A 118,603-nucleotide genomic window follows, 5' to 3' on the forward strand; every position below is an offset into this window, starting at 1 on the left:
TTTCACAGTTCAGAATCGCTTCCTCCTCCGTTGCGCTTATTCACTGATGAAAGTGTTATTGTTGTGGAATTGCTGCGAGCGGTGACTCGATTCGGCGTCCGAGTTGTTATGCGGTGATGTTGATACAGATCGGAAACTTCGTCGGTGTTTGTGTGAATCAGTTTTCTGTGTGTTTAATTATAGGTTTGGCGTAATTAGATGGTGGTGATTTTGAGTGGTTTAAAATCGTAAGCAGAGTGTTGGTGTCGTGATGTGTTAAGGAAGGTTGATTTTGGTGGATGATCATGAAGGTTTGGAAGTGGAATGCTGAAGGTATGAACAACCTTGTTTGAATTTGTGATTTTGGGTGATGAATCAGTTTACAAGTTTTGGCAGAGTTTCTTTAAGAATTTTCTTCCTTTGGCTTGCTTTGGCTTCATGCTTGCTTTGGCTTGTTAATGACTGAACAATGGAGAAAGAATGAACAATGAAGAAAGGAGAATGAAATGTTTTTCTTGTTTTGACCCGGAAAATATAAATATAAAGAGTTTCATGTTTAACTTTTATAGGGGTGTCATATATTTAACCCTTCAATTAATTATTTATACAACCCTTTTGCCACATCATCCAAAGTCAAAGCCTAGTCAGCAAATGTGATAAAAGAGTTTGGTAAATCCAAGTTTTGGATTTTATAAAGGGCGTTTGGTAAAAAAAACATTCAAGGGGGCCAAACCGAAACTCGTTATATTGGCAGGAAGTGAAGTATATTAAACCCGTCTTAAAAAAATACGGTGAAAATCTCACTTTAGAGAGAATTCACCCATGGTGCAAACCTCTATATTTTCTCGAATTCTTTAATATTTTTTTATGTTATTCTTTCAGTCTCACAATTCAATACATGATAAATTGTAAAATACTACTTGTACTATACAACATGACTTCCTCCCATGACAACTATAAAGAAACAATCATAATTTCGGAATTCTTCCCAAGCCAACTATATAAAGACAATGACTCATTGAGTAGCTCTACAATGACTCTTCAATAATAGTCGAAGACTAAACTGCTTAAGCTCTATAAAAGCTCTATAAAAGTAACCTTACTCTTAACTATTGAAGTTGATGAACTAAGAGAGATTAAAGAATAAAAAGGTACTTGAAGATATTTTAAAATAATTAACAATTGAAGTTGATGAACTAAGAGAGATTAAAGGACAAGAACATATTTAAAGATATCTTAAAATAATGTAATATCTCACTTGTGAAATCTAAGTAAGTAATCATGATAATCTCAATAAATATGTGGATAACTTTAAAAAAAAACTAGAATATAACACCTAGAATTGGACAAATTAGACATTTTTATTTCTTTAGAATTTCATTTTTCACGTTTAATTATCCATTCTATCTTATTTCTTAATATTGACCAACATTAAAATAAATTTTTTTCTAAATATTTTTTTAAAAATCATATAACATAATTTTTTCTAAACATTGTTCAAATATCCTCCCCAATTTAAAAATAAGTCTTAACTTCAACATTAATATTTTCAACAAATTCCAATGATAAAAATATAAATATTAGTTCATATATCAATTCATTAAGAGACATAAAAAACAAAAAAAAAAAAAAATATAGAATTTAATGGTAAAATTTATGGGTTGGGCGGGATTTATGGATGGGTATGGGTTTACCCGAAACCCAAATTATTTTGAACGACTTTTCATATTCGAAAGTCATATTGATCCACTTACCTATTCATGTTGGTTGTGAATATGGCAATAGAAAACACTCTAAAGGGGTATGATTAAAATTAAAAACAAAAGGTCAACTGATTCTTCAAATAAGAATAATCTAAGGTTTTTCAGAGTTTGATCGAAAAAGATTGTAGAGCGAAAATGTAAAATTATACTCAATGGACAATTATTAGGTAGCAACTCAAATTACTTTACAAATATCGTAATAATTAGATAAGGAAACAAAGTGTATGAAATTGAATCAATTGAATAAGTCACGATATGTGATTACGCAATTTATCAATAAGTCAAATTCTAAAAGCACGATGTTTCGCAAATTTTAATCACCACTAAAGCTCTTAATGGTTTTCCAATTCCAACAAAACCTAAGATTTTCGAATTAAATCGCTATTATCAAAATGTAAACCTAAGCAATATATTCTACAAAATGTAAATTAAAGTGTGTGTGTGTGTGTGTGTGTGTTTGAGAGAGAGAGAGAGAGAGAGAGAGAGAGAGAGAGAGAGAGAGAGAGAGAGAGAGAGAGAGAGAGAGAGAGAGAGAGAGAGAGAGAGAGAGAGAGAGAGAGAGAGAGAGAGAGAGAGAGAGAGAGATTTAAAGTGCTTCGACTTTTTGTCCTCGCGTGAGTCTACTTGTGTAACACCCCATACTTTCCCTTATCTAATTTAATTATAATTTAAATTAATTATTTGAATTATTCGGTATTTTATTGGATTAAGTGGAGAAATTGTGAAATAATGGTATTGGGCTTGGTGTGATGGTTAGTAGAAGGGAGGTGCTAACTAGTGTAGGCCTTACTAACTATTATTTTATTTTCATAAAATAGAAGGAATTGGGAAAGAAAAGAAATTATAAGCATAAAGGGAGAAAGTAGAAGAAATTACGTAGAAAAGCATAGAATGAGGAAGATGAAGAATCAAATTTTTTACTAAGGTAAGGGGGAACTAATTCCGATTATCATCTATTATGGGTATATGAATGATAGGATTGATTAGGTGGGTTAGTTCTTTCCAATTGTATGTGTTGTAGATTTTGGGGTTTTGAAACTCCCATGTTCAATTTCATGATTTTGATGCAATTGAATATTTGTGAATGATCTTTGATGTTAGATAGACTTGTTGTATGATAGAATTGTGTTAAATCACTGAATTTGCCTCTGTAATGGTGTTGTTTTCGTGTTGGTATGAAATGGAGATTATTAGAGGAGCCGAGTTGGTGTCAAATAAGGATTTTCAACTGTAAACCGTGTGTAATCGGTTATGGTAACCAATTACATTGTATGTTGTTTTCTGGAAATTGAGTTTTGGGACTGATAAGCGGTTACGGTAACCGATTACCAACTGTTTTGAAAATTAGCGATTAGAGTTATGTCAAGCGTAACCGGTTACGCTATTTCTTGTAACCGGTTACACAAAAGACTTTTTGAAAAAAAATTAACATTTCGTGTGTGTAATCGCTTACGCCATTTTGGTAACCGGTTACATTGTAGCTTTTTGGAAAAATTAAATATTTCAAAATTTGTAACTTTCAAAATGTAAGTCCGTTTTGAACGTCGTTTTGTGCATTGGATAGATAATTCAATTTTCTATCTAATAAATTAGTTTAATGAGCAGTAGCTCGATTTTCATTTGAAAAAATTTGATTAAATTTCTTATGGTGTGTTTTATACGTTGTGCACATAATTGTGGTATGTGACGATGTGGTGATGTTGTATTTTGGTGTGAATATGTATAATGTAATTGTTGATCTGTATTGAAGCATGAATACATTGTATTTGGAGTTATTTCCGGTGAGTTGATTTTTGATGATATTGTTCATCTTATGTTGGTGTTGATGAAATGTATGTTAGTTGTGATGCATGCATTCATATTCATATTGTGGTTGTATTCCGGTGGTGTTTGGATCAGCGGTAGCTAATTCCCATTGTGTGGAATTAGTGAGTTGGCGGTGGTCGTATCCCGATGGTGTTTGGATCGGTGAGATGGGTTATTCCCATGAAATGGTACCACATGCATGGAGTCTCATTGCATTATTAGGTATGCTTATTGTAACATGAATGGAAGATGTCCAATGTTATTATGTTGTATGGTGAATTGTGTTTGGTTGTATTATATGGATTGTTGTGAAAATAATTCTAAAATCTAGAATATGAATGATAGGGTGAACAATGTATTTATGACATTTTATTGTTTATGAACTCATGACATTTTTTAATTGTGAATATGTCTCACCCTTACTGTTGATCATTTTCAGATTGAGGAATAACGGCTTTTGTGCTTTGGTGAGGATAGCTCGTAGAGTTAATCTGTTTAGTGTCAGTTGTGTCAGGTGTTATGCTCTGGTCTTGTAACACTGGGGAAACGCTCGTTTGTTTTAGAGTTGTTTGATAACTATTAATTTTACTTGTTGAATAATTTTGTTGAGTTATGAGGTGATGACCTCTTGGAGTTGATAACTGATGTTTTAATATTATTCAACTTATGAACTATTTCCGTTGTGTTAAACATGTTGGTGAATATTATTTATTGAGTTTCCTCATGATAAGCATGACATAAAGTTTTAAAATTTTATTTGGCGAGTTGTAGCATCCTTTTCACATGTTTTACTCTGAATTTATTTTATTATTCCGCGGGGTTTAGAAGGTTGTTACAACTTGCACTGTTGAAAGTACCTGCATAATTTCATTTTTGACAAATATACAAAGAGTTCATACAATCACTTATTTGTAATAATTTTGAAGATAATAAAACTTCAACTCCGGATCTTGACTTGTATAGATGGCCAACTGCCAAACCCTTCTGCGCAATCTTCACTCGATTAACGCTTCCAATCTTCCAATAACATCAATGCTGCTCCAAGCCTTCGTGTGTAGCAATCAACTTCTTGATCCTACAGATTCCTTGAGCGATGAAATTGTTTGAAGATGTAAAAATAACTCTTCCTTATCCATAGCCTTCCACACAGTCACCACTACTAAGGCAATTTTGGAGAGAAGACCTTCTTCTTTTCACTGGAATTTGTCAGCACCAGTGACAACAACCTCAATCTTGCAAGAATCAGAATTTTTTTGAACAAATTTCCAACAACGATTAGTTTCAAGAAAACATCTCCCCCGATCAATTAACAACCACTCATGATTAAGATGTGAAAAAAATGAGGTTGAAGATGAAAGATTTCTGATTGCAAGAGTTTTCAAGAGGTGGTTATTTTTAGAGAAAATTCACAAAATAATTATGAAAACTTTTTTAAATGAATATGAAATCTTACATGAAAAGGTTGATTAAATGCTTATATATATGTGTTTGAGATGAAGCACACAAAAGACTGGAAAAAAGTTGGTTAAATTTGAATCAAGGTATAAAAGAAAATATGAAATTTTGACCCGTTTGCAGTTGATTCAAATAAAGTGCAGTGTGCTTCGAATCATGTGAAATATGTGATTCGAATCAATTGCTCTAAGGATCAAATGAAAAACCAGAAAAATTGCATGATTTGAATCATGTGTAAGGAGTGATTCAAATTAATTTGGATAGAGGTGATAGAAAAAGGTTAGGTTCGAATCATGTGAAGACACCGATTTGAATCAAATAGTTTTGGAAAGATTTTGGTCACTTCTGTTTGATTTGATTTGAATCAAATTACATGTGTAAATGATTGATTCGAATCAAATACCTCAAAAATTGGTTTTTCATGATTTTAACACTTTTCTTTGCACGTGATTTAAAAAGAACGCGCAATGCTTTTATTCCACAAACTTATAGACTTGACTAATAACATTTTGATCAAGTTTGAACATAACCAAAAGGTTTATGCATGATAAAAGTTATGAATCATTTGTGAGCAATCTATGAGGGAGACTCAACAACGATAAAATACGAAATTGATAAAATAAGCAATCAAAACATAATTGTATTAGGATTTCTCCCCTGCATAAGATGAGAATGTGCAACAATAACTCCCCCTAGGAATATGCAGCTACAGTTCAAGCTCACTTTTTTTAATCGGTTTGGGTAGGTTTGACTGGATTTGGTAAATTTATTATACAACACATGTATACCCCTAGTTTGGCAATGTCCATAATCCAAAATTTAAGATTGAAAAATTATCCTTCATTAAACAGGTCTAAAAGATTCCCCTTGCGAGCGTGCACGTCTGCCTCGCAAATTCTTTATAGAATTGGTCTCTACTAATTTTCTCATGCAATTGCCTTGCGACCAGGGGTGTGCATTTAAAATGGTTCATCCGGTCCATAAACATAAATTTGGTTTACCAAATAAAAAAACCAAACCACTTTTGTTATTAACTGACCCTATCCATTTTAAAAATACCAATGAAATTTGGTTATCCAGATATAATCCAATTCACTTAGAAATCATAAAAGAACTTCACTCTTATCTTCCAACAAAGAAAAAACCATTACAAATTGAATAACTCTAGTGACCTAACTGACTATGGTCGTCAAATTATAATTAAAGCTAGTACTAAGTAAAATAATATTGAAAAATAGTGATTTAAATCCAACATTAAATATCCTACAATGTTTATTCTCTCAGTTGTAAATATAAATGCTATAGTGTATTTTACTTTAAGAATATATATATATATATATATATATATATATATATATATATATATATATATATATATATATATATATATATATATATATATATATATATATATATATATATATATATATATATATATATATATATATATATATATATATATATATATAAAAGAGGGAGAATGTTATTAAAAAAAATTATAACAGTACTCATAAATCTAAAAGATAACAAAATAAAATTGTTTGAAGGAGCCATGCAAATTTTTATTTTATTTTTTTTCTATGAAGGAGGGCCTAAGCCCAAAAGAAAATAAAAAACTACAAAAGATCAATTAAGGGAGAAACAATCACTTTAGCATCTAATTCAACAAATGTCTTCAAAAAAGAAGGAAGTTCTTTATAAATAACAAACTTCCTCTCCAAGCATCATCGCTTAGCCAGACAATCAGCGCACACATTTGAATTCCAATTTACGTGCGAGATCACTACGACTTCAAAGTTGGACATAGCATCCAAAATACGGCGGAGAATAGCAACACACTCAACCGCCCCAATTTTTCCTCCCTCAATAGCTTGCACAACTATCAGAGAATCAATATTAATTTCCAAATGATTGAAACCAAGTCTTCGGATATAATATACCCTGCCAAAATTTTAAAATCAGTTAAAGAAAAAATTGATTAAAGAAACAAAAAATACTGATATAATGGTTTTGATAGAAAATAGATTTTTAATAAGAATCGGTTTTAAATCAAACTGATCCAAATATAAATCGGTTTTAAAAAAATAAACTAATTTTATAAAAACAGTTCTAAAACTCAACCCAAACCATATAAATGATCTAATTCAGGTTGGATTAATAACCATGCACACCCCTACTTAAGACTAACCTTTCCCGTCTAGGTTTATCCGTTTAGCGATTTTTAGTAGAACAAAGGTTTTGCACAAAAACTTCAACCAACCAAAGAAAATTAAGAGATTAACATGGAAAAAGTAAACAAAACCTAAACTCTCAATTGTCATCTGCATAATTTATTTTGCATTTCTGCAAGATCAACGAGACTATATTTATTGATTATATATGATTTGTTTGATTTCGTATTTGATTTTGAGAAAAAAAATAGTGTGTATTGTTTTCTAAAAGTTTTGATTTTCTAGATTTTTGTGGCATAGCTTTCGCAAACTAGGATTGGTGGTCTCAATACACCAGTTTTTGAGGAGTGGAAAGCATCATTATACAATATGAGACATTCAATGGCTCAATGGCAGATTTTCATCAGTATAAATGTCACAAACCAATCTTACAAATTCAGAAAAAGACCACTACCTTTACAACCATTTACAGGTAATTCCATGTCCTTGGAGCATATTAATATATACAGCATAACCAGCAGCTATAACAGAAATGAAACAGTTAGGGTGTTTCAAGCATACTCCTGAGCTCAAGCTCGTGTCTGTTCTGATCAACACATCCTGAGCTTATCAAAGAGGTTATCCAGATATCATCGGCCTTAACTGACTCATCATTATCGTTCCTATGCCAACTCCAGAAGGCATGAGTTGAGTTTACAATCTTCAGCTCACCATGACCGAAACTGGCTTCGCGGAATTCCGACCACTTTGGCTGTGGATTTATGTATCTGCATGCATATTGATAAACAACCTTAATAGTTACTTTTTCTACATAACAAACAACTCAGATAACAGATTTTTATATTGTGTTTAGGCAGATATTACTTACCTATGAGCTAATCCTTCTCTGTTTCCGCCATCACCGATAGTTATATGAACAGCACCACAGGGATCTAATCTTCCATTATACACACGTTTCTGTCAATCAAACAAAGCACAACTTTAAGAACAAATTTCCATTAAGTTGTGCTTAAAATTTTAAAATAAAGGCGAAACCATAAAAGGCATACCGAACGTTCGTAAGCATGAACGTGACCAGCGAGAACTAGATCAACACTAGCCGCATAAAGTAATGGCTCTATGGATGCCATCATATCATCCCCAGCACCTTGATGAGCCTTGTTGCTATTATACCACGGCACATGAAATAACACAAGCAGCCAAGGTGTCCTTTTCCGGTCCACCTTCGACAGATCTTCCTGTGGACGAGAAATGACAAAAAAAATTAGATATCTAGAGCCTATTTGAATTGACTTGTTTGAGTTTATCTACCGACATAAACACAAAACACTAGTGAGCCTACTTTAGAGAGTTTCGGAAAGAGTTTAAGAAATGTGCATAAGTTGTTTCAGCTTATTTCCATAAGATCTGAAGGATAACTTATCAAAACAACTTATAACTTATATAAAAACAATTTGATTTGATTTTATCTTTTGTTGTAGAAATAGCTTATACATAAACACTTATATAACAAATTGTTATGTTATAAGCGCTTAATTAAGTTGTTTAGCCAAACACAGGCCAAATCTAAACACTAACCTTTAGCCATCGGTATTGTTCCGAGTACTTATCATAATCTGCATATGACCCTAGCATGATAACATGAACACCTGTGACCTCAAAAGAATAATAAAGATTTGAAGTTGATCCACTTTCCTCTAACGGCATCTTCCATCTGGAATTATACGATACAAATTCATCTGTTAACAATAATATATTCTCCTGTTCATGATTTCCTTGTGTTACCATCCACGGCCTCGCACTCGCGAGCGGCTCCACTAGCCTACCAAACGAGTCCCAAAGATGTTGCATACAATCAGCATACGAAAGATCACCCGGAAGAAGATAAACATCATATTTACATCGATCAATGTGATCTAATGTTGATTTAGTCCAACCTGTCTGTCCCAAATCGCCAGCCACAGCAAAAGTAATCGGAAATACCGCCGGAGGAGTTTTGAGTTCGAAATCAGGACCTTGTCCACCGCATCGGTAGAAATAGACAGTACCGTATTCCAAAGGTCCAATTACAGTATGGTGTATCTTTCCTGAGCTATATAACAGATAATTATAAGAAGTGAACTCTCCTTCAGCTATTGAATCATATCTACCAGGTAATGTTCCATATTCTACAAATGAAGGTGAATGTTTGTCATCAGTTATCCATGTTATTCTCATGTATTTGTCTCCTGCCAAAGAAATGTGTACCTGTGAACAAAAATCACATCAATATTTGCATCTTTAAGAAACTGAACTTTCTAATAGGTTTAATACTTTAAAAAAATGTCTAGATGGTTTCATCTAAATTAAACAATTCCATATGATAATAAAACAATAGGTAACTAATTTCATCTAAATCAAACAGCAACGTTACAATTGATGAACAAGAGAGTGAGGGTTTGACCTGTTGAGGGTAAGAGTAAGGGTTGGATTTGGAATCCCATGGCCATGGGATGTTTAAGGTATTTCGAGGCAAAGGGCGAACGTATTCAGCAGTTGTGGTTGCAGAAAGAAGAATTGAAATGATAATAGTGAGAATGAAATTGAGTTCCATGATTGATGATGATATTGAAGTTTGGTGTAACAGTAGCAGGTGGAAGGAAGGAAGAGCACGACAAGAATGTACTTCCACTCCGGATCTTCTGTTTTATCATAATCCTTGTAACAAATATATTTCCAATTTTGTCCTGTATGTCGTTTTAAGTTTTAACTTCTTCTTCTTAACTTTTATTTTGGAAAAATTAAACTTTGACACCTAAATTTTAATGTCAAAAAGGTGTCAAATGTAATTTTTAGGTATGGTAGTGTATTATTGGAATTTTGTGTAAATCTATGAAATGAAAAAATTGAAAAGAGGTAGAGAAATTAATATAGAGTTGATATACGGTGTTAAATATTGGGTGTTCAAATAACATTTCTTTATTTTATCATATTATAAATTAATTAAGTATTTTAAATTAAAAAATATCACTAATTTATATTTGTAAAATTATATAAAAATATTTTTTTAATATTTTTTTTCAATTAACAAAACATGAGTAAAATTAAGAAAAAATAAAAATTTAATCAGTTTTAAAATATGCGATGAGAAAAAAAATATGCATTTACAGTGTAAAATATTTAATTAGTTTTATATTAATATGCATTAACAGTGTAAAATATACATTGAAAAAAAGAATATCCATTGAGAAAAAGAATATCAATATCATTTAACTGCTAGATAGATTGTAGGAAGTCTCTTGCTTATGTGCTTGAGTATTGAAGTCTCTTGCATGTGTGCTTGAGCAATCAGAACTCCCTTACTTGTGTGTTTGGGCATTGAGAGTCTCTTGCTTGTGTGTTTGAGCATTGAAGTCTCTTACTTTTGGACATTAGAAGCCTCTTGCTTATGTGCTTGAGTAATTTGGTTATGGTGAACATCTCTTAGAAGTGCAAGGAGACTCTACTCCTAATTTGTAGGAGGAACTACGATAATTTGCTCTTTTACTTGTTTCTGGTCGATACTATTTGTTATTATCACTACAGACTATAACTCAGATTTTCTCTTTGTGATCAAAGTCTGATAAAAAATTTAAAGAGAAAAGGAATTAAAAGTCAACACAATTCAACCTCTCTTCTTGTGTTTTTCTCACTTTCGGTTGGCATTAGAGCACAGTGTGTGCATCAACACTTAACAACATTACATAAAAGATCCTGGGAGAAAAACTTCGTGGATGAATCTGATTCTGAAATCTCTGGTCCTAATTTTGTACATGCTACTGATAAAGTAGAAGTTTTGAATCATTCAGAATCAAAGATTGTTGAATATGATTTTTTGAATAAATCATAAATAGAGACCTCAAAGTCCAAGGTTCTAAAGAAACCAGATCCAATGGTTCAAAAGTCTAAAGCTCTTAGAAAACATAAACCTAAGATATTAAAGTCTAAGGTTCTGAGAGATTCATAATTAAAGGATAAAAGTCATTCAATACATAAATATTTTAAATCAAAAGTCTTGAATGATTCCAAGCCTTACTACATGAAGGCTAATGTACAAGGTCAAAAAGAGACCTTTCAGAACTACTCTAGAGGACCTATCAAATTATGGGTACCCCAAATTTGAAATTGTTTTTGCAACAACTATAAAAAAGAAAAGCATGAGTCATGATGCCTAGATAGTGGATGGTCATAACATATGGCAAAAGAAAAGCATATGTTCCAAATCCCAACTTTAAAAGAGGAAGGAAACGTGGAATTTGGAAGAATCTAGAAAAGGCGGATGACTGTTACTAGCACTACTGAAGCTGAGAGTTCAGAAACTGATACTTCATAAATTATCCAACTTCTGAAGATCATCCAGAAAAAAGGAGCTCTTAGCGTTTCTTGTAATTTGTGTGAAATCTGTGATCAAAACTTCTTCATATGAATATTGTTAGAACAAGTAATTTGAGCTAAAAAGAAAAAACTTAACATATTGTCAAAAGTTGTGCAAACGTATGTTTTTTTTTGTGTTTTGCTTACACAGTTGCTAAACTTGATATTTTTATATCAATTAGAGGACTATCTGATCGGTGACAAGAAGTGCCTCGATGTTGTTGCTATATTTGAAGAAAATATCATGTCTGATAATTGAGAATCAAGCACTAGAAATAATTGATTTTATCTAAACTATTATTTAATAATAAAGTGTTTGGTTCTGAATTTTGGCTCATAATATGAGGATGATCTGAAGCTACTGTAGTCAAAAGCTCTAAAACAGCTTCTGGTGAATAGTAAACTCATAAGTATCTCAGTATCTGATACTTAGACTTTGACTAAGTGCCTCTTATAGCACATAAATGGAAAATTTGGTCAAATGCTTTCTTATAACACTTGTCCATTTATGTGTCTCAAATCTAAAATGTCCCCTAACACGTGGTTTGTAACTGTTGAGTAAAAACCACCAGGTAATGATGAATGTGTCTTGAAACTTGTGTTTCCCGCCTCATTGGTCATTAAATTTCACTCAAATCAAAATTATTTTTCACTCAAAACACCCAGCGATAAACATTTCACACGCTTTCACACTTCATAACTCACACTTTTGTTTTCCAAACCTCATTCAAAAATTCCCTTTTCAAATATATCCTTTTAGAAACCCTAACTTCATTAAAATGGCGTTAACATTATCTTCTCATCAAGATAGAACATGCTCTATTGTCAAACCCAATGTTTTAAATATTTGTCGAGAGGAACTAAAATTGGTTATAGAGCAAAGTGTTGATTTTGATTCATTCAAGGTGAAGGAGTTTTCTCTGAAGGAGTATTTCATTCATTAAGAATGGTTAAACTTCTTTGATTTGCTAAATGGTCAGTGTTATCCTCTTTTGGTAAGAGATTTATGGGTTCGTGCACAAGTTGTTAATAAGGTATCTGATGTTAAACCCAAAGAGGTTGAGATAAGGTCTATTGTAATGGGTGTTGAAGTAACCACTACCCATAATCTCGTTGCTAATATCATTGGTGTGAAGAATGAAGGAAAGTTCATAGTAATTTCCGAAGATGGAAGCAAAGAAGGTGAAATTGTTTAACAATGACAACTCTATTGACCATGGTAAAGTATAAATTATGTATGTCTTATAGAGACTTATGTTCAAGATTTTGATTTGTGGCTTGATACCTATAGAAGGTTGTACAAATTAGATATCTTGGGATCACAAGCACTTTTTATGGTTCTTGATTAATATAGAGAAGATAAATTTGGATGCTTATATATACAATCATCTATGTGAAGCTATCAAATAAACAATCAAAAATCTCAAGAAAAATGTGTCTTATGTAAGGCTTCTATATGAACTATTTCATCAGTGCCGACTTGTTCAGTTTTTTAGGGAAAACAATGATTCAGGTGCATTGGACACAACTCATGGAAACATATTGTCAGGGGATATTATAGAAATATGAGCATCAACAATGATAAGGATGTTAAGAAGTCTCCAACCCTACTCCAAGTCAATTATGATTGTTCTACGCTTCTTGATAACTTTTCATACTTCATTCAGAAGGTTAATCTAGAAGTGACTATGAAGCATATTAAGAAGTACATAAAGGAAATTGATATGTATCTAAAAGATATCTCATGTGATGCTAAGGTTATGTATCATTCATCTAGAAAGAGAAAGCTCGTTGCTCCTGTAGATCTCAAGAAAAGTCAAAACTCAACTAGGAAGAATGTTGTGGCAGTTAAGGTTGTCATTCCTTCTGTTAGAGTTGCTCCTATGAAGAAGAAAAACTTAAAGAAAATGATTGTCCCAAAAGAATAAGAGGAAAAGGATTGGCCTCTGGAAAAGAAGGTCAAAGAGGTAAAGCAGATGGCTCAAGATTTGCTTATATAGTTTGTGAAAAAAAAAGAAGAAGCATAAATGCTTACATCTTCTCTCAAGAAAAAGGTTGTTACATATCCATCAAATATTGGGATTTTCTATCAATAGATAAGAGAAGTTGAAGCTACAACCAGAGCTATTTTGAGGAAAGAAGAGGAATCTTCTAGTTGTCAGTCGACTAGATTAGACGCTGAAGAGAAGGGAGAAACTACTGCAAAACCTTCTTCTGAATATGCTGCTAAAACTACTTCAGAACTTGCTGATGTAACTAATACTACTGGTACGTCTCCGCATCTTGTCATTGAAAATAATATATATTTTTCCACTCCCCTCAACCACATATCACTAACTCCCCACCTATACAATCATCTGAACATACTTTGTCAAAAAATATCATGAGTTCGTATGACTATGACTCTTTAACCATTGCCCAAGATCCGAATACCTTCAATGCATCATCTATACTAGATAATTTGTCTAGGAATTTAGATGGTGATTTTATCTCATAACCTAAGCTACCCCCTCACATGAACATCATGACTGATCCTAATCAGATTATAGAATCTTTCCCAGAAAACTGTGACAACCCTCAACATCATACTACTTCTTCTACCAGCTTTAACTTGAACTCGTCATCTGGCTCTGATTCTCTAAAATCATATTTTTCACCTTTTCACTCTAGATCTCACCAAGTTATTAATTTCGAACCTATACCTCAGCTTGATTTTGTTCAATTTCAATCTGAAGCTCAACTTTCATTTGAACTTCAGACTGGAGCTGAACAGGACACCCATACCTAACTCCATTCAGAAATTATCCAAAACCAGTTTGTTTAACCTTACCATGGATTTGAATCTGAACAAACTAACCTAGACCAAGCCTATCTTGTACCCGAACCATCTCAGACCTTTCATGAACAAACAATACCTAAACCACAACCCAAACCTCATCAAATTCCTTCTTCATTAGAAACTGGACCTAGAATTAAAACAACTCAAGATCCTTTCTCTAAAGAAATATTATTTCTTAACCATTCATCACCCCTGAAATCTATACCTTCAAACATTCCCTTCCTTATCCAGAAACATTTTGAAGAATACAGAAATGTTATCTTTGATATAATGTAGAAATTAGTTGATAAGAGACTCGCATCATCTGACTAAATGGCTTATGCTACTAAGTAGGATTTTCTTACAACCTATGTGGTCTAAGTTCTACAGAAGCTGAAATATTTTTCGTTCAATTCTGTAGCCTCGTCTTGTCAGATGGAAGAAGTATTATAAGCTATATTGGTGTTTGTTGCTAGAATTCAAGATGACACGACTATGAAAGAATAAAAGACGGATGTTCGGTTGAAGTCTCTAGCGAGAAAACAAGATGTTATGAAGGAAACCCCTAGGACTTAGGATTTAAGCAAACTTTTTTTTTGTCTTTTCATATATTTTAAACATGCTTTTATTATGAAGTCTGGATTCTTTTTTGGTTAATGGAATGTTTTTCTTCAGTACTTTTTCCTGGTTCTGTTTTTATCTTTTTGTTGATGTCAAAATGTTGAGAAAAATGATAAGTATTTAAGCATCTGATTGTGATTGTTTGGTATTGTTTATGCTTAAAATCTAAAGATTTAATAATCGTGCTTCATCGATAAATTTAATTAACCTGGCTAGGACTAATTGGAGCTTACAAACCTTACCCTTAGGACTATCTGACTCAAGGGGAGCTTACAAACCTCGCCTATAGATAACCATACTCAGGGGGAGCTTACAAACCTCAGACCCTGAAGTTAAAATGTTAATTAAATCAACAACTACTGTTCTTAAATGCTCATGTTTTTCATCATAAAAAAGAGGGAGATCGCTGGAACACAATTGTTTTATACCATATCCCTTAGGTTTTGATGATAGCAAAGTATTTTAAGAACAATTGCATAGACTAATGTGTGTTCAAGTGTGCAAGTACAAAGATTAATATGTTGGCATGAAGTCAGTTCTGGAACTACACTGAACATTCTAAGAGGAGCTCTTAAAAGGCAGATTATGAATATTAAACAATCAGGAGACGCTATCCTTTGCAGTAGACAACCATGTAAGTATGGAATGCACTTAAGAGATGGGGGTGAATTAGGTACTTTGAATTTTTTCTGGTTTTTAGAGACAAGTGTTGCTATTTTTCTAGTTTGTGGTTAAGATATGAAAGCGATAAAAAATGAAAAATAAATAACACATAGGGATTATACTAGTTCCTCTCTCAGTCCGATAGTACGTCTAGTCCCCTTATAACATGTAAGAGATTACAATAATGTTAGAACCTTGTACAAGCCTAATCATAGTCTAGATACACAAGTTATTAACCATATCACTAAGGCAAATCACCTTACGATTCAACCAAGTAGAAAATATAACAATCCTCTCTTTTTCAACTCTCTTGCTTCCAACAATCTTGGAAAACAAGGTATACTACAGTGTTATGGAAAGTTAATAAGAAGTTTGAAGATGTAAGATGTGTATCAATTACAAGAATTGGTCTCCCCTTTCAAGTGTACAATTCACAATATGTTATACAAGTGCTCAGAATGTATAGGGTTGAAACTTTTAGAAATGCAATGAAAATATACGCATTTCACACAAAGATCATGACTCAACACACTTGTTTTGAAAATTGAGAGAAATAATGACTTTGAATTGTATTGAAAGAGGTGAAATTTCAAAATTTAATAAGTAGGGTATATATAGCACCGCAAAACCTTTCTAAAAGTGTATGTAATCATGAAAATATGCCACGCTTTACGGATGAAAAAAATTCGTTAGGATCATATTTTGAGCGAAAAAGTGCCACTGCTTTTGTAACTCCCGAGGTTGAAGAAGGCGAGAGTGGTAGCACCGCATGTAACACTCAAGGCCGAATATGGCAAGGAGTGGTCGCCACATCAGAATTAGAGGGATCCTGAGGCTGTGCAGGTATGGGACTGCATGGTTGAAAGGAAGCTTATAAGGATTGATGAGTACTACCTATACCAACAAGATGCATCTTCTTTTCGGTACCCCGTTCTATAAGAACTTCATAGTTAAGCGTGCTTGACTTAGAGCAATTCTGGGATGGGTGACCTTCTGGGAAGTTTCCTGTAAAGCGTGTGAGTGAGGACAAATCATGCTGAAAAGACCCGTGTTGGTTTGTGGTCGTATTGTGTAACTGGTTATTACAAATGGTGTGACTTAATTTTGAAACATACCTAAAAATTAAGTTTCAATCAAGTCCTAAATGATTTTAAAATATATGCATGCGCTAGGTAAAATGATCAACATGATTTTTTTAGCACTTAAGTGTTAACATAGTGGATTTGCAAGTACCTCAAAAATATGTGATCAATCATTAAGTTCCAAAGCTAGTCTTTATAAAGTTGAATATGATAGAACACTTGATGCTTTAAACTTTGACCATGAGGTTTTTTTCATTTCTAGCTAATGAGCATTGTCTATTAAGTTGTATTTGTCAAAATAATTGGAGAAGTTTGACTTCACATTCTCCCACTTTCTGATGATGACAAACCGCTGAAACTTTGATAATCTTTGCTCCCCCTAACGAAGTCAACTCCCCTTAATCAATGCTCCCCTTAATCCTTGAATGAGAGTTTTTGAAAATTTGTTGCTTACTATAAATATTAGAGAAAAACATACACATACATCACATCAAATTCTACTTCTGAATCGAAATAAAATAATTAAAAGAAATATTGATGACCTTTTGTTATCATTTTTCTTTTTGAGAAAGCACCTTAATTCTTATAAAAATAATCACTTTTAATAATTTGACGTGGCTTAGTTAGTGGTGATAATTTAGATCTTAAGAGTATCCCTCATGTTCAAATTCTGCTAACAAAAATTGCTAATAAATTTTTTTTTAAATATTTGTTTAAGGAAATTTATGAAAACAATATTTATCAGATATTTTTATTTTATAATAAGTTTTTCAATATAACCAAGTTTTATTTATGTATTTTAATTCAAACTATCAAATATAACATAATGATAATAAAAAATTATTCATATTTATTTAAATAGGCCGATCTGATAGGCTTAAAAGTTTTGTTAGTATGAGGCCTAACCTTTTTAATTAAATAGACTCATAAAAAAGCCTAAGCCTTAAGCATTTTTTATTTAAAAAAATGTGTGGCATAACCTGAGACTATATAAGCTAGTATGTAGATCCCTATTATTGACCCGACCAATTACTATTTTTTTTTTTATTTTTAATTTTGGTTCAAAATTACTTTGAGATAAAACGACGTCGTTAAGGTTTACGGTTAGAAACACAAAGCCCTAAATAAACCCTGCTGCGGCACATTATAGTTCTGTTCTCTTCCTCTGCCTCTATTTGTGATTCTTGCTGCAAAACAAACGAAGAAGAGAAAGACGAAGCAACAAAACCAAAACCCTAACCTCTCAATCACTGGTTCGTTGCAAAACCCTAGTAATGGCAACTTCCATAGCTTCTCAATTGGAAGCTATCAGATCCATTGCACATGTCGATTCCGCGCCTCTAAGAAGACCTTTCACTCGTCCTTCTATCTTGTTCGATCCTAAAGAAGCTGCTGATATTAGTGTTGAATCCGTTTTCACTATTGCTCTTCAAGGTAACCTCACTTTTCAATGTTCTTTTGCTCTTTTTTGATAAGCTTAGTTGAATGAATTTCAATTGTTGTATTGAGTTGATTTTTTTGTTCTGTTACAGGTTTGGAGGTTCTTATTAGCAACGATGAACGGTTTAGGAATTATAAGAATGATTTGTTCAGTCACAGAAGTATAGAGTTGGATAGAGAGTTAATGGGGATAGAACAGAATAATCAACTTAATGTTTTAATTAATTCGTATTTAAAACTTGTTTCTGGATTTTTTATGCTTCCGTCTGCACTTCAAACGCTCGAATATTTGATACGCAGACACAAGTGAGCATTCTATTTGATAGTTTTTTTTTTTTCAAGTGGTTATGTTTTGTAAATTCTGATGTGACTTATTTTGAGCTTCAGGATTCATGTGTACAACAATGAGGATTTGATATTGTGCGCATTGCCGTACCACGACACGCATGCATTTGTTCGAGTAGTACAGATACTTGATATAAGGTTAGAAATATATGATTGCTTGTTACTGTGTTTTGTTGGTTGTGATGTAGATTACTAGTTGTAGTTGGAATGGTTTCTGAAGTTTTTATTGATTTTTGTAAAGGAATGGTACATGGGGATTTCTGGAGGGTGTGAAAGTCTCGGGTGCACCACCACCTAGAATGGTTATAGTGCAGCAATGCCTTCGTGATAAGGGCGTGTTAGAAGTTCTATGCAACTACGTGAGCAAAATAGAAGTGCTTAGATGTGAATTTGATAGCTGTGTAAGAGAGTTAAATAATAAGATAACTACATTTTTGGTTGCAGGCATCTCCATCTAAAAAGTTTCAACCTTCGAAGAATGTTATTGGCTTTTGTACTGCTGTTTTCATCGAACTTTTGGGGACTGTTGTGACGGTTGATGATGATATTGTCAAGAGAATACTTCCTTTTGTGGTCTCTGGTCTTCAGTCAGGCATTAAGGAGCTTTCAGATCACAAGGTTAAATTGTTTTCATTCATTCAAACTGATTATATTATACCTAGGCATCATTTAGTGATTTTTGTGACTAAGCTTTTGGTTAGTTGGCTGTACCCAAGCTCCGAAATGGGTAGACCATGTGAAATGAATTTGCATTTTCCCCTAAATATATTATTATGCATCATAAATAGTAATACATTCTCTTGCATTTTCCCTCTCATGTTAAGAAATATATTCACTGTTATCACTTTCTATTAATCTAGAATATGCTTGGACTAGCTCATGTATAACCTGTGATTTGTTTGATCAATTTATTGCATGATTTTTCCGTTGATTATATGATTTTTAAAGTCCTCAAACTCCGCAATAACAATGTAACAAAAGTATATAATTGCAAACCTCTGCATATTTGGATAAGGCTGCGTGATAGTTGTTTATTGAGTATTTTTTCTGTACAATTTAATCCATGGTCATTCTTACATTATTTATCTTTGTTGCTCTTTATTTTTAAATCACAAAAGAAATAAAACTTATTCACTGATGTTAAAGATCTCTCCACTCGCTCCCCATGTTTGTAATTGAGAAGGTAACTCTCTTCAAAAGAATATGCACCGAACAGCAAACAAAGACCACGGGCCAACTATTTCTCAAACACATACGTCTAAGGAAATGTATCTCTATTTAAGATTTCACTTCCATCACGCAAAGAACATCATACGTTTTGTGCGCGACTTAAAAAATATGATTATATATAGTATATGTATCAAACTTTACTTTTAGGACTCGGTTTATGTTTGCAAACCTACTATTCGGAGGGTCTAATTTAGGCAGGCTAGGAGGGATAGTTAGGCGCAACTGTTTAACTGATTTAAATATAGGTTAAGTTATAAGGAGAGAATTGTGAGAAGGGGAATAAAAGAGGTAAGAGAGGAGAGAACAAGCAACCCTTTCTGAGCCAGTTGATTACCAGTAGGACCTGGCCTCTAATTTATAGTTTAAAAAGAGTGTGTTCTCTGTATTCTTAATTATTCAACCAGGATCTTCTGTTTCAGATCTTAAGGTTTCTTTTATATTCTAAATATTGGTACTTGACGCCACATATATTACTTTTTTATTTTGTTTTTGTGACACTTTCTGATGCACTGTAGTACTTTGCAGGCCAGTTCATTGATGATAGTTGGCTTGCTTGGCAATAAAGCTGCATTGGCTCCTAAACTTTTGAATAGTTTGATACGTTCGGTTGCCGAGGTTGCTCGGGAGGAGGCTAAAGAGTTGATAGATCTTCATTGGTTTCGGTTGTCCCTTATTGCCTTAATCAATCTTGTCCAGGTACCATGTTGTTACAGAATTTTTCATCCTATTTTCTTCTTCTTGTGCTATGTCTATACTTTTAACTTGGTTATACTTTTATTCTTACTTTGTTGTGTTTGAATTTTTCTAGTCCCAAAATGTTGAAATACTTCCCATAAAGGCCTTGGAGGTTTTAAAGGAACTAAGGTAGTCTACTTCAAACTGTTCAACTTGTTGATGGTACCTGTGGTTTGGCTGTTTCCATTTGCATATCAATCATTTATACACATGATTTATAAAATCCTTTTTTTTTCCAGGGATTTGCCAGGGGTTTTATTAGAATTGTCTAAAGAGTTCAACATTGAAAAGTTTCTTGTTGTTTTATTGGACTCCCTAATTGATTGCAGGTGAAAATTCTTTTCTTTCTGGCAGTCTATGCATACTATACTATCAAAAACTTTTTTGTGCTGATTATTATTCATTTGCAGTTCTAAAGATAAATACTGCCAGCAGGCTTTGCTGTCCTTGATAGAAAAGGTCCCCATAAATGATTCTGTTCATCACGTGGTCACCAAAATCCTATCAATTTGTGTGAAACTATCACAAAAAGTTGACGACTCAATATCTTTGATGTCAGGTATGCATTATGATTTTGAATTAAGATTTCAGAGAATTCTAGAATGTGAGAAAGTTTAATATGAATGGAAATTAATTTATGTATTCTATCACCAATAGTTGTAACTGCTGTAACTAACCACTAAATTACTCCCTCCGACTCATAAATAGTGTCCTATTTGAGCAATGCACGGTTCTTAAGAAAATGATTAGATGTGTTGGTTTTAATCATAAAGCTAATATCATTTACTACAATACCCTTATTAATTGTAGTTGATAGAGTGGTTGGATAAAGTGAAAGTTAATAAATAGGGATGTGGTAGTGGAAAAATAGTAATAAATGTTGCATTGGTATTGTAAATGGAATGGACAATTATTTTGAGACAGAAAAAAGGTGCAAATGAGACACTTTTTATGAGACGGAGGGAGTAGCTTGTACCCGGCTCAGCTCTTGGCTTAATGACTAAACTAGCTAATACAATAGTTGCAGGCTAGTCAATTATTCAATTATGATATGATGCCTAGCTTATTGTCCTCACAACTTTGTTGTTTTTCAAATGTCAATTAGCTGGATGGGCAAAAAAGATTCTGATAATTGTTAATACAAAGTATCCGTCTGAACTCCGTGGAGCAGTTAATCATTTCCTTCAGGTATGCTGAAATTTTTTATGCTTTTCTTTGTTAGCAATTATACAAAAGTCTTATGGTCTGAACTCAGCTTGTTCAACTTCAACAGAATAACAAATCACATTCAAAGAAAGATGATTCACTGTATAAGATTTTATGTAAGATGTTGGATGGTAATTTGGATTCATCTTCTGATATCTCAGAGTCTAAAGTTTGGTTTGCCTTGTATCATCCAAAGGTAGTACCACCCATTAACTTTCTATTGTATTTCACTGTCTATAATCCTGAAGTGTGAGTGGTCCTCAATTTTCTGTTAGTATTTATGAGCTTCATTCTTATTTGATGTGGTATAGGCTGATGTTAGACGAACTACACTGCATGATATAAATTCTTCTGGCATCTTGAAGAACGAGGCATTTGTTTCAGAGGTATCTATGCCCTGCTGTTACTCTTACCCTCTCCTCCTAAAACTATATCATTCATTTATATTTTCATGTGTGACATTTGTTTAAGAACATCCTTGGCATTTATCCTTGGAGTTGAAAAATTCAAATTTTATGCTCAATATGGTTAATTACCAATATTTTACGAAAAACCTCTGATCATTGTGGCCTGTTGATTAAATGTTATTGCCTATTTTTGATTATATTTTATCTGAAAAGGTTCTGTTGTATATTTGTCAAACTGGTTTTATTTGGAAATGTCTTTCTATATGTTGAGTTCCATTTCAAATGATTTGAAATGATTATATTTGTAATCTTCTATATGTGTTGTTGCTGAGAGAGGGAGTTGTAAGGCTATTGATAGATATTACACATAATTGGTGGGTGCGGGTTAGTTGATTTTAATAGAGGACTTAATTAGATGATTTACAGGTAGGGGGATTATGGACTCATTTGTTCCATTTTAAAAAATTGAATTTCTGATGTAACTTTATTAAAGCTAATATTATTCTTGATATAATTAAATTTAGTATTTTTGTTGAGAAAAACATTGAAACAACAATTTTGAGATTTTCATTTTATTTTCAAAACATCACTTAATTATGATAAATAACACTGTAATTTGTCTTTTTTGATATGAAAATCTGAGCTGCTTTGAAGTTGACATGGGGGCAAACTTTATAATTTGGTCAAAGTGTTAGTTGTGATGGGTTGATGCTGCTAGTTGTGTGCGTCAGTGCATGATATGAGAATAAATGAGTCCCAGAAATCTCATGTTATAAATTTTTGCCAAATTATACAGTGCATAAGTGATTCCTATTCCACATTCCTTGTCCTCAACCTTTTAACTCTTGAGTTCTATTCTAAATTTTTTGTTGATCAGGGTCTTGTTGACATTCAAGAGGCCATTTTGAGACAGCTTGATGATAAAGATCTAACAGTTGTTCAAGCAGCTTTAAATGTCGATGGCTTGCAAAATGTACTAGGTGCTTCTAAGCTTATTGAGAGACTGCAAACTGTGCTAAAAAGATGTGTTGGCAAGCTGCTGTCTGGTAAGTGTGGCATATTAAAAACACAAATAATTTGGTAGAAATTCAGCTCCCTCTTTTGTTTAAATGTTACATTAAAACACTAATAAACATGTTTGTCTGTGTTGCAAAGATAAACACGATGACTGGTTAATGATAATATAAGTCAAGACATGCATTTTGTATTAGAGATGATATGGTACACATACTGATTGACTTTGGACCAACTGCTGGGAAAAAGAATCGTTTTCTCTGAATGTAGTCTTGTTGGATGATAACTGTTAATTGGTGTGGGTAACTCGTGTGCAGGGAACATAGATTTGGCCTTCCAAAGCATTAAATAAGAGTTAAAGTGTCCATCATGCTTATCTAAATGTTCAGAATATGCTAATCTATCTTTCTATCATACAGAGAGATTGATTAGTTCATCTGAGCTTAGATATTTTTGATGGATGGCTGATCGTCCAGTTTTATTTATTTTCTATCCAGATATGCTTGTATTTTATTTTTACTATGAATAAATGGCCTTCAACTCATACATTTCCATTTGTATTTTGCTGAGATAATCTGTTTTTTAACTAGCTTTTTACTCATCTAAGATTTTATAGTTGTAGGTTTTATAGTTAATTATAATTATAAGAGAGGTAGTACCTTCATTAGAATGGAAGAGAGAAAGACTTGGTGAGCAAGAGTGAGTGGGAGAGGAGCTCTAACTCGTCAAAACAGTGCTGGGGAGAAAGTAGTGGGACTGACGTTGGTCTATAATTGTCCTTACTGAAATACTGCACATAGTTTGTTTACTATGAAGTAAATTTACAGTTACATTACACCTTTGGATGAGTTCACAGTTAGTTCCAAAAGATGTCTGTTTTGAAATTCTTTAAACTAGCAGTTTTGCCTTTGTTTCTTTTAGTAGTAGTAGTTTATTGAATGACAACTCATCTAGCCCAGTGGAGGCCTAGACTAGTAAAGCTCTTGCTTTCTGCCCGAGTTTTTTTGTTAATATTTGCCAAAAAAGCACAAGTTACTAATAAATTGACATGTATTAGGAGCAAAACATTTATTTATTTTGCTACAACTCTTATAATTTGCAATTTTTGTAATTACTTTGTGTAAAAGCGCCTCGTTTTAGAATTTGGCTTAGGGATAAATATTGGGTCTGCCTGGCATACAATTGTTGATTTGTTTTTCAAATTCTCTTGCGCAGGTTCAAACGATAATGTTAGTCTAACTGGAGAAGTTGCTGTCACCTGTTTAAAGAAAGCCATATCATATTTCCCTGATCATTCTGATTACTTGAAAAACGTTGCTGCCATGATTTTTCCATTACTCCTTGCTATGCCACAGGTTGGATGGACTTCAAATTTAACATTTATTTTTTAAATAGAATATTCCCGACTTTGCATATTCTTACTTCATTGTTGCATTCAGATGTCTGCATTGTCTTGCTGATTATCATCTGACGATTACTTATCTTTCTTGTTGCAGACACAGGGCTTGAATTTAAAAGCTCTTGTACTAGTCAACAAATTTAACTGGCCACTTTATCAGAATGTTGCTGTGTCTAGCTCTGAAGAAACGGTACATAACTACATAGGATTTGATTTGCCAATATTTTTGTACTTTAATGTATACTCTTATATTGTTAAAACCAAAGTGTTTTTCAAAAAGGCAAGTTTGTCAAACTCAAGATGCGACATAGAATTGACCAAGGTGAACTAAGGATATAGAATCGGTCACAAAGTCCCATTGACTTGGAAAAGCAACTTCAAAAATTGAATGTTCAAATTTTTATCTTGACATCACTTTTAAGTTTGACTGTAAGGATGGCCAAATAGGACCCTGTCTAGTACATGAGTATCCTGTTGTTTTACTGATAATATGTGTAGCGCTTGGGGGTTTTCTCATGGACATATTTTGGCTTCATCAAACTTCTAAATAGTTAATTTCAACCAGTCGTCAATCACCTTCCACTTTACTAATTCAGAAAGTTCAATTGCAGACTCCGGTACTTGGAAGTTTACCTTCTATTAACTTGAAGGTTATCAATAACTTGGCTAGCAATTTCATTGTCCACCCTGAAGATAATATTGCCTGGTTTGTTGAAAGCTGCAATGATTCAGAATTGTCAAAGACACTCTTCTTTTCTGTTCTATTGCAGTCTCTTCTGCTGAGAAACCCAGAAGGTTAGTTTTCCTTTTGATATTTTGAATCCCCTTTTTCTTCTTTCTGAAAATATTACTTAACAACACAAATAAATATTAGAGTGCTATATTTAGAAGCAATTCAGAAGTGCTTATTTAGAGTAGTATATCTTATCTCTCAAGTTGCAGAGTTGCAGTTCCCGTTTTTGTGTATTAAATTTGTTCAAATATTCAAAAATTGGTTTAGAGAATGATGAATATTGACTTTCTTTTTCAATCGAAGGTGATGGCTTTCCTGCACTGTTTAAAAGCGTGTTTCCTATTCTGAAGGCTGAGTTCGAATACTTAGTGAATGCTGATGTTCTTTTGGATGAGGAGGTATGAGGGGTTTACTCTCACGCTTGCTTTTATTTATCTTGTTTTTTCTTGCGATTACTAACTTTTTTTGTTCGCTGCGGAATTGTTTGCAGTTCAATTCTGAAAAGTTAGGCCGGGACTGTAGTTATTTCTGTGAACATCTTTCGTATGCCAACCTCAGACCTTTAAATGCAAAAATTATGGTTTGCATATTTTGGAGGCTGATCTCAGCACTAATGTCAGCAGAATCTTCAGGCAATCAGCTTGTTAGTAGTTCCTTCTATTTTTCTTAAGCCTATATTCAATTTTGTCTTATTAAGTAGGTTTCCTTCTTTTGGAATTAATGTTAGTATTGGAGTTGTAGCAAATATATTTATGTACATAGTCGTGATATCATAATGCACATAGGAAGTAGCAATATCATTAGCTTCCTTGTAAATGTAATTTATGTTTATTACTAAAAGTGTCTAAAAATAGACAAGAGGATCAACTGTGAGTGTAAATAACTCGAGCATTAAGAAATTTCTTTCTTATACATCCTCTTTGATTATTCAACTGTTATTATCCTCCCACTGCTCTCTGTTGGTTGCCTGGTTTGACGAACGAACCTTTTGTAATATGCAGGATGATAGCAAGATAAAGGATCTGTTTGTATTTTTTGCTTCCTCAAAGTTAAAACATGCATTCCGTGAACACCTCGATTTCTTAGCTGAACAGTGCAGTGTATCACCTGCCCGCCTATTATCTAAGTCTTTCACAGATGAAGGTACACTCCACAGTTTCCCTGTTGCTTGATGTACTCTATCTTAAATGGACAACACTGTGTTGCTTGTACTTAGAAATTCATTCTTTTAAGGTAGAATATTCAGTTCCTTTCTCAATGTCAACATGTCACATAATCTTTATGCCGGTGGTCTATATTTAACATTTTATGGGTCTGAAGCAGAGCATATTATCTTGATTCTTTGTTCGATCTTTTGTTGTACAGGTGTTCCTGCTGCAGTTCAGGTTGAAAATCTTCAGTGCTATGCATTTCTATGTAGTCTGTCACAAGATAAATGGCATACTGAACTTTTGGCTGAATTTCCTTCTATTCTTGTTCCATTGGCTGGTGATGATCAGGTATGACTCTGTCAGCTTTACCTACTGATTTTGTGTGTATAATGTTTTCCTTATCTGTTCACTGCACTGCATATATATGTTTATGGACAGATTGTTATTTTTTGTTTTTTATTGCTTATGCTGCTTAATCATATGTTGGATGTTATCTTGATTTGAGGAAATGTGTTGGCTCAAATGATATATTTGCATCTTTTGAAATTCTTTGCAGACTGTAAGGGTTGCTTCTATGAAATGTATTGATGAGTTGCGTGCCTTGTGGTGTCGCATTGAACGTTCTGGCAAGAAAAACGGTACTTCATTGTCAGATTATTTATATTTAACCCTTTAAGCCTAATTATTTTTACCTATAGAAGTACCTAAACTTGTAACAACAGGGAACAACGCTACATGGTTCCATTTTCTGGGTGAACTTCTATTGCTGTTGGATCAGCAAAAAACACTTATATTATCAGACAAGAAGTTTCTTCCATCATTGTTCGCATCCACACTGGGTTCATCCTGTCATAATATCTTAGTACCTCAAAATATGGAAAACAGGTATATAATGTTACTTCAACTATTATCTTTTGAAGGCTACTCTTTTATCACCACACAACTATTTGGTATATATTAATTGACTTAGCTGCTTATCACATCCATTTCCATGTTTCCTGCTTCTGTTATTGAAAGTTTCCAGATCTTTCAAATGTGTAGAGGGGAATTTGGATATATTGTGTATATCTTACTTCCATATAATGTATAAAATGTTGGGATTGATTGTGTGGCCTGTCCTTTTACAAACGTTTGAACTGTTGCTTCGCATTGCTAAAATGGGATAGCTTAGGTTTTAGGGATATTCTGTTGACTCTAAATTAGTTGATGCAGATTTATGTGATGTGTCATTTGCTATCTTTCTCTATGTTGCCTGTTGGTACTTTTTTGTCTTTCTAGCAGGGTTGTTCATTATCTTTATCCAGAAAGAGTATTCTTTTGTATTTACTTCCTAGTTCTTTTCCTGCTTTATTTTTGGACAGGTTTGACCAGCCCACAAAACAAAGAATACTTGAGTTCATTTTGGGTTCTGCTCTGAAATTCTCCAACTACGGGAAGGTTTGATGTCTTCACATTAGTTCTCTTCTTTGTTTCTCTTCATATGATTTTAATTGTGGTAATAGTGATATAGATTTAAAGCTTCTTGTTTTATTTCCAGATTTAACAATGTTGTGTGTGGGTTGTTATGCAAAGCAAATATTGTAAGACAGTAACTTATTTTTGAATATTGATTTTTCTGGCAGTTAATGATTCTCTCCTTGCTCAAGGGAGTTGGGTATGCTATTATGCATCCTAATATTGCGCCAGTGTTGTCTCGTTTTATGGAGCAATACTATGATGACCGCAGCAAATCTAGCCAGAAAATTTCAAACACCAGAACTCAGATAATGTGCCTTTTGTTGGAGGTGTGTGTATTCTAATATTAAGTTTTAGCTGTTGAAACCTTCAATCTGAGGATTAGTGAGCTAATTCTCTCTTTTTTTTTGTGTGTGTGTAGAGCTGTGTTATGTCATCTCCCTCAGGTGGAGATGATCTTCAAGATCCTTTACTGAAAACTCTGCAGGTAAGAAATCAAGATACATGCTTTTTGTATGTCCTGCCCTTGCTTGTCATTGTGAATTTACTGACCTTGGTCATTGCCTTTTCAGTTGGATGACGTGACTTCAGATGACCCTGCCTATATAGAGCCTTGTATCTCTGTCTTGAACAAACTTAATAGTCAATTCTACACAGGGTTGCAGAATAAAGTGAAGGTCTTATTAGCTATGCAATTATTTATTTCTTGAGTCTGTTGTCATTCATGATAAACAGACATGTACATTTGCATCGTGCACTGATAATTTTCTTATTGATTAAATGAAAAACATCATTACCAATCTAGTCCCTACTATGACCTAAACTATTGTCTTTTTCTTCTATGTCAGGAGGATTTATTTCGTGCACTTGTTTTTTTGTGCCGTAGTGCTAACGGTGATATACAAAGTGCAACTAAAGAGGCTTTAATGCGCATAGACGTGAGTTTGTCGCTTTTGGTTATTTTTTCATCAAACATGTCTTGTATTATTAAGGCTCTTTTGCTTGTTTTTCATTTTGGTTTCTGTTTTGTATTTCTCTGGTTCATTGCATCCTAAAACAGAGACATCCAAGACTATCCAGTAGTAAATAATTATCATCAATTGTACTGAGTACTGCTATATAGACAAATCAATTTACTATGGTGACTTTGAGTTCTGAATATGTTTATGAAGAGGAAATCTCTATTTGTTTGAAGAATGAGTAAGATAAAGAACTGAATATTTACATGAAATGTGAAACACCATTATTCTTTGGTTGACAATGACATGTTTATGTTGAGAACTATAAATCCAGTGAAATTGGTAGATCTTATATTTAGCCATGCTATCATGGGATTATATTAGTTTTTATTTTGGTCAATGCCTGTTTTTCTTTGTATGAAGTATGAACAGTTGAATTTATATAATTAATTTATGATATTATATTTTAAATGTGATAAACAGTGTTATATCATACCTTGTGTCAAATGCTGACTACTATTTTGTTTAATGAAATATTAAGATGGATGTTTTCTTGTGTAAATTTTAAATTTAAATTTCGAGTTTGATTTCACTTGGCCATTATATTTTTGGTCAATGAGTTAGTTGCATTATATTTTTTTTGGGTACTATGTTTCTGTTTATTGCAGTAGGTGTTTTTCTCCAGCTTCCATTTAAAAAAGGGAAAATTAAACTGAGAATAATTTGTGGTTTTTATGGAATTGCAGATAGATTTCTCAACTGTTGGCCACATACTTGATCTCATACTTGCACCAAAATGTGGCATAGTTAGGTCAGCAGACGAAAAGACAAAAAAGAGACAGAAATTGACAACAGATCAAGAAGCAGAATCTCCCTCCAATGACATATGCAAAATAGATGATCCGGTCTACCTTCTTAGTTCCCTTCTTGACGTTTTGTTACTGAAGAAAGACATAACAAACAGGTGATTTTATTATTATCCTAGTACCGTGACTGGAAAATTGGACAAATAATTCCGTTGTGCTAAATTTGTAGTTGATTCTTGCAGGCATATTCTTTTAGACCCCTTATTTAAACTTCTTAGCAAGGTATTTTCAGAAAAATGGGTAAATGGTATTCTTTCCCTTGAGGAAGGATCAAGCCAACCATCATCAAGTCCTTCTGAATCCGTAAATCATATTCAACAGACTCTATTGATTATCCTGGAGGATATAATCATGTCTCTTAACAGCATAGCTGCGCTAAATGTATGTTTTCTTATGGTGAATCTTGAATATTTATATGATAATAGAAAATTGAAACTACCTCTTTGCTAATTTTTCTGCTTCCTTTTATTACTTTTCATTACTCATGACAGGAAAAAATGACTAATGAAATTAGCATTACTCTACTGATAGAGTGTGCCCGGACTACCAATGTTTTAGTCACGCGCAACCATATATTTTCTCTGCTTTCTGCTGTTATTAAAGTCTTACCAGAAAAAGTCTTCGAGCATATACTTGATATTCTTCCGGTTATTGGTGAATCAGCTGTTACACAGGTCTGTAAATGTTGGCTTCCCCTTCATTTGGGTCCCTGCTTCTTTTCTTCAATCCTTGATTTTCATGATTAAACCGTATTAAATCTTCCAACTATTGTAATCTTTTGCTTGCAAATTTTTGAGGGTATGGGTCCAATATTCCAAATAACCTCGCTTCACCATTTCTATGTAGATTGACAGTCATTCAAAGCATGTTTTTGAGGATCTCATATCTGCAATTGTTCCTTGTTGGCTGTCTAAGACAGATGATGTGGAGAAATTACTGAAGGTTGGTATTTCATGACAATACTCTTGGGCCTTTATATCTCTCCCTCATGATTGGAAGTAACTCTGAGTCGATAAATCTTGTAATATTTTTTTCATCCTTCAGGTTTTCATAGATATATTTCCTGAAATAGTTGAGCACAGAAGGCTATCCATTGTTTTACATCTCCTACGGTACTTTCTACATCATGATCCTAATATTGTAATTATCCATTGGTTTGTGATCTGCATCTTATATGGGTGAATGTTTTGCAGAACTTTGGGAGAGGGTAAAAGCTTGGCCTCATTGCTTATCTTGCTGTTCTCTTCACTGGTTTCAAGGAAAGCCAGCCATTTTCTCAATATTCAGACGCCAGATGCTTTAACATTTTGTACGAAAGAGTGGGAATATAAATTAGCAGTGCAGATTTGTGAGCAGTTTACAACTATGACTTGGCTTCCATCTTTAGTTATTATCCTTGAACATAGAGGAAATATAAATGTTGACCGGTCAATGTTTCTGGAGTTGTTTTTGGCAATGCAATTTTCTTTGCAAAAATTGCAAGATCCTGAATTGCTATTCAAACTAAAATCAGGGGAAGATACAGTTGTCATTCAGGTATAGTCCATATCACAAATGATGCGACAAAGTTTATGTCTTTTAATATCTCACTTTGTTCAATTCTATCGGGCAACGTCCTGATGACAGTTTATATAATGATTTTTGAACAGCACCAGTATCGAATGTTGAATTGTATAGCAATGGTAGTAACAGACATAGTATCATATCTCATAGACATAGTTTAGAAATTGATATCTCTTAGTCGAGGAATTTATGTGATGTATTGTATGGTGAAATTGTTAGCTTTCAGTTAATCAGAAATTTCTTCAGTATATTGAGGTTCAAATCTCTGGCTAACAAATATATTGATTTTGCTTTTTATTTTAACTATTTTTCTACAAATATATTTATTTTGCTTTGTATTTTAACTATTTTTCATTCGAAGATGCTCTTTTTGGTTTCTTTGTGTGATATCACTGGTCTTGCATGCTTTTATTTGATGTTCTATCCCTTGATTAGTCTTTAAACAGTTCTGTTTATTCCAGCCAAAGATTCATATTCATATTCAAATTATATGTGATATGTGATGGGCTGTCAATATTGCAGACAGCACTTGGTGGGCTTATGGAACATGTTGTTTTCCTCTTGCATCTTGTAGATGCAAGAAAAAAGCAACTGAATTTCCCAGTCATTATGAGGAAAGAGTTGAAGGAAACTATGCGTGCTCTTGTGAGGAGTATAACAATGGTCATGATACCTTCGGTATATTTTAAGAGCATAATGAAGTTGCTCCACCATTCAGATAAAAATGTTGGAAAAAAGGTACGCTTTTTTTATTAGATTATTTCATGACTATGATCTAATGTGTGGACCATAATTTGTTTGTTTTTATTCTCCAAGTTTTTGAGATCAGGACATTGGATTTGGGATATTCCCTTAAACGTATATTGTATTTTCATTCGAGGATTTGTAATAAGAGACTCAATGACTCATTATTCACATGGTTTACATATGCCATGTTTCTACTACATCTAGCAAAAGTTATATTTTTGTTAGTTTGTCATCAGGTGAACATATTGAGTGTGAATACATTGACAACTATTATGTTATCTGATACTGCATGACTTGTGCTCCAGGCTCTTGGGCTGTTATGTGATGCTGCAAGAAATCACGAAAAACTCAGCGTAGCTCTTAAAGACAACAAAGGTTCAAGGTCAAGGTCAAGTTTTCCTTGGCTTCATATGGATGAAAGTTCTCAAGAGTCACTCGATAAAATGTGTTTAGAAATTCTTCAAGTACTTGATGATTCATCAAATACCTCTTTGAAAGTAGCAGCAGTTTCAGCGTTGGAAGTTCTTGCAGAAAGGTTTCCTTCGAATAGTTCCATCTTTGGTGTATGCCTTGGATCTATTACAAAATGTATTACATCTCATAACTTGGCTGTGACTTCTAGTTGCCTTAGAACATCTGCTGCGTTGATCAATGTTCTTGGTCCTAAAGCATTGGCTGAACTTCCTCAAATTATGGACAATGTGATTAAGTCCTTTCGTATTGTGCCGTCTAGTCAGGATTTGAAACCAAAAACTAATGATGTTTTATCAGTCTCAAATGAACCCCATTTTATTTCTGTTCTTGTTACTTTGGAGGCAGTTGTGGACAAGCTTGGTGGATTCCTAAATCCATATCTCACAAATATCATGGAGCTTCTGGTGCTTCATCCCGAATATGTCTCAGGAATGTATCCCAAAGTGGTATCCCGAGCTCATGGATTACGGAAGCTTCTTGCTGGAAAAATTCCAGTAAGGCTTGCTATAACATAAGTATTGTTTGGCTGTGCTAGTATGAAATGATTGTCTGTTTTTCTAACTGAACATCACTTTATTATAGGTACGCCTTGCCTTGCCACCATTGTTAAAACTGTATCCTGCTGCCGTTGAAGCTGGGGATAAAAGCTTGACAGTTGTGTTTGATATGTTGGCAACATTTATTGGTACAATGGACAGATCATCTATCGTGGCATTCCATGGAAAGATTTTTGACTTTTGCTTGGTTGCTCTTGATCTTCGCCGTCAAAGTCCCCGTTCAGTTCAAAACATTGATATAGTGGAAAAAGGTGTGATGAATGCTATGCTTGCACTGACCCTAAAACTTACTGAGAGCATGTTCAAGCCTCTTTTTGTAAAGAGTATTGAATGGGCAGAATCTGTAGTGGATGAAACTGCGTCGGCAGGAAGCATGGATAGGGCCATATCTTTTTATGGCATGGTAAATAAGCTTGCTGAGAACCATCGGTAAGTCACTGCCTAATTTCTCTATATTCCTTAGATGTTATTTGTAATAAGTGCTTTACGTGGTTATGAAAGTTAAAGGACACTTTGTCCATGTATCTCTAGATTTTCTTTGGTAAGTTTTTCATTATTGGCAGAAGATTTATAAACTAGTGTATTCAAGTGAACTACATAAAAAGTTTACAATATTGAAAGTTTACAATAAGTTTGTCCAGACAGGTATACTCTTTACAATATGTTTACAGTATTATATTGAAAGATTTGACATGAGTATATAATAAGTTATGATTTGTTTTTATTTGAAGTAATTATCAAATGACATCCTTTTCTTATTTCTAGGTCATTGTTTGTTCCTTACTTCAAATTCCTACTTGGTAGCTGTGTTCATCATCTCAGCGACGGCGGAGACTCTAATGTGTCTATTCTGAGTCGGAAGAAAAAGAAGGCTAAGATTATGGATGATGGTGATGTAAAAGAAACAAGTAGCTTATCTATCAAGGGATGGCATCTCAGAACACTAGTCCTGTCATCCTTACACAAGTGTTTCCTCTATGACACTGGGAGCTTGAAGTTTCTTGAGTCCTCAAGTTTCCAGGTTAGTATATTTTTTACACTATTTATTCAGTATGGAGTTGTCATGAAAAATTTTATGCAGATATTTTTTTTTGTTAGCTTGAACGTAACCTTCCATTATAAGATTTTTCGGCATCTTTGTTTGTGAAATTTTCCATTGCATCTGACATTAATTTGCATGTTATCTTCACTATCTTATCTACATTAAAAGTTGTTGTTACTTTATAATTAAGTAAAATATTTATTTTAGACATTAAGCCTCCTTTTGCAGTGATCTTGTTTGTCATAATCTGACTCTCCTATGATGCTTGTTGGCAGATGTTGGTAAAACCTATCGTCTCTCAACTTGTCCTAGATCCACCAGCATCACTAGATGACAGCAGCCCGAGTATACCTAGCGTGAAGGAATTTGATGACCTAATTGTCTTGTGCATCGGCCAAATGGCTGTCACAGCTGGTTCCGACCTTTTGTGGAAACCTCTGAACCACGAGGTATCATTAGTTATTTCTATTTCTGGTGTACTCTCAATTGATGCTGTGTTGCGTATATAATACCATTAACAATATACCAGGATAAAGTATCTTTTATTTCATCTAAGATATAGTAAGATGAAAATAAAGTATCTTGTACTTCATCTAAGTTGAAAATGCTACTTTTTCTGGTACTTAGTGTAAAATTTAAAGTAATCATTTCAAGTTATCCACATTCTCTGGCAGCTGAATATTTGTCTTTATTTATTTGTTATTTTGCAGGTTTTGATGCAGACACGTAGTGAGAAGACGCGAACTAGAATACTGGGCCTGAGAATTATTAAACATTTTGTAGATAACTTGAAAGAAGAATATTTAGTATTATTAGCGGAAACAATCCCGTTCCTTGGTGAACTTCTTGAGGATGTGGAGCTTTCAGTTAAATCTCTTGCTCAAGAAATTCTACAGGAAATGGAGTCTATGAGTGGGGAGAGCCTTCGACAATACCTATGATCTTATAGATTAAGAAGGTAGTGTTCATGGTATCGTGATCTGATGAGTGTGAGCTAGAAATCTGTAATCGAATATACGGAAATCGAAATGTGCCTTTTTTTACTGATAAAAGTGAAGTTCAATTATTTTCTTTTGCAATTTTACTAGTTAATCCTTAAAATTATGAATGCTTTTAAAAGTAGTATTAAAAACAAATTAAAATGATTAATGTGTTAAATTAAAAAAAAAAGATTATACATTTTTTCGGAGTTGCTATTGTCACCTCTATATATTCAACCACACCAGGGTAAAAAGTCTTTAATACTCCTAGTTTTTGGAGATGTATTTCTGGACTTTTTTTTTACACATCTCAGTAAAATTGATGAAAAATTCTTGTGATGTTTAAATATGATTCAAAGATGCATCTTCATAAGAGATGCTTAGTTCATAATAGTAATAAGAGTAACAAGCAGGAACAATGACATATGGGAAACAATGACATTACATAAATTTTACATAACATGTCATTACAAACGAATGGAAAACAATGACATAGGGGAAATCATATATAAATTAAACATTATAATAAACACTATAAAGTAAACATTACATAAATTTTAGTCGTTACAAACGAATGGTTCAAGATGATTCAACATTTTTATAATATTTTTGACTTATCTTTGAATCATTGCATCCAATATAAATTAAACATTATAATAAACACTATAAAATAAACATTACATAACATGTCATTACAATCTAATGGTTCAGGATGATTCAACATCTTTATAATATTTTTGACTTTGAATCATCACATCCACTTAATCTGACACTTTGTTGAGTAACAATAAAAGGTACTCCACATAACCTTCAAACTATCACCCGTCTTCAATTCAAACATAGTGTATCATATCTTTCCTTCATTGTAAATGGACGAAGAATGATATTCGAACTTGACAACTCTCTGATTTTCTGTATATCATACCAGAGTATTCAGTTTGAATTTTAGATCAACGAGAAGTATGTCACTAGAGATCCTAAACTCAAGTGGGAGATTTGCGCATTTGACATACACAAATGCAAGGTGAGAATATAAATTCATTTTTATTTTTGTAAAAAAAATATGATTATAGACCTGATTTATAGAATATGTAGAGCAATAAGGACCTTACAAACCTTATTCTATCCTCAGGAAAGACTTCGGAGATACATATCTGAATCTATTTTTTTTTTCAAAAAAAAAGAAGGATTTATCCGGAGATGCACTTCTGTATAGTCCCCTATTTTGTGTCCGGAGATGCATTTACGTAACCACCAAAAAAAAATCATGTAGAGCAGAATCATGGTATTATGCAGAGCCAATTATCAAAACACAAAAAATGTCTAAAAAATATCGTCTAATTTTATAACTTATGTAATGCGTTACATATAAAAAAATGTGTTAAATTGTTAGATTACAACTAAAATGCATTAAAACATGTGTCCCAGCCTAAATGTGTTGGTGGTTCATTCTTCGATCTTTCCTTATTTGCTTCTCTTTCAATTCCACTCAATTTGGTGAGCTCTTCCATCCTTTCTAAAAAGTGATCCGACTAAGTTTCAGCATCTTATGTGAAATGTACCGTCCACTCTTGTGATATATTTGGTATAGAACATTCCAGTTTCAAATAAACATAAACAAAATGTTGCTTTTTTTTCTCTCTCTCTCTATATATATATATATATATATATATATATATATATATATATATATATATATATATATATATATATATATATATATATATATATATATATATATATATATATATAATGCATTCAGATGGATTTTGAGGTGAATTACCTCTAAGTGGAAATAATGTTTTTGAGAAACTATATCATGTTAAAGCAGTGCACACCATATCATAACCACTTGTTATAAGGTGTCCCATTTCTCGGAAGCGTATCCATTTGTTAACAAGAGTCAAACCATTAAGACAAGGAACTAGAGCATTGAGAATTTCATCGTATTTTGCTTTGTAACTTTGTGTATGATTCTCTATGCGTCTTCATCTCTTGTATAGGAAGATGACGAAAAATTGGTAGTCGTTGTCTGCTTACTGAGCAAATTCGAAACAACTCAAAAACCACAGTTGCCGTCACCTTCTATGTTTATACTCCGCTTAATGTTTTTGTGCATAAAATACGACATATATTCAATGAGTTTGATTATTGGTAATGATGGTGAAGGAGATGGTTTACTAATGCGAGCACCCTTGGAATGACTCTTTTGGAATTTTGGAGTTCGAGAATCTAGAAAGTGTGAGTCAACGTGTTCAAAGTATGAAGGAGAGCTTCTCGCGGAGTTGTTACTTTGTGCCGGTTTGAACTTTTTAGGGGGCACCCTTAGTTATAACCGGTTCCGATTATGTGTCCTTGATTTGTGAAAATCCAATGTCATTTGGTCCATTCACATTCTGTAGTTCAATGCTTTGATCTTTCCTATGATTTGGTATTAATATTTCGATGTATAGTAACAATATTTCTATGTATAATAATAATTATGCCGCTTCTTCCTTACATTGTTGACTTTTTGGTTTGCGAAGACCTGGATTTCTGCCACTACCTCAGCCACCAAGCCTGTGTTGACTTTTTGGTTTGCAAAGACCAGGATTTCTACTGCACTGACTTCTGCTCAAATCACAACCATTCACTTGTAGTTTTTCCTTCATAAAATTATTTCTTTTCAAAAAACTTTTAGTAAACTTTCAGCCGTTGGATTAGCAGCATGAGGGACCGCTGCACACATATGCAGGAGGTGATCTATTTCCCAAAAACAGTCTTTCAAAGTTCACTCATACATTTCTGGCTGCTGCAACACAAGTGAGTTCAAATTTAATTTCATCTGATCTTTTTCATAGTTCATCTGCTTAACATAACTATCTTCCATAATTTTATGACTTTACAGCGACGATTGTGTATAACTTTATATGTTTCATTTTATTAAAGTATACGAAGTTGAAACTATTCTGAGTTTATTAAGGCATGGCTGAATATTTGGCTACGTTGATGTTAGACGAGGTTAATGGAATAATAGATGTATTTCGGGCTGGAAGTGTCTTTGACAATGTCGTAAGAGATAAGAATAAGCTGGTTGGAAATCGAGATCTTGTGCAGCAAAAAGTTGAAACTACTGATCTTAAAACTGATAAGGTGAATGATGTTGTGATTGAATGGCTAAAACAAAGTAACATACTGATACAAGAGGTGGAGAATCCCAAAATAAAACCAAGACCAACATCATGGCGCGAATATAGGGAAATGAGGAATGAACAGGCGATTATATATTTCAATGAGTTGCTGACAAAAATAACTGCACTGAATATGGAATGTGAGTTTGACCAAGTTTCAACTCGAATTCCAACTTTAGAGAACTTTTCTAAGGGAAATATTATGTGTTTTAACTCTACAGATGAGGCTTCAGATGAACTTTTCCGAGCACTGCAAGATGATAGTTGCTTTATAGTTGGATTGTACGGTAGGCGCGGTTCTGGTAAAACTGCATTGGTGAAAGCAATGAGTGAGAAAGTTAAATATTTAAACATTTTCTCAGAGGTTTTATTTGCTACTGCAACCCAAAACACGAATATCAGAACAATGCAAGATGAAATTGCGGATTGGTTGAATATGAAGTTTGATAGGAACAGTGAAACTGGAAGGGCGAGAAAAATATTCTCCACAATAGAAAGTATGGAGCATCCAATTCTTGTGATTTTTGATGATGTTCGGGAAAAATTTGATCCGGAGGATATAGGCATTCCTTGTAATAGTAAACGATGTAAGGTCCTTTTGACCACACGTCGCCAACAAGATTGTGACATGATGGAGTGTCAAAGGAAGATTCATCTAGGTCCTTTATCTACCGAGGAAGCTTGGACTTTGTTTCAAAAACATTCAGGTGTTTGTGAAGATAATTCTTCCTCCTCAATTGACTTATTGAATGTGGCACGAGAAGTTGCTTTTGAATGTGAAGGGTTACCTGGTATAATAAAAGATGTGGGATCTTCTTTAAAAAGTAAACCAATTGAGGAATGGAAAGCATCTCTAGAAATTATGAGACATTCAATGGCTCAATGGCAGATGTTCCTCAGTTTTAGAGGGGGAGATACTCGCTTTTCTTTTACAGGTTTTCTTTATCAGGCTTTATGCCAAGCGGGATTCAAGACCTTCATGGATGACGGAGGACTGCACACTGGTGATAAAATTTCACCCTGTCTTCTAAATGCAATCGAAGCATCAAGGCTTTCAATTGTTGTTTTATCTGAGAACTATGCAAGTTCCTCATGGTGTCTTGATGAACTTGTCAAGATTCTTGAATGTATGAAAATGAAAAATCAACTAGTCTGGCCAATCTTTTACAACGTCGAGCCATCAGACATAAGGTATTTGAGAAAATGTTACGGCAAAGACATGGCTCAACATGAAAGTGTATTTGGAACAGACTCCGAGAGAGTACAGAAATGGAAGTCGGCTTTGTTTGAAGTGTCTAACTTGTCTGGAAAGACTTATAAAACCGGGTATGTAGTTTTTATATTCTATGTGACAATTTGTTCTCATGAAAAATTGATAGTTAAATTTAACTTTTATCATTGTGTAAATAAATTCTAACAAATAATATGCATACCTGAATTGAAGAGTCTTGTACATACTTTTGCAGGTACGAGTATGAATTTATCCAAAAGATTCTGGAAGATGCGAATCATATTAAAAGTCGTCTGCAAATACGAGGCGTATAAATATGAGTAAGGCCAATTAGGAAATAGTAAAAACAAGTACAAAAAGAATTACTTCGGAGAAATAAGTAAAGCAGCTGCCAGTAGAGAGGAGGAATGGTCTTCCAATTCTTCCCGCTGTTTTTGTCAATCATTTCTTCCATCTATGTAAGGTTCAAAGAACTGTTTGATCAAGTAACACATGTCCACTGTGATGACTAAATATAAATGTTTTGCTTCTATAAAAAAAACTTCAAACAAACTCACAAATACCAACTTCAACACCCACCCTCACGCCTAGCATGGGCATGGGCCAAACGCCCACATTGTAGTCCTTAACCCGGCTCTGATACCATGTTAAATATGCTTGGATCTCAACCCCAAAAGCTAGCTCAAGAGGTGAGGTTGTCCTCACATATTTATACACCCAACAGTCCGAGAACCTAAGCAATGTGAGACTTCAAACAAACTCTCAAATACCAACTTTAACAAGATAGATATTAAAGTTGCTGTGATGTATTTCAAGTTCTTTTAAAGTTGGTAAGCAAACTGTTGAGGGACCCTTTCAAGCATTTTATGAAAGAAAGCATTGTTTCTTCCATGATTCGTAACCGTCGCCTTTCTTGTTCAGCTTCCAGTTTCAGCTCTATTAGTCTTTCTCTTTCCCTCTCAGATTCTAAGTTTGTTTCCAACTCGCTCACCCTTTCCCATATCTGAGGGTCACTAACACCACTGCCAATAGCAGCTGGAAAAGTACTAGTTGATCCCGATCCTAATCCTTTTTCCCAATCACCCCAATTGTTGTGAATGTATGAAGGAAGATGGATACTAATCCTTTTTAGCCAACAGTGTTATTGTCATGTTGGTGATGTTTTCATAATATTACACAAAACACTAGTACCATTGTTTTGCAGCTTGCAGTTTGAAAATACCTTCTACCATAGAATTTTAAATGGCAAGACAATACAAAATTAGGACTGGTTCTTCTGCTTATCAGGGAGTACTACTCTCTCCTGCCTTTAAATTTACAATCAGTAAGTTTTAGATCACCGGAATTATTAGTTAATATACAGCCCTTAAGGAAAGTAAAATATTTTCCTATGAACCTCAAAAGTTTTCTCAGGACTCAATAATATATTTATATTATTAATGATGACATCAAAGTTTTTTTATGCAATCTGGAAATGGGACCTTTCTGCTTATCTGAACTGATCAGAGTCCTGTATATAAGGTTGGTTGACAAGTGAGGAGATTCTCTGTATTCTATCTCTTTCAAATTTGGTAACCTTGGATGAATGAAGGTGTAATGGTTAAAAGGGATAACATGACAATAGAATTTAATAAACCAGCATTCTTTGGATAGGACAGCAAAACCAAAAGTTGATTATTAAGCATCACGTGAAAAGGGCTGTAAAAAAAAACTTGTCTTGAAGTACAGTCAACAAATGAAATCATGTTTTTATAATGAAACTTGTCTTGTAAAAAAAAACTTGTCTTGAAGTATCATACCAATTTATAGATATGTGAAGAAAACCGAGTTCTAATACAGAAATATGTGTCTTGCAAATTCCATCATGTAAAATCTCTTTCTTTCCTGTTCTTTTCAAGCATTGGTTTCTACATGTTAACAATCAACTCATTTTAAATCATCACGCAGCTGGATTGTCCCCTCTCGGCCGAGGTTACTGAAATCTTCAAAGTTCAAGCTTGATGCTTGCAATGTCTCTTGGTTGGTTGCTGTTAATATTTGGATTTCAGCAACTTCTTCAAAATGTCCAACTTCAATCAAAAGAAGAAATCAAGGGCCTCCTCAACTAGGGAGGAGTTTGCTGAGTCTCTCATCTTTACACCGCCTTTGATCTCCAACCATAGACTCAAACATATCCAAAAGATTATCCAAACCCTTGTAATCCTCCCCAATTGCCTTCAAAGCAAACACAATGCTCTCAATGGTCGACAACTAACCAGCTTTAGGCTGATTCCTCACATCACCATATAAACTCATCTCATTCACTTCCAACTTCAAATGCGGCAATACATTCAGCCAAGGATTTTCACTATAAATCCTTTTAGCCTTAGCCCAAGTTCCATCAAGAACAATCAAGTTCTTCACCTCAAGACCAACATCATCCAAGTGACTAACACTAACAGCATTATCAGAAGGAAAAAGTAGCACTGATCCAGAACAAACCTCAAGCTCAAATTCCATCAAGTATGCCCGCCAATTGTTTGAAAAAATTATGCAATAGATTCTCAATATATGGAGGATGAATATTGTTGAAAAATTTAATGATTATGTGTCCTTGATTTGTGAAAGTCCATTGTCATTAGGTTCATTCACATTCTGTAGTTCAATGCTTTGATCTTTCATATGATTTGGTATTATTATTTCGATTTATAATAGCAATATTTCAATATTTCAATGTATAATAATAATTATGCCGCTTCTTCCTTACATTGTTTGTTACTTCTTCACGTGCAGGGTATCTTGGCCGAGATTCTTGATTTTGTAATGGAGAAAGGGCTTATCCAAGCTGATGGAGAAATATGGCAAGTTAGACAGCATGCTATACTACCTCAGCCATTATACAAATCCAAATCCAAGTTGACTTTTTGGTTTGCAAATTCACCTGTAGTTTTTCTCTCTCATAACATTATTTATTTTCTAAAAAATATTTTGTAAACTTTCAGCCGTTGAATTAGCAGCATGAGGAACCGCTGCACATATCTGCAGGAGGTGATCTACTTCCCAAAAACAGTCTTTCAAAGTTGACTTATACATTTCTGGCTCCTGCAACACAAGTGAGTTCAAATTTCTTTCACCCACTTAACTTAATTATCTTCTTTAATTTCATCTCTTTTTTTTCATAATTCATCTGCGTAACTTAACTATCTTCCATAATTTCATGACTTTACAGCGACGAGTGTGTATAACTTTATATGTTTCATTTTATTAAAGTATACAAAGTTGAAACTATTCTGAGTTTATTAAGGCATGGCTGAAATTTTTATTGCGATGATACCGGATTGGGTGTTCGACGAGGTTAATGGAACAATAGATGTATTTCGGGTTGGAAGTGTCTTTGACAAAGTAGTAAGAGATAAGAATAAGCTGATTGGAAATCGAGATCTTGTGCAGCAAAAAGTTGAAACTACTGATCTTAAAACTGATAAGGTGAATGATGTTGTGATTGAATGGCTAAATCAAAGTAACATACTGATACAAGAGCTGGAGAATCCCAAAATAAAATCAAGACCAAGATCATGGCATGCATATAGGGAAATGAAGAAAGAACAGGCGATTATATATTTCAATGAGTTGCTGACAAAAATAACTGCACTGAATATGGAATGTGAGTTTGACCAAGTTTCAACTCGAATTCCAACTTTAGAGCACTTTTCTAAGGGAAATATTATGTGTTTTAACTCTACAGCCGAGGCTTCAGATGAACTTTTTCAAGCACTGCAAGATGATAATTGTTTTATAGTAGGATTGTACGGTAGGCGCGGTTCTGGTAAAACTGCATTGGTGAAAGCAGTGAGTGAGAAAGTTAAATATTTAAACATTTTCTCTGAGGTTTTATTTGCTACTGCGACCCAAAACCCGAATATCAGAACAATGCAAGATGAAATTGCGGATTGGTTGAATATGAAGTTTGATAGGAACAGTGAAACTGGAAGAGCGAGAAAAATATTCTCCACAATAGAGAGTACGGAACGTCCAATTCTTGTGATTTTTGATGATGTTCGGACAAAATTTGATCTGGAGGATGTAGGCATTCCTTGTAATAGTAAACGATGTAAGGTCCTTTTGACCACACGTCGCCAACAAGATTGTGACATGATGCAGTGTCAAAGGGGGGTTCATCTAGGTCCTTTATCTACCGAGGAAGCTTGGACTTTGTTTAGAAAACATTCAGGTGTTTGTGATGAGAAGGCTTCCTCCTCATTTGACTTACAGAATGTGGCACAAGAAGTTGCCATCGAATGTGAAGGATTACCTGGTATAATTAAAGATGTAGGATCTTCTTTAAAAAGTAAACCAATTGAGGAATGGAAAGCATCTATAGAAATTATGAGACATTCAATGGCTCGATGGCAGATGTTCCTCAGTTTTAGAGGGGGAGATACTCGCTTTTCTTTTACAGGTTTTCTATATCAAGCTTTATGCCAAGCGGGATTCAAGACCTTCATGGATGACGGAGGACTGCACACTGGAGATCAAATTTCACCCTCTCTTCTAAATGCAATTGAAGCCTCAAGGCTTTCAATTGTTGTTTTATCCGAGAACTATGCAAGTTCCTCATGGTGTCTTGATGAACTTGTCAAGATTCTTGAATGTATGAAAATGAAAAATCAACTAGTCTGGCCAATCTTTTACAAAGTCGAGCCATCAGACATAAGGTATTTGAGAAAATGTTATGGCAAAGACATGGCTCAACATGAAAGTGTATTTGGAACTGACTCCGAGAGAGTACAAAAATGGAAGTCAGCTTTGTTTGAAGTGTCTAACTTGAATGGAAAGACTTATAAAACCGGGTATGATAGTTAAATATAACTTTTATCATTGTGCAAATTCTAACAAATAATGTGCATACCTGAATTGAAGAGTCTTGTACATACTTTTGCAGGTACGAGTATGAATTTATCCAAAAGATCGTGGAAGATGCGAATCATATTAAAAGTCGTCTGCAAATACGAGGCGTATAAATACGAGCAAGGCCAATTAGGAAATAGTAAAACAAGTACAAAAAGAATTACTTCAGTGAAATAAGTAAAGCAGCTGCCAGTAGAGAGGAGGAATGGTCTTCCAATTCTTCGCGCTGTTTTTGTCAATCATTTATTCCATCTATGTAAGGTTCAAAGAATTGTTTGATCAAGTAACACATGTCCACTGTGATGACCAATATAAATGTTTTGCTTCTTTAAAAAAAATTATGTAAGATAGATATTAAGTTGCTGTGATGTATTTCAAGTTCTTTTAAAGTTGGTAAGCAAACTGTTGAGGGACCCTTCTAAGCATTTTATGAAAGAAAGAAAGCATTGTTTCTTCCATGATTCGTAATCGTCGTCTTTCTTGTTCAGCTTCCAGTTTCAGCTCTATTAGTCTTTATCTTTCCCTCTCCACGTGTAAATCTAACTCCATCAACCTTCTTCTCTCAGATTCTTAGTTTGTTTCCAACTTGCTCACCCTTTTCCCCGTATATGAGGATCACTAACACCACTGCCATTAGCAGCTGCAAAAGTACTAGTTGATCCTGATCTTAATCCTGTTTCCCAAAGACTCCATTGTTGTGAATGTATGAAGGAAAATGGATTCTAATCCTTTTTAGCCAACAGGGTTATTGTCATGTTGGTGATGTAAAATTTACTGGTTTTAAGTACATGTGATAGTAGTATTCTCTTATAGTGGAGAAAAGTTGGGAATTTCCCAAAGAAAAATTGAAGGTGTGTCCCGTGTTCGACACTAACATAACACCGACACATGCAATTAGTACACTTCATTCATTTCCTTAAATCATTGTCGGTGTTTTGTCTAGTCTTAGTATTTGACACTAACACAACATCAACACATTCGATTAGTACACTTAATTCACTTTGTTAATTATTGTCGTTGCCATGTCTAGTCTCTAGTTTCTGTAAGTGTTTGATAGCAAATTTGGCTCAAAAATCAAAATGAGAAAATCAAGATAATTCTACTAGGATGAATGCAGATCTAATGGATAAAGGGGATAATATAACAATAGAAATTAATAAACATCTTTCTTTGGATGGAACTGTAAAACCGAAAGTTGATTATCAAGTGAAAGGCTTATTTCTGTCTTGAAGTACAATCAACAAATGAAATCATGTTTAGAGAATTCAATTACATTTATGGTATCATAACAAATCTATAGAGATGTGAAGAAAACTGAGTTCTAATAGAAATCTGTGTCTTGCAAATCCCATCTTGTAAAATCTCTTCTCTTCCTCTTCTTTTCAAGATTTTGTTTTAACACATTAACAGTCAACTCTTTTTACATCATCATGCGGTTGGATCGCTCTGATACTGTCTCTCTCTCTGTCTGTGTGAGGTTTCTGTAATGTTTAAAGTTCCAGCTTGATGCTTGCACTGTCTCTTGGTTGGTTGCTGTTAATAATCAAATATATTGAAAATTGTTTCGATTTGGATTTCAGCAACTTCTTCAAAATGTCCAACTTCAATCAAAAGAAGAAATCAAAGGCCTCCTCAACTAGGTAAGACTTTGCTCAATCTCTCGTCTTTACACCGCCTTTGATCTCCAACCATAGACTCAAAAGTATCCAAGAGATTATCCAAACCCTTGTAATCCTCCCCAATTGCCTTCAAAGCAAACACAATGCTCTCAATTGTAGACAAATAACCAGCCTTAGGCTGATTCCTCACATCGCCATATAAACTCGTCTCATTCACTTCCAACTTCAAATGCGGCAATACATTCAGCCAAGGATTTTCACTATAAATCCTCTTAGCCTTAGCCCATGTTCCATCAAGAACAATCAAGTTCTTCACCTCAAAACCAACAGCATCCAAGTCACCAACACTAACAGCATCATCAGAAGGAAAAAGTAGCACTGATCCAGAACAAACCTCAAGCTCAAATTCCTCATATTCTTCCACACTTTCTTCCCTATTCAATTGCTTCTTTTGCAACTTCTTCACCACAAACCCTTTTGAGAGTTCTTCACATGCTTCACCACAAGACAAAATCTTGTCAAAGCTTAACTCATTAGACTCACATTGCTGTATCCAATTATGAGACAGAGACGTAATTTTACCATATTTGCCAATGGTAACAGTAATTGCAGGCTCTTTATCATCACAATTTGGATGAATTGGGATTTTCTTAACTTCATCATTCACCACTACATCATCAATCAAGTTTGAATTTTTATCACCAAACAAATCATGGGCATCTTCAATTTCATGAGAAAACAAACCCTTGGACACATTTCCAACAGAATTAGAATTTGAATCTAAAAGTTGAATTAGGAATCGAGATTGAAAGTTAACATCAGAAACAGTGGCAATTGTGAGATTGTTGAGTTCCAATTTGGCGATTCTAGTAGAATTAAGAGGGTGGTTGCATTCTAGAGAGTGCTGAAGAATGGTTACATGGACGGAATTAGGGATAGGAGGAGTGAGGATTCGAGAGCAGAGACAGGTTCGGGTGGGTTTGGAACATGAAGGGCAAATGGGTCTTTTGGATTTACTCTGTGACATTGATGCTAAAGTTTTGAGGGATTTACGTAGAAGGAGGTTGTTGTGTGTGTGAAAAATGTTGAAGTTGATTTGGGTGTGAGTGAGAGAAAAAGCCATCATTAGTTTGGGAGGGAACTCAAAACCCTAACAAGGTAATGAAAAGAGGGTGCAGTTACCGTGCATAGATAAAAATCTATGCACCGTGCATAGATTATTATGGACCCTTGGATCATTAGATCAAATTCTAAAGATCAATTGTTATTACTCAATACTCAACACTCACTACTCAAAACTCAATACTCACCACTCAATACTCATTACTCAATACTCAATATTGGATTAAAAACATGATCCAATGGCTTAGATTGACTTATGCATGGTGCATAAGGAAAATCCTTATGCATATTAGCCAATGCCATGAAAAGGGATGTGGAGCTACGATGTCGTTTAGATATCCGAAAATAATAAATTGTTTTTTTTTAATAAACAAAAGGATTAATTAACTAGTACAAGAAGTGCTCAACCAAAGAATACGATTAAAACCGCCAAAAGCTACCCAATATAAATGTCTTAATTGAAACATCAATCCGACCATAATAAATTTCTTTCTACTTTATTAATCTAGAGGAACTACTCCCAAGCTAAAAGGTACTCCATCAAAATTGCTCAATATTCTTCCATTGAAGAGAATCGCATTTCTGCACTCCCAAATTGACAAATAATAAGCTAACCTGAAAAGCCAACCTGTGTATATCTTGAACGAGGACTTAGTAGAGAACTCCAATGCTTGCAAATGGGAAATAATCAAACCCGAGAGATTAGAAAGGTCAACTAGAAGCCAATCATAAGTTTTGTGCCACCAAAGTTTTGAAATGGGAGACTCTCCAAAGAGATGGTCCAAATCATCATGTTCTCCGAAACACAAAGGGCAAACCAAATTGTAAGGACCGCCTAAAACTCTCTGTCTCGCCGGTTTCATTCTAGTTGGAAGCTTATTCAAAATCAACCTCCAGCCGAAGATTAACATTTTACTAGGAGCTTTTGTCGACCACAACACATTAAGTTGTTGAACATCCACCACTCAATTACGGTCGACAGCTTTCATAATCCTGTGATAACTCGCTTTGACAAAAAATCCATTTTTATTTTTCCACCAAACGAAATGATCGGGCTAAAAAAACAAATGGGTGAATCGGCTGTAAAATCACAGCTAGCTCAGTCAGCATGTCAATCGTTCAATAATCCAAACACCATAATCATAAATTTTTGATTTGTCTGTCATTGTGCATTGACATAGCAAAACAAACCGTTTGCATAATGGAACAACTCCCAACTAATGATCGTGCCACCATTACCAAGGTTGCATGGAATTGAAGAAGTAAATCAATTTTTATGATTTTTATCTATCGTCGTTCCAACCGCACAAATGTCTCTCCACCAATTAATAAAGTTATTTTAATAAATGTGGCTTATTTTACTATTGAAATCAACATAATTAATCATTATCTTAAAAAATATAAAAATCTAAAAAAAAAAAAAAACTATTGTAAGACAGAGGAAGTATCTTTTAAAGATTATTTATTAATATTTTTTAATTTTATATCAAATTAATCTTTATTTTTGTTTCATATTTTCTTTTTTATTTTAAATTATATTTTATAGAAAAAAATGAAAAAATTATTTTCTTATTTTCTTATCATACTATGTCATCAAATATTAGATTAAATATTAAATTGAAATAGAATATGATACATATATTAATCGTCTCACTTATAGTGGGCATTAAATCTAAGCTTCTAAGAAAAAAGTACAAAATGGTTATAGAGGCTGCTGCAAACAAATTATTGTGAAGCGAGATGTTTGAGAAAAGTCAGTGTTTTAGAATTAAAACAAGATATTTATTATAAACTAAATGGAACTATATAGAGATCAAAAGATAGGAAGAGAAGAGAACAAGCAACATTGTATTATATTCTTCTCAAAGGTGAACTTTACATTGTAACATGAGTCTTATTTATAGGACCCAAGGAAGGTAGAAAATTAAGTACATTAAAGTGGAATAGGAAGATGAAGAATAAGAAGAGGGATGGACATCCACTAGTATAAATGTTTATAACAATATTATATATATATATATATATATATATATATATATATATATAATAATAATAAGAAAAAAATAATAATAGTAATGTTGATGAAGAGGAAGTGAGGAAGTGGTTTTTCATAGGAAGATTTTTGTAATCAAAGGGGGCGGATTCAAATAAATTCATTGACTCTAACCACCCTTCCACCATAAGTCCAAAATCTATACTGTTGTTCAATGAAAAAAATTGACCTTATAATTTAATTTACTACCACGAATTATGGTCAATAATTTTGCAAGTGTGTTCTTCTGTACAATATATTTTTTGTTATCTTAATAATATTTTGATTATCTTAAGGTACCTATGGTACTAATGGAGATACTCTTATTCTATAGGAAGCTTCTTGTTCTTTTATCCAATTATTGTTATGAAGCAGTCTTTCTAAACCAAAAGAAATTGCCAGTCTTTTTTTTTTTTTGTGCAATATCTTTTTTTTCATTCTTTTTAATATGGGTGTTCGGGATTCAGTATTTTTTAATTCTTTAAATTATATTATATTAGTTTTTTAATTAAGAATAAAAAACTCATAAAATAATGAGAAAAAAGAGTATGCTATCAATGTAAAATATTTTTACACAATCGATCAGGGACATATATTAAATCAAGTAACATTTTTAATTTTAAGAAATTAATATGATATAGCATATTGTTATAATTTTATTAGATGATGGTGTAAAACTAATTTATCTTAACAGTGCACTATCTTAAATCTCTAAATTAATTCGTTAATTAAACGAAAAATAATTAATATTATATATCTTAAAGAGTTAAAAAACTAATATAAATACCTTTTAAATCAAGAGACTAAAACAAATTTTGAGTTAATATTTAAAATTAAAATAAAATATTAAAGTTTTTTTATAGATACTAACTTGACACGAAACTCAAGATGATAAAATCTAATACACCTCTACTAAGATGAATGTAAGGATATTATTATAACAATATGATTCAATAAATTATTAATCTCTAAAAAAATAATGATTTTGGTCCTAATGTTTTTAAAATTTTAATGTTTTATTTTGAAATTCTTGTAATGTTATATTTTTATTGGGTTCCCAGGAAGGGGGTAACTTAGGTAAAAACAAAGGCCTATAAAGGGGCTAGGAAGCCGCTAATAAGGGGTCGCGAGGTCGCCTGAAGCAGGTTTCCATTATCCAGTTGCTAAGTAAACGTGGGTGATGACATGGATCCACAATAACTAACTGACAAAGGGTCCGTCAAAGGGAAATAAGCATTATTTCTACAATTCATAGAGACCAAGTCCTCCCATGACCACATTCCTTGATCATGAACCTAGGATAAGCCACTAATTGGATCTCTAGCTTAAGCCTAATAGGCCTATATAAATACCTCTCTCATAAATAAGATAGGTTTAATTGCAACTTTGGTCCCCCTATATTTTTTTCAACTTCAGTCCCCCCATTTATAAAACCAAGATTTTGACCCCCTATTGAGTTTTCTATTGAAAAAGAGACAAAAATAGGGACTAGAAAAAAACAAAATAGGGGGACGAAAATTACACAGAAAACCTAAAAATGGGACTAAAATAGTAATTTTTAAAATAGACGAATCAAAATCAAGAAAAAAATAAAATAGGGGGACAAAAGTTACAATTAAGCCAATAAGGTAAATAGGACAGATCCCAAAGTGATACATATTCACTACTACCCACTCTCTACTCAGAGAGCACTTTGCTCATAGTAGCCTCAACACCGTCAATCTAACTCTCCGCCTACAACCTAGAAGCACCGGCCGCCAACAGGGCCTCACACCTCACACGAGTTGGTCCCTTAAATAGCCTAAAAAATCACCGTACAAGGCTACTTACCGCCGTGAGCTATAGCCCTCACCCTCGGACGTATAATATACCTCTTATGGCCTCTAAGTTTCCCTGTTTTTGTAAGGGAAACATGCACACACATGTACTTTTTGAACAGTGTAGTGGCGCTAGGCATGATAATGGGGCGGGGCGGGACTGTTATTATCTCCCCCAAACCTAAATCCAAACCCATATCCCCAAAAAATTCACGTTCCCTGTCCCAAACTCAAACAAGGATGAAGAATTAAAACTCAAATCCAACCCAAATGGGTTCGGGTTGGATTCGAGTATCTCGTCCCGCCACCATCCATTTAGTGAAATTAATTTTTTTAATATACATAATTATTTTTTTTCCAAAATCAATATACCTACTAGGGCCTCTAAGTTTCTCTGTCTTTGTAGGGGAAACATGCACACACATGTACTTTTTGGACAGTGTAGTGGCACTAGGCATGGAAACGGGACGGGGCGGGTCGGAGACTGTTATTACCTCCCCCAAACCCAAACTCAAATCCTAAAACAATCCATGTTCCCCGTCCCAAACCCAAACAGGGATGAAAAATTAAAACCCAAACGGGTTCGGGTTGGGTTTGAGTATCCTTTTCCGCCACCATCCATTTAGTGAAATCAATTTTTTTAATAGAAATATTTTTTTTTCCAAAATCAATATACCTACTAGGGCCTCTAAGTTTCCTTGTCTTTGTAGAGGAAACATGCACACACACGTACTTTTTGGAAAATGTAATGGCACTAGGCATGACAACGGGGCGGGGAGGGGACTGTTATTACCTCCCCCAAACCCAAACTCAAATCCTCAAACAATCCATGTCCCCCGTCCCAAACTCAAACAGAGATGAAAAATTAAAACTCAAACGGGTTCGGGTTGGGTTCGAGTATCCCGTCCCGCCACCATCCATTTAGTGAAATCAATTTTTTTTAATATAAATACTTTTTTTTCCAAAATCAAATTACACTATGAATAATAAAATAAAACAATTTCAAAAAGTTTTATACATACATTTCAAATATTTTAAATAATAAATTCAAATCAAAATATCAAAACATTGACAACATATTAAATATTCTAAATTATCAAAAATAAATAATAATGTATGTAATAAAATAAACGGGGCGTATTTGGGTGGATACTAGTGTCCCTATTACCGACCCAACCCCATATTTTGTAATCGAGGAAAATCCAAACCCGAACCCAAATTCAGTCAAAGCGGATTTTTCCCGTCAACTTCCGGGTTGGTTCGGGTGGGTACCCACAGGTACGGGTTTTGTTGCCATGCCTAAATCTTTGCATATTCTCCTTGAGGATGGCCGACAAGACTGGTCATTACAACATAAGTAGTGATGCCATAGATGTCACCTACCACTACCATCAGCGTTGCTATATCATCCAGTTATGGATGATCCGTAAATGGAATCGACATGTAATTTAGACACACAAGATTGATCAAGTGGCACATGTATTAAACATATTTGGTGATGCATATTGGTCGTGAACAACCGAACTCCCACACACAAGAACAACTACTCAACCACAAAGAGACGAGATGTGTAAAACTACATAATGTGTATTAAAATATAAGAAAATAATCTTGAAGACATAGATCTATCAAGCGAGATACGATGGAAAAACAAAAGGATGAACATATTAAACTTTATGCTTAGAATAATTATCTTTACTGTTGGATAAGGCGAGTTATTGTCTCTGCCGCTTGTAATATATTTCAGAGTTATTTTAGTCTGCTATAAATAATAGGGTGGCACTCTTACCTACGTGGATAGAGTGTAGAGCAAGGCGCTCCTCTCGTTTTATTGTTTTGGTTTTTGTAGGACCATATGCTAAAGGGAATTGGTAAAACCTTGGAGAAATACTGGACTTCCATCGGAAAATCCTTTCCTTCCCTTGAGGTAATATCTTATGTTATGCTTTCCTACAAATGTCCTTGCCACCCCTCGAGGAAATGTCTTATGCTGGACTTTTCCACAAAGGTCCTCCCCCCCCCCCCCCCCCTCTCGAGTAAATATCTTGTGTTGGACTTCCCCATGAAGATCTTTGTCGGCCCTCAAGGAAATATCTTATGCTAGACTTCCCCAAGAAGGTCCTTACTGTCCCTCGAGGCAATATCTTATGTTGGACTTCTCCACGAAGGTCCTTGCCGCCCCTCGAGGCAATATCTTATGATTATCTTTCATAGGAAGATCCTTTCCGCCTCTCATGGCAATATGAATATGGTGAACTTTCATAGGAAGGTCCTTGCCATCTCTCGAGGCGATACATGAATACGTTGGAGTTCCACAAGGAGGTCCTTGCCTCATATTAAGGAAATATTTAATAATAGATATCCTTGCCATCCTCTGGGGATATATGTATAACCTATTTAAACCCTCTGCCTGAAGGACTTAAAGTTTCCTCAAGTGAGACCAAGACATGCAAATCTGACCTAAGAGGCGCGACCAGAGTCTTGCCTAAAAGAATTGGTTTTAAGTCTTATTTGAGGGTTTGATGGAAGTCCTGCCAGAGTAGGGTCAATTCCTTGCTTGAGGGACTTGAAGTCTCATCAGTCGGGCTAAATATGAATTTTTAATTCTCAAGTGTTCGGACACAACTCATATGACTTGCTCGTTATAACGTTTGTCTTCGTTTCTAAAAAAGTTACAACTTGATCTTTTTGAGTTCACTCTTATATTGGATTGAAAAGGGATTAATCAATTGTACATCTGTTTTATTCTCAAGTGTTCAGACACAAGTCGTACAACTTGCTTGTTCTTATGCTTGTCTTCATTTACGATATTTCAACTCGATTTGTTTTAAATATTTTATTTTATATGCAAAATTGGAATGAAAAAGGACTAATTTGATGTATATCCCTTTTATACTCAAATATTTGGACACAAGTCATATTGATTACTTGTTATAACCGCTGTGTTTCTTTGTAAAAATCAACAACTTGATCGTTTTGAGTTCTTCCTTTTATTGGATTGAAAAAGAATTAATTGAATGTATAATTCTTTTATCTTCAAGTGTTCGGGTTCAAGTCGTATCACTCTCTTGTTCTTATGATTGTCTTCCTTCAAAAAGTCATAATTCTACTCATTTTAAATCTTTTCTTTTATAAACAAAGTTGGATTGAAAATTATTAATTGGATATGCATCCTTTTTATCGTCAAGTGTTCGGACACAAGTTACCCCACTTGTTCTTTCTAACGCTTCTCTTCCTTTCTAAAAAACACAACTCAATTGTTTTTAGTTCATCCTTTTATTAGATTGGAGAAGGATTAATTAAATGTACATCCGTTTTTTTCTCAAGTATTTGGACACAAGCCTTACAACTTGTTTGTCCTTATGATTGTCTTCCTTTAAAAGATTACAACTTAATACGTTTAAATTAATTTTCCTTACAACTTGTTTGTCCTTATGATTGTTTTTTCTTAAAGTATTCGGACACACATCATATCCTTTGTTTGTTCCAACACTTGTCTTCCTCCTAAAAATAATCACAACAAACCAACAAACAACATTTTTTCACTTTTACGTGATCAAATTATTTTTCTTTAAAATCAACCAACATACAAAACATTTTCTACGTAGCTTTTAATCGCACTGGGAGATATGTAGATCAAGAACCAAATCTTGTCAAGCATAATAATAACAATCTTTTGCCATTTTCTCTCTTGTAAATAGGACATACTTTGTGTTTAATGGCTTGGAGAAAATACGATGCCAACTGATCCCCGTCAACCTGACCCTCATAACAACAACCCAAGCAAGGACACGTCATTCGACTCGAGTCTTCGGCGTGCGCAACCGCAAACTTAACGAATTCTGATACCCCTTTCTTATACTCTTTCGACAATTGGTTTGAATTCATCCATGTCTTATCCATGTCTTAATTAAGCTAAACAAAAACAACTAATTATTAAGGCATAAAACGGTATAATGCGTTTCTGTCAAAACCAATAATAAAACGCAGCATATTCACACAATTTCAGACAAATTCATTACAATACCAGTATTTTGAGAAAGAAATTTACCTCGGATTTTACCGAACTCAAGAAAATGCAGAGAATGAACGTTGTACGTCTAACTAGGCCGGGAAATGCTGCTAATTCAAAGGAAAGAAAACTTCTATTATAAAAACGAGCCATCATAGCAGTTCATTCAAAGCACAACTAATTACTTTGGCAAGAGAGAACAATTAATTACCTGTATAGAAGTAAGCAACTTCTAGACCCACACAATGTAAGATTATTGAAAACTATCAAACTTCCACTCTTCACAAGTAACCCCTATAGCAAATTCACAAAGTTAGTAAGTTCATCACTTAACGATTAACAAAATTGACAACAAGAATCATAATAACATTGTAAAAATTCAGCATTATGTACATGGTGCTAAACATATTTAAAATCAAGTAAACACATGAATAATGATGTCAATATACACCATGAATAATTAATATTCATGGATTTTAATCTATAATCTTCATCATCTTTAGGTTTGAATCTAATGAGAATATACAAAAAATAAAAAATAATGAGACAAAAGAAACAATGAGAATATACAAAAAATAAAGTCAACACATATGAGCCAAACGAAACAACAAAATCAAAGAAATGAGCAAAAATTCAAAGTCATCAGAAACAAACCAAACTCATGTAGTCACATCCAAATGTCCCACTGAACTCAAAAATAATATTGGTTTTACCGAATTTCGACCGGAAGCGAGACTTTTAAACCGATTAACAAAACAGTAGCGAAAATTGAAAATAAAAGTGCATAGCATCGTTCTACCCGAAAAACACTAATCATATGCATTAAAACTCACAACGGTCAAAGAGTTATGACATTTTTTCGTAAAGCCGGCGTATCGTACCAAACTTGCAAATTGAGAAGGAAAGGAACAAACAAGAATAAGGCAATAAAATTCCAGAAATCAAGAGCCACAATTAACATCCAACAACTCAAGTTCCAAATTACATTAACAATTGAATCCCGACTCAAAATGCACAATGATTTTCTCTAGTTTCTACACTTTCTATGAGTCAAAATAATGATGAAATGCATCAACAACTACCTATAAAAAAACTGCATTATTTGTGTTCAAAACAATCTCAACCACCTTCACAAAACATGTTATATCCAACTCTGATGATCAATCCTTCACACAAGGCAATTCTAAACAATTTCTAGCAAGTAAAAAAAATGGAAATACGACACAACTCATGCTCAAGAATCTAGTTTATCCAACAACAATTTGTGAAGGCAAGCTTCTACAACACTTTGTTTTGATGAAGACAACTATCGTAAGTATGCATCAATAAAGGATGAGCAAAAATATCAAATAAGCAATTGATCAAGTATTTTTAAAAGAAACAAGATTCAAGATTTCCTCAATGGTTTCAAGCTTGGTTGATCTAAGGTATTAAGGTTTATGGCAAAGCAAGTCTATTAATGCATAACAAGTGTTTTCAAACATATATACATCATCTATAAATCTTACATACATCTTAGAATCATTTCAAACATTTCCATAAAGGTTTTGTGAGTTTTTCATTCTTAGGAACCGGGTTCCAAATTGGAGGAACCGGTTCCCCAAGACCTCTGCCAACTCTTATTTGCGCTAAAAGAGTCAGGAACCGAGTTCCAGATTTTGGGAACCGGTTCCCCAGTTCATATTTTCAAATTTTAGTAACGTTACATATAGGGAACCCGGGTTCTGGTTTAAGGGAACCGGTTCCCACGTGAATTTTTTCAAAAATTCAGATTTCTTTTCATTCTTCAAAAGGTACCTCTTCATCTTTTACTCTCACTACGCCAAAAAGGCTTTTAGACAGCGCACCTTAGACAGCGCTTTTATACAAAAGCGCTGCTATAAGTAAAATAAAAAATAAAACACGGAAACTGTTTACAAAAATAGTAAAAGCACTGCTAAAAGGCCGACCTTAAACAACGCTTTTTGAAAAGCGCTGCTAAAAGGGTCTCTTTAGAAAGCGTTTTAGAAAAGCGCTGGTATAGGACCACATTAGCCAGCGCTTTTAAAAAGCGTTGTCTAAGGTCAAATAAAAAGCGCTGCGGTAGGTAATTAAAATTTTTCAAAATTCCTAAAATAATTCCTAAAATAATCATAAAGCACCCATACGAACATTTTTCTGTGTTATTCTCGTTCTTCTTCTCAAACTGAAAACCCTAAAATCCCAATCGATTCTCGTTCTTCTTCTTCTCAAACTGAAAAACCCTAAAATCCCAAATCGATTCTCGTTCTTCTTCTTATCAAACTGAAAATCCATTCCCAGTCGTCATTCCTCGTTCTACTTCCAGGGTGTTGATATCATCTGTTGTTCTTCTTTGGCCAAACAAAGAAACTGAATCTGAAACTGAAGCACTCAAAAAACGCAGCCCTACTGCGAGTTGTAAGGTAATCAATTTCAAATTTACTCATTCTTTGCTATTTATTTTTCTTATTCTTTGCTATGTTCCTCTATTTCTAATAAGAATAGCTCATACATAAGCACTTATTCGATAAGCGCTTATATGTATTATTGGACTCTTTTGGTTGAGCATCAACACTTGTTAGCTCTGTTGAAATTAAGTGTGAGACAAGAACTCTAAAGCTAATTTTTGTGTTCAATAAAAGGATTTCGTTTTTGTTTTTCTATATGCTAAAGGAGATAACTAATAATTTTCATATGCTTTTGTCAGATTGTATAGTTTCTATAACTTTTAGACTCAATTCTTCATTTAATAATTAAGAGATGCATTTATCCGTTTAACAGAAAGTTGGTGCCACTCTGTCCACCTCTCGACGTCATCTCTTGCTCACGCTACTCGTTCTTCTTTGATTCCACGGTGGAGATTCTGAGCGGTTTTTGATTCCATAGTGCTGATACGTTTCTTCGATCCTCGATTCCACAGGTACGTCACAACCACTTCATCTTTTTGTGCATTTCTGGTCTGGTTGAATGATTGAAGTTGCAACTACCTTTTGATTAGTTATTTAGTGTTTAAAGTTGTTAATATCATGAACTGCTTATTTAGTGTTTCACTCTATTTCTCTGTGATTCATTAACTGCATTAAATGATACACGGAAACGATTTTTGGTTTCTATTATTTCCTCGATAAATTCATGTAATATTTTAGTAAGCATTGTTGGGTTGATGTCGTTCACAACAGCACTAGTGCTGTTTCTGCTGCGCCTCTTTTCGCTTTGCAGACGATGACAGACTAGTACTAGGACAGCCTGTGAATTGTTGAACAAAATACACACATTTTTCCAACTCTGGCCAGCTTAGAGCATCAAATGTTATATCAAAACAGACTTAGAAGAACTCTGCAAACAAAGAAGCTAAACCACCAAAGGTAAACAAAATTGACACTGATAGAGAATAACAATACAAACTAGTCTTTAATAATCTACAAGAACTATAGTACTAGTCCAATTTTCTTTTGTTGTATCAATAAGATATTCTTGGAGAGACTAATTTAATCTCTCAAGTTAGATAAAATTCAAGACAAATCAAAGGTCAAAGGATAAATATTTGCTACTTCTGCATCAAATGGTACTAAATGTGTGACACCACTTTTTATTGCATTTTATATCTCAGCTTCGTCTGTTTTGTCTGAATCTATGCTTAGAACAACATTTTTTCTGCAGACAAATCTGAATTGCGACCAAAAATATGGAAACATGGAAACAGTTAGTTTGATTGGATATCATCTGATGTAGTATTGTCTTACTACTGATATATACATTCAACTACTAGTCAATCCATTGCAAACCATTTGGTGATCTATCCTTAAAACACCAAAAACTTCATATTATGGCTTGTTTTGTTTTTATTTATATATTCATTAAATGACGAGTGAAAAAATATCAACATAACTTTGAATTTCCTTATTGAATAAGTGCCAAATGATATTCTTAAATGAGTTTGTGTTAAAACTGTTAAGTTAGATTTTGGTTTAGTCATCAAGAAGGTTGATTCAGGTTCTTAAAGAAAAAAGATTGTGTTTGATTTTTTCCAGAATTTTTGTGTGCCTTGTAAAGCACCCTGAAGTGTTATAGCTAATTATTGAGTTATTTTCTACTTACTCCTTCATATATGAGCTCAAATGTTATCTCCGTGTAGCTTTATTTTGTATGAAAGGAAAGGAAAATTATTTTCATTAAGACACTCTTCTGGTTGAATTTAGGCATTTGAACTTCTTGTGTGAGTTCCTATAGCCAAGGAAAATGTGTCTGCTTATATGAAGCTGTATTCTATTTCTAGTATGAAATTGGACAACCAAATATTTTTGTTGCTTGTTTTTTTGGAAGAACCGGTGTCTGCATTATGATACTGTTAATCAAGGGCATTTTAGATTGAGCCTGCATTATGATGATGGTTGCCTCAATTGAATTCCTGCTTCTGTTATAAATTTTATTAGGTTTTGAATAAACTTTATTGAACTCTGCTTTAATTTTTATATTAAACTGATTTTCACAAGGTTTTTGAATTGAATAAAAGCTTATAAGTTGTTACCCAATCTGATTTTTGCCTTAGAAGATAACTCCATACAAATCTACTAAAATCATCAAGAAAATGAAATGAACATACTACTTGAATTGAAACCAGAAAAAAAATTTGTTGGTGCTGGACCCCCATTCCTCAAATTCAGAATGTATTAGATTCATAGGTCTTTTGGCATTGAGGAAGAGTTTTTAAAAGGCAAGCTATGAGATTTTCTGAGTTGACAAGCCTCACAAAGTCTAGGTTCATCTTTTTCAGGAGTTTTGATTGTTTCAACTCTTTTGCATTTGATCAAATACCTACCTGCAGGATGGCCAAACTTCCTAAGACAATTTTCTTTAACAGAAAATAACACAGTAGGTTCTTTTACTTCTCTATTTTCAGCAACCGAGACACTAAACAATTGATAGACTACATCTTTAGTTTTTCCTTCCAGTAGAGTTCTCCCTGCCTCTTTGTTCTTCCCTGAGCAACAAGTATCATGAAATTGAGGCATGTATTGTGATCATCTGCTAAAGTTTTTATTGATTTGAGGAACATATAACAAATCTTTGAAATTAAGTGGCCTGTGGTGAAATATGATATTGAATAGGCTCATATTTGCAATTAAACAAATAAACAAGGGTTAAACCACTTAACCTATATAGTTAGATATTTTGCTTATTAAAGTATTGTGAGTTGAGCGTACCACTGCTACATTTTTTAAATTATTTATTAGTTTTTTTAGAAGGTGCTAAAATAGATCAGTCTATTTTAAGAAAAATAATTAATGTATCATTGAGAAATAAAGTTGTTAATATATTATTATGATTAAATTATCAATATATTTATTACCAGTCAATAAAAAAAACTATTACCAATTTGTTTTAATCTAGTTTAATATATTATAATTTTCTTTACTAAGTCAATTTTCTTCACGCCTACCTTTTAGTAAAATTTTTATGTATTTTTTTAAATAGTATATATATATATATATATATATATATATATATATATATATATATATATATATATATATATATATATATATATATATATATATATATATATATATATATATATATATATATCATGGCCACCTGCTATTTTGGATTAGAATAGATATCATAGTTTTTACAGTGTTTAATTTGGAAGGACCTTAGTTTGAAGAAATTGAGAGGAACACTAACATTGCATTTCAAGTTCCTGCTAATGAGACTATAGCTTGACATCATTATCATTATTATGTTATTTTAATAATTGTGAGTGGCATAGAGTTAGTTTTGTAAATACACTTTTATTTTTATTTTTTAACTTTTTAATGATATTTAGTTTATATTGTTTACTTGATTCTCTAATAAACAATCATACTATTTTCCATATTTTTACATTGTGGCCAACATAAATTCAGAAAAGTTGTTCTTTTTACCGTTTAAATTCAGAAAAGTTGTTCTTTTCACCTTTATATTATTTTTTTTTGGTTTTCTGTTATTCTGTTTTGTGATTGTAATGATTTGATGCAATTGCAGGATATTGAAGGGTAAAAAGGTTACAATTGCTGGCAAGAAGAAAAAGTAGATATTTAGCTTCCTTTTGACTTGTGTAAAAAATAACAATGTTTTGGATGATGCAATTGTTTTCATTGAATTGGATGTAATTTTGTTGTTGTTTATTAATATATTCTTAGCATCTTAGCTCTGAAAAATAGAAATTTTTGTTGTTTGTATGTGAAATTTGTAATGGTATATACAGGTGCAAAATGTGGTGAAAATCTGGCGCAAGCATTTTTTAAATAGATGCATCTAAAAATTTCGTGGACATTAAATTTTGTTCAGAAAAGCGCTGCCTAAAAGCTCTTTAAAAATTTTATTCAGAAAAGCGCTGCCTAAATGGGGCCTTTAACAGCGCTTCTAAGAAAAAAGCGCTGGCTGAATTGGGCCTTTAGCAGCGCTTGTGGGAACAGCGCTGCCTAAAGGTGACCTTTAGCAGCGCTTTTAAGAGGCTTTTTCTTAAAAATTGTTTCAGAAAAGCGCTGTCTAAAGTGGGCAGTTAGCAGCGCTTTTAATATAAAAGCGCTGTCTAAAGGGGGCCTTTAACAGCGCTTTATAGGTAAAAGTGCTGGCTAAAGGGTGCCTTTAGCAGCGTTTTCAAGGTGAAAAAAAGCGCTGTCTTTACCTACGGCAACGGGGGAATAGACAGCGCTTTAAAGCGCTGCCTAAAGCCAAAAAAAGCGCTGTCTTTTCTCTTGTTTGGTGTAGTCTCTTGCATCCTTCCATACAAAATAACCATTTGTAAAGGTGTCTTAGAGGCTATATATTTCAGATTTTTCAGAATTTATTTCACACCTCTTTCATTACAATTTACCATCTTTTGATCATATATTTTCATCATATATTTTCATACAAGTGTTTCATACTTGAACTTTCATTGAAACTTTTTCTACACATTGTTAGAAAAGTTTCTCATTCATACATAAACACTTGAGCACTATTATATCATTGTAAATTGTCTTGCTTGAAAGAGAAGATCAATCTTATAGATTGATATATGTTCATAAACATTTCTACTCAAATATATTCATTATTATTGACTTGCTATTCAGGATTGTTGAAAGCAAGGGTTATTGATTAGTGAGAGGATTGTTCTCATAATCAAGATAGTAAATCCAAGAGGATTGTTCTTGGTGGTTGAGATCTTGTTGTCCAGGATTGTTGGAAACAAGTTAGTGAAAAATCCAAGAGGATTGTTCTTGGTGGTTTTGTTAGAAGATTGTAGGAGGAGTCTTGTGTAGGCTTGTACAAAGATCTAACAATAGTAAAATCTCCTTCGTGTTTGAAAGGGGACTGGAGTACTCTCGGATTGTGAGGGGAACCAGTATATATCGTTGTGTTCTTTACTTTTCCGCAATTTACCGCTTTATCACCATTATCAAGAAAATAAAAGAACCATTCAAAAACCTTCAAACACTTAACCAGAAAAATAAGTACAAGTATTCTAAAAACCGGATAAATCTTTGAAAACCTAATTCACCCCCCTTCTTAGGCGCACTCTTAAACTTACAATTGGCATCAGAGCAGGTTATAGGTAACCTGTTCCTAAAGATCCAGAATGGCTTCCGCAAATCAAAATCCAGTTTTTAGAGATGGTGGTAGTAACAACAAGCCTCCATTATTTTGTGGTGAATACTTTGACTTTTGGAAAATCCGAATGAAGGCTCACTTAGAAGCACAAGGAAAAGAAGTATGGAAAGCATTCCAAAATGGTCCATTTGTTCCTACAACTATTGTCGATGGTGTTGAATCAACAAAGCTTAAAGATTCATGGAACGATGATGATAGAAAGAAGGCTCTTGCTGACAAAAAGGCGGTCAATCTTCTTCAAGGTGCTCTTAGTATGGATGAATTTTTCCGAGTATCGGCATGTACAACCGCAAAGGAAATATGGGATACTCTTGTAGAAACTCATGAAGGTAACACCGAAGTTAAAAGATCAAGATTGAATACCTTAAGTCAAGAATACGAACTGTTTAGAATGAAGCCTAGAGAAACTATTCTCGAATTGCAAAAACGATTCGTTCATTTGACAAATCACTTGAAGGCACTTGGTAAGACCCTCACTAGCGAAGAACTAAATCTAAAAGTGCTTAGATCTTTAACGAGAGAATGGCAACCGAAAGTAACGGCGATATCCGAGAAAAAGAATCTATCAAAGATGACTTTTGCAACCTTGTTTGGTAAACTTCAAGAATATGAAACAGAACTCGGAAGACTTGAAACGCATGAAATTCAAATAAAAGATTCAAAAGATATTGCCTTGAAGACAAGAGTCAAACATCATGATAGCAATCAAGAGGATGAATCCACTAGTGAAGAAGATAATGAGTTTATCAAAAAGTTTGAAAAATTTCTAAGAAAAGAAAAGAAAAAGGAGATCATTAAAGAGGAAGCACCAACAAGGAAGATTAAATGCTTTGAATGTGGAGAAAGAGGACATGTCAAAAGTGAATGCCCTAAACTTGAAAAGAAGAACAAATACTTCAAGAAAAATAAGGATAAAAAATCAAAGAAAGCATATGTAGCATGGGATGACAATGAAATAAGTTCATCTTCAGATGAAGAACATGCGAATCTTGCATTGGTAGTAACACACCATTCTGATGATGAAGACAATGAGGTTAGTAATGAATTTTCTATTTTTGATAATGATGTTCAAGATGCTATAAATGAATTGTTAAATGAGTGCAAAATTCTCTATAAAACTATCTCATCTCAAAAGAAAATAATATCATCTTTAGAAGAGAAGGTTAAGATAATAGAAGAAGAACAAAAAGATGACAAAGAAAAAATGATTAGTGTTCAAGAAGATACTGTTGCATGCAAGAATTGTGAATCACTTTCTTTTCAAATTGTTCAATTAAAGAGAGTCCTTGAAAGGTATGAAAAAGGACAAATTGGGTTGGAAGGTGTCCTTAGGCAACAAAGATTCCCTAATGATAAAAGTGGTCTTGGATATGCAAAGTCTAAACCAAGTACTAGTAAAAATATCTTTGTGAAGGCAGGTGAACAATTCAACAAATTGGATAAAGCACAAAAGGTTCATCATCATCCTAAAAGGTTTCCTAAAAAGAAATCATATGTTCCTAGATATAAAAGCAACTTTGAACCTACTTGTTTTTATTGTGGTATTATTGGTCACACACCCAATGCTTGTTATGTAAGGAACTTTAGTGTTCCTAGTGGACATTATGTATGGGTGAAGAAAGGAACTAACTATGACGGACCCAAAGCACATTGGGTACCAAATCAAACTTAATTTGTTTTGTAGGTTTGCTTGAGGACCACTTAAAATCTGTGGTGGTTCTAAGCATTTGATGGAAGACATAAACTAACTTTCAAATCTAGTTATAAAGTCCAAGGGTGATTTCACATATGAAGAATACCTTAAAGGAAGAATTCTTGGCATTGACAAAGTTGGAGTACTAAATTTTATATCAATTGAAGACTTACTTTATGTTGAAAGACTAAAGCAAAATCTTCTAAGCAAAAGCCAACTTTGTGACAAAGGCTTCAAAATAATATTCATCAAAGATGAATGTTTGATGAAGTCACTCATGAGGTAAAACTCATAGGTAAAGAATTAATTGTGTTCATATTTTATAATAATTTATCTTTTTCCCATCCTTTTTGATAATGACAAAGGGGGAGAAGATATTTGTGTATATGTGTATGCTTGCTTGTCTCTAACATTTGCAGCCATAAAGAAATAATATTCTCAAAAATCAAGGGAGAGCTTTGATCAAGGGGGAGTTATCAAATTTAGGGGGAGCATTCACATAAGAACATTACACTTCATATTTCAAAGGTTGTCATCATCAAAAAGGGGGAGAATGTGAAGGCAAGCCTCTACAACACTTTGTTTTGATGAAGACAACTATCATAAGTATGCATCAATAAAGGATGAGCAAAAAGATCAAATAAGCAATGGATCAAGTATTTTTAAAAGAAACAAGATTCAAGATTTCCTCAATGGTTTCAAGCTTGGTTGATCTAAGGTATTAAGGTTTATGGCAAAGCAAGTCTATTAATGCATAACAAGTGTTTTCAAACATATATACATCATCTATAAATCTTACATACATCTTAGAATCATTTCAAACATTTCCATAAAGGTTTTGTGAGTTTTTCATTCTTAGGAACCGGGTTCCAAATTGGAGGAACCGGTTCCCCAAGACCTCTGCCAACTCTTATTTGCGCTAAAAGAGTCAGGAACCGAGTTCCAGATTTTGGGAACCGGTTCCCCAGTTCATATTTTCAAATTTTAGTAACGTTACATATAGGGAACCCGGGTTCTGGTTTAAGGGAACCGGTTCCCACGTGAATTTTTTCAAAAATTCAGATTTCTTTTCATTCTTCAAAAGGTACCTCTTCATCTTTTACTCTTGCATCCTTCCATACAAAATAACCATTTGTAAAGGTGTCTTAGAGGCTATATATTTCAGATTTTTCAGAATTTATTTCACACCTCTTTCATTACAATTTACCATCTTTTGATCATATATTTTCATCATATATTTTCATACAAGTGTTTCATACTTGAACTTTCATTGAAACTTTTTCTACACATTGTTAGAAAATTTTCTCATTCATACATAAACACTTGAGCACTATTATATCATTGTAAATTGTCTTGCTTGAAAGAGAAGATCAATCTTATAGATTGATATATGTTCATAAACATTTCTACTCAAATATATTCATTATTATTGACTTGCTATTCAGGATTGTTGAAAGCAAGGGTTATTGATTAGTGAGAGGATTGTTCTCATAATCAAGATAGTAAATCCAAGAGGATTGTTCTTGGTGGTTGAGATCTTGTTGTCCAGGATTGTTGGAAACAAGTTAGTGAAAAATCCAAGAGGATTGTTCTTGGTGGTTTTGTTAGAAGATTGTAGGAGGAGTCTTGTGTAGGCTTGTACAAAGATCTAACAATAGTAAAATCTCTTTCGTGTTTGAAAGGGGACTGGGGTACTCTCGGATTGTGAGGGGAACCAGTATATATCGTTGTGTTCTTTACTTTTCCGCAATTTACCGCTTTATCACCATTATCAAGAAAAGAAAAGAACAATTCAAAAACCTTCAAACACTTAACCAGAAAAATAAGTACAAGTATTCTAAAAACCGGATAAATCTTTGAAAACCTAATTCACCCCCCCCCCCCCTTCTTAGGCGCACTCTTAAACTTACACAATTATCAACAAGATTCAAATCGAGAACTCTCACCATATTCAAATTCAAATTCACAAACCAACCATAACACTAACTCCATTGAAAATTCAGCAAACCAACCATAACCCTAATAATGGCATCTAACAATAAAACTAAAACCCTAACAATGTCATCTAACAATATCAACTAAAACCCTAACAATGTCATCCCTCAATATCAACTAAAATCCTAACAATGTCAGTAAAATATTAGATTATTCAATAGAATCTACTTTGAGATAGAGATAATGGAGATAGATGGAGAACAAGCAAGGTGCAGCAAGAACGGTGGAGGACGGCCGGAGACGGCAAACGGTGGAGGACGGTCTGAGTTGAGTTTCGGTGGAGGAGCGCTTTGGAGAAGAAGCTGTTCGTGAAAAATAATAGAATACTGAATCTGAGAACTGAAGCATTTTTTTTTGTTTTAATTAAATGGCCTTAGACATCGCTTTGGAGAAAAGCTCTCTCATACCCCCCCTTTACCAGCGCTTTTAACAAAGCGCTCTCGTTACCCCCACTTTAGCAGCGCTTTCAAAAAGCGCTCTCGTACCCCCCCCCCCCCCCCCCTTACCAGCGCTTTTAACAAAGCGCTCTCGTAAACCCCCCCCCCCCCTTTAGCAGCGCTTTCAAAAAGCGCTCTCGTACCCCCCTTTACCAGCGTTTTTTTTCCATTGTTTTTTAGTTTTGTTTTTAGCGCAACCTATAGCAGCCCTTTTCATAAAAGCGTTTTCGTATATGCGCTGCTAAAAGACAAATTTATTGTAATGGCCAAGTTTGTATAAAAAAATTGAATTTTCTTTTGGTTTAGAATGGCTGCTTCACTTCAATAATTGGAAAGGACACACTTGCAAAATGATTGACCATAAATTATAATAAATTATCAGGTCAATTTTCTTCAGTGAACAACAAGTAAAGATTTTGGCCTTAAGGTGGAACGTTCTTATAGTCAATGAACTTATTTGAATCCGCACCTTGTTTACAAAAACGAATCTTCGTATAGTTTTCCTCAACATTACTACTATTATTATTACTATTATTTTAATATTGTTACTTTGTATATAATACCTTGTTTTAATTCCAATTCCAAAACACTAGACTTATTTATTCTCATACATCTCAATTCATAATAACTTGTTTGCAGCAGCCTCTATAACCTTTTGTTTACTTTCTCGTTAGAGACATTCATTCATTCAAAGCTCATTCGTACATTGTTCTGCCTATTACAACATGTGTGAGTTTCAATTTCTATCATTCATTTAATTTTAGAGTAAGCCTGATTTGTTCTCTAAACTATCATGTGTGAGTTTATGAATTTAATTGATTATTATTTTTCTTCGTAAATTTTAACGCAACTGAAAAAAACTGATATTATTAAATTTGATATCAGAAAACTTGAAAAGATCAATGATGTTGTGTTTGAGTGGCTAGAAGAAGCTGAGATACTCATACAAGAAGTGGACGATCTCACTTTACAAGATAGAATGCAACAATGGAAGGAATTTAGGAAATTGTTGAAAAAACTAACCATATTCAATGCAAAATGCGAGTTTGATTCATTTTCAACTCCAATTCCAAGTTTAGAGCACTTTTCTTCGGGAAATTTCTTTCACAAGTGAGTTCAAATTTCTTTCACCCACTTAACTTAATTATCTTCTTTAATTTCATCTCATTTTTTTCATAATTCATCTGCGTAACTTAACGATCTTCCATAATTTCATGACTTTACAGCGACGAGTGTGTATAACTTTATATGTTTCATTTTATTAAAGTATACAAAGTTGAAACTATTCTGAGGTTATTAAGGCATGACTGCAAATTTGACTTGTAATGTGAATCAGATGATAGAGGCTTCGGGGTTAGCCGAGGTTAATGAAATAATAGATGTATTTCGGGCTGGAAGTGTCTTTGACAAAGTAGTAAGAGATAAGAATAAGCTGATTGGAAATCGAGATCTTGTGCAGCAAAAAGTTGAAACTACTGATCTTAAAACTGATAAGGTGAATGATGTTGTGATTGAATGGCTAAAACAAAGTAACATACTGATACAAGAGGTGGAGAATCCCAAAATAAAATCAAGACCAACATCATGGCATGCATATAGGGAAATGAAGAAAGAACAGGCGATTATATATTTCAATGAGTTGCTGAGAAAAATAACTGCACTGAATATGGAATGTGAGTTTGAGCATGTTTCAACTCGAATTCCAACTTTAGAGCACTTTTCTAAGGGAAATATTATGTGTTTTAATTCTACAGACAAGGCTTCAGATGAACTTTTTCGAGCACTGCAAGATGATAATTGTTTTATAGTTGGATTGTACGGTAGGCGCGGTTCTGGTAAAACTGCATTGGTGAAAGCAGTGAGTGAGAAAGTTAAATATTTAAACATTTTCTCAGAGGTTTTATTTGCTACTGCGACCCAAAACCCGAATATCAGAACAATGCAAGATGAAATTGCTGATTCATTGAATATGAAGTTTGATAGGAATAGTGAAACTGGAAGAGCAAGACAAATATTCTCCACTATAGAAAGTATGGAGACTCCAATTCTAGTGATTTTTGATGATGTTCGGACAAAATTTGATCCGGAGGATGTAGGCATTCCTTATAATAGTAATCGATGTAAGGTCCTTTTGACCACACGTCGCCAACAAGATTGTGACATGATGCAGTGTCAAAGAGGGATTCATCTAGGTCCTTTATCTACCGAGGAAACTTGGACTTTGTTTAGAAAACATTCAGGTGTTTGTGATGAGAAGGCTTCCTCCTCATTTGACTTACAGAATGTGGCACAAGAAGTTGCCATCGAATGTGAAGGATTACCTGGTATAATTAAAGATGTAGGATCTTCTTTAAAAAGTAAACCAATTGAGGAATGGAAAGCATCTCTAGAAATTATGAGACATTCAATGGCTCGATGGCAGATGTTCCTCAGTTTTAGAGGGGGAGATACTCGCTTTTCTTTTACAGGTTTTCTTTATCAAGCTTTATGCCAAGCGGGATTCAAGACCTTCATGGATGACGGAGGATTGCACACTGGAGATCAAATTTCACCCACTCTTCTAAATGCAATTGAAGCATCAAGGCTTTCAATTGTTGTTTTATCCGAGAACTATGCAAGTTCCTCATGGTGTCTTGATGAACTTGTCAAGATTCTTGAATGTATGAAATTGAAAAATCAATTAGTTTGGCCAATCTTTTACAAAGTCGAGCCATCAGACATTAGATATTTGAGAAAGTGTTATGGCAAAGACATGGCTCAACATGAAAGCGTATTTGGAACTGACTCTGAGAGAGTACAGAAATGGAAGTCAGCTTTGTTTGAAGTGTCTAATTTGTCTGGAAAGACTTATACAACCGGGTATGTAGTTTTTATATTCTATGCGATAATTTGTTATCATGAAAAATTGATAGTGAGATTTACTTTTTTGTTGACTAAATAAATTCTAAAAAATAATATGCATACCTGAATTGAAGAGTCTTGTATATATTTTTTGCAGGTACGAGTATGAATTTATCCAAAAGATCGTGGAAGATGCAAATCATATTAAAAGTCGTCTGCAAATACGAGGCTTATAAATATGAGCAAGGCCAATTAGAGAGGAGGAATGGTCTTCTAATTCTTCAACCTGTTTTTGTCCTTTGTGATGACTTAGTTTTTCTTCAATTAGTATCATAACACTCATGTAATCTCTTCTTAATATAAATGTTTTGCTTCTTTAAAAAAAAGCATGTAAGATAGATATTAAGTTGCTCTTATGTGTTTCAAGTTCTTTTAAAGTTGGTAAGAAAATTGTTGAGGGACCTTTCCAAGCATTTTATGAAAGAAAGAAACCAGTGTTTCTTCCATGATTCGCCGTCGCCTTTTCCATCTTAACCTGTAAATCTACCTCCAATAACCTTCTTTTATGTTTCTCTGATTCTAAATTTGTTTCCAACTTGCTCATCCTGTCTAGTACTTGAGGATCACTAAGGTTGGTTGACAAGTGAGGAGATTCTCTGTATTCTATCTCTTTCAAATTTGGCAACCTTGGATGACAATATGTGGGAAAAATGTCAATCAAACTTGACAGTTTTACAAGTGAGATTCTTCTTAAAAGCAAGGAGGTTGAAGTTGGCCTTAGCCTCATTTCCACTATTCTTGTAATCATTGTGTGAACCAAACACGTAATTTAAAAAAACTTTGTGATCCATATCATGTTCCAATCGTCTTTCCCGTACTCTGGTCTTGCATCAAGAAAGAGTTGAACCATATCATGTGTAAGTGTTTAAAAGCAATCTTGCCTCAAAAATTAAAATGAGAAATCCATAATAATTCTATTAAGATGAATGGAAGTCTAATTGTTGAAGAGGGTAACATAACAATAGAATTTAATAAACCAGCACTCTTTGGATAGAACTGTAAAACCAAAAGTTGATTATTAAGCACTAAGAGAAAAGGATGTAAAAAGAAGGCTTCTGTCTTGACTGCAGTCAACAAATGAAATCATGATTTGAGAATTCAATTACATTTATGGTATCATAACAATTTTATAGATATGTGAAGAAAACCGAGTTCTAATACAGAAGTATGTGTCTTGCGAATTCCATCTTGTAAAATCCCTTCCCTTCCTCTTCTTTAAAAGGTTTTGTTTCTACATGTTAACAGTCCACTCTTATTACATCATTGTGTGGTTGGATCGTTCCCATTATGTCTCTCTCTGCCGATGTTTCTGTAATCTTCAACGTTCCAGCTTGATGCTTGCAAAGTTGCAATGTCTCTTGGTTGGTTGCTGTTAATAATCAAATATATTGAAAATTGTTTCGATTTGGATTTCAGCAACTTCTTCAAAATGTCCAACTTCAGTCAAAAGAAGAAATCAATCGCCTCCTCAACTAGGGGAAAGTTTGCTCAATCTCTCATCTTTACACCGCCTTTGATCTCCAACCATAGCCTCAAAAGTATCCAAGAGATTATCCAAACCCTTGTAATCCTCCCCAATTGCCTTCAAAGCAAACACAATGCTCTCAATTGTAGACAAATAACCAGCTTTAGGCTGATTCCTCACATCGCCATATAAACTCATTCCATTCACTTCCAACTTCAAATGCGGCAAAACATTCAGCCAAGGATTTTCACTATAAATCCTTTTAGCCTTAGCCCAAGTTCCATCAAGAACAATCAAGTTCTTCACCTCAAAACCATCCTGAGTCAGAGGTTAACTGATTCTCAGATTTTTAGTTAAGGAACTTAGTTAAGGACCTTATAGCATGATGAGTGGATTGAGGAAGGGTTGCTATGCCATCAATTTTCCAAGTTTAATTTGGTGGTGGCCAATGCAGAACACTGATGTAGCAGGAATTTTTAAATAAGAGATAAGAGCATTCAATCCTAACTATTGGATTAATCAAGAGAGAGAAATTAAATTATTAATTAAAATATTAATATAATTATTATTTCTCTCTCTTGATTAATCTAATGGTTAGCATTGAATGCTCTTATCTCTTATTTAAAATCCCTCCTACTTGATACATTCCTTATATATATATATATATATATATATATATATATATATATATATATATATATATATATATATATATATATATATATATATATATATATATATATATATATGTATGTATGACTTGTAACATTGTAAATGTAATCCAATAAATTCATAAGATAGAAATAAAGAGAATTATAACTACTCTACAATCGCAGAGGTAAGCACCATTGACCGAACTGCGTTAACAAAGATCAATAGCGTCCATTGTCATTTACTTTCGTTAATCTTTAATCTTCTATACTAGTTGTTGTTCTAACAATTGGTATCAAATGACGATTAGCCCTGGTGCAAAATTCGAAGTAACAAGGTTCGACGGGACGGGTAATCTCAGATTGAGGCAAAGGAAGGTTAAAGATCTGTTGGCTTAGCAAAGTTTACAAAAGGCACTGCGTGAGACAAAACCAAACGACTTGGAGGATAGCAATTGGACAGAAATGAAGGAGAAGACTGCAGAGTTGAATCTTCCATGTGTTTTAGACAAGGTGATTATCATATCTTGGACCTGACAACTCTAAAGGAGATTAGTGACGAATTGGAGAGTCAATATATGTCAAAGATATAGTTTCTACAATTAGAGTAGTGATGTTTTTCTAGTGTTGGCTTTGTATTAAAGGACTAGTAGTAACTCATATTTAAGAGCATGTAAGTTGATGTTTGTGTGTATAAGGAGCAGCATTTGGGGGGTTTTCGCTCAAGCAGGTATAGATCAACATAGAAATAGATTTGTAACAAAGTAACTTAAAAAACAATTCATAGAAGAGGTCAACTAGTTTCATATGAGGGAAATGATGATTGAAAATGGAAGCCAAATTATGCAACCCTTTTCTACCACATTCAGAAAAAGTTGCACAACCAAATTGATCAAGAATCAAGTTATAGGGAGCTTTAGTAATTGTTGTAAGAAGAACTTAAAGCTTCCTTATACATACGATTTTCAACTTCAATGGCCCCTTCCACTATCTTTTTTATGAATTCATATTCATGCCTACAAAAGCACAACACCTTTTACTTCATTCCATTAATAAAAAAGTGCACTAAAACTAAAACCAGAATTTGGACGCACACTAAATTAATCATTAGTACATACTCATTTTCTTTGATATGATCTCCTTTCAATAAGGCAACTTCTGATAAAGCTGATCTCCATTTTTGCACATTCTCACAATCCTTTCCAAATCTATCTTCATGTGCTCTCATGGCTTCAGCATAACTTTTTGTTTGATTGCTTACATCTGATTGTTCTATTTTGTAAAATATTGGCCAAACCAATTGATTCTTGGTCTTCTTGCACTCCATAATCTTGACTAGTTCATCGGGACACCATGTCGAATATCCATAGTTTTCGGACAAAACAACAATTGAAAGCTTTGATATTTCATCTTCATACAGTGAAAGATGATCTCAAGTTCATTAAGACAACATGGACAAGTGACATAGTTTTCTGAGAGAACAACAATTGAAATCCTTGATTGGTGAATTGCCTTGAGAATACAAGGTGGAAGTTGAAGTTTGTCATAATCATAATCATTTGGAATTTGATTTGGGAAGAAGGTGTTGATTCTCTTGATGTACAAAGCATGATTGAGATTACTTGCCAAGGTACAGTATGTGTCCTCCCCTCTATAACTCAGAAAAACATCGTACTTGTACCTGCCCTCAACCTCTTCATTCATCATGGAAAAAATTTGATGCCTGGAACTGGATTATTGAACTCACAAAGTCAACCAAGCTAAAATATTTTTTTGTATTAATTTACTCCAAGTTCTAATAAGTAAACTATATAATGATTCACAATTATAGTGCAATAATTACTAGAATTTTTATTGTATTATTTTGGTCGTTGAATATGATTAAACAAATGGTAGTCTTGGGTATTCAGGGTAAGTCTTCTCATGTTTCTCGTTCATGGTTTCTTGATTCAAGTTCATCTGAATAATTGTACAATTTACATTCTTATCAAGGTAATTAGAAAATTCAAATTGTTGATGGTAATACCTTGTCTATCACTAACATTGGTGACATAAACTCTGATTTTCAGAATGTGTTTGTCTTACCTAGACATGCTTTTAATTTATTGTTTGTTGGTTAATTGGTGGACAACAATTGTAATGTTAATTTTTCTCGATCTGATTGGCTTGTGTAGGAGCATGTGTCGGGGAATGTGGTCACGAAGGGGCTTAGAGTGGGAATTAATATTGTTTCCAATACCGTTTATTTTTAATCATTTATCTCTTGTGTGTAATAACGTTTTGAATTCTTACGAGGATTAACATAGAAAATTGGGTCATCAAAACTCTGTTGTTTTGTCTCATTTATGTATAACTGGTTTGTTGGAAAATAAAAGTGTTATTTCTAATGCCTCTATTTCATGTTATGTTTGCAAATTGGCTAAGAGTAAAACACTTCTTTTTACGTCTGGTGCTCACTGTGCTCCCTACTGTTTTTGTTAGAATTATAATACAAGTGTAAGTGTGAGGGGAGCATTGTGGACTCACACTTGAGGGGGAGTGTTAGAATAATATTGCAAGTGTGAGTAAGTGAGAAAAATAGTCTCACATTGAATAAGAAGGTGGTGACTTGAGCATTTATAAGTGGGAGAATCCACTCACCTATCACCTTAAAGTTTTAGGTGGATAAGTGACAAAGATGTCTAGTCCTACACTATGTATCAATGCTCCCTAGTGAAAAACTCCCCAAACAATGGGGAAGACGCTCACTATAACTATTTTGTCACATTTATTAATGATTATAATTGTTTTACTTAGATATATCCTCTCCATTCTAAATCTGAAGTGTTTTCTATGTATAAGAAATATTTGACATATGTTGAAACTCAATTTCAAGCAAGTGTTTAAAATTTTTGCTCTGGCTATGGTGGTCAGTACATGTCTCATGAGTTTTAGGAATACCTTCAACAAAAAAAGCATCTTGTCTCAATGATCTTGTCCCAATACCACTCAACAATATGGCATGAGAGAACGTAAGAATCGTCAATCGCTTCATGTAACACGACTACTTTCTTGATCAATTATCTTCCTTTTACGGTTATTGATCTTGATTCTCCTTTCTTTCGTCTTTTTAAAGTCCATCTTGATTATAGTGCTTTACATACATTTGGGTGTGTGTTATGTTCACTTTCACCCAATTGTAAGACATAAGCTTGGAGCACAGTCTGTTCAATGCGCATTTATGGGGTATAGTCACTCTCATAAGAGATTTGTGTGTTATGATGTCACTAACCATCGTTTTCACATTTTTAGGAATGTGACATTTTTTGATAATCAGTTTTTGTTTTCATGTGTTTCTCCTACCATGAATGATATTGTTATTTCTCATAAGTTTTCTATTATGCCTAAATCTAAATAACGTTATAAACCAGGTCATGTATATGTCAGAAAACACTGACAGCGGGTTCCCACACCCTTTCCTAACGCTAAACCGCCACCTAATCCTCTAACGATTGAACCACGACGTTCTGGTAAAATATCTCAAGCACCAGATAGATATTCACCAGACATGTATGATTTCTCACATACTTCTTTGACTGCCACACTCTATAGCATATCTATTCCTACTTGCTACTCACATACTGTTAAAGATGTGCGTTGGATAAAAGCAATGAATGAGGGAACATCAGGCTCTTCAAGAGAATATCTCATGGGATGTTGTCTCTTGTCCTCCTAATGTCAAATCTATTGGCTTCAAATGGGTTGTATTATATGAAATTGAATTCTGATGGGTCCCTCAAGTGTGTCAAGGCTCGCTTGGTGGCCTTAGAAAACAAACAGGAATATGAAATTGATTATGATGAGACTTTTGCACCTGTTTCCAAAATGACAATTGTTCGCACTATAATATCTATAACTAATTCTAATGGATGGTTTCTCCATCAAATGGATGTGAAGAATGATTTTTTTTCATGGTGACCTAACTGAAGATATCTATATGACATCTCCTCAAGGTGTGTTGTCTTCATCCAAGGGTGTTTGCAACCTTTTACAGTCCTTATATGGTTTAAAACAAACACCCAGAGTATGGTACGATAAATTTCGCTCCACTCTACTTGAGTTCTCCTTTACTCATAGTGAGTATGATTCCTCTTTATTTATTCATAGCACATTTGTGGGTATTGTTCTGTTTCTTTTGTATGTTGTTGATATGGTTATTACTGGTTCTGATCATGCTTCCATTCCACGACTTAAGCAACAATTACAAGCCTCATTTCACATAAAAGACCTTGATAATCTACATTATTTTCTTAGTCTTGAGGTTCATTCTACGTCCAAGGAAACCTTTCTCCATCAACACAAAGTATGTCACATATTTGATTTTTATGGCTGGTCTCGAATTAGCTAATCCAGTGGATACCCCTCTTGAGGTAAATGTTAAATATCATCATGATGATGATAATATTTTATTTGATCCTTTATTTTATCGACAACTTGTAAGTAGTCTTAATTACTTGACTATTACTCGTCCTGGCATATCTTTAATTGTTCAGCAAGTAAGTCAGTTCATGCATTCTCCTTATCATCTTCATTTGGCAACATCGTATAATTCTTTATTTGAAAGGAACCTCTCATTGTGGTATATGTTTCCCCACCATAATAGCTCCCAAATTGAGTGCTTATAGTTATGCCGATTGGACAGGGTGTTCGGACACTCGTCGATCTGCCACTGGTTGGTGCATGTTTCTAGGTTCTTCGTTGATCTCACGAAAATGTAAGAAACCAACAAGAGTCTCTAAACCCTCTACTGAAACTGTGTATCACGCCATGTTTGCTGCTTGCTCAAAAATTATTTGGCTACGTGGTCATTTGGCTGAACTTGGATTTCTTCAAACAAATCATACATCACTTTATGTCGACAATACAACTGTCATCCAGATTGTTGTAAATCTCATCTTTCATAAACGCACCAAACATATCGAAGTTGATTGTCATTCAATTCGTGATGCTTATGATGACCCACTTATAACACTTTCTCATATCAGTACTCAGCTTCAGGTTGCACATATTCTTACCAAAGTTGTTTCGTGCCCACACCATTAGTTTTTTGTTAGCAAATTGATGCTTATTGATCGGTCTCATCATTTGAGAGGCGGTGTTAATTAGGAATTGATCTTATCCTTTATCCTTTATCGTAAATTATTTACTTTACTGTGTAATAGCTTAGATAATAGACAATATAATATTTAAGAATGTGCATTGAAATATTAAAGAATATTTAAGAATGTGCATTGAAATATTAAACTACAAAATAAAGGGCTTTCACATGGCACCAGTCACTACAATCCAACCCAACATACTGTAACTTAAACAAAGTTTTAGTTAATATATTTAAGAATGTGTATTGAAAATAACTAGTACTATATCAGATGTAATAAAAAATGAATGTTTGAATTTCATTACTTTTTAAATGTGGCCATGTGGGTTCACATTTCACAATTAAGGTTGTCTGCTACTGCTAACTCAGCCACCAACCCTTTGTTGACTTTTTGATTTGCAAAAACAGTCATTCAAACTTCACTCATAATTCATCTGCAACAAAACAAAAGTAAGTTTTTGTTGACTTTTTGATTTGCAAAAACAGTCATTCAAACTTCACTCATAATTCATCTGCAACAAAACAAAAGTAAGTTTTTGTTGACTTTTTGATTTGCAAAAACAGTCATTCAAACTTCACTCATAATTCATCTGCAACAAAACAAGAGTAAGTTTTTGTTGACTTTTTGATTTGCAAAAACAGTCATTCAAACTTCACTCATAATTCATCTGCAACAAAACAAAAGTAAGTTCAAATTCTTTTCACTCACTTAACTTAACTACCTTCTTTAATTTTATGACTTTACTACGACGAGTGTGTATATCTTTATATGTTTCATTTTATATAAGTATCCAAAGTTGAAACTTGCAAGGTCTGTTATTGGATCACTGGTTTTGTTATGCCATACTGTTAATAATATTTTTCAGGAAAACTAGGTATGAGCGTGATACACGATATTGTTCAATACGGCTTTCATCTTGCTTTCATGGCTGTAAAGGATTTGGTGATAGACGAAATTTATGGAATAAGATATGTATTTCGGGTTGGAAGAGCCTATAACAATGTAGTAAGAGATAAGAATAAGCTGATTGTAAATCGAGATCTTGTGCAGCAAAAAGTTGAAACAACTGATCTTAAGACTGATAAGGTGAATGATGTTGTGATTGAATGGCTAAAACAAAGTAACATACTGATACAAGAGGTGGAGAATCCCAAAATAAAACCAAGACCAAGATCGTGGCGTGAATATAGGGAAATGAGGACAGAACAGGCGATTTTATATTTCAATGAGTTGCTGAGAAAAATCACTGCACTGAACATGGAATGTGAGTTTGACAAGGTTTCAACTCGAATCCCAAGTTTAGAACACTTCTCTAAGGGAAATATTATGTGTTTTAAGTCTACAGACGAGGCTTCAGATGAACTTTTACGAGCATTGCAAGATGATAATTGTTCTATAGTTGGATTGTTCGGTAGGCATGGTTCTGGTAAAACTGCATTGGTGAAAGCTATAGGTGAGAAAGTTAAATATTTAAACATTTTCTCAGAGGTTTTATTTGCTACTGCGACCCAAAACCCGAATATCAGAACAATGCAAGATGAAATTGCGGATTCGTTGAATATGAAGTTTGATAGGAACAGTGAAACTGGAAGGGCGAGAAAAATATTCTCCACAATAGAAAGTATGGAACGTCCAATTCTTGTGATTTTTGATGATGTTCGGACAAAATTTGATCCGGAGGATGTAGGCATTCCTTGTAATAGTAAACGATGTAAGGTCCTTTTGACCACACGCCGCCAACAAGATTGTGACATGATGCAGTGTCAAAGGGAGATTCATCTAGGTCCGTTATCTACCGAGGAAGCGTGGACTTTGTTTAGAAAACATTCAGGTGTTTGTGATGAGAAGGCTTCCTCCTCATTTGACTTACAGAATGTGGCACAAGAAGTTGCCATCGAATGTGAAGGATTACCTGGTATAATTAAAGATGTAGGATCTTCTTTAAAAAGTAAACCAATTGAGGAATGGAAAGCATCTCTAGAAATTATGAGACATTCAATGGCTCGATGGCAGATGTTCCTCAGTTTTAGAGGGGGAGATACTCGCTTTTCTTTTACAGGTTTTCTATATCAAGCTTTATGCCAAGCGGGATTCAAGACCTTCATGGATGACGGAGGACTTCACACTGGAGATCAAATTTCACCTTCTCTTCTAAATGCAATTGAAGCATCAAGGCTTTCAATTGTTGTTTTATCCGAGAACTATGCAAGTTCCTCATGGTGTCTTGATGAACTTGTCAAGATTCTTGAATGTATGAAATTGAAAAATCAATTAGTTTGGCCAATCTTTTACAAAGTTGAGCCATCAGACATTAGATATTTGAGAAAATGTTATGGCAAAGACATGGCTCAACATGAAAGCGTATTTGGAACTGACTCTGAGAGAGTACAAAAATGGAAGTCAGCTTTGTTTGAAGTGTCTAACTTGAATGGAAAGACTTACAAAACCGGGTATGTAGTTTTTATATTCTATGTGACAATTTGTTCTCATGAAAAATTGATAGTTAAATTTAACTTTTATCATTGTGTAAATAAATTCTAACAAATAATATGCATACCTGAATTGAAGAGTCTTGTACATACTTTTGCAGGTACGAGTATGAATTTATCCAAAAGATTCTGGAAGATGCGAATCATATTAAAAGTCGTCTGCAAATACGAGGCATATAAATATGAGTAAGGCCAATTAGGAAATAGTAAAAACAAGTACAAAAAGAATTACTTCGGAGAAATAAGTAAAGCAGCTGCCAGTAGAGTCTTCCAATTCTTCGCACTGTTTTTGTCAATCATTTATTCCATCTATGTAAGGTTCAAAGAATTGTTTGATCAAGTAACACATGTCCACTGTGATGACTAAATATAAATGTTTTGCTTCTATAAAAAAAATTATGTAAGATAGATATTAAGTTGCTGCGATGTATTTCAAGTTCTTTTAAAGTTGGTAAGCAAACTGTTGAGAGACCCTTTCAAGCATTTTATGAAAGCAAGCATTGTTTCTTCCACGATTCAAAACTGTTGCCTTTCTTGTTCAGCTTCCAGTTTCAGCTCTATTAGTCTTTCTCTTTCCCTCTCAATCCGTAAATCTAACTCCATCAACCTTCTTCTCTCAGATTCTAAGTTTGTTTCCAACTTGCCTTCAATTATTACCGGTGTGGATATGTCAATGTGTTGTCCAGTGTATGTATAAGTGTTTGATAGCAAGCTTGCCGAAAAAATTAAAATGAGAAAACCATGATAATTCTACTAGGATGAACCAAGGTGTAATGGTTAAAAGGGATAACATGACAATAGAATTTAATAAACCAGCATTCTTTGGATAGGACTGCAAAACCAAAAGTTGATTATTAAGCATCACGTGAAAAGGGCTGTAAAAAAAAACTTGTCTTGAAGTACAATCAACTAATGAAATCATGTTTTGAGAATTCAATTACATTTATGGTATCTTAACAATTTTATAGAGATGTGAAGAAAACCGAGTTCTAATACAAAAATATGTGTCTTGCGAATTCCATCTTGTAAAATCTCTTCCCTTCCTCTTCTTTTCAAGATTTTGTTTCTACATGTTAACAGTCAACTCTTTTTACATCATCAAGCGGTTGGATCATTCCCATACTGTCTCTCTCTGCCGAGTCTTTTGTAATATTTAAGGTTCCAGCTTGATGCTTGCACTGTCTCTTGGTTGGTTGCTGTTAATAATCAAATATATTGAAAATTGTTTCGATTTGGATTTCAGCAACTTCTTCAAAATGTCCAACTTCAATCAAAAGAAGAAATCAAAGGCCTCCTCAACTAGGTAAGACTTTGCTCAATCTCTCGTCTTTACACCGCCTTTGATCTCCAACCATAGACTCAAACGTATCCAAGAGATTATCCAAACCTTTGTGATCCTCCCCAATTGCCTTCAAAGCAAACACAATGCTCTCAATGGTCGACAAATAACCAGCTTTAGGCTGATTCCTCACATCACCATATAAACTCATCTCATTCACTTCCAACTTCAAATGCGGCAATACATTCAGCCAAGGATTTTCACTATAAATCCTCTTAGCCTTAGCCCATGTTCCATCAAGAACAATCAAGTTCTTCACCTCAAAACCAACATCATCCAAGTCACCAACACTAACAGCATTATCAGAAGGAAAAAGTAGTACTGATCCAGAACAAACCTCAAGCTCAAATTCCTCATATTCTTCCACACTTTCTTCCCTATTCAACTTCTTCTTTTGCAACTTCTTCACCAAAAACCCTTTTGAGAGTGCTTCACATGCTTCAGGACAAGACAAAATCTTGTCAAAGCTTAACTCATTAGACTCACATTGCTGCATCCAAATATGAGACAGAGATGTAATTTTACCATATTTGCCAATGGCAACAGTAATTGCAGGCTCTTTATCATCACAATTTGGATGAATTGGGATTTTGTTAACTTCATCATTCACCACCACATCATCAATCAAGTTCGAATTTTTATCACCAAACAAATCATGGGTATCTTCAATTTCATGAGAAAACAAACCGTTAGACACATTTCCAACAGAATTTGAGTTTGAATCTAAAAGTTGAATAAGGAATCGAGATTGAAAATTAACATCAGAAACAGTTGCAACAGTGAGATTGTTGAATCCCAATTTGGCGATTCTGGTAGAATTGAGTGGGTGGTTGCATTCTAGAGAGTGCTGAAGAATGGTTACATGGACGGAATTAGGGATAGGAGGAGTGAGTATTCGAGAGCAGAGACAGGTTCGAGAGGGTTTGGAACATGAAGGGCAAATGGGTCTTTTGGATTTACTCTGCGACATTGATGCTAAAGTTTTGAGGGATTTACGTAGAAGGAAGTTGTGTGTGTGAAAAATGTTGAAGTTGATTTGGGTGTGAGTGACAGAAAAAGCCATCATTTGTTTGGGAGGGAACTCAAAACCCTAATATCATAAGGAAAAGGGATGTGAGTTACGATGTCGTTTAGATATCCGAAAATAATTTAAAAAAAAATTTATAAACAAAAAGGATTAATTAACTAGTACAGGGATTAATTAGCAAAATAAAAATATGTATATATAATATGTAAATGATAAAATTATTTTTGCAAGAAAAAATATTTAATTTGATAACAAGAAAAAATATTTTATAGACGAACCTTTGGTGACAAAGTTTAAAATTCCCAAAATCTTCCACAAGAATTTGGCTGTGATGGTGAATGACTGGATTGTTGACAGAAAATGGAACATCCCAGATAATGTCTTGGCTGCTTATCCAAGTTTGTTGTCATTAGTGGATTCTGTGGTTCTTCCTGACTATGCCATGGAAGATCAACTCATTTGGAAAAATTCTGCCAATGGAGAGCTTAGTTTAAAGTTGGCTTTCGATTCGTTTCAAGATCAGAGAAATGTAAGACCTTTGCCTTTTGATCCTTGGTGTAAAGCTGTGCCTCCCTCTCATTCCATGCTTATTTGGAGAATCTCGCACAACAAAATGCCCACGGATGATCAAATAATGATTAGAAGTTTTCAACTTCCTTCTATTTGTGTTTTGTGCCGAAAAAACACAGATAATACTGAGCATGTCTTTTTTCACTGCCCCTTTGTCTTGAATATTTGGAATTGGCTGCTTCCAAGGCTGCAATATACTGGCAGCTTCAATTGTTTGCAAGACTGCGCGAAGCTGGTTGTGTCTTCTTGGTCCCTGCAAGCAAAGGAGGTGGCTATGTCTTGTATTTGCAGCGTGTTCTACACTATTTGGCGAGCGAGAAACTTGAGAATTTTTGAAGACAAGTTGATGCACTGGAAGGTTTGTGTTAGTAACATTATTTCTAGAGCTATGTTGATTGGAAATGGGACTGCTAGCTGCTCCAATAACAATATGGATAGCTTCACTATCCTTAAAAGTTTTGATGTGAATATTAGGCCTAGTAAGCCTATCAAGTTTCTTGAAGTTATTTGGTTTCCTCCTTCTCATGATTGGGTTAAGGTTAACGTTGACGGTCTTGCTCGGGGTTCGCCTTTGCTAATGGCGTGCTGGGGCATTTTCAAAAACAATCAAGCTAATCATTTGGGAAGTTTTTGTAAGTTCTTGGGTGAAGGTGATGCTGCACTGGCCGAGATTTGGGCGGTTATTTTAGCTATTGAAAACGCCAAATTACTAGAGTACAGAAAAGTTTGGATTGAGACAGACTGTATTATGGTTGTTAAAGCTTTTTCGGATCCGTTTATCGTTCCTTGGAAGATTAGATCTCGTTGGCTCTGTTGTATTGAATATACTCGCAAAATCGAGTTTATGATCTCTCATGTGTACCGTGAAGCCAATTTTTGTGCTGATCTACTTGCGAACTTAGGTCTTTCGTTTGGTAGTTTTTTTTGGTTCAATTTTGTGCATTCCTCTTTAGTTAAGGAATACCTGTTAGACAAGGTTGGTACCCCTAGGCTAAGAATGTTCTCCTAAGGGGTCTTGGCTTGGTCCCCCCTTGTGTATCTTGTTTTTCCTTTTTATTCTATTGATATTTTCAGCTTAAAAAAAAATAAAATTGATATTCATATTTTTAAAATTCTAATAATTATTTTATTTTTAAATATTCTAACTTATTACTCCTTTTGGTCTTATTTATAAGAGAAAGTTGATTTTTTAGATTCATTGAATGATCAATGTATCTGATTTATGATACAGTCTAAATACATTTACTATTCAATGAATTTAAAAAATAAATTTTCTCTTATAAATAGGACCGTAGTATGTTTTAATTTTTTTATATTATATAAAGTTACAAACATATCCTTGTGACAAAATAATACATACTCGATCCGTCTCACAATAGGTGTCTTCTTTACTATCTTTATTTGTCTCAAATTATTTATCTCTTTAGAGTACCAATGTGATATTTATTATTTCTTTCTACTAACTTACCCTTATTTATTGTATTTTAATTCATGTAACTATTCCACTATCTATTATTAATAAAGTTATTTTGGTAAATGTGACTTATTTTACTATTGAAATCAACATGATTAATCATTATCTTAGGGTCTGTTTGGTTCAAATAAGAGGGAGGGGAAGGGAGGGATTTTAATGGAGGGGAGGGAAAGGGAGGGGAGGTGAGGGAATTTTTTTAGTTAGATAGGTGTTTGGTTCAAACGAGGGGAGGGGAGGGGAAGGGAGGGATTTTAATCAAAAATATGTTTGGTTCAGGAGGGGAGGGGAGGGGTTTTATTAATAATTTACATTTTTATCCTTATTATCTTATATAAGTGATACAATATGATATTCAAATGTGAAAAATTTATACAAATTTTTTTATTAGTAAAATTTCTAATATTGAGTGACTAAAAAGTAATAATTTACTACATAATGTTAAAAAGTTAATTTCACTTAATTCGAATAAAATGTTCAAAAACAAATTAAATTATATGTTGATAACAACTTTTAAATCGTAATGAATTATTCAACACATTATATACATAAAATAATTTATTATTAAATATAAATGTTTTAAATATTTTAATAAAATAAATAAAAAAATTAAAATGAAAAAGTTTGATCTAAAACAAAATATGATAGGATACATAACAAAATTAGAAAAAAATATATAAATAAACATAAAAGAGTTATAAAAAATAAAAAAAGTACAATCATTATGATTTATATTAAGGACAAAAATTTTAAAATAATTTAAAGGTGGAGAATAATTATAATAAGTTGATAGAAGCAATCGGGAAAAATCACACAGAAGAGAGCAATAATACAAAAGAAAATGAATAATTTTGAAATATTAAAATAAAACTAAGGATATTATAGTAATTATAATAAGTTATAAAATATCAATATTCAGATTACCTCCCCTCCCCTCCAAATCCCCCCGATTCGGGGGAACGCAAAAAGTGTGTTTTGGAGGGATTTTGCTCCCCTCCCCTCCCTTCCCCTTCCCTCATAAAATTTGAACCAAACACATTTAATTAGAAATATTCCCTTCCCTCCCCTCCCCTCCATCTACCCCGAACCAAACAAACCCTTAAGATATAAAAATCTAAAAAAGAATATCTACTAAGATAGAGGAAGTATCTTTTAAAGATTATTTATTAATATTTTTTAATTTTATATCAAATTAATCTTTATTTATGTTTTATATTTACTTTTTAATTTTAAATTATATTTTTTAGAAATAAATTAAAAAATTATTTTCTTATTTTTTATTTTCTTATCATACTATGTCATCAAATACTAAATTAAATCTTCTCAGTTATCCGTGCGCATTATTTCTAAGCTTCTAAGGAAAAAGTACAAAAAGGTTATAGAGGCTGCTGCAAACAAATTATTGTGAAGCGAGATGTATGAGAAAAGTCAGTGTTTTGAAATTAAAACAAGATATTATTATATATGTGTAACAATAATAAAATAAATAATAGTAATGTTGATGAAGAGGAAGTGGTTTTTCTTAGGAAGATTTTTGTAATCAAGGGGGCGGATTCAAATAAATTCATTGACTCTAACAACCCTTCCACCATAAGTCCAAAATCTATACTGTTGTTCAATGAAAAATATTGACCTTATAACTTAATTTACTACCACGAATTATGGTCAATAATTTTGCAAGTGTGTTCTTCTTTACAATAGATTTTTGTTATCTTGTGTTATTCTTGTTATCTTAATAATATTTTGATTATCTTAAGGTACCAATGGTACTAATGGAGATGCTCTTATTCTATAGGAAGCTTCTTGTTCTTTTATCCAATTATTGTTATGAAGCCGTCTTTCTAAACCAAAAGAAATTGCCAGTCTTTTTTTTTTTATATATGTGCAATATTTTTTCTTCATTCTTTTTATTATGGGTGTTCGGGATTCATTATTTTTTAATTCTTTAAATTATATTATATTAGTTTTTTAATTAAGAATAAAAAACTCATAAATTAATGAGAAAAAAGAGTATGCATTGATTGACAATGTAAAATATTTTTACATTGTCAATCAATCAGGGGCATGTATTCAATCATGTAACATTTTTAATTTTAAAAAATTAATATGATATAGCAGATTGTTATAATTTTATTAGATGATGATGTAAAATCAAGTCCTCCCATGACCACATTCCTTGATCATGAACCTAGAATAAACCACTAATTGAATCTCTAGCTTAAGCCCAATAGGCCTCTATAAATACCTCTCTCATAAATAAGATAGGCTTAATTGTAACTTTGGTCCCCCTATTTTGTTTTTTTTTCAACTTTAGTCCCCGCATTTATAAAACCAAGATTTTGATCCCCCTATTGAGTTTTCTATTGAAAAAGGGACAAAAATAGGGACTAGAAAAAAACAAAATAGGGGGACGAAAATTACACAGAAAACCTAAAAATGGGACTAAAATAGTAATTTTTAAAATAGACGGATCAAAATCAAGAAAAAATAAAATAGGGGGACTAAAGTTACAATTAAGCCAATAAGGTAAATAGGACAGATCCCAAAGTGATACATATTCACTACTACCCACTCTTTACTCAGAGAGCACTTTGCTCATAGTAGCCTCAACACCGTCAATCTAACTCTCCGCCTACAACCTAGAAGCACCGGTCGCCAACAGGGCCTCACACCTCACATGAGTTGGTCCCTTAAATAGCCTCAAAAATCACCGTACAAGGCTACTTGCCGCCGTGAGCTAGCCCTCACCCTCAAATAATGTAGTGGCGCTAGGCATGATAACGGGGCGGGGCGGGACTGTTATTATCTCCCCCAAACCCAAATCCAAACCCATATCCCCAAAAAATTCTCGTTCCCCGTCCCAAACTCAAACAAGGATGAAGAATTAAAACCCAAATCCAACCCAAACGGGTTCGGGTTGGATTCGAGTATCCCGTCCCGCCACCATCCATTTAGTGAAATTAATTTTTTTAATATACATAATTATTTTTTTTCCAAAATCAATATACCTACTAGGGCCTCTAAGTTTCTCTGTCTTTTATAGGGGAAACATGCATACACATGTACTTTTTGGACAATGTAGTGGCACTAGGCATGGAAACGGGGCGGGTCGGTGACTGTTATTACCTCCCCCAAACCCAAACTTAAATCCTCAAAAAATCCATATTCCCCGTCCCAAACCCAAACAGGGATGAAAAATTAAAACCCAAACGGGTTCGGGTTGGGTTTGAGTATCCTTTTCCGCCACCATCCATTTAGTGAAATCAATTTTTTTAATAGAAATACTTTTTTTTTCCAAAATCAATATACCTACTAGGGCCTCTAAGTTTCCTTGTCTTTGTAGAGGAAACATGCACACACACGTACTTTTTGGACAGTGTAATGGCACTAGGCATGACAACGGGGCGGGGAGGGGACTCTTATTACCTCCCCCAACCCCAAACTCAAATCCTCAAACAATCCATGTCCCCTGTCCCAAACTCAAACAGAGATGAAAAATTAAAACTCAAACGGGTTCGGGTTGGGTTCGAGTATCCCGTCCCGCCACCATCCATTTAGTGAAATCAATTTTTTTAATATAAATACTTTTTTTTCCAAAATCAAATTACACTATGAATAATAAAATAAAACAATTTCAAAAAGTTTTATATATACATTTCAAATATTTTAAATAATAAATTCAAATCAAAATATCAAAACATTGACAACATATTAAATATTCTAAATTATCAAAAATAAATAATAATGTACGTAATAAAATAAACGGGGTGTGTTTGGGTGGATACTAGTGTCCCTATTACCGACCCAACCCCATATTTTGTAATCGAGGAAAATCCAAACCCGAACCCAAATTCAGTCAAAGCGGATTTTTCCCGTCAACTTCTGGGTTGGTTCGGGTGGGTACCCACGGGTACGGGTTTTGTTGCCATGCCTAAATCTTTGCATATTCTCCCTGAGGATGGCCAACAAGACTGGTCATTACAACATAAGTAGTGACGCCATAGATGTCACCTACCACTACCATCAGCGTTGCTATATCATCCAGTTATGGATGATCCGTAAATGGAATCGACATGTAATTTAGACACACAAGATCGATCAAGTGGCACATGTATTAAACAGATTAGGCAGATTCGGTGATGCATATTGGTCGTGAACAACCGAACTCCCACACACAAGAACAACTACTCAACCACAAAGAGACGAGATGTGTAAAACTACATAATGTGTATTAAAATATAAGAAAATAATCTTGAAGACATAGATCTATCAAGCGAGATACGATGGCAAAACAAAAGGATGAACATATTAAAATTTATGCTTAGAATAACTATCTTTACTGTTGGATAAGGCGAGTTATTGTCTCAGTCGCTTGTAATATATTTAAGAGTTATTTTAGTCTGCTATAAATAATAGGGTGGCACTCTTCCCTATGTGGATAGGGTTGAGATCAAGGCGCTCCTCTCGTTTTATTGTTTTGGTTTTTGTAGGACCATATGCTAAAGGGAATTGGTAAAACCTTGGAGAAATACTGGACTTCCATCGGAAAATCCTTTCCTTCCCTTGAGGCAATATCTTATGTTATGCTTTCCTACAAATGTCCTTGCCACCCCTCGAGGAAATGTCTTATGCTGGACTTTTCCACAAAGGTCCTTTCCCCCCCTCGAGTAGATATCTTGTGTTGGACTTCCCCATGAAGATCTTTGCCGGCCCTCAAGGAAATATCTTATGCTAGACTTCCCCAAGAAGGTCCTTACTGTCCCTCGAGGCAATATCTTATGTTGGACTTCTCCACGAAGGTCCTTGCCGCCCCTCGAGGCAATATCTTATGATGAATAGGAAGATCCTTTCCGCCCCTCATGGCAATATGAATATGATGAACTTTCTTAGGAAGGTCCTTGCCATCTCTCGAGGCGATACATGAATACGTTGGAGTTTCACAAGGAGGTCCTTGCCTCATATTAAGGAAATATTTAATAATAGATATCCTTGCCATCCTCTGGGGATATATGTATAACCTATTTAAACCCTCCGCCTGAAGGACTTAAAGTTTCCTCAAGTGAGACCAAGACATGTAAATCTGACCTAAGAGGCACGACCGGAGTCTCGCCTAAAAGAATTGGTTTTAAGTCTTGTTTGAGGGTTTGATAGAAGTCCTGCCAGAGTAGGGTCAATTCCTCGCTTGAGGGACTTGAAGTCTCATCAGTCGGGCTAAATATGACTTTTTAATTCTCAAGTGTTCGAACACAACTCATATGACTAGCTCGTTATAACGTTTGTTTTCCTTTCTAAAAAAGTTACAATTTGATATTTTTGAGTTCACTCTTATATTGGATTGAAAAGGGATTAATCAATTGTACATCTGTTTTATTCTCAAGTGTTCAGACACAAGTCGTACAACTTGCTTGTTCTTATGCTTGTCTTCATTTACAAGATTTCAACTTGATTTGTTTTAAATATTTTATTTTATAAGCAAAATTGGATTGAAAAAGGATTAATTTGATGTACATCCCTTTTATACTCAAATATTTGGACACAAGTCATATTGATTACTTGTTATAACCGTTGTGTTTCTTTGTAAAAATCAACAACTTGATCGTTTTGAGTTCTTCCTTTTATTGGATTGAAAAAGAATTAATTGAATGTATAATCCTTTTATCTTCAAGTGTTCGGGTTCAAGTCGTATCACTTTCTTGTTCTTATGATTGTCTTCCTTCAAAAAGTCATAATTCTATTCATTTTAAATCTTTTCTTTTATAAACAAAGTTGGATTAAAAATTATTAATTGGATATGCATCCTTTTTATCGTCAAGTGTTCGGACACAAGTTACCCACTTGTTCTTTCTAACGCTTCTCTTCCTTTCTAAAAAACACAACACGATTGTTTTTAGTTCATCCTTTTATTAGATTGGAGAAGGATTAATTAAATGTACATCCGTTTTTTCTCAAGTATTTGGACACAAGCCTTACAACTTGTTTGTCCTTATGATTGTCTTCCTTTAAAAGATTACAACTTAATACGTTTAAAGTAATTTTCCTTACAACTTGTTTGTCCTTATGATTGTTTTTTCTTAAAGTGTTCGGACACACATCATATCCTTTGTTTGTTCCAACGCTTGTCTTCCTCCTAAAAATAATCACAACAAACCAACAAACAACATTTTTTCGCTTTTACGGGATCAAATTATTTTTCTTTAAAATCAACCAACATACAAAACATTTTCTAGGTAGCTTTTAATCGCACTGGGAGATATGTAGATCAATAATCAAATCTTGTAACAATCTTTTCCCATTTTCTCTCTTGTAAATAGGACATACTTTGTGTTTAATGGCTTGGAGAAAATCGATACAATAAGATTAACAATATTCTTTAGCGAAACTAATTAGAGGTAACCATTTTCTTAAACGAATAACGTATGATATTAATATCTTCTCTACGCATGATCAACATTAACAAAGTTAACATGAATTTATCAACTCTAATACAACAAATTATGTATGGGTAGTTATTGTTGTTATCTTATACATACAAAGAATTTTATCACAACTACTGTTATATTTCTAAAACTTTTTGTATATAAAAATAATTTTATTATTCTACAATTAAAATTTCGTAACAAAAAAGGGTTGTTTTAGAAACTAAGGCGGAAATCAAGATTTTTTTTGAAATTTTTTATCGTGAACCACTAATGAAATAAAAATTCTAAAATATTTTAAGCATAACTCGAACTCACTGATATGTGTATTATTTAATTTTATTTTCAATCATAATCTTCTATAGATGTGTGAATATACTATAATCTTAAAATTGTTATTTATTTTAAAATTACGGGTCTTACAGATACTCTTACTTTTACATCATTTGCTACTATTTGAATGTGTATACTTGCACAGATAAATAGCATAACAAGTTTTTAGCATTTTTGCAAGGGATGTGTCAATAAAAATTTGATTCTCTAAATTTTGTGTAAAAGTACATTTGAGCTTTTAACTTTTTTTTTCTTTTAGTGACACGACAAGTGTGTGATTATTAGATGGGCAGGTTGCTGACTTCAATATACAAAGGAGACCATGAACCTAAGAAAACACTAAGATTGCTAAGGAGATTTCAAGCTACCCGCCACTTACCATGAAGCCCTATTCTTGCTCATTTGTTTGAAGAAGTCTTTGAAGATCACTTTTGAAGAACCACAACTAGAACAAGAAGGTGTCATGGCAGAAAATGACATTATTGGTATTGCCAATGATAGAGCAAGAAACATTAGGGATTATACCGTGTTTGATCCTAATGCTATGAACATGGGAATCATATGACCAGAGATCATAATAGCAAAGTTTGAGTTCATGCCTATGATATTCCAAATGTAGCAAGTTATTGAACAATACTCAGGAGCTGCTATTAAAGATCGACATCTACATTTGAGGCAATTTCTGGAGGTTTCTAGCAATTTTAAAATACATGGGATTACTGATTATACTTTTAGATTTATGCCATTTTCACATTCTCTAAGAGATAGAGCAAAAAGTTGGCTCAATTCCTTATAACCAAATTCCATTGCCACATGGAATGCATTTGGTGGAAAAAAAGTTAGCTAAGTATTTCCCTCCGGTCAAGAATGCCAAAATGAGAAATGAAACCACTTCATTTAAACAAGGACATGATGAGTCTTTGTTTTATGCTTGGGAAAGACTCAAGCAATTGTTAAGGCAATGCCCACACCATAAGGTTCTAATATGTATTTAGTTAGAGACATTTTATAATGGAGTTATACAAGTTGATTGAGAGTATTACTGCCAACACTTACTAGTGTTCAGTTACTAGAGGAACCACTATTGAAGAATTTGGGCTATCATTAAATCAAAGTGTTGCAAAAATATAAAACACAACAAACCTACTTTATACACCCGACACCCATAATAAAACGATGACTTGAGTTCGAATCAGCCCATATCGTCATTTATGAAGCCCAAAGACCACATTTCCATTCACACGCTTAAGAGAATGAGATATGTTTCCCATGCTAGAAATCGAGTTCTGAAATATTCTGAACTTAGATAATGATGAAATGTAAGAGATGAAAGCAATGAAAACGATTGAGTTGATAAAATTGTGTACCTAGAATTCATGAAGCAACCATATGAAAAAGACGATGGAGAATAAAGAACACAAAGTTGAAAACAACTAAATAAGATATTATTCCATTTAAAATTATATTAATTAATAATATAAAATAAGTTATTTATTTTAATTTTGTAACATGACAATTATGTTTACATGAGGTGTCACTTCTTAAATGAAAATGCCATATCTCCAAAAATGAAAGAAACTAAAAAGTATCTAGCATTGTGAAATAAAGTTACCCAAAAAAAAAAAGCAATACATTGAAACACAACAATGTTAATAAAAATTTATAAGAGATCAAAAATATATTTAAGTAAAAAAATTTAGAATTATCTTAGATTTTCTCGTTTGAGTTTCGAATCAAGTTTGTATAAAAAAATTGAATTTTCTTTTGGTTTAGAATGGCTGCTTCACTTCAATAATTGGAAAGGACACACTTGCAAAATGATTGACCATAAATTATAATAAATTATCAGGTCAATTTTCTTCAGTGAACAACAAGTAAAGATTTTGGCCTTAAGGTGGAACGTTCATATAGTCAATAAACTTATTTGAATCCGCACCTTGTTTACAAAAACGAATCCTCGTATCGTTTTCCTCAACATTACTACTATTATTATTACTATTATTTTAATAATGTTACTTTGTATATAATACCTTGTTTTAATTCCAATTCCAAAACACTGACTTATTTATTCTCATACATCTCAATTCATAATAACTTGTTTGCAGCAGCCTCTATAGCCTTTTGTTTACTTTCTCGTTAGAAGATTAAGAGTTAAGAGACAATCATTCATTCATTCAAAGCTCATTTGTTCTGCCTATTACAACATGTGTGAGTTTCAATTTCTATCATTCATTTAATTTTAGAGTAAGCCTGATTTGTTCTTTAAACTATCATATTATCTTGAAATTAGTCCTTAAACTATTTTTAATCGATAGTTGTTGTTTTTAAACTGACGGATTAGTATGTACTTATTAGTATTATATTTCTATTCTGCAAACTAAGTTAACGAGAAAATGATAGTTTATGAATTTAATTGATTATTTTTTTTTTCGTAAATTTTAACGCAACTGAAAAAAATTGATATTATTAAATTTGATATCAGAACGATGGTTTGATATGACCACTTAGTTGATAGTTAAATAAAGTCGATTATTTAATTTTTTAACATTATATGTGATTCAAATTTTATTTAATATATAAATATATAAAGTTGAAAACAATACTGATTTAGATGTTTTAATTAATAAATTTTTCAGCGGTAAATATGCATTATACTATTATTCTATATAGCATTCCTACTCTTGGCATTCGTGAGACAGCAAGGATGGTTTTTGATGATGTTGAAGGAAGAATTGGCAAAGTTTTTAAGGATGTCGAAATAGAAAAGAATACATTGATTTCAAATCGAGATTGTGTACGTTTAAAAGTTGAAGCAATTGATCGGAAAATTGAAAAGATCAATGATGTTGTGTTTGAGTGGCTAGAAGAAGCTGAGATACTCATACAAGAAGTGGACAATCTCACTTTACAAGATAGAATGCAACAATGGAAGGAATTTAGGAAATTGTTGAAAAAACTAACCATATTCAATGCAAAATGCGAGTTTGATTCATTTTCAACTCCAATTCCAAGTTTAGAGCACTTTTCTTCGGGAAATATTATGTGTTTTGAGTCTAGAGAGAAGATATCAGATCAACTTTTAGAGGCACTACAAGATGATAAATGTTCTATCATTGGATTATATGGTAGGGAAGGTTATGGTAAAACAACAATGGTGAAAGCAATGGGTGAGAAAGTTAAGTATTTGAAGATTTTTCATAAGGTTTTATTTGCCACCGTATCCCAAAATCCAAATATCGGAACAATGCAAAAAGAAATCGCTGATTCGTTGGATATGAAGTTTGATAAAAATAGTGAAGCTGGAAGAGCAAGAACAATATTATCCACAATAGAAAGCATGTATCGTCCAGTTCTAGTGATTTTCGATGATGTTCAGGTGAAATTTGATCCAGAAGATGTAGGCATTCCTTGTAAGAGTAATCGATGCAAGGTCCTTCTTACCGCACGTTGTCAACAAGATTGTGACTTGATGCAGTGCCAAAAGAATATTCAGCTTGGTCCCTTATCTAAATAGGAAGCTTGGACTTTGTTCAGAAAACATTCAAGCATTCACGATGAGGAGTGCTCATCCTCATTCGACTTATTGAATATTGCACGTGAAGTTGCTTTTGAATGTGAAGGGGTACCTAAATTAATTAAAGATGCGGGGTCATCCTTACGTAATAAACCAATTGAAGAATGGATAGTGTCTTTAAATAGTCTCAAACATTCAATGGCCAAATGGCAGATTTTCCTCAGCTTTAGAGGTGAAGATACGCGTTATTCTTTTACAGGTTCTCTTTATCATACTTTATGTCAAGGAGGATTCAAGACCTTCATGGACGATGGAGGGCTTAACACGGGAGATCAAATTTCACCCTCTCTTGTAAATGCCATTGAATCATCTAGGCTTTCGATTATTGTTTTATCTGAAAGTTATGCAAGTTCCACATGGTGTCTTGATGAACTTGTCAAGATTCTAGAATGCAGGAAATTGAAGAATCAGTTGGTTTGGCCTATCTTTTACAAAGTAGAACCATCCGATATCAGATACATGAGAAAATGTTATGGCAAAGACATGGCTCAACATGAAAATATATTTGGAGTTAATTCTGAAAGAGTACAAAAATGGAAGTCAGCTTTGTTTGATGTGAGTAATTTGTCTGGAAAGACTTATACAACCGGGTATGTAATATACTTATAAATACTTCTATATTCATTATTCCATAATAACCAATATTTGCTCTACTAGTTCTAAGCTTTAAGGTATATGATTTGTTAAAAAAAGAAATATGCACTTTTCTATCGAATATCAGTTTAATTTCATTACAATTTGTGTATTATGTAATTACTTGTTCTTCTAAAAAATTTATAGTCAAATTGAACTTTATGCTTGCTAATATGGAAGATCTTGTGCATACTTTTGCAGGTACGAATATGCATTTATTCAAAAGACCGTTGAAGATGCCAATGAAATTAAAAGTCTTTTACAAATACAAACAATATAGATACGGACAAGAAAGAAGATGTGAATATGTTAAAATTCGATTTGCATGGCTAGCGTATTTGGAAGATCTTAATTGTCAATATTTCTCTCTTATGAGTGGAGAGTGTGTCATGTTGAATTTCCATATTTTTTTATATACGAAAAGTTGTAGAAATATAACAGTAGTAGTGATAAAATTCTTTGTATGTATAAGATAGCAACAATAACTACCCATATATAATTTGTTGTATTAGTTTAGATAGAAAGTAAGAAAGAGTTGATAAATTCATGTTAACTTGAGAATAAAACAGATGTACAATTAATTCATCCCTTTTCAATCCAATATAAGAATGAACTCAAAAAGATCGAGTTGTAGTTTTTTTAGAAAGGAAGACAAAAATTATAACGAGAAAGTCATATGAGTTGTGTCCGAACACTTGAGAATTAAAAAAGTGTATATCTAGTTAATCCATTTTTAATCCAGTTTATTTATTAAAAAATTAGTTTTAAAAGGAACAAGTTGTGCAACTTGTGCTTTAACACAAGATCATACAGGTGCCGATGCCAACTGGTTTGGAAGCTGCATTAGGTGCAAATTAGGGAGTGAAAATAACATTGACTTTTGGAGGGATTGTTGGATTGTGCAAGAACCTCTGTGTAGACAATTTTCTATTTTGTTTAACTCTTTGCAGGGGCCTCGCTTGAAAATTAGTAATGCTGGGTTTTGGCTTAAAGGGGAGTGGATATGGTACTTCATGGGATCCATTAATGTGCGGTGCCGGAATCTTCATCGTCTAAATCTTCTTAATATATAATTCATAGATAAATATAATTATTTGTCATTGTTATTATAAAATTGATGGTAATTGGAATAAATGGTATTTTCAAAGATATATATCTAAATTAACTTCGAAAAAATTTGGAGATGTATCCCCGAATTAATATTTTGCAAAAAAGAAATTTGATGTGTCCGGAGATGAATCTTCGAAAACATAGGACATTTTAGAAATTTCACCAAAGACTTAAGAGAAGATATAAGAGTGTAAAGAGAAATTGTCTTAGTGCTCTCATTTTGTTAAGAAGTCTCTAAACCTAAAACTCAAGCATGTCCATACTAGTTTGCTAAAGTACATAGGATGAATATCAGGGTTTGCAACTTAATTAATTGAGTGCAATATATGAAAGTAAGATTAGAGAAATGTACTAACCAATTGTGAGTGTTTAAACAAACATAATATTTATGCACTATTATAATTTCTCTATAGTAATTGCATCAAAAATCAAAATTTGGGTTTTATCTATAAGCATCTACTATCAAGCCTTCGAAGCAAGAAACCTATGGTTAAAATGGAGTGAAGAGGAGAGAAGAATAAATAGTTACACATTAATCAAAGATGATCCTTAGAAACTGGATGCTCGAAATGATTGTGACTCAAGAGATACAAGATTGTCTCAATATGTCACACAAACTAGTGTTAACAACAACCTAACAAAGCAAAATATAAAACAAACTACGACCCTTGCGAAGTGCAAAGCCGGTAGTGCGAAACTTATATTTCTCAGCTCAGATTTTGTTTCCACAATCCGATCGGTCAAAAGATTTTCATTCCTAATACTTGTCACCCTCAAATCATTATTTAAAAAAGTATTTAAAACTTGAATGAATCATCTAACTTCAGATCACCTAAAAAATACAATTCCCATCGGGTAATCCAAAACGTGTTGGAAAATGTTTACCATAAATTTAAAAGAATCATTTAATTATTTTATGATAGATTTTTGCCTTAGTTGGAAGGTTCTTATAGTAAATGAATTGTATTTGAGTAAGCTTACTGCGACAAATAGAAGTAGGGATGAAAACAGGTTAAGTCGGGTGTGGGTCTTATATTACACAAATCTGCATCCGAAATCATCATCTGAATCCGAATTCGAATTTAAAGGTTATTTGGATAAAAAAATAACACTCACACTCGCATCCGTTAGATTCAGGTTTTTTCACCCAAACCCAATCCCGCAGCAAAATACAAAAAATATATTTTTCCTACAATTTTCCTACGACTTATATATATATATATATATATATATATATATATAAGCGTGTAATTTTGGGCGCAGATTTCACACTATCTAAACCTGCACCCAAAATATCGGGTGACACTGAACTCGAACTCAATCAACTCGAGTTTTCACCGATTAACTCGGATTTAGATGCAGGTGGAGAATCTCACATTACAAGCAAGAAGACGAAAATGGAATGAGTTTAGAAAATTGCTAAAAAAATAACAACACTCAATATGAAATGCGAGTTTGACCCGTTTTCAGTTCCGATTCCAAGTTTAGAGCACTTCTCTTCAGGAAATATTGTTTCTTTTAAGTCTAGAGAAAAGGCTTCAGATCAACTTTTAATGGTTTTGCAAGACGGTAGTTGTTCGATGATTGGATTATACGGTAGGCAGGGATCCGGGAAAACAACATTGGTGAAAGCAATGGGCGAGAAAGTTATGTTTTTAAAGATTTTTGATGAAGATTTATTTACCACTGTGTCCCAAAATGCAAATATCAGAACGATGCAAGAGGAAATTGCGGATTCGTTGGATATAAGCTTTGATAAAAACAGTGAAGCCGGAAGAGCAAGAAGAATATTCTCCACAATAGAAAGAATGAATCGTCCAATTTTAGTTATTTTTGATGATGTTCAAGTGAAATTTGATCCAGAGGATGTAGGTATTCCTTGTAATAATAATCGATGCAAGATCCTTTTGACTACACGTGGTCGGGAAGATTGTGATTTGATGTATTGTCAAAGGAATATTCAACTTGATTCCTTATCTAAAGAAGAATCTGGGACTTTGTTTGAAAAACATTCGGGCATTCGGGACGAGGAGTGCTCCTCCTCGTTCGACTTATTGAATGTCGCACGTGAAGTTGCTTTTGAATGTAAAGGGGTGCCTAAATTGATTAAAGATGTGGCATCTTCCTTAAGAAGTAAACCAATCGATGAATGGAAAGCATCGCTAGATAGTCTCAAACATTCAATGGCCAAATGGCAAATTTTTCTTAGTTTTAGAGGAGAAGATACGCGCTATGCTTTTACAGGTTCTCTTTATCAAGCTTTACGTCAAGGGGGATTCAAGACCTTTATGGATGATGGAGGATTGCAAACTGGAGACCAAATTTCACCATCTCTTCTAAATGCCATTGAAGCATCGAGGCTTTCGATTATTGTCTTATCTGAAAACTATGCAAATTCCACATGGTGTCTTGATGAACTTGTCAAGATTCTCGAGTGCAAGAAATTGAAGAATCAATTGGTTTGGCCAATATTTTACAAAGTGGATCCATCTGATATCAGACATATAAGAAAATGTTTTGGAAAAGACATGGCTCGGCATGAAAATATATTTGGAATTGATTCTGAGAGAGTGCAAAAATGGAAGTCAGCTTTATTTGAAGTGAGCAATTTGTCTGGAATAGCTTATACAACCGGGTACGAATATGAATTTATTCAAACGATTGTAGAAAAGGCCAATGACATTAGAAGTCGTTTGCAAATACGAAACATATAAATATGGACATGAAGAATATGATAATCATGTTAAAAGCAGTTTTACATGGCAATGGTTTCTTATACTCAAAAAGATGTGGGAAAAAAAACTGTTTTTGTAATAGTGTTAGTTTAGGTAGGAATTAAAATAAAGGTAACAAATTCATGTTAACTACTCTTAATGTACGGTATATGAATTCATGTTAACATAGTTGGTGTTGAAGAATTGATCCAAGTTCATATGATATTCATTTAATTTTTTTCTGTTGTCATATACCCTTTCCCTTTTTTTCTTGCAAATTAATATATTAATCTGCTTCGCTATTAAAAATAAATAAATCTTAGGAGATGAGTATTTTCCTTGAATTTCTTCATTTTGAAATTCAAGCTAAGTTTGTACTTCGTATAAAAAGACTTGAATAGACTTAAATTTTGTTTTGGTTTAGAAAGGCTGCATTACATCAATAATTGGAAAAAAGGAAGGAACAGGAAGCTTCCTATAAAATATTATTAAGATAACCAAAATAGTATAGGATAATAAAAACGTATTGTGTGGAAGGACACACTTGCAAAATGATTGACCATAAATTATCAGGTCAATTTTGGCCTTAAGGTGGAAGGTTGTTAGAGTCAATGAATTTTTGAGTCCGCCCCTTGATTACAAAACGAATCTTCGTATCAAAAAATCACTTCCTCTTCATCAACATTACTATTTATGGAACAATGTATCATTGATGCATAGTACTATCCAAAAATAAAATAACAATAAAGCAAATGTTTTTAACAAAGAATGACAGTAACATTGTTCATAGAGAAAATAATTAATGTTCTTACAAAATAACCTTAGAACTGCCTTTGTTCTTCTAATCTTGACATTTAAGCAAAGTTAGAAGACAATATATTAACAAAAAAAGTTAAATGCATATGATATGAACTTGGATCAATTCTTCAACATCAACTATGTTAACATGTATTCATCTACTCTACATTAAGAGTAGTTACCATGAATTTGTTACCTTTATCTTAGTTCCTACCTAAACTAACACTACTAGAAAAATAGCTTTTTTTCAGCTACTATATTTCCACATCTTTTTTAGTATAAGAAACCATATTTATATGTTTCGTATTTGCAAACTACTTCTAATGTGATTGGCATCTTCTACGATCTTTTGAATAAATTCATATTCGTACCCGATTGTATAAGCTTTTCCAGACAAATTACACACTTCAATCAAAGCTGACTTCCATTTTTGGACTCTCTCGGAATTAATTCCAAATATCTTTTCATGTCGAGCCATGTCTTTTCCAAAACATTTTCACATATGTCTGATATCAGATGGCTCCACTTTGTAAAATATTGGGCAAACCAATTGATTCTTCAATTTCTTACACTCGAGAATCTTAACAAGTTCATCTAGACACCATGTGGAATTTGCGTAGTTTTCAGATAAGACAATAATCGAAAGTCTGGATGCTTCAATGGCATTTAGAAGAGATGGTGAAATTTGGTCTCTAGTTTGCAATCCTCCATCATCCATAAAGGTCTTGAATCCCCCTTGACGTAAAGCTTGATAAAGAGAACCTGTAAAAGCATAGCGCGTATCTTCTCCTCTAAAACTAAGAAAAATTTGCCATTTGGCCATTGAATGTTTGAGACTATCTAGCGATGCTTTCCATTCATCAATTGGTTTACTTCTCAAGGAAGATGCCACATCTTTAATCAATTTAGGCACCCCTTCACATTCAAAAGCAACTTCACGTGCGACGTCATTCAATAAGTCGAATGAGGAGGAGCACTCCTCGTCACGAATGCCCGAGTTTTTTTCAAACAAAGTCCAAGCTTCCTCTTTAGATAAGGAATCAGGTTGAATATTCCTTTGAGAGTACATCAAATCACAATCTTCCCGGCCCCGTGTAGTAAAAAGGATCTTGCATCGATTACTCTTACAAGGAATACCTACATCCTCTGGATCAAATTTCACTTGAACATCATCAAAAATAACTAAAATTGGACGATTCATTCTTTTTATTGTGGAGAATATTCTTCTTGCTCTTCCGGCTTCACTGTTTTTATCAATGCTTATATCCAACGAATCAGCAATTTCCTCTTGCATCGTTCTGATATTTGCATTTTGGGACACGATGGCAAATAAAACTTCATCAAAAATCTTTAAAAACTTAAGTTTCTCGCCCATTGCTTTCACCAATGTTGTTTTCCCGGATCCCTGCCTACCGTATAATCCAATCATCGAACAACTATCGTCTTGCAACGCCATTAAAAGTTGATCTGAAGCCTTTTCTCTAGACTTAAAACAAACAATATTTCCTAAAGAGAAGTGCTCTAAACTTGGAATCGGAACTGAAAACGGGTCAAACTCGCATTTCATATTGAGCGTTGTTAGTTTTTTCAGCAATTTTCTAAACTCATTCCATTTTCGTCTTCTTGCTTGTAATGTAAGAGTCTCCACCTCTTGTATGAGTATGTTTGTTTCCTTTAATCACTGAAAAACATCATCACTGACCATATCAGTTTTATGATCAGTTGCTTCAACTTTTAGTCGCACAAGATCTCGATTTGAAACCAACCTATTCTTTTCATTTTCAACATCCTTAAAGATATACGAATCCTAGTCGATACATATTCCTTTCCATTAACTTCCTCGTACGCAATCTGTGCCACCTTAACACAAACCAAAGTGCCACATTGTAGAAGACTATAGGTAATAGTTCCTGCTGCAAAATGTTATTAAAAGAAACATCTAAATCAGCAAATAGTTGTCAACATTGTATATTATGAGATATTGGATCGAACTCTAGTATGGCCGAAGGGTAGCTTCTTGGTTCGACAGGATTAAGCATGAAGTCGAAGGTTGTTCACATGCTTGTGTTGAAGATGCTAGGGTTGTTAGCATGTTAAATTAGGTTTTAGTGTTTAAACCTTAATTTGTTAAGTTAGCTTGTTTATTAAGTTGGCTTGTGTAATGGGCCTTGTGGAAAAAGCCCATTAGTTAGTATGTTAGGTTTTATTATAAATAGCATACTAGTCTCTCATCATTGCTAAGCTGCAAATCCTAATTTAGGGTGAGAGAGGTTATTTGTTATTCTTGTAAACTTGTAATCTTGTTTTAAGAGAAAGTAAAAGAATAGCAGTTATAACCAATTCTTGTGTTCTTCTTCTCTTCCCTTATTTTATACTTTGTTCGTGGCATTGAATTCACAACAAATTGGTGCGGTGAGCGTGGAGAAGATGCCTTCAACAAAGTATGAGATTGAAAAGTTCACCGGAGTGAATGATTTCGGTCTGTGGCGCTTGAAGATGAAACCCCTACTGGTTCAGCAGGGTTGTTTGGAAGCATTGAAGGGAGAGGCAGCCATGAATGCAGAATTGACGGCAGCGGAGAAGACGAATATGATCGAGAAAGCACACATCGCAATTTTGTTGAGCCTTGGTGATAAGGTTCTCCGGCAGGTATCAAAGGAGACGACGACATCAGGGTTATGGGTGAAACTTGAAAGTTTGTATATGACCAAATCGCTGGTAAATCGACTCTACCTGAAGCAAGCTTTGTATTCATTCAAGATGATTGAAGACAAAGTATTGGCTGAGCAGTTGGATATGTTCAACAAGCTGATTCTTGATCTTGAAAATATTGATGTGAAGATCGATGATGAAGATCAAGCGTTGTTACTATTGTGTTCTTTGCCTCGATCACATGCTCACTTCAAAGAAACTCTCTTGTATGGAAGGGAGTCCCTGACGTTTGAAGAAGTTCAATCAACCTTGTACTATAAGGACTTGAATGAACGAAAGGAGCATAAACCTTCGACTGTTGGCGAAGGTTTGGCCGTTAAAGGAAAACTCTTACGAAAGGATGGTAAGTTCGACAAGAAGAAAGGAAAAAGCCAGTCGAAGTCTTACAGTGGCGAAGCATCTGGCATTCGATGCTACCATTGTAAGAAGGAGGGTCACACAAGAAAGGTGTGCCCTGAACGCCTGAAATATCATGGAGGTAAGGATAATGGCAACGCTGCCATTGTTCAAGATGATTTCGAATCATCTGATGTTCTTGTGGTTTCAAGCAGTGACTCTAAGAAGGAGTGGATTATGGATTCAGGTTGCACTTGGCACATGACTCCAAACAAAGACTTGTTCGAGGAATTATGTGATCAAGATGGTGGATCAGTATTGCTGGGAAACAACAAGGCTTGCAAGATTGCAGGTGTTGGATCTGTGAGATTCAAGCTCCATGATGAGTCAATAAGGTTGTTGACTGAAGTCAGGTATGTTCCTGATTTGAAGAGAAATCTGCTTTCTCTTGGTGAATTCGACAAGAAAGGATATGTTTTCCAAGGAGAGAAAAGTATCCTAATGTCATACCCCAAAATTTGCCCACCATATTTTTATATTCAGGCTCAGCTGAATGTCAGAAGCACAAGACTTAATTGCATGAGCACTCTCCTAATCAACTACTCTCCAACTAGGGTTTTGTTCTTCTCAAAGAGAAATCAATCTTTGATGCCTCAAATGGATCCCATGGCCTCTCATATGACTCATAGTATCTCCATGACAAATTACAAGCTTCAAATCCAAAGATTGCTCAGTCAACTACTCACATGATCAATAGACGACTAGTTGACCAAAAAGTCAAACTACGGTCAAACCACAGTCAAAACTCCTGATTTTTTGTCAACATCCTCATATTGAAGTATCATTCACCATTTGATCAAAAATTGATCATGGTTCATCAAGGAAAGATCAGAAATCGACAAATTCAAAAGTTTCTAAATTAGGGTTTTCATAGGAGAAAGTCAACTAAACTTTGACCAGCCATAACTTCCACATGGAACATCATAAAATTTCCATCCAAATCTCATTTTGAAGGAAATTGAGTTCTCTACAACTTTGTCTCTCACAAGCCAAGGCCAGAAATGCACCATTTGGGAGTTTTGAGCCGATACATTACAGGTCCTCCAAAAAGTCAACGAAAATACCTTTTGGGTCAAAGCTCATAACTCGAGTATGGAATATTTAATTGAGATGAAACCAAAAGCATCATTTAGAAGACACTCTAATATTTCTAAAAAGCTCAAGAACACTTCCATACAATAAAAAATGAAGGAGTTATGGCTCGCGCAAGTTAAGCGATTTTGAGAAAATGCACAAAGGGCAAAATGAATAATTTTTGATGTTTTAGGTTAATGGGCCTAAGAGTTGAATTACAAACACTTCCATAGCATGAATGAGGATCCATAAGTATTACCACGTATTTTTATGATTTTTATTTAATTAATTTGAGTTTTTATTCATTTAAAAGCCAAATTTATTGAATAAAATATGAAAATAATATGATTAAATCATATGGCTTTACTTTTAATCATCCATGGGCCCAAATAATCCTAGAAGAGAGTCCAAAGTTCGTTGCATGGTCATGAGAAGAAACTATCCAAATTTAGAAAGAAAATACATGGTTTTCTTATGAAATTTCTTTTCTCTTCATAACCTAAAGTCCAAGCCCACAAACTTGACCTAATGTCTCTAATATATATACACATTAATCCTAATGAGGAGGGGGACGACAATTGAAGAGAAAACAAGGGTTCAAAATTGTCGAATCTTCAAGGAAAGTTGCAAAACCCTTATTCCTTGTTGCAGCCATATTCAAGTCCAACAAACCGTCTCAAACCACTTCTCAGGTAAAGTAAGGTAAGAACGCATTCTCAACCTAGCCTCATAACGTGTATAACATGGCATCTTGTTCATCACATTTATTCACATTCTTCAAATTAGTATGTCATGATTTATGGATTATCAATGCAAACTAACCATACATACGTGGTCATGATGATGTTTAGAGCAATCTTCACGTGTTACATGTAAGATGCAGGGTCCAGATCTTGAAGCACCATTGTTAGGGCATTAACGAAGTGCACCTTCGTTCTCATGCTTACAGGAGGTTTTTGATCGTAATAATGGCACCATTCGACTCGTAATGGATTACTCATACGATCTGGGTTGCTTTTGTTATTGTTAATCATGCTTTTGCAGGTTTTTAAGAATGCCAGAATTTGCTACGAAAATAGGTACAGGGCCGAAGCGAATTAGAAGCCAATTCGTAGCAAATTTCTTGAGGTTTAAACATGGAAGATGATGAATAGTGCATTGGGATCGTGAATCACGCGTGGGAGCTCGTGAATGGAGGGTCAGCGAGTCAAAATAATCCCTTCAGCCTGATTGGACGGTCAACTTTCTCTGGCCCCCACGTTTACTTTTCCATTAAGTTCTATGTTTTTGTTTTTATATATATTATATTCTATTATACTGACAAACGAGATAAACAGCACAAGTGGTCATAGAGTTGTGTATTGAAGCTCCATGTCCTGGGTTCAAACCCGTGTGAGGACATTAATTTTTTGAGAATTATTGATTTATAGATCCAGCGCGCCAAGCTCCCTCGAGACCACAATGCACCCTCAATTTCCTCCGTCAGATGCCCATATGTCCAGATCCAAGGGTTTTAGAAGATGCTCCCCATGGTGCACCCTCACCAAGCAACCTCATCTGATCATAGCAAAGTTCATCTAAATTTTTTTATTTATTTTTTTCTCTTCTTTTTTTTCTCTTTTTTTAATTAATTACATAAATCTTTATTTATTTGTTTATTTTCTTTTATTTTTCTTTTGTTAATTTATGTTATTTAAATAAATTATTTTTATTTAATCGGAAACTTGTTTTTCTCGTAATATCAAAATTTCTTTTACAATAATAATTAAATTAAATTAAGGTTTTTTTAATATTTATTATAATAATTTAATTTTGGTTAATTAAATTTATTTTATGCCTAAACCCTGATGTTAGCATGATAACTAATCACTGTTTTGGGGTTTGCCTTTTACCTTGCCATCTCTTGCCTAAATTATTACTGTTGGGAATTTTAATGCACTCACAATTTCTCCTCTTTGTGCCCAACTTTCAGGTTTAATCAAAATCCTCTGACAACGCGCCTTAGTCACTAAAAAGCTAAGTTTTTTAACTCTTTCTTGGTTTAAATACCATTTTAATTTTTTATTTTAATTTTTGCTTTTATTTAATTTCTGCTTTAAATATCTTGCTTTATTTTTGCCTTATTATTTTCGCGCCCAATTCTTTCCCTTTCTCTTCTTCACTTTTCAGGGTTAGCCACGATCCTCCGACTACGTCCCATCAGAGCTAAGTGGCCAAAATCTTATTTTATTTTATTTTATTTTATTTAATTATTATTTTACTCTTTGCCTTTTGCCCAAAATAGGGTTTGCCTCGAATAATCAATACACTAACCCCCTATTATTTTTTTCTTTTAATTTTTAGAGTTGATCAAGAGTTTGAGGAAGATCAAGGCATTCAATATACACAAATTAATTATTGCCCTCTATTATTTTCTGCCTTTCCCCTTTCCCGCAGGTGTTTATTGTAATAGCGTAGGAACTTTTAAGTTCTGCCTTTATTTTTCTGTTGTGGTTAGTAACCCTAGGGAGTGCAAGATAATTAAAATAAATTAGCTCACTAATTATAAGATAAATATCTGAAGTAACCACTTGATTGTGCCACACACACACCTTTAGGGTAATCCCTCTGGTTGCCTGTTGCCTTATATTGTTGCCTTAATTTTGTTGCCTTAAAATAGTCAAGTCCCTCGATTCCGAGGATACCTAAAGCAATGTTGCCTTCAAAGTTATGGAAACTCCCTCGAGGTTGCCTTATAAAGAAAATTGTCCCAATTGCTAAGGTATCCTCGCATGATGCCTAAAAAAACAAAATGACTATTATATCCTTCCCTTAGACTACCTGCCCTCTTTATGGCATGGGACAGTCTTATGGAGAACGGTTATTCTCGATGACCCTTAATATCCAATTGAAAGACTTCATGCCCCCTCATGGTATGGATAGACCCTTTCGCCCTGAAAAGCTAAAAGAACGATTTTTCAAACTTAGGGTAGTTGCTACTAATTGCTTGCTCTAATTTCAAATTCAAAATTCAAATTAAAATATTTTCCCACTTCTTTTCAAAGAATACTTTCAAAAAGACTACGCTTATTTACAAGCTAAAGTTCTTATTCAAATTTCTATTCACACCCTGCTTTTTCAAACAAATTCAAACATTTTCAAAGTGAGCTAAGCAATTAAGAGCCCATGGAAAACCATGGATGCAAAGGGTGCTTTTTAAACCTTCCCTTTGTATAACTTACCCCCCGAACTCAAAATCTTTTTTAAAAAGGTCTTTTCCTGTTCTTTTAGCCTTTCCTAAAATTGGATAAAATAAAAGTCGGTGGCGACTCTTGCTATCCGCACATTTAAAAAATGGTCAGTTCACCGTATTCTTTCAAATTAAAAGAGGGGTTACCTTAAAGCTTAGGATTCACTTTAAAATTGTTTGATTTGTTTGCTTTATTTTTAAAGGCTGTTTTGGGAATATTACTTGTGTGAAAGATCCTAACCCGGATCTGAGTACCTTAGGTAAATGGCATGAGACCAAGGAGACTGCACAGCGTATACTGATGTGGTTGATATGGTGGCCATCGTTAGTGTGACACATTGGTTTGTCCTGGTGTTCCTTGGGATCTGACTCGAGGAAACACTTGGCTGCTGCGTGGTGTCTTTAAGCACTAATTTGCCCCTAGAACCCTAGTTGAACTTGACTTTGGCCTATTAGAAAGTAGCGAGATAGCTGGCTTTGGTTCCGACCGAAGTTGGTTGATACTCGAAGCTACACTCATATGGACTAGACTTTCAGGACCTTCTCGGTTGGTGATTCGATTGCCGAACTGAGATAAGCGCCTTCGAGAAAGGTCAATGATATGAGCTCCCTAGAACCCGATCTTTATATAGGACAGGTTGAACCAACTAAACTTCAGTGGGGAGGGTACTTACCTACGAACTTCATGCAAGCCTCTAAACCTAAGGACACTTGTGTGACTTGTTTGTGTGTGCTACTAACCTTTGTTTCCTTGCAGGTTTTGCTAAAGGACTTGTTTGCCCTTACTACTTCACGATGTGCCTAATGAACTGCATTCGCATAACATTCATGACATCATGACATCATAAGCATAACATGATTTAACTAACCCTTTCAAGGATCTTAAGGATTTAGGGCGCACAATTTCAGGTACTCCTATTAAGAACTGAATTCCTAATCAAGGGGCAAGAGGATTTATTTTCCTTTAGCCACATACCTTCCAATTCAAAGGCTCAACACCTATCAAGGTGCAAGAGGATTTATTTTCCTCTAGCCATGTACCTTCAAATTCAAAGGTATCTCGAATCAGGGGCTATGACCCACTGGATATGGTGAGCTCGATTCCCAGAGAAGAACACCCAAGAATCAAAGTTCTTCAAACAACGATGCAACCAAACCATTTTCTAAAGTTGCTAACTAAATTTCCTAAAGATCCTTGAAAATGTTGCATCTCCATTCATAACATTGCATCACAGGTTTCCACCACAGGTTTCTCACCTCCTCGCTGTTTATTTCAGCATCATGAATCTCGAGCAATCAGTCAAAGACCTTCAAGCTCAGAACGCCCAATTTCAAGATCTGATCCTGAACTTGTCCAAGGGACAAGATGAACTGAAAGCACTCCTTACCAAGAATAAGAAGAAGAAAGTCAAGAAGATTCTAAGAAAAAGGCTTAGACCGATCTTGCAACTCAGGGATGCCGAAGCCTCTGAAGACAGTGACGAAGATGAGCAAGATGATGATGCTAGTATCAAGACTGAGGCAAAAAGCAACCATGATACTGCCAAGCCCTCTGAAGAAGAAGACTATTACCACGAGGACGAACATCCAGACGACAAATACAAGCTGCTTGAAGAACGTATGAAAGCCATTGAGATCCAGAAGGTACCTGGGTTGGATTTTGAGGAACTAGGACTCATCTCTGGAGTTGTAATCCCTCCAAAGTTCAAGGTTCCGACCTTTGCTAAATATGACGGAGTCTCTTGTCCTAAGCTGCATTTAAGATCATATGTGAGAAAGATTCAACCTCATACTGTTGATAAAAAGTTGTGGATCCACTTCTTCCAAGAGAGTTTGTCTGGAACTCAACTCGAATGGTACTATCAACTGGAGGGTACCAATATCCGCACTTGGGAAGACTTGGTTGTTGCCTTCTATAAGCAATATCAATACAATTCTGATCTCGCACCAACCCGCATGCAACTACAAAGCATGTCTATGGGCCCTAATGAAAGCTTCAAAGAATATGCTCAGAAATTGAGAGACTTAGCTGGAAGAGTCAAACCTTCCTTGGCTGACAGAGAGTTGGTAGATATGTTTATGAGTACACTAACTGGCCCTTTCTATAGTCATTTGCTGGGAAGCTTATCATCTGGATTCACTGAGCTTATACTGACTGGGGAACGCGTCGAGAATGGCATCCGAAGCGGTAAGATTCAAGCTGCTACGTCCTCAGGTGCTACAAAGAAATATTTCAATGGGAAGTCAGAGTCAAACGAGGTATATGGTCAGAAAAATAATAACCATGACCAATCTGTTGGGGCAGTTCTAATATCCACACCGGCACCTCAAAAAGGTCGTCAAAACAAGCAAGACACGCCTAGGCGTCAGTTCACAAAGATCAATATGTCACTGGCTCAAGCATTACAACACCTGTTGAAGTCAGAATTGATCACTTTAAAGGACCCCCCTAAGAATCCTAGTACTTCTGCTCGAAGCTATAATCCTAATGTGAGGTGTGCATATCACTCCGATAGTCCTGGTCATGATACGAATAGCTGTTGGACATTGAGGAACAAGATCCAAGATATGATCGATGCTGGGGAAATTGAATTTGATCCTCCTGAGACTTCTAATGTGACTGCTAATGCTGTGGATGGCTAGAAGGATGAACTTTTAGATCATTAGTTTTACTTTTCATTTGCAACTTCTATTTTGTTTGTTTAAACATTCGAATTATGATAGACATTATCTGTTTTAATAATCATCATCAGTGCATTGCATATGATTGTCTTGAATAAATTATTTCGCTATCACTCCTTTTAAATTATGTCTTTAATCTGCATATGTTTTGTAATACTCAACTCCTGCTAAGCTGTAAGTCTTTTAAGGGAGGATGACGAAAACGATACCGCAACCTCATACAGTATGCTTTTGAACAGACTATGCTGACGATGTACAGGCATTGTTTCAATTCCTAAACAGTGGAGATATAAGGATGTTAATCCCTCGTTAACCCCTTTGAGCCTAAGAAGTAGAAGTTTCTTTCTCATACAAATCAATCCCTTAATCATAACCTGGGGCAGGGTAGTTACTCAGTTAACTCAGTTATACCAGATGCTTTACACCAGTAATGATGGATTCCCGTAATTCTCAAGTCAGGCAGTCAATATCCATAAAAGAAAAAAGAAGAAAAAATGTTAAGTCAAAACATATGAAGGAAACTTATCAAGAACTAAAAACATCCCGCTGACTGTAATCACAAAATGAACAGTTCAGGCAAAAGTTAGGGATAACAAAAGTCAAAGTCGAAAAAAAAAGAGGTCACTACAAATACTCGATCAAAAAGGATGACTGACTGTCCAAATAAACTTTTGGTACTTCAACCACCATCAAATATCAATACGTCAAGATCTGCTAAAGCTGAAACGCAAAGATAACTGGGCGTAGGATCGAAGAACATCACGAAGATTGGGATGGGTATAAATAAATTTTTGAGCTATTATCCTTTGTTTCTTAAAACTGTGAACCAAGCCACGTTACAACCCTTGAAAGTCCTAATTGAAGCATGGTTAGTTCGAAAGCATACTGTCATCAAAAAGGTATTCTGACTCCTTAAGGTTTACCACAAATGCCGAGTTGATATCACGTTTTTACAAGCATCACGTTGTTACAAATATCATGTTTTTACAAACATCGCGCTTTTACATCTCCTGTTTTAACGTTTTTCAAAAACTCAAGACAAATGTATGCATTGCATCTCATGAATTCATTATTAAACGAATTCTGCTACATAATTTCAAATGTTAGCATCAGACTGAATTTGCACAGTGGTACAACTAATGACTGAAAGTTATCCCGACAGACAATATTCCTCCAAGAAGCAATGTCTCTACGTATACAAGGGGCATGGCCCGCTTTGCCCAATCAATCTGGGGCAATCAAGTCAAGATTCGAAGAATCTCTCAAATGCCAGAAAGTCAAAGGCATGCACCACAAGTGGATTTCAAACTATTTCCCGATCAGGAAGAAGCATCATCCTAAGTTTATGATTACTAGGGGCATGTCGCCCATAGTGCACATCTCATAAAGTCCTCGCGAGACGAATCTTTCCAGAGTTCCTACCAGCAGGGGGAAATCTATGCAAGTCCAGTTAGATATCTTGATCAATATTCAGAGGTGCGTCCTAATCAAATCCAGGAATGATAGTTACTATAATACTGGGGGCAACTTTCAAGACACCCATGACTCCCCACAGAGCAGGTTTCACAAGATCATATCCCACAAAGTAATTATTAAAGAAGATATCTTCAAATGCTCTCGTCCAACAAAAAACATAGCTCCTCAACAGAGTTCACATCTTTGACACCGTCGGTTCCCCAACCTTCTTCTCTTCTCAAACATGGTTTATTAATGTCCTTCATCCCCATTCAGGGTACATCAAGTTACTGGTCATCCCCAAGCAAAATCATAAATCCCCAGCTGAGCATCTTCAAAAACAAGATCAGATATCAAAATCACAATGATACAAAGATTTATTTTCTCGATCAAGGACAAATCATATTCTGACATCATATATCATAAACATATTCATACATTGCATACATTACCTCATATGCAAGTTTCTCATTTATTTTGAGAAACTCACAATACATGCATCATGACATTGCATAAAGACTAACTGTACCTATTGCAGGATACAGGTACAAACAAATGAACAAAATCTCCAATCTTCCAAGGTCTAATTCAGTTACTACGAACGGTACTGACACGATCAACATTCAAAGATTTAATCATGACATTCAATTCAGAAAAGACCACGACAGCTGAGTCACGATAATGGAATCACGACAACTGAGTCACGATAATGGAATCACGACAACTGAGTCACGATAATGGAATCACGACAACTGAGTCACGACAATGAAGTCACGACAACTGAGTCACGATAATGGAATCACGACAACTGAGTCACGATGATGGAATCACGACAACTGAGTCACGATGAAGGAATCACGACAACTGAGTCACGACAATGGAATCTCGACAACTGAGTCACCCTAATGGAATCACAACAAACGAGCCACGACAATGGAGTCACGACGATTGAGTCACATATCTAATCCCGGTATTCAGTTCAGGAACAATCATGACAATGAAGTCACGACAACCAAGTCACGACACTACGACAATAGAGTCATGACATTAGAGTCACTACAATTAATTCACTTCACACTCCCAACATCCAGATGGCATCTTTAAGCCCATCTCCAACAAACACTTCTCAATACTTCGAGCTCGGATATAGTTTAACGTACGACATATTCTGACTCTCAAGTCTATCAAGCTGGATGGCATCTTTAAGCCCATCTCAATCATACATCTTTTCCAAACACCTGGATGGCATCCTCAAGCCCATCTCCGACAAAAGTCCCTACTCCAGCTAGGGCAAATTCCTGGGTATTCTAGTGTTCAATCCTCTTCTACCTTCAAATTTCGACAGGCACACAAGCCAATCTACACCCTCAAGTATAAGAAGATTGAACAGGGGAAGCTGTCATACCCCAAAATTTGCCCACCATATTTTTATATTCAGGCTCAGCTGAATGTCAGAAGCACAAGACTTAATTGCATGAGCACTCTCCTAATCAACTACTCTCCAACTAGGGTTTTGTTCTTCTCAAAGAGAAATCAATCTCTGATGCCTCAAATGGATCCCATGGCCTCTCATATGACTCATAGTATCTCCATGACAAATTACAAGCTTCAAATCCAAAGATTGCTCAGTCAACTACTCACATGATCAATAGACGACTAGTTGACCAAAAAGTCAAACTACGGTCAAACCACAGTCAAAACTCCTGATTTTTTGTCAACATCCTCATATTGAAGTATCGTTCACCATTTGATAAAAAATTGATCATGGTTCATCAAGGAAAGATCAGAAATCGACAAATTCAAAAGTTTCTAAATTAGGGTTTTCATCGGAGAAAGTCAACTGAACTTTGACCAGCCATAACTTCCACATGGAACATCATAAAATTTCCATCCAAATCTCATTTTGAAGGAAATTGAGTTCTCTACAACTTTGTCTCTCACAAGCCAAGGCCAGAAATGCACCATTTGGGAGATTTGAGCCGATACATTACAGGTCCTCCAAAAAGTCAACGAAAATACCTTTTGGGTCAAAGCTCATAACTCGAGTATGGAATATTTAATTGAGATGAAAACAAAAGCATCATTTAGAGGACACTCTAATCTTTCTAAAAAGCTCAAGAACACTTCCATACAATAAAAAATGAAGGAGTTATGGCTCGCGCAAGTTAAGCGATTTTGAGAAAATGCACAAAGGGCAAAATGAATAATTTTTGATGTTTTAGGTTAATGGGCCTAAGAGTTGAATTACAAACACTTCCATAGCATGAATGAGGATCCATAAGTATTACCACATATTTTTATGATTTTTATTTAATTAATTTGAGTTTTTATTCATTTAAAAGCCAAATTTATTGAATAAAATATGAAAATAATATGATTAAATCATATGGCTTTACTTTTAATCATCCATGGGCCCAAATAATCCTAGAAGAGAGTCCAAAGTTCGTTGCATGGTCATGAGAAGAAACTATCCAAATTTAGAAAGAAAATACATGGTTTTCTTATGAAATTTCTTTTCTCTTCATAACCTAAAGTCCAAGCCCACAAACTTGACCTAATGTCTCTAATATATATACACATTAATCCTAATGAGGAGGGGGACGACAATTGAAGAGAAAACAAGGGTTCAAAATTGTCGAATCTTCAAGGAAAGTTGCAAAACCCTTATTCCTTGTTGCAGCCATATTCAAGTCCAACAAACCGTCTCAAACCACTTCTCAGGTAAAGTAAGGTAAGAACGCATTCTCAACCTAGCCTCATAACGTGTATAACATGGCATCTTGTTCATCACATTTATTCACATTCTTCAAATTAGTATGTCATGATTTATGGATTATCAATGCAAACTAACCATACATACGTGGTCATGATGATGTTTAGAGCAATCTTCACGTGTTACATGTAAGATGCAGGGTCCAGATCTTGAAGCACCATTGTTAGGGCATTAACGAAGTGCACCTTCGTTCTCATGCTTACAGGAGGTTTTTGATCGTAATAATGGCACCATTCGACTCGTAATGGATTACTCATACGATCTGGGTTGCTTTTGTTATTGTTAATCATGCTTTTGCAGGTTTTTAAGAATGCCAGAATTTGCTACGAAAATAGGTACAGGGCCGAAGCGAATTAGAAGCCAATTCGTAGCAAATTTCTTGAGGTTTAAACATGGAAGATGATGAATAGTGCATTGGGATCGTGAATCACGCGTGGGAGCTCGTGAATGGAGGGTCAGCGAGTCAAAATAATCCCTTCAGCCTGATTGGACGGTCAACTTTCTCTGGCCCCCACGTTTACTTTTCCATTAAGTTCTATGTTTTTGTTTTTATATATATTATATTCTATTATACTGACAAACGAGATAAACAGCACAAGTGGTCATAGAGTTGTGTATTGAAGCTCCATGTCCTGGGTTCAAACCCGTGTGAGGACATTAATTTTTTGAGAATTATTGATTTATAGATCCAGCGCGCCAAGCTCCCTCGAGACCACAATGCACCCTCAATTTCCTCCGTCAGATGCCCATATGTCCAGATCCAAGGGTTTTAGAAGATGCTCCCCATGGTGCACCCTCACCAAGCAACCTCATCTGATCATAGCTAAGTTCATCTAAATTTTTATTTTTTATTTTTTTCTCTTCTTTTTTTTCTTTTTTTAATTAATTACATAAATCTTTATTTATTTATTTATTTGTTTATTTTCTTTTTTTCTTTTATTTTTCTTTTGTTAATTTATGTTATTTAAATAAATTATTGTTATTTAATCGGAAACTTGTTTTTCTCGTAATATCAAAATTTCTTTTACAATAATAATTAAATTAAATTAAGGTTTTTTTAATATTTATTATAATAATTTAATTTTGGTTAATTAAATTTATTTTGTGCCTAAACCCTGATGTTAGCATGATAACTAATCACTGTTTTGGGGTTTGCCTTTTACCTTGCCATCTCTTGCCTAAATTATTACTGTTGGGAATTTTAATGCACTCACAATTTCTCCTCTTTGTGCCCAACTTTCAGGTTTAATCAAAATCCTCCGACAACGCGCCTTAGTCACTAAAAAGCTAAGTTTTTTAACTCTTTCTTGGTTTAAATACCATTTTAATTTTTTATTTTAATTTTTGCTTTTATTTAATTTCTGCTTTAAATATCTTGCTTTATTTTTGCCTTATTATTTTCGCGCCCAATTCTTTCCCTTTCTCTTCTTCACTTTTCAGGGTTAGCCACGATCCTCCGACTACGTCCCATCAGAGCTAAGTGGCCAAAATCTTATTTTATTTTATTTTATTTAATTATTATTTTACTCTTTGCCTTTTGCCCAAAATAGGGTTTGCCTCGAATAATCAATACACTAACCCCCTATTATTTTTTTCTTTTAATTTTCAGAGTTGATCAAGGGTTTGAGGAAGATCAAGGCATTCAATATACACAAATTAATTATTGCCCTCTATTATTTTCTGCCTTTCCCCTTTCCCGCAGGTGTTTATTGTAATAGCGTAGGAACTTTTAAGTTCTGCCTTTATTTTTCTGTTGTGGTTAGTAACCCTAGGGAGTGCAAGATAATTAAAATAAATTAGCTCACTAATTATAAGATAAATATCTGAAGTAACCACTTGATTGTGCCACACACACACCTTTAGGGTAATCCCTCTGGTTGCCTGTTGCCTTATATTGTTGCCTTAATTTTGTTGCCTTAAAATAGTCAAGTCCCTCGATTCCGAGGATACCTAAAGCAATGTTGCCTTCAAAGTTATGGAAACTCCCTCGAGGTTGCCTTATAAAGAAAATTGTCCCAATTGCTAAGGTATCCTCGCATGATGCCTAAAAAAACAAAATGACTATTATATCCTTCCCTTAGACTATCTGCCCTCTTTATGGCATGGGACAGCCTTATGGCGAACGATTATTCTCGATGACCCTTAATATCCAATTGAAAGACTTCCTGCCCCCTCATGGTATGGATAAACCCTTTCGCCCTGAAAAGCTAAAAGAACGATTTTTCAAACTTAGGGTAGTTGCTACTAATTGCTTGCTCTAATTTCAATTTCAAAATTCAAATCAAAATATTTTCCCACTTCTTTTCAAAGAATACTTTCAAAAAGACTACGCTTATTTACAAGCTAAAGTTCTTATTCAAATTTCTATTCACACCCTGCTTTTTCAAACAAATTCAAACATTTTCAAAGTGAGCTAAGCAATTAAGAGCCCATGGAAAACCATGGATGCAAAGGGTGCTTTTTAAACCTTCCCTTTGTATAACTTACCCCCCGAACTCAAAATCTTTTTTAAAAAGGTCTTTTCCTGTTCTTTTAGCCTTTCCTAAAATTGGATAAAATAAAAGTCGGTGGCGACTCTTGCTATCCGCACATTTAAAAAATGGTCAGTTCACCGTATTACACCTAATAGTCATGAAGGGTTCGAAGGAAGTCTTGAGAGTTGTGAAGAAACAAGGCTTGTATACCCTTGAGGCTGAAGTTGTAAGTGGTTCGACAAATGTTGCATTGATCAGTGGTTTTTACACGTTTATTTACCGTTGATTTTAGTCGTCTTTGCTTTATATTGTCAAGTGTTTTACTTCATTCGTCTACATTTTATGCTTTGGTTGTGTATTTTACTGTTTGCAGGCTCAAAGGAATGAATCGAGACAAATCAATACGAAAAAGTACAAAAATGGGAGTTTCGAAGGAAGTGAAAAATCATGCTACATGAGGCCTGACACAACCACCTGTGTCACCTGAAACTGACCGTGTTAGGATGAAGCGTGGCCAAGAAAATGCAACAGAGATGAAAGTCATGGGGCTGATACGGCCCGTGTTAGCAAGTGTGAGATCTAGAAATTTTCAGCATGTTTCTCATTGTGACAGGCGTGTAGTATTTTGATCATAACTAGAGCTTCGTAACTCCGATTGACGCGGTTCCGGTGGCAAAATTTTGCTAACGAAAAGGGCTACAACTTTGATGAAGAACTCAAAGCCAAATTATGAAGTTATGGTCTGACACGGGCCGTGTTACCTGACACGGGCACCCGTGTCAGAAGGCCTGGGAGAAAAAAATCAAGTTTTAAGATGACAGAAGTCTGACACGAGTGCCCGTGTTGTCTGACACGGCCCGTGTCAGCATGTGACGCTGATTTTATGATTTTTCCATATTTTTTCCATGGGTTAAGCTATGGGGGCATTTTGGGTACTTCCAACCAACCTAAGTGAGTCTGCACTATTTAGGAGAGTTGTGAAGATGAATTAGAGGACTTTTTGGCAAGGAGAAGACACGATTGAAGATTGGAGAAAACAAGGGTTTGGGAGAGAAGAAGGTTTTCATGAACGGAAGCGATTGAAGATCAACTTTCATCTCAATTCTTGTAATGTCTCTATTTTATATTTTGTTTTCTTTGAACAATATGAGTAACTAAATCCTAATGCTAGGGGGTGTCCCTGATTTGATTCTGTAATGATTTTGAATTCTTGAGTTCATCAATAGATTTGTTTTCTTATTTAATTTAATTGTACAAGGTTTTTATGCTTTCTTTGTCGGACCAACAAGATTGATTTACGGTTAACAACCAGCTGGACAGCGGTTGTTAAGGTTTTTGTACGATTAGACTATAGTAGATATCACCTAGGACTAGGGATACCCTATAGTTACCGGTTAACTCTTGATAACATAAAGGCTTGATTTCATCATAATTCTCTAAGGACTTAGGAGTTAGGATGAATGTTCAAAGGTTTTCCCACTAAGGACTTAGGGGAAAATAATCTAAAGGGCGGTAATTAAAGGTTATGAACTTGTTGAAGAGATCTAAATCCAAGGTTATTACAGGAACAATCACACACTATACCCCTAGCATAATACTCATATTTGTCAAAAAGCCAATTTACTTTTCTGCTTATTTTAATTATTGTTTAGTGACAATTTGCAAACAAAACCCCAATATTAGTTTTTGTTTAATTGATCTATAATTTGAACTCGATATTACTACGCAGTCCTTGAGATCGACATTCGGGGAATTTCCCTATTATTACTACAGAGGAAAAATAGTACACTTGCTATTTTACCGATCATGCATCCACGAAACCTTTGTTGAAAACAGAAATCTGGCACATGAGATTGGGCCATGTCAGTGAAAGGGGTCTTGTCGAATTAGGAAAACAAAATCTGCTTGGTGGAGACAAAGTCGAAAAGCTGAAGTTTTGTGAACCCTGTGTACTTGGAAAATCTTGCAGAGTGAAGTTCAACAAAGGCAAACAAAGAACACATGGATCCCTTGATTACATCCATGCGGATCTTTGGGGGCCTGCAAGGTGTCCATCACATTCAGGAGCAAGGTATTTTCTATCTATAGTAGATGATTATTCCAGAAAATTATGGGTATTCATCCAGAAGACTAAGGATGAAACTTTTGAGAATTTCAAAAGTTGGAAGACTCTGGTTGAAAATCAAACTGGCAGAAAGGTCAAGAGGTTGAGAACCGACAATGGCCTTGAATTTTGCAATGAGGCATTCGACAGTTTTTGTGCTGCCTCTGGTATTGCAAGGCATAGAACTACTGCAGGTACTCCACAGCAAAATGGTCTGGCTGAAAGGTTTAATCGAACTATTTTGGAGAGATTCAGATGCATGTTGACTAGTGCGGGGTTAACGAAGGTGTTCTGGGCTGAGGCTGTTTCGACAGCAACATATCTGATAAACAGATGTCCTTCGACAGCGTTAGATATGAAAACACCTGAAGAA

At 34.2% G+C, this 118,603-nt stretch overlaps 6 protein-coding genes, 1 long non-coding RNA gene, 1 other non-coding gene and 3 pseudogenes across 10 annotated transcripts; 6 read left to right on the forward strand and 5 right to left on the reverse strand.

Annotated features, from left to right (window-relative positions):
• Positions 1 to 7,511: 7,511 nt before the first annotated feature.
• LOC131617829 (purple acid phosphatase 18-like) lies at positions 7,512 to 9,887 on the reverse strand. Its single transcript, XM_058889083.1, has 5 exons — positions 9,618 to 9,887; positions 8,753 to 9,421; positions 8,224 to 8,412; positions 8,043 to 8,131; positions 7,512 to 7,941 (listed from the first exon to the last, which is right to left on the reverse strand). Exons 1-5 carry the CDS (start codon positions 9,765 to 9,767, stop codon positions 7,716 to 7,718), a joined length of 1,323 nt encoding a protein of 440 aa, XP_058745066.1. The 5' UTR covers positions 9,768 to 9,887; the 3' UTR covers positions 7,512 to 7,715.
• An 8,000-nt stretch (positions 9,888 to 17,887) lies between these two features.
• On the forward strand, positions 17,888 to 35,152 carry LOC131615813 (uncharacterized protein At3g06530-like). Its single transcript, XM_058886975.1, has 39 exons — positions 17,888 to 18,184; positions 18,283 to 18,496; positions 18,578 to 18,673; positions 18,777 to 18,894; positions 18,980 to 19,153; positions 20,291 to 20,461; positions 20,574 to 20,629; positions 20,740 to 20,829; positions 20,911 to 21,059; positions 21,606 to 21,688; positions 21,774 to 21,902; positions 22,018 to 22,092; positions 22,991 to 23,159; positions 24,343 to 24,482; positions 24,624 to 24,716; positions 25,138 to 25,321; positions 25,563 to 25,657; positions 25,750 to 25,902; positions 26,261 to 26,402; positions 26,625 to 26,758; positions 26,967 to 27,048; positions 27,133 to 27,295; positions 27,772 to 27,847; positions 28,033 to 28,194; positions 28,287 to 28,352; positions 28,438 to 28,542; positions 28,714 to 28,803; positions 29,571 to 29,788; positions 29,873 to 30,071; positions 30,182 to 30,364; positions 30,537 to 30,632; positions 30,735 to 30,802; positions 30,884 to 31,226; positions 31,776 to 31,991; positions 32,306 to 32,968; positions 33,057 to 33,460; positions 33,797 to 34,052; positions 34,349 to 34,522; positions 34,784 to 35,152. The coding sequence occupies exons 1-39, from the start codon at positions 18,025 to 18,027 to the stop codon at positions 35,012 to 35,014; spliced, it is 6,420 nt and encodes a 2,139-aa protein (XP_058742958.1). The 5' UTR covers positions 17,888 to 18,024; the 3' UTR covers positions 35,015 to 35,152.
• A 2,076-nt stretch (positions 35,153 to 37,228) lies between these two features.
• Positions 37,229 to 45,208, forward strand: LOC131615820 (uncharacterized). 2 transcript variants are annotated; one of them, XM_058886981.1, is made up of 4 exons: positions 37,229 to 39,549; positions 39,690 to 39,742; positions 43,815 to 44,283; positions 44,376 to 45,208. In XM_058886981.1, exons 1-4 carry the CDS (start codon positions 38,018 to 38,020, stop codon positions 44,452 to 44,454), a joined length of 2,133 nt encoding a protein of 710 aa, XP_058742964.1. In that variant the 5' UTR covers positions 37,229 to 38,017; the 3' UTR covers positions 44,455 to 45,208. The 2 variants fall into 2 exon arrangements, 1 of the variants encoding a protein (XP_058742964.1); XR_009287959.1 differs by lacking the exons at positions 43,815 to 44,283; positions 44,376 to 45,208 and adding exons at positions 42,227 to 42,546; positions 42,663 to 42,694 and having other exon boundaries at positions 37,235 to 39,549; positions 39,690 to 41,956.
• Positions 45,209 to 45,532: 324 nt separating this feature from the next.
• LOC131615822 (uncharacterized) lies at positions 45,533 to 47,117 on the reverse strand. Its single transcript, XM_058886984.1, has one exon. It carries the CDS (start codon positions 47,084 to 47,086, stop codon positions 45,974 to 45,976), a length of 1,113 nt encoding a protein of 370 aa, XP_058742967.1. The 5' UTR covers positions 47,087 to 47,117; the 3' UTR covers positions 45,533 to 45,973.
• Positions 47,118 to 57,082: 9,965 nt separating this feature from the next.
• On the forward strand, positions 57,083 to 61,185 carry LOC131615824 (uncharacterized). Of its 2 annotated transcripts, XR_009287961.1 has the most exons (4): positions 57,083 to 57,366; positions 57,725 to 57,863; positions 58,123 to 58,308; positions 60,968 to 61,185. It is a non-coding gene; the product is annotated as an uncharacterized LOC131615824 (long non-coding RNA). The 2 variants fall into 2 exon arrangements; XR_009287960.1 differs by having other exon boundaries at positions 57,725 to 58,308.
• Positions 61,186 to 67,278: 6,093 nt separating this feature from the next.
• On the forward strand, positions 67,279 to 70,570 carry LOC131615818 (probable disease resistance protein At1g52660). Its single transcript, XM_058886980.1, has 4 exons — positions 67,279 to 67,432; positions 67,589 to 67,813; positions 67,930 to 69,562; positions 69,702 to 70,570. Exons 3-4 carry the CDS (start codon positions 68,007 to 68,009, stop codon positions 69,778 to 69,780), a joined length of 1,635 nt encoding a protein of 544 aa, XP_058742963.1. The 5' UTR covers positions 67,279 to 67,432; positions 67,589 to 67,813; positions 67,930 to 68,006; the 3' UTR covers positions 69,781 to 70,570.
• Positions 70,571 to 71,838: 1,268 nt separating this feature from the next.
• LOC131619684 (uncharacterized) lies at positions 71,839 to 104,263 on the reverse strand (annotated as a pseudogene).
• Positions 77,334 to 79,782, forward strand: LOC131615816 (probable disease resistance protein At1g52660; annotated as a pseudogene).
• Positions 80,238 to 81,778, reverse strand: LOC131615823 (uncharacterized). Its single transcript, XM_058886985.1, has one exon. The coding sequence runs from the start codon at positions 81,749 to 81,751 to the stop codon at positions 80,642 to 80,644; it is 1,110 nt and encodes a 369-aa protein (XP_058742968.1). The 5' UTR covers positions 81,752 to 81,778; the 3' UTR covers positions 80,238 to 80,641.
• Positions 91,375 to 91,481, reverse strand: LOC131621184 (small nucleolar RNA R71). The gene has a single exon (XR_009289510.1). It is a non-coding gene; the product is annotated as a small nucleolar RNA R71 (small nucleolar RNA).
• Positions 92,485 to 95,565, forward strand: LOC131615819 (probable disease resistance protein At1g61310; annotated as a pseudogene).
• Positions 104,264 to 118,603: the final 14,340 nt, after the last annotated feature.

Source organism: Vicia villosa, linkage group LG7 (assembly GCF_029867415.1).
Source record: "Vicia villosa cultivar HV-30 ecotype Madison, WI linkage group LG7, Vvil1.0, whole genome shotgun sequence".
Lineage (NCBI taxonomy): Eukaryota > Viridiplantae > Streptophyta > Magnoliopsida > Fabales > Fabaceae > Vicia > Vicia villosa.

Coding starts and splice junctions, on each gene's coding strand:
- LOC131617829 (XM_058889083.1), bottom strand. CDS start 9,767: ATGGAACTCAATTTCATTCTCACTATTATCATTTCAATTCTTCTTTCT. Junction 8,413..8,752: donor AACAATACCGATGGCTAAAG/GTTAGTGTTTAG, acceptor TCTCGTCCACAG/GAAGATCTGTCGAAGGTGGA. Junction 7,942..8,042: donor AGAGAAGGATTAGCTCATAG/GTAAGTAATATC, acceptor ATATGCATGCAG/ATACATAAATCCACAGCCAA.
- LOC131615813 (XM_058886975.1), top strand. CDS start 18,025: ATGGCAACTTCCATAGCTTCTCAATTGGAAGCTATCAGATCCATTGCA. Junction 23,160..24,342: donor TGTTGGCAAGCTGCTGTCTG/GTAAGTGTGGCA, acceptor TCTCTTGCGCAG/GTTCAAACGATAATGTTAGT. Junction 26,759..26,966: donor CATTGGCTGGTGATGATCAG/GTATGACTCTGT, acceptor AATTCTTTGCAG/ACTGTAAGGGTTGCTTCTAT.
- LOC131615820 (XM_058886981.1), top strand. CDS start 38,018: ATGGCTGAATATTTGGCTACGTTGATGTTAGACGAGGTTAATGGAATA. Junction 39,550..39,689: donor GGAAAGACTTATAAAACCGG/GTATGTAGTTTT, acceptor ATACTTTTGCAG/GTACGAGTATGAATTTATCC. Junction 44,284..44,375: donor GGAAAGACTTATAAAACCGG/GTATGATAGTTA, acceptor ATACTTTTGCAG/GTACGAGTATGAATTTATCC.
- LOC131615822 (XM_058886984.1), bottom strand. CDS start 47,086: ATGATGGCTTTTTCTCTCACTCACACCCAAATCAACTTCAACATTTTT.
- LOC131615818 (XM_058886980.1), top strand. CDS start 68,007: ATGACTGCAAATTTGACTTGTAATGTGAATCAGATGATAGAGGCTTCG. Junction 69,563..69,701: donor GGAAAGACTTATACAACCGG/GTATGTAGTTTT, acceptor TATTTTTTGCAG/GTACGAGTATGAATTTATCC.
- LOC131615823 (XM_058886985.1), bottom strand. CDS start 81,751: ATGATGGCTTTTTCTGTCACTCACACCCAAATCAACTTCAACATTTTT.